This window comes from Lutra lutra, chromosome 13, assembly GCF_902655055.1.
Source record: "Lutra lutra chromosome 13, mLutLut1.2, whole genome shotgun sequence".
NCBI lineage: Eukaryota > Metazoa > Chordata > Mammalia > Carnivora > Mustelidae > Lutra > Lutra lutra.
Genome location: NC_062290.1, coordinates 23186893 through 23331071, shown reverse-complemented (window position 1 = coordinate 23331071; position 144179 = coordinate 23186893). Strand labels below are relative to the sequence as shown.

The 144179-nt window shown below is 39.3% G+C and overlaps 1 long non-coding RNA gene across 1 annotated transcript; it reads left to right on the top strand.

Moving 5' to 3' along the window:
* Positions 1 to 35389: 35389 nt before the first annotated feature.
* LOC125083060 (uncharacterized) lies at positions 35390 to 78547 on the top strand. Its single transcript, XR_007122162.1, has 4 exons — positions 35390 to 35414; positions 54036 to 54125; positions 59352 to 59355; positions 77629 to 78547. It is a non-coding gene; the product is annotated as an uncharacterized LOC125083060 (long non-coding RNA).
* The last annotated feature ends 65632 nt before the right edge of the window (positions 78548 to 144179 follow it).

Below are 144179 nucleotides of genomic sequence, written 5' to 3'. Positions count from 1 at the left end.
CTCTTTCCCTGTCTCTGTTTCTGCCTTTGTCTGCCTGTGTCTCTCCAAAATAAGACTGGATATTTTTATCCGGAAGGACATTGTCTTATTTTCGAGATTTGTGAGTGCTCTAGTTCCCTGATATGCCTCCATCAGGCCAGGAGGAGAATAGACAAATCAGGTTAGTTTTTCTGACAAAAGTTATATTACCCTTGGCTAGTCTGGGTCAAGATGGGTTATCAATAAAGATGATTTGTGGAAGTGTAGTCAACATTGTCACTGCCTCCTTTTTCCCTGCTCTCTATGCCCATTTCCCTCTTCTCCAGGCTCTGCCGCTAATGACCAGCACCTGTGACTTCCAGGGTTGGTGCTGGAATCAAACCCTCTATGCAGAGATCAAAGGGCCTGGGAGTTTAACTCCTGTCCCCCGAACCAATGGCTGTATGTGGGGGGATGGGTGCAGGGGGTTGGGAGGTTGTGCACAAAATCCCAGCTCCCTTCATCCAAGGCCAGACAAACTGGGGTATAATGTTTGGTCTTGAGCCCCTATGGCTTTCTCCTGAAATCAAATCTTTGCTTGGCTTCTTCCTCATCCCTATCTTGCTTCCCAGGGTTTCTTGGGGAGAACTTCCATAGCAAATCATTTGCATTCAATTCTTTGTCTCAGTATCTGCTTTGGACGGAACTTTACCAACAGGGGTCAGGGGAAGAGGGATTGGAGAAAGATGGCTGGGTACAGGAGTGTCCTTGCTTCCATTCTACTAAGTGAACATGGTGGGGGGTAGGGATCGCCAAAGCTTAGACTCTTGTCCTCACCAAGCAAAAGTACACTGATAGTTCCCTTAAATATCCCTTCATACTTCTCTTCATTACTTAAAGATTCAGGAACTGCATGCTATAGATGATGAAACGCTAGGTGCACACATGAAGGGGCTTGCTTAATTAAGGACATAAAATTCCACAGCAAAGCTAGAAGTAGAACAAATGCCTCCTGACTTTTAGGCCAGTAGTTTCCATCCAAGTTGGAGTCAGAACAGAGTTTAAATTTCAAATCAGCTACTTACTTGTTTTGTAACTAATGGTGTTCAAGTAAATGTTTACCAACCAGCTTTTGGGGGAGTAGTGTTTTTGATCTGTAGTGTTTGCTAATTTTCATGGTGTAAATGCTTCCATGGTGGGATGTCAAGCCACCATGTGGTGTCACTGACTGCAAAGTACGGAGAGTTGTACACAACTAGCTCTCGTGGGCTCCTGTAAGTCAGCTCCTGCAAACATCTGTCTGCAACCTTTCTCTAACCCCCCTCTTTTTTCCCTGTGCCTTCCTCTATTATACTGATACAGTTATAACTACTCAATCATGTCCTATGAGGAATGTTGTGATATATAACTTCTTAAAACTAGTTATTATCATCCATACCAAAAATGACATAAAATAGGTATCATTGGTATTTGTTAGATTGTGACACAAAAATTATATAGCCAATGCTACATTCTTACATATTTGAAAAAAAAATTTTGTAGGGGAAAAAGGGGGCTATAAATGATACTGCACACTAACAGCAACGCCTTCCATTGTTTTCCACTTGGTCAGTTGAGAGACTTGAGAGTATGACCGAAACTGGCCATTCATTTCAGGGATCACACCTAGCTTAAGTCTCTGTGTCTCCAGAATGCACAATTGTCAACATCTCTCTGTAAACTTGCATTGACAGAGACATCTAAAGCAGTATTCTTGTTCCTGAGATCAAATGGTAGCAAAGACCAGGTTGTCACTGTTAGTGGGATTTCCACCAGAGCCAAGTCAGTTTGTATAAGAGCAACTGGAATAGTTACCTCAAAATATCAAGGAAGATAGGGTATTCTTTCTCATCACTGTCAGGAGACAGAAATACCAAGAGGCATCAAACAAATGTAGGGCACTGTTGCAAAACTTGTTTGTTGCGTTAATAGAAGCCATTATGGGAACATCATATGAGTGATTAGAGAATTACTAACACGTATAAAGTGCATAAGAGTGGCCCTTGGAGATTTGCTTGTATTTTGTAAGCTTATTTGCCAGAGAATAGAATAAGATGCTAGGTCTTTAAGAGCTGGGCACACCTGATAGGAATCCTATTCGTCTGCCCTTCCACACAAGCTGGACCAGAGTTGCTGATTAAATACTTAGCTGTATTTACACAAGTGTTACCTCTTTCTCTAGCTCTGTGGAATTTGACTTTATGCATTTCCAAGACTTCTTGATTTACTGCATGCAAACTTTGATTACAGTTTGCCCTGAAGGTAGTCAGCAAAAGAAGAAGGGAGCCTAGCAGAGCTGAGAAGATGATGTGAAGAGTGTGAGAGTAAAGTTGGCCCAAGAAAGGATCTGTTCATCAAAATATTTGCTGAGAGGAATGAAATGTTTGTCTAATTGCCTGAATCATGTCCACTGGCATTTATTTATCTGTGCAATTTATGTGTTTCACAATCACTATCCTGCTCATAGCTGGTTGTCCATACTTTGGACATGATTTCAATATAGGTTCAAAGAAGAAAAAGTAGACAAGGCAAAAAGAATACAGTGAGGTAACCTGGTGATTTGAAGAGAGCCAGTAGGGGTGCCTGGGTGGCTCAGTGGGTTGAGCCTCTGCCTTCGGCTCAGGTCATGATCTCAGGGTCCTGGGATCGAGTCCCGCATTGGGCTCTCTGCTCGGCAGGGAGCCTGCTTCCTCCTCTCTCTCTCTGCCTGCCTCTCTGCCTACTTGTGATCTCTGTTAAATAAATAAATAAAACTTTAAAAAAAAAATGAAGAGAGCCAGTAGAGCTTGTGAGAAGTAGTGAGTAAAGGCAGCCTCTCCCTTTAGGCAGAGAAATCTTGTCGAAATCCCATTCTAACAGGAATTGGTTCTGAGGAAAAGTGACATTTCCTTTCCTTAATGAAAATTTGTATTTTTAAAGTATACCACATGATGGTTTGATATACACACACACACACAATGAAATGATTCCAACAGTCAAACTAATTAACATGTCCATCCGCTCACATAGTTCCATTTCTCTCTGTGGGTGTGGTGAGAGACCAAGATCCAGTCTTTTAGCAAATATCTAGTATTCAATACAGTGATTACCTATAGTCATCATGCTACTCTTAAGTTTCCAGACATTTTCATCTCCTACAACTGAAATCTCGTTTGAGCACCATCTCCCCATTTCCCCATCCCCCAGCTCCTGCAGACAATCACTCCATTCTCTGGTTCTGTGAGTTGGGACTGTTTAGATTCTTTTAGGTTGCAGAGTGAGATCATGCAGTATTCTTCTATGACTGGCTTATTTCACTTGCAGGTTCAGCCACATTGTTGCCGATAATAGCATCTCCTTTGTTAATGCTCAATAGTATCCCACGGTGTGTCTGTATCTAGATGGAGATCTATAAATATATGCATATTACATATATTTACCACATCCTCTTTAGCTATTCACCCATCAACGAACACAAAGGGAACTTTTGTACACTGATGGCAGGGATGTAAATTGGCATAGCTATTAGGGTCCTTAAAAAATTAAAAATAGAACTACCAGGTGATCCAGCCTTCTCATTTTGGGGTTATATCTAGGTAAATAAAATCAGTACCTCAAGGAGATATTTGTGCTCCCATGTTCATTGCAGCATTAGTCACAACAGCTAAGATGTGGAAAAGTGGCCTTTTGATTGGTCTCTTCAAGGTGTTTCTCAAATGAAAACAACGATTTATAGCAACTTTTTGTAACAATTGGAGATAAATGTCATTATATGAGGGGAGAAAAGGAAAGAAGAAAAGAAATGAGCCAGGCATTTGTATCTCAGCCTGCATTTCCATCCAGTGGGTTCCATAGACTTCCACAGGGATCGCTGCTGTCAGTTTCCTTAGGAGTAGACGCTATAAACAAAACCAGAGCAAAACAATCTCTATTTGCTCTCTCTTACCTTCTCATCCTCTCCGTTTGGGTGCTGAAATGTTTTCCTTCTGTTTTTCATAGGCGACATTCAGGCCACTTCGGGCTCCTCCAGTCAGTGGAGCAGTGAGCCAGGCTGTCCTCATGGCCTATCTCCTCCAGTGGCAGGAGACTGCTGTCTGCTTCTCAGTGGCATGTCTCCTCACAGGCTGTCCAGAGGCTGTCATCTCTGTGGAGAAGAAAGGGGACCAATGACTTCAGTTCATAGCTGACTCATCTCCATCCAGCAAGGTCGAGAAAACAAGAAGCATTTTCCTTTAGCAGCCCTAAATTCTGGTGGAAGCATGTCCCCTGGATTTGTGAAGGTGAAGAAACTTGGAGGTGAACTCTGTAATCTACTACGTGTACCCCCTGCGCTGTGTAACCAGTGGATTGGGCACGGAGCCCCTACAGCTGCTGCCAGCTGTGGGAGAGTAACGCATGGAAAATCTGAGGAGCAGCTCACAGACTTGAGTGGCAACAAGTCGACCACAGACGGTGTGGCAACGTGAGTGCAGAGTATCTAAAAATAGCATGCGAGGGCACTTAGGAAACCCCGTGAAAGATACTGGTCAAGGAGGGCAAGAGGATGGCCTGGCCGTGTGTGGGCAGAGCACCTGGGCAGTATGTCTCCTGCAAAGAAAGCTGTCTTCTTTACCCAGCCTGCCCTGAGGACTGTGCCCCCCCATACAGTCAGTGTCTGGGTGCTTATGTGAGGTAAAAGAGAACATGTGTCCCATAGCCTCTCCTTCTGGTTCACACTCCCATGGCCTGTGCCCTGGTGTCACACTGTGCCTCTCTCTTTCCCAGGCCAGTCCTTTGTCCTGTTCTGTGCCATGTTAGCTTCAATCTCAGGCAGGCACTTTCCATGGTCAGGCTCCTGGAAACTCTAGCTCTTCCAGCTAGCAAGCCTCCGCAGGACTAGATCCAGTGTTTCCCAGAGTCCCAGCCCGAATCCTAAACCTTGATTAGACGCAGAGATCATCAGCCATTTCTGAAATAAGTCTGAAGCCAAGGAATATGCGGATTGGTCATTCTGGGATAATCTTACCTCAGCACAGAGACTGACGCAGTTCCCTGAGGGAGATTCAGACTGCTGTCAACAAAAGCACGAGAAATAGATCGTGGGTGGGCAAAAGTCCAAACTCTACACTACTTGTATTCACCTCTGGGCTTCCGTTGCTCTATCCATTAGTTTAGGTGAAAACACTCTTTAGGAGAATCTAGACAGAAGAAAAGGACAGGAACTGGAAAGAGACAAGGAGGAGAGAGAAAGGAATAATCATATTGATAAAGCACCATGAAGATAGAAGGCAACCTTGTGACTTTTGAGATGTCTCAGACTTGTTCAAAACTTTTTAATCTAACCTACAAGTAAAAACTCATTTATTCAGAGTCCCTAATGTATGTTGGGAGCAGTTCTAAATGCTGTGGACAAGGCAATCTTCATGCTCTCAAGGTGTTTCCTCTGATGGGGAGAGATAGGTAGATAGGTGTGTGATGGACGGATGGATGGATGGATAGCTAGCTAGCTAGGAAGATGGATAATGTCACTAGATGTGGAGGAGAAAGAGGAAGATAAAGTAGAGGCATATCCTTGACCTTAGGGAATGTATACTTTTAGGGAGAACTAAACATACATAGCATAGCACCTGAGGACAATAGCCCAGCATTATACAAAACTTTACAAAAGTGCACTCAATATACTGAGGCTGAAAAACTTTAGGAAAGAGCAGATCGAGTTCAGATTACTTGAGAAAGGCTTGGTGGTATTATTCTCCAGACTTGCAGCTTTGTTTGGTGAAGTTGAAAAATATTCAAGCATTGCAAGAGGAAGGGAACAAACACAGTCTAGTATTTCCCAAACTTGCTTGACAGTACAATTCATCTCAAGTGTTTTTTTAAATCAGACTCCTGGGTTCTATCCAGACCTTCGGATTCACATCTTCCCCAGGCTAGGATGGGTAATCTGTATTTTATCCAATAACCTGATTGCTTGTTATCCTCAGGAAAGTGTAAGGATCCCTACGTAGAGGGCTGGCAGATACCAAGAAGGTAGAGGCTAGCATGTGGGATGTCTTAAGGCCCTCAGTCATTCTAGCACTACTTCTATTGTCCATTTCTGGCAAAGACTGCAGAACTATTGCTAAAGACCATCTTCTCTCCAGTTAATAGAAAGCGAAGATGCAAGGAGATAAGAGATGGCCACTGGATCTAGTAGAAAGTGCAGAGAATAAATCCCGAATGCCAGCAGAGCACGTGAAAGTAGATAGGTTTTCTCCGGCAAGCAGAAAAAGGGCTGTGAAGACTACAGACCAGAATATCCAGAGTGTATTCTTCGAATTCAATTAAGTCCCTGAGTTTTCCACACAGCCCATTTCCCCAGTGCTCCACCGGCACCTGCCGCTGCACTGAAAATGCCTTGTGGATGCAAGTCCTTCCCCGCAGCAGAAGAGGACAGCTGCTTAACAGTCGCCGTGTGCCGCAGGGCAGAAGGTGAAGCACAAGCCCAGAGTATGGCTGGGGAGGCCCTAGGTAGACCGCAGGGAAGATTTTGACAAGACAGAAACCAGAACGGAAATTCTACTAAGACTATTACTGTACTCCACTCCCATAATCTGTCAGGAAATGTCTTGGGTGTTTGCAACTATAAATAGCTAAGACCTGAGGGCTTCCTAACTGAGCTTGTGGGAATTAATAGCATCACTACTTGCTGCAGCAGGTGGGGTCTTAATTTAAATCATGTTTCCTGATCTCTGGGTAGTTCATGAGATTCAAGGCAGCTAAGATATCCCTGCCAACCATGAGCCATAACCAATGGGGTAGACATTAGTGCTGTTTACAGAAAGATTCTGTGAAGGTTCTGACTGATATGTAGTAGGACTACACTTCCCCACTCCTCAGAGATTGGGTGGAACCATAGGATTCACTATGGCCAATGAAATGTCATGTTCCACTCCAGATGGTTCTTCAGAAGCTGCTATATGGCTGGCCGCTATCTCTTTCTCTCTCCTCCAGTGAAAGGCAAGTGGTGGCAGATGGTGGCTGCGATTTCAGCCTGGTCCTGGAGACGAGCCCTAGAACAGTGGCACCCCTCAGCTGAACCTTGATGGACATGTAGTGTGAGTGATGTGTGGTTTTAAGTCCCCGGGACTGGGGGCTGTTATGGCAGCACAGTCTAATCTCTGGTGATCTGTGCTTTCCCCTCATCATGCATCATCTGTTCGCTTTGTCAGACGGGAAGGAAGAATCTGCTATTAACAAATCCATAGCACTGTAAATCCCACATCCGTTTGCCTAAAAGCAGGGTAGACCTTTCTTTGTTCTTTGCCAACAGAAATGTAGCTTTTCATTAAAAGTAAACCAATAGGTTTCTAACTATGTTAATACTTCCATTAGTTTCTCTAACATAATGTTTGGCTTTTCTTGCTGGCTTCCTGAGTCAGTTCCCTATTTCTTGCCTACATTGTTCTACTAGCAGCCTAGTTGGCTTCTCTGCCTCTGTGACTCTTCTCTTTGTACCATTTCCAGGGTGTTTCATTATTAATCTCAACCTCACTCTTGAACAGTTTACGTTCCTGTTTCAAAGCTCACTATTGCTTCTCAATGCCTGTAAGATAAAATATTTGTGATATATGAAGAATGAGATGGATTAATTTTTTCTTAGAAATGATTTAATTTTCTTTGTTAGCAACCATACACACACACACAGAAAACCACAGGAAGAAAGATGCTGAACCATCAATTAGTAAAGTATTTCTGTAAAGACCCATAACTTTCCCCCAAGTCCCTAAGTGATGTGTCAGAGCCAGAAGAACCTCAACCCAGGCCCATGTACTCTGTGCCTCCATAAAATTTAGGACAACTAAAAAGTCTAGCAATTGTAATGTCTTATGCGTTCTTACAATAAACCACCTACTTACAGCCTTATGAAGCCTCGTCCTGTAGCTGGAGGAGCCTTACATACACCCTGTGAGTCTTACTTATTGTTTGAGGTCCTAAAAATCAGGGTGTTTTTTGAACTATAGCTGACACTGGGTGCAAACTGATTAATTCAACTCTTTAACAAGTGGCTTGAATGTTATGCCCTAGTAGGAATGTAAGTTACCAAATGACCTGTACTCTATAAATTTCCTGACTTTATTTAAAGAAAAGTTTATTTTTTTCCACTCATCAAGTAATAGATCAAGTATATTTATTCTAAAAAATTTGGAAATTATATAGCTGTAGAAAAAAGAAAAACATAAATCATATGCAGTCTCACTATCAAAAGTAAGCCTTTAACATTATTTGGATTCAGAGTATTTCCTTTTCTTTCTTTCTACACGTGGGAAGCCCATCCCATCCTGATCCTCACCTTCCAGACTATGGACAAACTGCATATACAAGTCATCTCCTGAAAAACTAAGCAATCTTCACAGGCCTCAGTGAATGGTTTACATAGCCATTCCCTAATCCCCTTTTACCTGCCAGGGTTCAGTCAAGGAAACAAAGCCCCATGGGTATTATGGCCCATAAATAAGTTAAACAAATAAATATTTTATGGCTCATAAAATAAATAAATAAAATAAATACTGTATTTCCATAATATGCCATAATATTTCTATTATGGAAATTATACTTTATACAAATGTGGCCCCCTGCTGGGGAAGTGGAAGTTTAAGGATCAGGGAAAGAATTAATACAGCCTCTGGATGACCACTGGCAAGGTTCTGAAGTCAGAGTTTGAAGAGAAACACAAGAAGCCCAGTGCTTCCTACCACCAAACTGGAACAACAAAGGAGAGCTTAAGGAGACACCCACAGAAGGCTGTCTTCCCTGTGAAGCTACAGCATCTGTAGGTGCACAGCTAGCAAGGGGTGATGGACCTGGAGCACGGGCTGTAGCCTTGTTGAGTGGAAATGCACATTGCTGAGTCCATGCCTAACCCCCATTCCTGCTGACATGGCCACCATATTTATTAGCTTAATGGGCAAGGGCAGGTGTTGCTCAGAAAAGAGGCTGACCAAGAGCCACAGAACTGGTCATCTTACCCAACTGATCACTAAGCTTCTTTGTGAGACCAAAAAAAAAAAAAAAAAAAAAAAAAACCAAAAAAACCACAACAAAAAAACCTTTTCATATTTTGCCTATTCTGAGAGATCTCTCCACAGACTTCTCCCTAGACCTCCTTGCTACCAATGTTTAAGTGGTATTCTTCCAAGTTCCTGACCATCCAACCAAACCACTAGTCATTGTCCTTAAAGTGATATAATTCCATATGTTGCTCTCTCTCCTTCTAGATAAAAATAATAACCCGGTGTGCTGCACAGAAGTTCTTCCTGCTGACAGAATATCCCCTCATCAGACTGTCCTTTGCTCCCCCCTCCCCCCCACCCAAGTGAGGCTATGGTGTAACAGCCTCCTACTTTCAGACACTGCCAGCTTATGTAGAACCATTTTTAAAGCAAGCTTGAATTTCTCTGTCTTAGTCAACTGGTCATAGGGAACTCATCATAAATCCCTCAAGGTGGGTTGAAAGAAAGGAGAGAATGTAGCAAAAGTAGAAACCATGAAAATCCGAGCCACATGCTCATGGGGCGTATCATGCATAGCATTCACACTTGATGATGGAGTGCTGGCAACTTTATGGCTTGGTATATCACACAGCACACTGTTCTTGAGTTCCCTGGTCAGAAGTACTGCTTTGTGGGATGCCATAATGGTAACAACATATTCTCTAAGTCTACAGATTGATGCCTAGCATCAAGCATTCAGTCTCCAATAGGGCTGAGCCAGCAGTTGTTCCTCAAAACAATTGGTAACTGCAGAGGATGGATTAGCTTTGCTCCTAAACCTTACAAATCTGCACTGTGACTTTCCTAGAGGGGAGCAAAGGCTCCATACTCTTTCCCCATCTGCCAGTGAAGCTCCAATTTTTTTCAAACTCCATAAAAGAATGCATCTTTCTAAACCTTCATTATGCAATACTTTCTGTAGGACTTTATTGCTTTCATTGTACCACCTTCTGCCAATGGGCAACTGTTTCCCATTTCTCTGCCATGACATAATGGGAAAACCATACAGTAGAGCAAAGCTGAAAGATCACACTCTGCTAGGATAGGCATGGGAGGAGGAAACAGGGAAATCGTTTTTCTTAAAATAGAGTTCTCTAGAATCCCTAAGGCCTCTGTCTGTAAAAAGCAGCTTTGACTCCTGTGATTTGGTCCTCAAAAGCAGGAGTGGGAGGGATGGTATCTATAAATCCTGCCTTTAGACTGGCAGGCAAGACTCAAAAGAAAACATGAGTCAGAAGCCAGGGTTGTAAAGGACTTCTAAAGATCATCAAACATTCAATAAAGTGGAAAGAACTTTAGCCCAGGGAGAAGAAAGCCATGTTTGTCCCAGGTCTGCTGTTAACCAGATGATAGAGAACTGGTGGATCTGACCTGACTTATCCATCCTTTTGTCTGGAAATGCAAGTGAGGGAAGCGGACTCCTCCAACATCCTTTGGGGGGGGGGGGGCACAGCAACAGAGTCCGGGAGGCTGGGCTGAGAGCTCCACATTCTGAGATGTTGCCTCCCCATCACCTGTCTTAGTAAAATGAGCCAATCATGCCCAATTTCTTTGCTCTGATTGAAATTGCAACCTCCACTGAGCCCAGCCAAAACGACTGGGGGACGTCTGGGTTTGGAGGAGATGGATAAAGAGTGTTCTCTTGCTAATGAAGTGATTCAATCTCAGTCAAAGCCCATGTTTAGATCAGATGTTGATTCTTCTAGGAAACCTCTCTAGGTGCCTCCATTGGAAAGTGCAGTTCCTTCCTGAGTCGCCCCACGATCCCTTGCTTGTGTTTCTGCTAAGCCACCTACACTGTGCTTTGGATCGCGGCTAATACCTGCATGTCAGCATGCTCCCTTCACCGGGCCAGTTGTTCTTATCTGGGATATCGAAACCCAGGATATAGCAATCAGCAGTGAATTGTGTTATAAGTTATTTATAACTAATGGCAGGTAAAGTAACAACATACAAATGATGTAGGGTGACATCTACGATATGTTTCAATTTTTTAAATGCTTAGATTCACTAGCTTTTTCAAGTGCCGTTTCTTGGATATAGGAAACATGCGTAGAGAAGGAGCAAATTCACTAAGAATTGCTCATAACTCCAAATTTACTCTTGAGAGTGCCTTGTGCATATTAGTGCCATCCATTTAGTAAGTCAAGATAAAAAATACTGAGAACTGCTATGTTAGAATGAGAGTTCCCTAAGAGCAAGTTCTCTGGTTCCGTAGTCATTAACCATGTCATCCAGTATAATGTTATGTACTTTATAATAATATGTGGAATAAAATTAAAAAACTGAAGAAAATTTAAAGATCAAAGTAAATAAAATATATCTTGGTGAGGTGTAGGAGAATGGAAAAAATAGTAAGTTACAATTTCCTGATGGGATAGGAGTCTATCCCATAGGATAGGATGTGATATCCCATAGGACAGGATGTGACTTGTTTAACAACAGACATGCATTACCTATGTGTCTGAGGGCAGCTGAGTTTTGGCTAGGTGGCTCTGCTGATCTTAGCTGGGCCTGCTCATATGTCTCGAGGGTCAGATGGCTATTAGCTATTCTTTCTGGCCTTGGCTGGGACAATTGTGGCAGTCTGGAGCTGCTCCACCTTCCAGCAGGCTAGCCAGAACACATTCCCATGGTGACGGCAAGTGTGTAAGAGAGGTCAAGTGACAACAGGTAAGGACATTGGAGATGTAGGTTTAAAACTGGCCCACCATCATTTTAAACACTTAGGGCCCAGGAAATCATAACAGTAGCTCACATTAAAAAAATGGAGAAAGAGACTCTGCCCTTTTAATGATGAATGACCAATTCAAACGAGAACAGGTAGATACAGGGACTAAGAAGAGCCAGGGCCACAACTATAATTGACTACAGAATTTAAGATTTTGTCCACAGAGGAGGATTGGAGCCTAGGACTGAGGACTTTTCATTTAATAAAGTTTCATCATTTCCAAAAATCTTCTGGCACAACTTCTGGAGTTGGAATATTCTTCAGTTCGGTATCCACAGGGCTACAAGTGCTCTGCACAGATGATATCACAGAGCAGCAAAAGATAGTCATGCTTTAATGTTAGACTTTATGTCTGCAAGGACGTTACAAGAAGCCTTGTGATGAAAAAGGGACATGGTTCCTGGAGTCTGTCCCTTTTCTAAGCATGGGCCACTGCCCATGAGTACTGCTGCCTCTGGCTAAGGACCGCAACCAGGGCTCCATTCCCATTTCTGGTTCATTGTTCCTCTTAAGGGCTCCTGGGGGGTGTCAGGGAAATAAATCAGGATATATAATATAGTTCCTCCAGCAGCTCTTGGGTAGCAAATATGTATAACAGTGGAAATGCTCCTGATTGCTCTCCATTTATTTCTGCAGCTACCAGTTTCCCCTCTTGCTTATTGTAAAGTTTAAAACAACATCAATTTTTAAGGACTTGAAAGTGCTTTTCTATTTAAAATCAAACAAGACAAGCATCATTTTCATTCTGGGACTGTGCTATGCTTCTTGAAGTGTGCGGAATATATAGACACCCACTGAAAAATAATAATATAAAAAAGCTAAGTGATGGAAATGAGTAATTGCTTGGCAGTGAGTCTGCAGGGAGAGCACTGACACTTGCCCGGCACATATTTCATGAATAATGAGAGGAGTCTCAGAGCTGTGCAATCACTGCCTATTGGGTCAGAAATTTCACATTAGTGGATTCATCAGAGCAGATCAGTGTCATAAAGACACTCTTTCCTGAGGTAAACACACCTTTTCCTTCACTGAAGTGTCATCTCTTAGCTGTATAGTAGATACAGCTAAGACATTCTGAGAGAGAAGATGGACATAATTGGGTTAGGAGTAGTATATATCCTTATCATTCTACTTGCTTATTTGGATATAGAAAGAAACTGGTGTTTTTTGTTTGTTTTTTTTTTGTTTCTTAGCAGAGGTGAGCTAGTAAGTCTATGGTTACAAAGAGTTTAATGAAGCATTAAAGAAACAGAATCAAAATCCACACTTCATTCTACAAAATTTCGCTAGAAGTAATTGGAACTGAGAGAATTTAAAAGCTGAAAGAGACTTTCAATCTTTTGTTTTGGGAATACCTCGTTGTGGTAGTCACTAGTGCTTGTCACCAAATATTCCTGTTCTCTTTCCAGGTTCATTGTACAATTTATTTCCTGTTCCTTGGACTTGAGTTGGGTAGTGAAATATGAACAGAACTGATGTGGTCCCTTCTGGATGAAGCTTTCAGAGCCAGCATAAAATGTTCTACCCTGTCTCTTCTCCTTTACCGATATACTGGGACCATAGTATAGATGGTAACTCCTCTGTCAACCCTGGTGAGTCCTGGAGAGAGAATAGGCTAGAGCAGCAACCTCAGGTAACGTCTCATGAAAATGTAACATGATGGGAAATACATGTTTTAAGGTAGTAAAATGATTATTTGTTGTTGCTGCATACCTTACTTAGCCTATCCTGGCTGATCCACTAAGTACCTTCTTTGCAATTTCTGAGGAAAGTATCCTAGATATGGCATAATGGTTTATATCAGATAGAATTAGCTCTTAAAGATGGTTTGAAGTGACTTTGTCCACATAAAATAAAAACTGTAATAATTTTGTTGGGATTAAATAAGATAGTGCCTTTAAGATCTTTAGTGTAATGCCTAGAGTAATCTTCCAATCACCATCAATAAATGTTGTTAGATAACACAAAGGCAGGGCTAAACTAGGAGACAAGCATGCCCTCAAAAGTAAGTGATACTGGGAGAGGAGCAAGGTAGCGGAGAAGTGTGGAGGCCAAGAAAAACAAGGCTGTACCCACCTCGAGTCTAGCCCTGACATAGTACAGCCATCTTGACAAAGCAAAAGCTGGCACCTTGCACCCCCTCTCCACCCGCTCCCCTCCCCTCAGTAGTATGTGTGAACAAATAGTTAATTTGCAGAAATCACAATCCTTCAAGACAGGAGTCTCCCTCCGTTTACAAATGTCCCAGTGCTCAATCTCACTGACAAGGATGCTTGATAGGAGGAATGTGACATTCCACCAGGAAACTCCCAACTGTCTTCATGTTAGTGCCTCACTAGAGGGAAAAACGGCCTTGGCTTGATAATAACCAGGCCTCCAATATCTTGACAGTCTTCTTTACCCTCATAGCCCTTCTGAATACCCCTTTGTCCTCACTCATCGCTGAGTCCACCCCTACTCTGCCTTTAAAAACTCTGACTGTAGTCTGGTTCAGGGTCCAAGTCCCTACTCTGCTGCCTTGGGTATACTTGGGCCCAAGCTTAAGCTTGCCAAATAAACCCTCGTGTGATTACATTGGTGTTGGCTCCTGGGTGGTCTCTCAGACGCGAAAACTCGGGCACAACAAGAAAGGAGACTTAAGTATCACCAGGTGCCAGGAGTTCAGCTAGATAGTTATCAAACCACTAGGAACACCTACAAACTCAACAGGAGAGAGAAGATCAGCAATCTTAGGAACAGAAAATCCTCCACTTTCTGGAAGGTAGGATGTGCGGAAAAGTGAATCCAAGGCAACATTTGGGAAGATAGACTGCATGGAGGAGAGAGGCCGGCTTCCGGCAAGCGGTAGAGCAGCAGACCACAAAATTGGAATTTTTAGAAGTCTGCTCCACTGAGGGACGTCTCTCCAGAGGCTAAGCAGGGGGTGGAGCCCTTGCAGGGACAGTGTGGTCTCAGGACCCATGGGGTCACAGAAAGACCAGGGGTGCCTGAGTGTGGCAGAGCTCCCAGGTATTGGAGTGGGGAAGCCATTGCAGAGATAGAGCTGAAGAGTGAACTCTCAGCTCGGGGTTACCTAAACCATGATCCAAGGCACAGTCGGGCCACTGCTCTTCAGCATGGACTGCACAAATGGCAGGTCCGGGGAGACTCACCTTCATCCCCCAGGGAGTGGCTTGGGAGTGCTCTGCAGGAATCCTTGGGTTTGGAGACTCCAAACCAGAGAGAGAAACACTTGGTCACAGGCTTGGTGAGCACAGAGCGCGGCCAGAGACCAGGGAGACTGGAGCGATTGACAGCTTTTCTCTGAGGGCGCACTGAGGAGTAGGGCCTCAAGCTTTTGGCTCCTCTGGGCCGGATATTGGGAGGCCGCCATTTTCATTCTCCTCCTCCAAAGCAGTAACGAAAGCGTTCAGGGAACAAAAGTTCCTGAGAACAAACCCAAGCAGATTACTTAGCTTGGCCCTGGCAGGGGCGGTGCCATTCCGCCTCGGGCAAAGGTATTTGAGAATCACTGAACAGGCCCCTCACCCAGAAGATCAGCAAGAATATCCACCCAAGATCAAGTTCACTGATCAATGAGAACTGCAAAACTTCAGAGCTACAGAATACAACACATAGAATTCATGACTTTTTCCCTCATGATTCTGTAGTCTTTCAAAGTTAAATTAAAAAAAAAATTTTTTCTTATTCTATTTTTAGTTTTTCCTCTTATTTTAACCTTTTTAAACTATTTATCAATAGTTTTTAAAAATCTTTTCAAATTTCATTGTTACAGTCATATCCTATCCCTTCATTGTATTTAACCTTATTTTTTGTATTTTTTGTATACATATAAGTTTTTCTTTCTTTAAAATTCTGGGATACAGTTTTCTTCTAACAGATCAAATACACCCTAAATCTAGCACATGGCTTTGTTCTAATCTCCAGCCTCATCATTCTCTCCTTTTTTTTTCTTTTTTCATTTTTTGACCAACTTCTTATTGATTCCTTTTTTAGAATCTTTTAAAATTTTCATCTTTACAGTCATATTCCATCCCTTCATCGTGTTTACCCTTATTTTTGTATATATATATTTTTTCTTTCTTTAAAATTTGGGGAGGCAATTTCTTATAATAGATCAAAATACACCCAAAATCAAGTGTGTGGCCCTATTCTATTCACCAGTCATATATGTACGTGACTGTGTGTGTGTGTATAAAATTTATTTATTTTTTTCCTCCTTTCTTCTCCACCTAGTTTCTCCAGAAATGGACCCTCAACTCTATGGTCAACTAATCTTCGACAAAGCAGGAAAGAATGTCCAATGGAAGAAAGACAGTCTCTTCAACAAATGGTGTTGGGAAAATTGGACAGCCACATGCAGAAGAGTGAAACTGGACCATTTCATATAGTCCAAGCAGGAAATGATCAGTGGAACTTCTCCAGAAACACACACACTTACCATACTTAGACAAGTTCCTAGAGAAAAGTGGCCATCCTTTTTTCTGTGTCCAGAAGATGAGCCACGTTTTTAGAGGTATTGGACATAAACTTACAAGAAAAACCAAAAGCCCAGAAAACACATACTGGTGTTCTCTCTGTTAAACAACAAAATTCAGTGTAATAAAATTTAAAGATCTAATGGCCTTATTAAATGATTCATGAATAGGGCAGCATCCCATCTGGCAAGTAGAGGGGAGATCTAAGGAGGTATACAAAATGGAAGATTTTTACAGAAGGAGGGCCTGGCAAGAAAGTTATGAGCAAAAGAAAAAGACTGTTTCAGCCAAGACCACTTCTAAGGGGAAAAGCAAGAGGTCTTATCAAGCAAATTACCTCATCTTCCTTTGGGGAATGAAGAGGGCCTTTGAGGTAGAATCTTCAGGGCCCATTGAAAAATTCCTGACTGACCAATTTACACTACATTTCCAGGGGGAGGTTAAAACTGCAATTAGATCAGGTGTTAAGCCCCGCTTGGGAACCTGGTCTAAGTGACCCCATTTGGGGCCTGTGGTTTTCTTCTTAATACTTCTAAATTCGAATGCAAGGGCCAAAGTACACCAGGTAGAGGAAAGAGACCAAGGGAGCAGGGAGCCCTCTCCATTCCTGAACAAGAGTGTATCTCCAGCCCATTCATGTGCAGATGGGCTGCAGACTTCTGGCCAATTAGTCTGTTGTGTCCCTTTTTGAAATGTGACCTTCCTGTCCTATAGCAGAACTTCAGGAGAATGTGTTGGTAAAACATAGCCTTTTAGACCTTTCCCTATCAAAACTGTAAGAACAAATGCAAATATATTGGCTAACACAAAGAGAATGGCAGAGGAGGGGTCTCCTGGGCAGCTTCACTGTGGCTTCCCTGCATCCCTGAGACACCTTCATATCACCAGGTCAGAGTGCCCTGTCATTTCCATCTGTTGAACTATGATGCAAGGTTAACATGTGAAGATGGGCTTCAACAAAACTTTGAACTCTCCATTGCAATGTACTTTTCCTCATTATTTGGAATCTGGAAATGTGGTAGTGAGTCCCCTCACAAAGCCCTGTGGCCTTTACCCTTCCTTCCTCTCCAGTCTCAGGCTTTGCTATCCAGAATCATGATCCTCTAGCCACACCACCCTTCTTTATGCTCCTCACAAAGGCCACGTGCCTAGTCAGGCTTCCAGGGCCTTTGCATTGGTTTCTGTCCTGGCTTGGGATATTCTCTCTGCTAGCCCTCTCATGGCTGGCTCTTCTTTATCATTTAAAATTCAGAGACTTCCCCTGACTATGGGATCTAAGTGGGTTATGAATATTTCTAGAAGACTTTCTGGAATCGAATAGGTACTCAGTAAATAGTTCTTGAAAATATGAATTAATGAATCAAAGAGAGAATAAGTGAATGACATTATTAGTTCTGGAATCAAATGACTGAAGAGCTTATTCTTTAAGGCCTTCTGAGACCTGGTAGAAGTCTTCCTTCTCTAGCATGGTATATTCCTTATTTCTAAGGATTCTATACATAATACAGTAGACTCAAAGGGCACTAAGAATGCTTTAAAAAGAAGACGATGCAGAGTTTCTGTTGCATCTACTATACTTGGTCTGTCTCCTTCCAGCCCTACTTATTTTCCTACCTGCCCTTCCCTTAGCCCTCAATTGACCAAGTACATCCTTACTTTCAATCTATTTCTTGAGACCAAATGTTTTTGAAAATGCGCTTCATCTCTAAGCCACTCAACAAGATTCTTTAAAGTGATGTTTCTCTAGAGCTGATTGGCTCTTAAAAAAAATCTATGGTCGGGGCACCTGGGTGGCTCAGTGGTTAAGCCTCTGCCTTCAGCTCAGGTCATGATCTCAGGGTCCTGGGATCGAGCCCCACATCAGGCTCTCTGCTCTGCGGGGAGCCTGCTTCCTCCTCTCTCTCTCTCTCTGCCTGCCTCTTCACTCACTTGTGATCTCTCTCTGTCAAATAAATAAAATCTTTAAAAAAAAAAATCTATGGTCTTTCTAGTTTTCTGGCCAGAGGCTTTTCTCTGCTTATCGTTTAGGAAAAGGACATCACATTTTTCTCCTACCTCTTGACCAAAATAAAAAAGCTCCAGCCCAGTGAAGTTCAAATTGGGTTGAACACATGGAATGAGTAGGCTCTGAATGATGTACACATTTCACCAAAGTGTTTTAGTATAATGAGCTCTCAATCAAGTTCAACTTCAGGAAGAAATGTTGTGTGACTCTGAGTTCCAGAGAATGACAATCTTTGTCTTCCATGCATTACCTACTTGGGGAAGGGAAGGGGAAAGCATGACAAGGCTACTCTATTATCATGCTTTAGGTCATTAATTCCATGCTAGGAAAGGTCTGTGATATCAGGTAGTTCAAAGTTTTCATTTTATGGGTGACCAAACCAGAGAGGTAGTGAAGTGGCTTTAGTAAAGGCTATGCAGTGATTTAAATGATGACCTAAATTATATTGACCCCATTATACTATTCAAATTCTCCCTCTCTTTCTTCTCTCTCCCTTTACCCCCCCCCCGCCAATTAGTCTAGTCTATAAGGTCCTAAAATGCATAGATGTGCCCTTTCTTTTGGTTTGTCTTTAATTTGCTCTACATACATTGAAAGAGCACCATAGATGGAGAAGTGCTAACTGTCAGATAGTCAGGTGATAGGCTGTTTCTCTTCTGTTTGTCCCTCCAGATTTAACTCCACTGTTTTCCACCTTTATCTCTGCCTCAGGCAGCTGACCTTAAATTAACAGACCTCTTGCCTAGCATCTAGTTGGATTCAGTGAAAGGGAACCCCTAGAAAAGGGGGATAGCTTTTTCTTTTCTTTCCTTTTCTTTTCTTTTCTTTCTTTCATTTTATTTTTACTGTTCAAAAGAACTTTATTTATTTACTTATTATCTTTTTTACAAAATAACCTTAAATATTTAACTGAGTTTTTTTTAACTCAAACATTTATTGCCAGTTCACACCATTTTTTTTTCTTACTTTAAATTAGGTTCTTCTTTTTTTAGTTTTTTTTTTTTCTTTTTAAATCACCCAGTTCCCCATCCCCGCCACCTCCTTCCCTTCTGTAATCCTCAGTTCATTTCCCAGAGTCCAGAGTCTCTCATGGTTTGTCTCCCTCTCTGATTTCTTCCCATTCAGTTTTCCATTCTTTCCCCTACGATCCTCCAAGCTATTCATTAGATTCCACATATGAGTGAAACCATATGATAATTGTCTTTCTCTGCTTGACTTATTTCACTTGGCATAATCCCCTCCAGTTCCATCCCTGTCAATGCAAATGGTGGGTATTCATCCTTTCTGATGGCTGAATAATATTCCACCATATAAATGAACCACATCTTCTTTATCCATTCTTCTGGCAAAGGGGGATATTTATCCTGTTTCACATCCTGCCAGGTCATCATGGTTGGAACCATCTATAGAAGGCCTCTGTCAGGGGCTGCCTGGGTGGCTCAGTGGGTTAAACCTCTACCTTCAGCTCAGGTCCTGATCTCAGGGTTCTGGGATCAAGTCCCACATCGGGCTCTCTGCTAGGCAGGGAGCCTGTCTCCTCCTCTCTCTCTCTCTTTCTTTACTTGTGATCTCTCTCTCTGTCAAATAAATAAAATCTTAAAAAAAAAAAAGAAAAAAGGAGGCCTCTGTCAGGCAGAGCATACCTCCTCCTAAGTAGCTGGCTTCCTCCTATTGTTCCTTAAATCTCAGAGGTGATAAGGGATCCCTGCTATTATTAGTCCTTAGGCATGTCACACTCTCTTACTGGTTTGCTAAACCCTGTGGGCACCTATGGAAATGGTCCCTTTATTTAACTTCCCTTGAATTACCAAATTTGGCTGTGCAGTCTGTTTCCAGTCTTGTCTCTGGTCAGAAACAGGTGGGCAGATGTCTCCAGCTAATTGTCTCCAGCATGAAGTAAGCATTTGCTCAGTGCCAGGCCTCTGCTGGCACCTCTCCATACGTACTCATTTTAAAAACTCACAATGACTCTGAATCAGATATTATTGAACCCATTTTACAGATCAGAGAACTGAGTCCAGAGAGGTCATATATGATGGTCAGGGTCACACAGCTGATAGCTAGAAAGGATCCTGAGATCCCCATAGAAGCCTGTTTGATTTAAAGCTGTCCAAGTGATTATATGTGCACTGCGACTATTTCCTCCCAGATAGGGAGAAAGTAGAAACGGGGGCAAAATAATGTACCCAAGGAGTGAGGGGCATGTTGGAGAGACTGACCTATCTGTTCCTTCAGAAGCCACCAGCAAGGTGAAGAAACAAAGGCTGGGCCCTCATTCATCAACAGTGATGATAGACAAGTAAGTGCTGGGGGTATGCCCTGGGCACCGATATTTCAGGATTGCTGGGAGTCTTTGAGAAGGTTCCTGCTCCCTCTTTGGCCCTAAACCTTACTGGTCACCTTCTAAAGAGACAAGTCTTTCTGCGCCTTTCTACCCCCTTGAAGCCCACCCAGTCTGGGACGTGTATCTCCTTGGCCCCCTATTTAATCCTGTCAATCAGAGCCTTCATGCTTGCCTCCTCCCTGAGAGCGGACAGCCCGGCACAGCCTGAGATTCCCAGCTCTGATGGAGAGCTCTGAATTATTCATCAAGCCGATAATGGCAGGTGATGAGATCTTTTCCCGATGTGTCCCTGTCAGTAGGTGTTTATTAATCTGTTTCACCAGGCGCCCTGCTCTGACTGTGGGGCCAGAAGAATCCCACGCGCTACCTGACATGTATCGGCAGAGACAGCACTTTAAAGACTCCCTTTTGCCTGGGAGGTCATCTGAAGGTTATTAGGAACAAATTATTTCTTCATTTCCGCTGACTGAGTAGATAGCCTTAATGATCTGTCACCTAGCAATAGCCTGCCTGTTCAAACATAAAGAATGGCAGGCTGATGGACTTACAACTGGAATCAGTTCATTTTAGCTATTCTCTTGTCAAGCATGTTTCCAAGATACATATAGTATTTACATATTCATGAGCCTCTGCCGACGCTGATGCTGTGAGGGGGCCTGTCTGATAATGTGATACAAGTTTGTACTGTGTCCTCAGGCACTTAAAGTCTATTAAGTGAATAAAGTCGACCCAGGGCCTCTCTTCTTGGAGGTGTTCTCCATTTTAAACTCAGGGGATGCTATCCCAATTTTATGCACTCATCTCCCTCTCCTTCTCCCCTTCTTTGCCCCCCAATGTCCACCAGAATCTGCACCCCTCATCCCACCCCTCTTCTTTTTTTTTTTTTAAAGATTTTTATTCATTTATTTGACAGAGAGAGATCACAAGCAGGCAGAGAGGCAGGCAGAGAGAGAGGAGGAAGCAGGTTCTCCGCTGAGCAGAGAGCCGGATGCGGGGCTCGATCCCAGGACCCTAAGATCATGACCTGAGCCGAAGGCAGCGGCTTAACCCGCTGAGCCACCCAGGCGCCCCATCCCACCCCTCTTCTTAAAAGGAAGCTCTGGTTTAAAGAAAACCAAAAGGACAATGGGGAGTTTTTCCCTCCTCCCAGCCTGGCAAACCCATCCATGAGATGTTTGCTTTAGTTCCTTTACGCTTTGCATAGGTAGCTCAAATGACATTGCACAGAGCAAAGTGAATCTGTAGCTGGCTTTGCAAATTTTTGGACTTTGACAGCATTTTCGAGTCTCCTTGGGCTACTTGTAGCTAATTACTATTTCATGCCTTTGACTTCGTGATGGCCTATGGTCTTGTCTCAATCTATCTAGTTGAGGATGGTGCCCCAGGCATAAATCTTGCTATGAAACTAAATCACCTAGGGAGGACCTGAAATTTATCATTTGGAGAGAGATACTTACTATTTCATTTCCAATCCCCCATCTCTTACTCCACCCAGATCGTTCCTCCTTCCCCTACTGTGATTCTTAAAAGAAAAAATGCAATTAGTATATGTGTTGCTATGCCTATTTGGACCTTGCTGAGCTTAATTAATTTATTCATTTAGCAGCCTGTGATTGTACCATGAAACCCTGAGAAGTCTAGGAGCATGAGCTGTCATAGAATTCTTGGATGGCTGAGTCCAGTTTGGGTTTGTCCCATTTCACCTAGGGTCCAGCTTCATCCTCATGGATAGCTAGTGCCAAAGAAAGCAAATTGCATTTTAAAGTGTGGCTGAGCTGTCCTTGACTGTAGGAATCTTAATTACTTACAGAGAATGGCAAGTGCTAGAAAATATAACATCTAATAAGAGACTTGCCTGGAGAGGGTTCAGCAAACCACTTATTTCTTTTGAGTCAGTTTTTCTGCAAGTAAAATGGGGATAATAACTTGAGTCCTTTTTTCCTGCCCACAAAGTCATTATGAGGATTAATGAGATAATAAGTTGGTGAGTGCACTTGGAATCCCTTGAGAAGCTGGCATTAAAATAGACTCAAAGCATAATTATTTGGCTGGTATATAATGATTCCATCAGGCTAACTATGTGCCATTCATTTGAAAATGTGTCAGAGCACTTAGACTTATCTTTCCCAGGGGATTTAGGGATGTTTCAGTATGGCCATGGACTCCAGTTGGCAGCAAAACCATACTAGTAAAGGAAAGCTCAAGGTTACCAAAGGGATCTGGTAGAAAGGGATGGGATCCTAGGAACCTCCTACTCTGGTCTCCCCTTCTGCTGTGACTGAAGGAAATTCTAGTTTAAGAAGGAAAAGTTGAAAATCTAGGCCTTTGAGATCCAACATGGTAGCCATTAATGTGAGTAGCAATTGGCCTGTGAGTTAAAATTAATTAAAATAGGTTTGAAGGGGAAGGGGGTGGGGGTTGGGTGAGACTGGTCGTGGGTATTAAGGAGGGCACGTATTGCATGGAGCACTGGGTGTGGTGCATAAGCAATGAATCTTGGAACACTGAAAAAAAAGCAAAAAATAAAAAAAAATATATAAACACACTTCTAGGTAAGAGAAACTTAAGCAAAAGAAAATGCATACCATTTTCAGTTTCATAAAGGTGTCAGTTTTCTCTCAATTAAATTTTAGTTTTAATGTCAAAAAATAAAGTAAAATTAATTAAAATAAAATTACAAAAAACCCACCTCAGTTTCTCAGGCAGAGTAGCCATACTTCAGATGCCCCATAACCACGTGTGCCTGACAGCTACTGTGCTGGACAGAGCAGGTGTAGATAACATTTCCATCACCTCGGACAGTTCTATTGGACAGCACCAGTCACAGACCTTAGTGTGCATAAGAATGACTCAAGGAGCTTCTTAAAATTCTTATTTCTGAGACTCGCTCTCTGAAATTCTGATTCAGCCAGTGTTGGGGGAGTCATGGGAATCTGAATAGTTAAAAATTTCCCCAGATAATTCTGATGGAGAGAGCTGGTGACAAAGTCTGGCGTTATTAATGCTACTCGAAGCGTGTTCCTTAGACTAGCTGCCATTAGCTTCACTCGGGAGCGTGTTTGAAGGCAAATTCAAGAACTTTGGCGTGGGACTCAGAAACCTATATACAACCCTTCTGGGTGATTCTTATGGATGTTTATTTGAGAACCACTACTCTAGACTGTAGAGAAAAGCAACTGTAGCCTAAAAATTTTATTGAAATTTAGTTATACATATTCACAAAGATGATATGTTGGGATTTACTTATACGTATGTAGAATCCGCTTATTTTTAAATTCATCCATCTATCTTTGCATCCTTTCAATCATTCACAGCTTTTAGGATATCTATTGTTTACCAGACAATGTGATATGAATTGGGAATATCAATGAACAGAATTGTCACAATCACTGCTTTTATGACATGTGTTGCTACCTCAATTTTATTATTTTTCATCCAGTTTTAATGGGATGGAGTAAAAATAAGTAAAATAAGTAAAATAAATAATAATAAATAAATAATAAATAAATAAATAAATAATAAATAAGTAAAAATAAGATTACTTATTCAAATAGAGGCCAGTTCATTGTACTGGTAAGACCTCTAGATGTTTGCATAGCTCAGAGTAGTAGGTGGATTGTTCAGGTTAACATGGATATTCAGAGGCAGATAAGACTAGAAGTCAGTTTTCTAGGCTCCAAGCCAATACCAGCAGTATTTGATGGAAAAACTGAGTAGCAAAATTTTCTAACTTATTCAGAGCCAAATGTTCCAAGTGCCTGCCTTAGTGACTTGATCTACTGTAGATTTTCAATAGCGATTTGTAAAAACAAAGTTTTATCACAGCATTGGTAAATATCCTGGTATTTGTAAATTTCCCTTTCATATTCACATTTTCCTGGAAGTATGCTTTAATATACTTTATATAATTTTGTTTTTTAATTTTTTTTCATCATGGAGAACTGCCAACACATAGGGAAATAGGACAAAATTATAATAAACTCACATGTACCACCACCTAGATTTCATACTTCTTTCAATTTATGGCTAATCTTTTTACATCTCTTCCTCCATCAAATTCCCTCCTCCACATTATTTTGAAGCAAACACCAGATACTGTTTCATCTCTCAATAGTTCTATATGTATCTCTAAAACATAAGGACTGTGTTAAACACAACACAACCATAATACCATTATGATCACAGGTAAAACGTTAGAAATTTGTAATGTTATCAAATATCTAGCCAACATTCTAATTTCCAAATATTACTCTGGAAAATAATTCAAAGTATTATTCCTATTATTTCCAATTATTATTCTAAATAATCCAGAGCTTGCTAAAACTTGTCTAGCTATTGGAGTGTTGCCAGAGAGCACTTTAGTCTTTGGAATTAACTCAGATATTTTCATTTTTATAACATAAAAGCTATAACATTGAAAACTTGCTTTGTCTATTTACCACCTACTATCTTATATTTCAGTAGCTTTTTGTATTAATGTATAATTTGTAAGCATCGGCACAGTGAAGGAAACTACCCACAAAACAAAAAGGTAACATACTGAATGGGAGAATGTAGAATATTTGCAAATGACATATGCAATAAGGGGCTAATATCCAAAATATATAAAGAACTTTTACAACTCAATACCAACAAAACAAACAGTCCAATTAAAAAATGGACAGAAGGCCTAAATAGACATTTTTCCAAAAAACACATCCAGATGGCCAACAGACATGTGGAAATATGCTCAACATCATAAGTCATCAGGGAAATGCAAATCAAAACCACAGTGAGAAATCACCTTACATCTGTCAGCATGGCTAAAATAAAAAAGATAAGAAATACCATGTGTTGGTAAGGATGTGGAGAAAAAGGAATCCTTTTGCACTGTTAGTGGGAATGTAAATTAGTGTAGCCACTGTGGAAAACAATATGGAGATTCCTCACAAAATTAAAAATGAGCCAATAATCCCACTACTGGCTATTTACCTAAAGAAATCATGAACAGTAATTTAAAAAAACATATATACAAATAAAAAAATAATTTGCATACCATAAAATTCACCACTTTAGGTGGTGTAATTAAGTGGCTTTTAGATTTGTATTTGCAAGGTAGTGAAATCATCATTACAATCTAATTTCAGAATATTTTCATCATCCTTCCCCCGAGAAACCCCATACCTGATAGCAGTCACTCCCCATTCCCTTCCCCGATCCCCTGATAACCACTAATCTACTTTCTGTCTCTATGGATTTGGCTATTCTAGACATTTCACATGAATCCTCACATCTGTGACTTGTGCCTACAATGCTTTTAAGCTTTTAACTTCAGAGCTATTTTTTCTGCTATAGTTGGGAGGTATCTCTTCCCAGGCAATAATCTCTACATGCATGTCTATTCTGTCTTCTTTTTTTTTTTCCTTTTTTTTTTTAGAAGATTTTATTTATTTATTTGACAGACAGAGATCACAAGCAGGCAGAGAAGCAGGCAGAGAGAGAGGAGAAAGCAGGCTTCCCTCGGAGCAGAGAGCCCAATGCGGGGCTCGATCCCAGGACCCTGGGATCATGACCTGAGCTGAAGGCAGAGGCTTTAACCCACTGAGCCACCCAGGTGCCCATCTATTCTGTCTTGCAGAGCACTATCAACCATGTTGTATAGCTTTGGCTTTCATCCTTTGAATCAATGCATCTTAATAGTTAATATCTATCCCCCTTCTCTCATTCTGCCTGCCTCTTCTACTGCTTGGACTGTAGAGACATGAATTCCCTTTACTCACCTTGACTGATGAGAAAAGTCATGTCTTTATAGCCTGGTCAAGTAAGTCATCAATTGGTAAAACTCATAGTGTTTCAATATCCTCATGTTTGAGATACTTACAAAGGTTTGTTAGAAAGCTTAAATCCTCTACTATCCATGTGATTATTCATTTATCCTTTTCTTAAAGAATGATTGCATCCTTACTATGTACTAGGTAGTAACTGCTGGGAAAACAGTAATACTCTTAAGACAGTAGTTCACATGCTAAAAAAGTCATACAAACAAACAGGGAATTGCCATAGAGCATTATAAGGGTTACAGCAGGAAAGAGCATGTGGTACTTTGGAAGCAATTAAAAGACATCCAACTCAGAATTGGAGGTTTGCAGAAAGCTTCCATGAAAAAAATGTCATCTAATCCCAAACCCTAAGGGTAAGTAGGAGATAAGTGATAAGAGGGAATAAAGATAAAGGTGAACATAATTCAACAAATATTTCTTAGATTCTAAGTGCATTCATTTAATAAAGTTAATTTTCTGACTACTCTGAGTAAAACACTATGGGGCCATAAATATAAATGTCAAGTATATGAAAATGCATGTAAAGTTAATATTTTTAAATGAATAAATACATCCCAAACCATGCCATGAAGGATTTCTGACTTAACACAGCAGACAAACATGTTGTCCCTTTTTACCTTCAGCACTTACAAAAAGACCAACACAGACCAAGAGTTCAATACTAGTTCAGTAATAATCCTTACAGTGATAAAAATGAAAACTGGCTATTGAAAAAAGAATCTGTAAAAAAAATGAACAAATGTATATATTTAGGGTGTCAGAAAATGAAAGCAGATACATTAGTCAGGCTAACCTCACCTAATGCTCCCAGAACAAATAAATTCTGAAATGTCAGGGCTTTCATGCAACAGTAGTTTATTACTTGCTCATATCACAATCTGATGTGAATTGGGAAGATTTCCTTCATGTCTTCCCAACTAGCAGAGAATTGTGAATCTAGGCTGTTTCCAGCTTTATTGTGGTACAATTTTGAAATGAAACTGTAATATATTTAAAATGTACAATGTACTGATTTGATATATGCATTCATTGTGAGAGGACTCCCATCATTGACTTAACTAACACATTCATCACCTCACACAATTAGATTTTTGGAGGGATAAGTTCTCTTTTCTTAGCAAATTTCAATTATATGATAAAATATTGTCAACTAGAGTCACCAAGTTATACATTAGATCCTCAGACTTTATTTATCTCATAACTGGACATTTGTGCCCTTTTCCAGCTTCTCCCTATTTGCCACACTCCGTAGCCTAAGTTTAAACTTTTTTCTTTTTTAGATCTCATGTATATGTGATACCATACAGTATTTGTCTTTGTCTAGCTTAATTCACTTTGCATAATCAATGGCAGGATTTCCATTTTTAAGGTTAATATTCCATTGCACATATATATGTATAAAAAATATATACTGCACATATATATGTATTACAAAGAACTAATATATATTATTGTGTGTTATATATTTTATATTATCATGTATATATTTTTTATATTATATTTAAAAGAGGAGATAGATATCTCTCTCTCCATATATATATATATATATATATATATATATATATATATACTTTTTAAAAAATTTCATACAATTTTCCATAGTGGCTATACCAGTTTATATCCTGCTCAGCAGCATACAAGGGTTCCCTTCTCTCCACATCCTTGCCAGCATTTTGTTATTTCTTATCTTCTTAATAAAAGGTATCCTAATGGGTGTGAGGTAATATCTCTTTGTAATTTTGATGTGCATTTCCCTGATGATTATTGATTTGGGCACACTTTCTATCAGCATTTTGTATGTCTTTTTGGGAAAAGACTATTCAGGTCCTTTACCCATTTTTAATTGGATGATGATTATCATTATTATTTGCTATTGAGTTGTATGACTTCCTTGTATGTTTTAGATATTAGTTCCTTAACAGATAGGTGGTTTGAAAATATTTTCTCCCACTCCATAGGTTGCCTTTCTTTTTGTTAATGGTTTCCTTTACTGTGTAGAAGCTTTTCAGTTTGATGTAGTTTCATTTGTCAGTTTTTGTCTTTGTTGCCTTTGCTTTTGGGATCATATCCTATAAATCATTGCTGAGGTCGGTGTAAAGGAGCTTACCCCCTGTTTTCTTCGAGAGTCTATAGATTTAGGTTTTACATTCAGGTTTTTAATCCATTTTGAGTTGATTTTTGTGTATAGTGTAAGATATGGGGGTCCAGTTTCATTCCTTTGCATGTAGATGTCCAGTTTTCCCTACACCATTTGTTAAAGAAGCTATCCTTTCCCCATTGTATATTCTTGACTCCTTTATTGAAAATTAATTGGCTATATATTCCTGGGTTTATTTTGGGGCTCTCTCTGTTCTGTTCCACTGATCTATGTGTCTGTTTTTATGCCAATACCATACTGTTTTAAAAATCAGGAAATGTGGTACCTACATATTTGTTCTTCCTTTTTTTCTTTATTTTTGCTACTTGGGTCTTTTGTGGTTCTGTATGAGATTTAGGATTGTCTGCCTTTTTTCTTTGAAAAATACCATTGGAGTTTTGATAGAAATTGCACTGAATCTGTAGATTTCTTTGAGTAGTATGGACATTTTAATAACATTAATTCTTCCAATTCAGGAGTACAGAATATCTTTTCATTTATTTGGGTCTTCCTCCACTTCTTTCAATGTTTTATGGTTTTCATGTACATTATTTACCTTCTTGGTTAAATTTATTTCCAGGATTTTTTTTTTTCATTGTGGTGCTATTTTAAATGGGATTTTACTAAATGTTTTCACTTATCTCTTAGTTATTTCAACAAATATATTGAATAGGAATAATCTCCACTTTTACATATAAGAAAACTTTCACAAAAGAAATATCAGTCAGTTGATTTGGGTGAGGAAAATAAGATTTGTCTTCTTAGTAGGTGTACCTGCACCTGCACAGCCTTCCCAGGTGCTTTTTTGGAGGAGGGAATTTCAAGGAGTTCAGGGATTCTCTTTCTGCAACCAAGTCCCTTGTGCAAGGTTGATGTTCTCAGTGTAAATGTGGTGCTTCACTTAGGCTGTTTCTATCTTGTAGATGTACCATCTGGAACACATGACCTTGTGGATCACCATGTGCAGTAGACGGCCTCCAGAGTGGATTCAGTGATCCCCATCTCGAGGTATTCACACTCTTGTGTAATCCCCTTTCTTTGAGTATGGACTGGATCTAACTACTTTCTTCTGATAATCAGAATACTGAAAAATGATAGGAAGTCATTCTGAGATTAGGTTATGAAAAGACTAACTTCTATCTTGCTCATCTTTTTTTCTCCGTCCCTCCTTCTCTCTCCCTCTCACTGTTTCTCTCACTGTCTCCTCTTCTTGGAATCCTCACTTTGGGAGAATCGAGCTGTCATAATACGGGTAGAAGCCTTATGGAGAGGCCCACATATAAAGAACTGATGTCTTCAGCCAAGGTTCAGGGATGCCCTGAGTCCTGCCAACAGGTACGTGAATGAACTGGAAGCAGATTTCCCCAAGTTGAGTCTTAAGATTACAGCAGCCACCCTGATACCTTGAACATAATCTTCTAGGAGACTCTGATCAAGAGGCATCCAGCTAAGTTTTACCTATATTTCTGATCCACAGAAACTAAGATTGTTTAAGTCCCTAAGTTCTGCAATAATTCTTTGCACAACATACATGACCAATACACCGACTGGAAGATCAACTGAAAAAAAGTTTTTTTAAGTCCAGGCCTGGAAATGGCTTTTATCACTTCCACTCTCATCCACTGGCTTCAGCACAATCCCCTTGCCCCAATCTAACTGCAAAAAAGGCTGATAATTATAGAGCAAATCATGGGTATATGATACTACGTTTGCTGTGAAAGGTTTAGTAGTGATTGACCAGTCTAATTGTAACCCCGAAACAGGATTCAGTCTTATGTGAAGTCATCAGACAATTAGGTGGGAATTTCTTGTTGTAACTGAATTACTAATGGGAATCAAGCAATTGGATGCTGATTCAAACCACTGTGGCATCAATCGACTAAACAATAAAATATTTAGAAAAATGAGAACATACTTGTAAGTTGCATAAAGTTGTATAAAAATCTTCATTAGTAGGCAGCATTCAAACCACTGACTCTTCCAGCCTGAAAAAAAATCACAGAAGTCATCTACTTTGACCTCCAGAATACAAAGAAATCATTCCTATTCCCTCACACCTCAAATTCCTGGAAATTTATGAAGAAGAAAGATCTGAAATTGTCAAGATATTATGTGCATAATTCTGATAACTCAGAATTAGTGATGCAGTTTTAAAGTTTCAGCCCAACTAATATGTAATCCATGTAAAACGGAATGTTAAGCATTGTAAATGTATTGGGGATTTTTTAAAGATTTATTTACTTATTTTAGAGAGAGAGAAAGAGAGTGTGCACCAGCTTATGCACTAGTGGGGGTAGGGGCAGAGGGAGAGGGAGAGGAGAAGCAGATTCCCTGCTGAGTGCAGAGCCTGACACGGGGCTTGATCCTACAACCCTGAGATCACAACGTCACTGAGCTACCCAGGCACCCCTGTATTGTTTTTAACGATAGAGAAAACTGGACAAAAATTCCTAGCTCCTAACTTTCTTGGCACACTGCAAACTGAACCTTAGTTTCCTCATTACTGGAAAAAGTATAGACTCATTTATAAAAAATTACTCTCTTTATTGATTTTTCAAAAGATTAAACTTTGGATAACAAAAGAGAAAGCCAGAGTTTCCAAACACCACAGTATAGCAATGATTATCTCTTTTAAATGTGTTTAAGTCACAATTCTGCTAAGTGATACGGTTTTGACTTATACCAGTCATTTCTGTCACAGTGGAGATTAAAGGGTAAATAGGATGGTTGATTATTTGGGAAATAGAAATGATTATCCACAATGCTCAGGATAAGAAACATTTGGGCTGTGGTATGTGTGACATATAAGTACCAGTTAGCTTCTGAGGGCGTCAGGCTTCCCCCCCCCGCCCCACTCTTCCTACCCTTACCCCTAGAAAAATCAATGAATGGGCTATGCTTATAAAAACAGTAGCAGCTTAAATTTCCAAGAAAATCTTGATGTTATTAACTTTTGAGCTTTATGAAGGACTTTGAGGTTACATTGGCAGATACTAAATGAAAGAAGAAAGTGAGGCAATTATCAGGTAATGCTAGTAATAAATCCAATATTTTTTACCATAATTAACTAGATGTTTTCAAGAAAAGAAGCTAATTTGCCTCAAATAACTAGATAATTGCTGAAATCCTCCATTTATCTTGAGAATATACATTTGGCCTTAATTAAAAATTCGCACCATACGACAGATCAGTTAATTTAAATCTACACTGCAATAGGAAGGTTGTCCTTTGGAAGATTCCTTTAATAAATTTATATTAGATTTTGAACTTTTCCATTTTCCAATGGACTCTATTATTTTGAGTCATTTGGTGATAGAAACAATATCTTAAAATAACCTTATATTTTACTTAAAACATATCCTCTTCATCCATTTTCTTGGTATACCTTTTGTAGAAATAGGACATTAACATAGAATTTTACATCTCTGTGAGGGTAGAACTATGAAATCACTCCAGTCCCCCTCCCCCACATGATGTCCCTTATCCTAGTTTAGAAGACTTCTGACTTCAACCAATTTACTCATAATTAAACTAAGAACTTTGGTACCTATTTAGTAGGATGATTAGAAATCATGGTTTTGTAACCTGACTCAGCTCCCTGAGTCAGCTCTCTGAGAGCTCTCTTCCCTCAATTCCTCTCTCTCTCTCTCTCACACTCTCTCTTTCTCTGGAAACCTAGCTCAGTCTTGCCCCTCTGTCATGCATCATCTATATGATACAGTCTTTCTTTCTTTCTTCTTCTTCTTCTTTTTTTTTTTTGGATACAGTCTTTCTTTTTTTTTTTTTAAGATTTTATTTATTTATTTTGACTGACAGAGATCACAAGTAGACAGAGAGGCAGGCAGAGAGAGGGAGGGAAGCAGGCTTCCCTGCCGAGCAGAGAGCCCGATGCGGGACTCGATCCCAGGACCCTGAGATCATGACCTGAGCCGAAGGCAGCGGCTTAACCCACTGAGCCACCCAGGCGCCCCGGATACAGTCTTTCTTAATCACCAATCTGACTTGTCTCTCTCATGTTTACAACTCTTACATGGCTCCCACTGCCTTCAGATAGAATGATAGAAGACAAACTTCTTGGCAGAGCCCAGAAGCTAATTGGAGATCTGCCCCAGTTTCTCTCTCCAGGCCGTCTCTCACCTCTCCCCTTGCTGCACGAAGTGTTGGACACATATTGAACTATGCTCTCTCTTTCTCAACTCCAGGCCTTTGAACATTTACAGCCTTCTCCCAGAAATCCTCCATTCTTACTTTGCTCACTAGAAACAACTTTTAATGTTCTACTTAAACTCTATTTCTTCAAGAGGGCCTTCCTTAACCTCCCAAATTTGGGTGCAATTTTTTGTGTTTTCTTAGAATTTTCTATTTAGTCTTATAACACTTCTGAGCCATATTAATTTTCTATCACTCAAATTTCATTTCCTGGTGAGGCAATTATTATCTTATCCATATATTTTAAAAAGTACTACTAAGTAGATGTGTGTTAAGTAGGAATAATGTGAGTGATTACTTTATAAACAACTAACTCCTCAGAAGTATAATATATCTAATAGATCTCTAGCTATCATTTAGTGAACTTTGTCAGAAAGACTGCTTATTATCCCTCTTTATTCCCCAGTACCTCTCTTGCTTCTAGATCCCACCCCCAACCAAGATTTAGCTAGATTCAAAGCCACCCAGGTAGAGACTATATTTCACGGCCTCCCTTGCAACTAGGCATGACCATGTAAGTTTAGACTTATGAGATGCAAGCAATTACTGGGTAACAACATCACAGAGAAAGCCTCTTCACTCATAATAAGATAAATACAAATTAAAACTACATTGGGATACTATTTCTCACCCATCAGAGGTGTGTCTGTGGAAAAATAGGCACTCTCACACATTGCTGGCAGAAATATAAATTGAAAGGAAGTTTGGCAATTACTGAGAAAACTACATATGCATTTGCTTTTTGACCCAGTAATCCATTTCTATGAATTTACCCTGAAGATACCTCTTCAGCAACACAAAAATACAAGATCATTTATTGTGGCATTATTTGTATTTGCAAATTAGTGGGAATGTCTTAAATATATAACATAGGAGATTAGTTCAATAAGCTATGATTTATCTGCAAAATGGAGTAATGTTCAGACATAAAAAAGAATGACAGTCTCTCTGAACTGATATGAAGTAGTTTCAGGATATTTTGGTAAGTGAAAAAATTAAAGAGCAAAAGAGATATAAGCTATGCTTCTTTTTGTGTTAGAAACAAATAAATAACCAAACATCTGTCTACTTATCTTTGTAAAATGAAACATACTAAAGCAGAAACTAATGTGATGTTAGGAGGGATGTGTATGAATGGGGTGAAAGGGATACAAGGTGACATTTCCTTGAATATAATTTTTGGTAGAGATTTAATGGAATCATGTTAATGTTTCACACATTCATGGCAAACAAACAAACAACAAAAGGAACAAAACTAAATGAACAAACATGATGGAAAAGAAAATATAAAACAGAAAAAATAGACTTAACTGTATTTCCTGTAACATAACCATTCCAAAGGAAAAAAAACACTCAAGTGATTTTTAAGCACAATGTTTTGACTGTATATACCCAGCTCACAAATAAAAAAGAACTATAAAAACATATTTAACTCTGTTGAATAAATATGTTTTCGCACAAATAAGTGGTATAGGCTAGCAATTCTGAAACTACTTTCTGTGTATTGTAGAACTGGGCACAGTGCTGGAAATAAAGTAGTTGTTCAGTAACCTATATCATTTCATTATTATTTCTTCTTTTTTATTTTTATTTTATTTTTATTTTTTTAAAAGATTTTTTATTTATTTATTTGACAGAGAGAGATCACAAGTAGACAGAGAGGCAGGCAGAGAGAGAGAGGGAAGCAGGCTTCTCGCCGAGCAGAGAGCCCGATGCGGGACTCGATCCCAGGACCCCGAGATCATGACCTGAGCCGAAGGCAGCGGCTTAACCCACTGAGCCACCCAGGCACCCTATTTCTTCTTTTTTAAAGATTTATCTATTTTAGAGAGAGAGAGCATGAATGTGAGTGGGATAGGAGAGAGAGGGGAGCGTATTGGCTGAGTGGGGAACCGGACCTGGGGCTCATCTCACGATCCTGAGATCATAACCTGAGCTGAAATCAAGAGTTGGACCCTTAACCAAATGAGCCAACAAGGTGCCCAATCATTATTTCTTCTAACTATTATCAATCATATTATTCTGACTCTGTTTACAGCTCATTGACAGATCTAGCATGATGGAAACACTTGTAATCACATATCTAGTCTAATTGAGCCAAAAATCTGTTAACTACAAAAAAGATTCTACTCCTCTCTTTCTCTTCAACATATCACAGTTAAAATGAATTTAAATTTGTAATTAAATCACAGTATATGGGTTGGTTAACCTCTCGTACTTTCCTGAGTGTCTGTGCTATTTTATGTGGTGATATTTGAAACAGATTTAAAATATGGGAAGAAGCCAAACTAATCTATAAATTCTAATCAAACTGAAATACCAACAAGGTTGTTTAGTCAAAGTCGAAAAATCAATTCTTAAATTCATGTAGAAGTGTGTGAGCCCAAGAATAGCTAAGACTTAAAAAAAAAAAAAAAAGGAGGAAATTGCCCCACGTGATTTCGAGACTTATAATAAAGCCATAGTATCTAGGAAATGTGCAAATGACATAGTGTCATCAAGTGTTGATTTAGTTCAATAAGAAAGAAGCAAGAGGGGGGAGGAGTCAAGATGGCGGAGAAGTAGCAGGCTGAGACTACTTCGGGTAGCGGGAGATCAGCTAAATAGCTTATCTAAAGATTGCAAACACCTACAAATCCAACGGGAGATTGAAGAGAAGAAGAACAGCAATTCCAGAAACAGAAAATCAACCACTTTCTGCAAGGTAGGACTGGCGGAGAAGTGAATCCAAAGCGACGAGAAAATAGACCGCGGGGGGAGGGGCCGGCTCCCGGCGAGCGGCGGAGCAACGGAGCAAAATCAGGACTTTTTTTTTTTTTTTTTTTTTAAGATTTTTTATTTATTTATTTGACAGAGAGATCACAAGTAGACGGAGAGGCAGGCAGAGAGAGAGAGAGAGGGAAGCAGGCTTCCTGCTGAGCAGAGAGCCCGATGCGGGACTCGATCCCAGGACCCTGAGATCATGACCTGAGCCGAAGACAGCGGCTTAACCCACTGAGCCACCCAGGCGCCCCCAAAATCAGGACTTTTAAAAGTCTGTTCCGCTGAGGGACATCGCTCCAGAGGCTTAACTGGGGTGAAGCCCAGGCGGGGTAAGCGCGGCCTTAGGTCCCGCAGGGTTGCAGAAGGATCGGGGGTGTCTCAGTGTCGCAGAGCTTACCGGTATTAGAACGGGGAAGCCGGCTGCAGAGACAGAGCCGAGGAGTGACTCTCAGCTCGGGGTTGCCTTGAACCGGTCGCAGGCTCGGTCAGCTCGGAGCGCAGCCGGAGGCCCGGGTGACGGGAGTCATTGGGCGCTGTTCTCTGAGGGCGCACTGAGGAGTGGGGCCCCGGGCTCTCGGCTCCTCCGGGCCGGAGACCGGGAGGCCGCCATCTTTATTCCCGTCCTCCGGACTCTACGGAAAGCGCACAGGGAACAAAAGCTCCCGAAAGCGAACCCGAGCGGATGACTCAGCGCGGCCCCGGGTAAGGGCGGTGCAACTCCGCCTGGGGCAAAGACGCTTGAGAATCACTACAACAGGCCCCTCCCCCAGAAGATCTACGGGAAACCCAGCCAGGACCAAGTTCACCTACCAAGGAGAACGGCGGAATTCCAGAGGAGAAGAAAGCAAAGCACGGAACTCATGGCTTTCTCCCCATGATTTTTTAGCCTTGCAGTTAATTTAATTTTTTTTTCTTTTTCAATTTTTTTTTCTTTTTCTCTTCTTCTGCTAAATTTTTTTTAACTTTTACCGTTTTCTTTTTTTAACGTTTTTTAAATAGTTTATCTAATATATATATATATTTTTTCCTCTTTTTATATTTTTTCTTTATCGGCTTTCTTTTTTTTAATAGTTTTTTTTTTCTTTCTTTCTGAACCCCTTTTTATCCCCTTTCTCCCCCCTCACAATTCAGGATCTCTTCTGATTTGGCTAAAGCATATTTTCCTGGAGTTGTTGCCACCCTTTTAGTATTTTACTTGCTCCTTCATAAACTCTTATCTGGACAAAATGACAAGGCGGAAAAATTCACAACAAAAAAAAGAACAAGAGGCAATACCAAAGGCTAGGGACCTAATCAATACAGACATTGGTAATATGTCAGATATAGAGTTCAGAATGACGACTCTCAAGGTTCTAGCCGGGCTTGAAAAAGGCATGGAAGATATTAAAGCAACCCTCTCGGGAGATATAAAAGCCCTTTCTGGAGAAATAAAAGAACTAAAATCTAACCAAGTTGAAATAAAAAAAGCTATTAATGAGGTGCAATCAAATAATGGAGGCTTTCACTGCTAGGATAAATGAGGCAGAAGAAAGAATTAGCGATATAGAAGACCAAATGACAGAGAATAAAGAAGCTGAGCAAAAGAGGGACAAACAGCTACTGGACCACGAGGGGAGAATTCGAGAGATAAGTGACACCCTAAGACGAAACAACATTAGAATAATTGGGATTCCAGAAGAAGAGGAAACAGAGAGGGGAGCAGAAGGTATATTGGAGAGAATTATTGGAGAGAATTTCCCCAATATGGCAAAGGGAACAAGCATCAAAATCCAGGAGGTTCAGAGAACCCCCCTCAAAATCAATAAGAATAGGTCCACACCCCGTCACCTAATAGTAAAATTGACAAGTCTTAGTGACAAAGAAAAGATCCTGAAAGCAGCCCGGGAAAAGAAGTCTGTAACGTACAATGGTAAAAATATTAGATTGGCAGCAGACTTATCCACAGAGACCTGGCAGGCCAGAAAGAGCTGGCATGATATATTCAGAGTACTAAATGAGAAAAACATGCAGCCAAGAATACTATATCCAGCTAGGCTATCATTGAAAATAGACGGAGAGATTAAAAGCTTCCAGGACAAACAAAAACTGAAAGAATTTGCAAATACCAAACCAGCTCTACAGGAAATATTGAAAGGGGTCCTCTAAGCAAAGAGAGACCCTCAAAGTAGTAGATCAGAAAGAAACAGAGACAATATACAATAACAGTCACCTTACAGGCAATACAATGGCACTAAATTCATATCTCTCAATACTTACCCTGAATGTTAATGGGCTAAATGCCCCAATCAAAAGACACAGGGTATCAGAATGGATAAAAAAACAAAACCCATCTATATGTTGCCTACAAGAAACTCATCTTACACCCGAAGACACCTCCAGGTTTAAAGTGAGGGGGTGGAAAAGAATTTACCATGCTAATGGACATCAGAAGAGAGCAGGAGTGGCAATCCTTATATCAGATCAATTAGATTTTAAGCCAAAGATTATAATAAGAGATGAGGAAGGACACTATATCATACTCAAAGGAACTGTCCAACAAGAAGATCTAACAATTTTAAATATCTATGCCCCTAACGTGGGAGCAGCCAACTATATAAACCAATTAATAACAAAATCAAAGAAACACATCGACAAGAATACAATAATAGTAGGGGATTTTAACACTCCCCTCACTGAAATGGACAGATCATCCAAGCAAAAGATCAACAAGGAAATCAAGGCCTTAAATGACACACTGGACCAGATGGACATCACAGATATATTCAGAACATTTCATCCCAAAGCAACAGAATACACATTCTTCTCTAGTGCACATGGAACGTTCTCCAGAATAGATCACATTCTTGGTCCTAAATCAAGTCTCAACCGGTATCAAAAGATTGGGATCATTCCCTGCATATTTTCAGACCACAATGCTCTAAAGCTAGAAATCAATAACAAGAGGAGATTTGGAAAGAACCCAAATACATGGAGACTAAACAGCATCCTTCTAAAGAATGAATGGGTCAACCAGGAAATCAAAGAAGAATTGAAAAAAATTATGGAAACAAATGATAATGAAAACACAACAGTTCAGAATCTGTGGGACACAACAAAGGCAGTCCTGAGAGGAAAATATATAGCGGTACAAGCCTTTCTCAAGAAACAAGAAAGGTCTCAGGTACACAACCTAACCCTACACCTAAAGGAGCTGGAGAAAGAACAAGAAAGAAACCCTAAACCCAGCAGGAGAAGAGAAATCATAAAGATCAGAGCAGAAATCAATGAAATAGAAACCAAAAAAACAATAGAACAAATCAACGAAACTAGGAGCTGGTTCTTTGAAAGAATTAATAAGATTGATAAACCCCTGGCCAGACTTATCAAAAAGAAAAGAGAGAGGACCCAAATAAATAAAATCATGAATGAAAGAGGAGAGATCACAACGAACACCAAAGAAATACAGACAATTATAAGAACATACTATGAGCAACTCTACGCCAACAAATTTGACAATCTGGAAGAAATGGATGCATTCCTAGAGACATATAAACTACCACAACTGAACCAGGAAGAAATAGAAAGCCTGAACAGACCCATAACCAGTAAGGAGATTGAAACAGTCATCAAAAATCTCCAAACAAACAAAAGCCCAGGGCCAGACGGCTTCCCGGGGGAATTCTACCAAACATTTAAAGAAGAACTAATTCCTATTCTCCTGAAACTGTTCCAAAAAATAGCAATAGAAGGAAAACTTCCAAACTCATTTTATGAGGCCAGCATCACCTTGATCCCAAAACCAGACAAGGATCCCAACAAAAAAGAGAACTACAGACCAATATCCTTGATGAACACAGATGCAAAAATTCTCGCCAAAATACTAGCCAATAGGATTCAACAGTACATTAAAAGGATTATTCACCACGACCAAGTGGGATTTATTCCAGGGCTGCAAGGCTGGTTCAACATCCGCAAATCAATCAATGTGATACAACACATTAATAAAAGAAAGAACAAGAACCATATGATACTCTCCATAGATGCTGAAAAAGCATTTGACAAAGTACAGCATCCCTTCCTGATCAAAACTCTTCAAAGTGTAGGGATAGACGGCACATACCTCAATATTATCAAAGCCATCTATGAAAAACCCACCGCAAATATCATTCTCAATGGAGAAAAACTGAAAGCTTTTCCGCTAAGGTCAGGAACACGGCAGGGATGTCCGTTATCACCCCTGCTATTCAACATAGTACTAGAAGTCCTAGCCTCAGCAATCAGACAACAAAAGGAAATTAAAGGCATCCAAATCGGCAAAGAAGAAGTCAAACTATCACTCTTCGCAGATGATATGATACTCTATGTGGAAAACCCAAAAGACTCCACTCCAAAACTGCTAGAACTTGTACAGGAATTCAGTAATGTGTCAGGATATAAAATCAATGCACAGAAATCAGTTGCATTTCTCTACACCAACAAGAAGACAGAAGAAAGAGAAATTAAGGAGTCCATCCCATTTACAATTGCACCCAAAACTATAAGATACCTAGGAATAAACCTAACCAAAGAGACTAAGAATCTATACTCAGAAAACTATAAAGTACTCATGAAAGAAATTGAGGAAGACACAAAGAAATGGAAAAATGTTCCATGCTCCTGGATTGGAAGAATAAATATTGTGAAAATGTCTATGCTACCTAAAGCAATCTACACATTTAATGCAATTCCTATCAAAGTACCATCCATTTTTTTCAAAGAAATGGAACAAATAATCCTAAAATTTATATGGAACCAGAAAAGACCTCGAATAGCCAAAGCAACATTGAAAAAGAAAGCCAAAGTTGGTGGCATCACAATTCCGGACTTCAAGCTCTATTACAAAGCTGTCATCCTCAAGACAGCATGGTACTGGCACAAAAACAGACACATAGATCAATGGAACAGAATAGAGAGCCCAGAAATGGACCCTCAACTCTATGGTCAACTCATCTTCGACAAAGCAGGAAAGAATGTCCAATGGAACAAAGACAGCCTCTTCAATAAATGGTGTTGGGAAAATTGGACAGCCACATGCAGAAAAATGAAATTGGATCATTTCCTTACACCACACACGAAAATAGACTCAAAATGGATGAAGGATCTCAATGTGAGAAAGGAATCCATCAAAATCCTCGAGGAGAACACAGGCAGCAACCTCTTGGACGTCAGCCGCAGCAACATCTTCCTAGGAACATCACCAAAGGCAAGGGAAGCAAGGGCAAAAATGAACTTTTGGGATTTTATCAAGATCAAAAGCTTTTGCACAGCAAAGGAAACAGTTAAAAAAACCAAAAGACAACTGACAGAATGGGAGAAGATATTTGCAAATGACATATCAGATAAAGGGCTAGTGTCCAAAATCTATAAAGAACTTAGCAAACTCAACACCCAAAGAACAAATAATCCAATCAAGAAATGGGCAGAGGACATGAACAGACATTTCTGCAAAGAAGACATCCAGATGGCCAACAGACACATGAAAAAGTGCTCCATATCACTCGGCATCAGGGAAATACAAATCAAAACCACCATGAGATATCACCTCACACCAGTCCGAATGGCTAAAATGAACAAGTCAGGAAATGACAGATGCTGGCGAGGATGCGGAGAAAGGGGAACCCTCCTACACTGTTGGTGGGAATGCAAGCTGGTGCAACCACTCTGGAAAACAGCATGGAGGTTCCTCAAAATGTTGAAAATAGAACTACCCTATGACCCTGCAATTGCACTGCTGGGTATTTACCCTAAAGATACAAACGTAGTGATCCGAAGGGGCACGTGCACCCGAATGTTTATAGCAGCAATGTCTACAATAGCCAAACTATGGAAAGAACCTAGATGTCCATCTACAGATGAATGGATAAAGAAGATGTGGTATATATACACAATGGAATACTATGCAGCCATCAAAAGAAATGAAATCTTGCCATTTGCGACGACGTGGATGGAACTAGAGGGTATCATGCTTAGCGAAATAAGTCAATCGGAGAAAGACAACTATCATATGATCTCCCTGATATGAGGGAGAGGAGATGCAACATGGGGGGTCGAGGGGGTAGGAGAAGAGTAAATGAAACAAGATGGGATTGGGAGGGAGACAAACCATAAGTGACTCTTAATCTCACAAAACAAACTGAGGGTTGATGGGGGGAGGGGGTTGGGAGAGGGGGTGGGGTTATGGATATCGGGGAGGGTATGTGCTATGGTGAGTGTTGTGAAGTGTGTAAACCTGGCGATTCGCAGACCTGTACCCCTGGGGATAAAAATATATGTTTATAAAGCTGTAAAAAAAAAAAAAAAAAAAAAAAGAAAGAAAGAAAGGATGAATCCCCAAGTTTTGTAGCAACATGGATGGGACTGGAAGAGATTATGCTGAGTGAAATAAGTCAAGCAGAGAGAGTCAATTATCATATGGTTTCACTTATTTGTGGAGCATAACAAATAGCATGGAGGACAAGGGGAGATGGAGAGGAGAAGGGAGTTGAGGGAAATTGGAAGGGGAGGTGAACCATGAGAGACTATGGACTCTGAAAAACGATCTGAGAATTTTGAAGGGGTGGGGGGTGGGAGGTTGGGGGCACCAGGTGGTGGGTATTGTAGAGGGCACAGATTGCATGGAGCACTGGGTGTGGTGCAAAAATAATGAATACTGTTATGCTGAAAAAAATTAAAAAATTAAAAAAAAAAAAAAAAAAAAAAAAAGAAAGAAGCAAGAGCCCAGAAAGACCCAGGGATATTTGAGAATTCTTAGATGATAAAAATGGCGATTTCAAATCAGTGCAAAGGAGAGCACTGTTCCCTAACTAAAATTAGGATGTGTTGCTTTCTATATGGAAGAAAAAAAAATCATATTATTATATTACCTCACACATAAAAATCAATTCTGGGTAGAATAAAGATCTAAACTGGAAAAATAAAATCACTGGGAATCAAATTTTGGAGATTATCTTCATGATCAAAACATAGAAATAATTTCTTAAGCACCACATATAAGCCATTACCCTTGAAAGCAAAACTGATAGATATAACTGGGTGAAAATTAAAAACTTTTGTAGGGTAAAAGAACCAAAGTAGAAGCTAAAATATTGCAGTAAACATTTGTAATGTAGATGGTGGGCAAATAGTTTACTATCCGGAAGATACAGAAAAAGCTTTTAAATCAATTAGAAAAGGACAAACATGAAATAACACATGGGAAATCAACATGTGAAGGTATACTCAACTTCACTAGAAATCAATAAATGATGAATTAAAACAACATAGAATTGTATTTCACACCCGTTAGCTGGTCAAAAAATTTAAGGAGCTTCACAATAGCAAGGGTTGGAGAGAAGGCAGTAACTTGAATTCTTATATTCTCATAGAGGGCATGTTCATTAGCACAACCACTTTGTGAGACAAGCTGGTAGTTTCTAGCAAAATAAAAAATGCTTATAATATGGCCCAATAATTTCCCATTGAAGTAAATACCCAAGAGATATTCTTTCACCTATGGATAAGGCTATGTGCCCAAAGGGGTTCATAGTAATGGTAGAAGAATGGGTAAGTAAAGTATGACGCAATCACATGATGGACTATTTTACAGCTGTTAAGGTAACTGAAAAAGTTTAGGTATATCAATATTGCATTTTTTAAAGCTTTTTTTTTTAAAGATTTTATTTATTTATTTGACAGACAGAGATCACAAGTAGGCAGAGAGGCAGGCAGAGAGAGAGAGAGGGAAGCAGGCTCCCTACTGAGCAGAGAGCCCGATGCGGGACTCGATCCCAGGACCCTGAGATCATGACCTGAGCTGAAGGCAGCGGCTTAACCCGCTGAGCCACCCAGGAGCCCTCAATATTGCATTTTTTTAAAAAGAAAATATCTTTATTGCTTACTTTCATATATGAATGTAGGAAAGCTAAAAATGATAATAAGACAGTAAATAAAACATGAACAGAAAGATGGATATTTAATTCAGGATGGCCATAAACTTTGTGGAGAAAGGAAGTGAATAGGGTTGAGAAGGAAACATGAGTGAACACCATTTTTTCCTGTAATGATTTATTTATTTAAAAAAAAAAACACTTAAAATATGATAGACTGTTAGTGTGTATAAAATTTGGGCGTGCTGATGGGGCAACTTTTATTTTTATGTATTTATTTATTTATTTTTAAAGATTTCATTTATTTATTTGAGAGAGAGAGAGCAAGGAAGAGCAAGAGCAGGGGGAGGGGCAGATGGAGAGGGAGAAGCAGGCTCCCTGCTGAGATGGAGGCCTGATCCCAGGACTTTGAGATCAGGACCTGAGCTGGAAAGCAGAGGTTTAACTAACTGAGCCACCCAGGCACCTCAGGGCAAATTTTATATTATTTATTTCACTTTCATGTGCCTAAAATTTTCTTTAAAATATTAGAAAATAAGCACATTTACATATATATAAATAATAGGGAAAAATTAGGGCTTTGGTAAAGATTATCTTATATACCAAGATTTACCAATTTGTCTGCATTAGAATATTTCTGCATAGCAAATTTACATAGATAAAGCCATACTTCCTTAAACAATATTGAATTTTATTTAAAAAGTTCATGGAATTATGGGGAAATTATAGAAGGAAGACAATCAAAAGCAGTGGGTGGTAGTCCTGTCTTGAAAACTCTGTTAAAATCTTGTCACTACATTTAAATCCGATGGAATTCAGGGCCATAAACACCCTTGCTTTAAAAACATTGTGCTGAGTTACTGGAAGTATCTTGTGTTCTTTAAAATGTTTTCTTTATAAACTTAAAATATAAAACATCAGTGTTCAGGATCATTCCTTGTGTTTATTTGCCAACGTCCTTTTAAAAATTATTATTGCTCTTCTGTAACTTTTGTTTCAGGCATTTTGACTCTTCATCTTACATCAGCCTTAAGTTTTTACTCTCTATGAATTTACTGCCTTGAAGAATCTCACCACCCAGTTTGGTAAGTTCCCTTCCCACACCTCTTAGAATCAAAGAACACCACGGTTCTTTTTGAGGAAGCCTCTGTTTCTTCTTGGGAGAATGGTGGTAATTATATTTGACAAACAGCTCTTTGTACCTTACCAAATGAGCTCACCAATGACAGTAACTTCACTTGTATTTAATTAACAATTTATTGATTTATACTTGCATACTGTATTCTCAGTTCATAAATCACGAGTGTCCTGATTAATTCACTTTGTGCAATGCCCTGCAGCTTCATCTGCACTGGCATTCTGGTGTATGTAGAAGGTACTGAACTTACAACACAAGGCTGGCATGTGACCCATTCCATGATCCTACTAATGATGTTACAGATACAATTTCTTCTGATTGATTTTAGGCGGGACAGAGAAGACACAATGGCAGAGGCAGCTCAGCAATTACTCCATAGGAGGAATTTAGGCTTGGCAATCAGTTTGGAAGTCAAAAATAGAATAGTGCTGTTTTTTGTGGATTTGCATAGGTTAAGCAAATGTCAAATCTCTATCAAGAAGGGGAAGGCTGAGGTAGATTATCAAAGAGGTTAACACCATCTCCCCACTACCGAAAGCCACCCCATGGCACTTCTGCTACTAGTCAGATTGCCCAGCATAGGTGCTGCAGTTGGATGTTTGGGAAAATATTTTATGCAAAATCTGATTAAATGGTAAGGGTGAAAATGAGAGCTGGAAAGGTGCCCAAGAAAACTGTTGGCTTTTAAAAGTATTACAGGGTCCATCCACCCCAGTTAAGGAGGAAAATGCATTTTCTTTTATTTCCCCCATCCTTGTTGTCTCTAAGAAATGTGTTGGAACATTGCTTTTAACAGATGTTTAGTCACCAATTATATAATCATGATCCAGGAAAGAAACAATAAACCAAGACAGCTCAAATGAAAAGACTCTAATGAGGTTTTAGTTACAGAAGGGTGGGTAGGCTTAAGGAAAAAAACATAAGATGGTGAAGCACACAGAGACAAACATCATGGGAAGATGTTACCACCTGCTTACATTCAAAGGACCCAAGAGGGAAATAGTGTTAATGAAGCCCAGGTAAATTGGGGCAGAAGAGCAGGGACTTCTGGACTGGGACTTATGAAAGGAGGCACCTGCCCTGCAATGAAGGAGCAGAAAACTTCCACAACTCCCACAACTTCCTTTGTCTCTTTTCTCTTGTCTTCTAATCTCAAACTTAACGGAAGTGCCCAAGAAATGCTCTAGGTAGATGCCCCAGAACTCAGATCTGGGCAGAAAAATGTAGAAAATGAATCTAGGGAGGCAATCAGAATAATCAGCACATCAGTATAACAAAGCACCACTGTATTCTAGTAAAATTTTGTGTTAAATCCAAATAATATGTTTACTTATATTCATTTAATATCTTCTTATGTGTTAGCAAAAAATATACACATTTTTATTCTTAGCATACAGGGCAGATATCATAAACAAATTTAGAAATTGAGACCCAGTGTGGTGTAAATAATTCCCAGTGTTTTCAGGACTAAAAGCAGCTGGGTCAGGATTTAAACTAACGTCCATCTAGCACAAAGCCCATGTTTTTTCTACTTCACCATAGTGATTTCCATGAAAAAGGTTAAGAGTCATGTACTATCAGAGGCAGTGCAGAGGCAAACACTCTAATTTATGAGGAAATAATCTCCCTGCAAGGTGTGATTTCTCAGCGGAGTTGGGATTAAATCTCTTGTCTCCTGAACTCCCACTCAGGTGTTGTTTATTTGTTTTTCCATCACAGCAACTTTCTTGGAGGGAAGAATATTTATACTTGTTGCAAAAGCTTCTGGTTTAAGATGGCTTCTGGTTTAAGCATTTATCCCTTCTACCTCAAAAGATCTCAATAGAATAAAACTAAAAGAATAACATTGGCATAAACCCAAAATAATAAAGATAATAGGGAAGGTAGTGGGCATAATACAGAATGAGAAACTCCATCAAATTTCCAGAAGATAGGAAAAGGATGGAATTTTCACCTGATGAAGCTGAGAAGTGGAAACCGAAGCCTAAATTACACAGATGAAAGTCTCTGAGAGTAAGGCAGCTGACTTTTCCTAGCAGAACTTTGACAAAACTTCTAACTTAAATTTGCAAGTCCAGTGGAGCATGAGTGAAAGATAGATCTAAAACCATAGGGAATAATTAATCAGAAATCTACACAGAACAATAAACCACCCCATATTGAGTTAAAGAGGGCTGACAGCCAGGCATTTAAATCTCAGACCAAATGAACCTCAGATATTTTCCCTCTCAAATGAGTTGAACAAATTGCTCTGAATGATTTTGGAGTAGCTACTAGTGTGGATGATTGTGTCTCAGAATAAAATCCTTCATTTCCTATCACTTGAAGAGCCCATCCTACCTTACTTATCTTAAAACTATCGCTGGCAGTTATAAAATCTCTCTAATAACACAAATCCCATTTTTTTTGTTTTATTTGTCTAAAAGACGAGGTAGCCAGTTCTAGTCAAATATTTGAGAAGAGCTTAAACCAGGAAAAATACAGATCATAAATAAATAGAAGAACTGACCCCTGATGAAAACAGATTATAAACAGATAGAAAACTGACCCTTGACTTAGGACACAGAAATGAACTTAAGCAAATAGCAACTAAAAATGAACACCCCTCTTATTACTGTACTCAGGAAAACTGACAAGATATGAACCCTCAAAACAAGCAAATGATATGAAATTGGAACAATTAGGTGATAAGAGATCTTAAAAAAATAAATTTATGTTTACTAAAATAAAGTGTCATTGAAGATAAAGTAAATAAATTTCCCTAAAATGTAGAGTGAAAAGATTACCATAAAAAGTGAGAGAAGGTCTGAGGGTTTTGAAGGGGCAGGGGGTGGGAAGTTGAGTGAGCCTGGTGGTGGGTATTATGGAGGGCACATATGGCATGGAGCACTGGGTGTGGCGCATAAACAATGAATTCTGGTACACCGAAAAGAAATTACAAAAATAAAAAATTTTTTAAAAAAGTGAGAAAAGTTCAATCCCAGAGATACAACATCTGAATGACTATAGATTGTGAAAGAAAGCTCTGAGTGCCAAGTAAGGTACTTGTAATAAAACCTATACCTAGACATATCAACATGGAATTTCAGTACAGGAAAAAAAAAAAAAAAAAGATTATATAAACTTCCAAAGAGCAAAAACTGATCACCTCAAAGAATCAAGACTCAGAGTGTCAAAATTCTCAGTGACAAAATTGGAGCTAATGGCTTTTAATTTGTAACAGAAAAATTATTTTTAATGTGTATTTCTCTACTTAAGCAAATCATCATCATCATCATCATCATCACCATCATCATCATTATTTTGAGATCAGAATAAAGGCAGTTTTAGATATAGAAAGAATAAAAATTTTACCCGTATTCCTCCCAAAGTGCACTTTTCTCTGAGGATTCTTAAGGAAATGTTCCAGTAAAGCAGTAAGCAACCCCAGAAGGAGGAAGTTATAGGATTCAAGGAACAGTTACTCCACACTAGGAGAGCAGTAATGAATGCCCCAGCAGGCCTAGAGAAAAATCAATCTAAATTTGAGCAGAACAGAGGATTCTTGAAAAATGGATCAGTGAATTACTTTTAAAATGTGATAAAGAGGGGCCCCTGGGTGGCTCAGTGGGTTAACCCTCTGCCTTCGGCTCAGGTCATGATCTCAGCGTCCTGGGATCAGGCTCTCTGCTCAGTGGGGAGCCTGCTTCCCCCCTTCCCCGCCTGCCTCTCTGCCTGCTTGTGATTTCTGTCTGTCAAATAAATAAATATGTGATAAAGAGGGAACAAAATAAGAAGACAATTAGATACTTATGGAAGAAAAATATATTGTGCAAAAAATGTAATGGTCAAAATTGCAATGGGAAATTAGCGGGCTTTCAGGAAAATAGATGAATGGATTCTACCATTAGAAAAATGTTGTAAACTTCAGACAAGATAAGAATATGGTGACTATTATATATGTGTCATCTTCATGGAAAGAAAGAAAGAATATCAATAAGAAACACTGTAAATAAGCAAGAAAACTGTTTGAAAAAAGTATGGTTCAACTACAAAACAAAATGCAGCATGCTTTTGAATACTTATTGGCATGTTAGAAATGGGAAACCTTTTGGTTATTTTTCTGTGAGTAGCATAGAGGATTATGTACTTAACTGAGAAGAAGGAAATGTAATCATAACACAATTTATGATTTTCCAATGAATACGATTATATAGCCATTGTGTTGTAAATATAAAATTTAGGCCTAACCTATACACAAAGTAGAGGAGACTGTTTCAGGATTATGATTTTTAAGCACAATGTTGTCAGCACTGGCAATGTAAAAATAAATATATAGCTAACTTTAGAAAAGATGTAGAAAAAGTATAAGTAACAAACTAAGAGATGAAATAAAATAGAATCATAAACATGCCCAATTAATGCAAGAATAAAGTAGAAAAAAGAATAACAGAATAGAAAACTGTTAGCTTGATAGATGTTGATCCAACGATATAAAAGACATTTGAATATGTTCGATCTTAACATGCCACTTAAAAAGCAAACTGTGAAAATGGGTAAAAGCAAGACTGAACTAAATGTTATCTACAAAAATTCACTTAAATATAAGAACATAGATATTTCAAGAGGATGGAGAAAGGTATACTATACAAACGCTAACAAGAAGAAAGGTGGAATAGCTAATTTCACACAAGTAAGAATTTGGAACAAGGGACATGACATAGTGATAAAAGGGCCATTTTTCAAGAAGCCTACAAACCCTAATTGTATTTGCACCTTATAACAGAGCTTCAAATACATGAAGCAAAAACTATTAGATTTGAAAGAAGAAAGAGACAATATATAGTTGGAGACTTCAACAATCTTTTCTCAGCAATTGACAAAACAAGTAAGTAGAAAATAATTCAGGCTGTAGATGACTAGAACAATATGGTCAACCAATGTGACTTAATTGACACTTATGGAATCCTTTACTTAACAATAGCAGAATATACATTCTTTTCAAGTGCACATAAAACATTCACCAAGATAGACCATATCCTCAGCCATAAAGGCAAATTTAACTGATTTAAAATAATTTAAATAATACACAGTATCTTCTTGGTTCATAACAAAGTTAAACATGTGATCAACAACAGAAAGATGTAGAGAAAAGTAAAAACTATTTTGAAACTAAGCAATATGCTTCTAAATTACCTTTCAGTCAAAAAAGGCCAAATTACTTTAGGTCAAAGAGAAGTCAAAAGGGAAATTAAAAGATATATTATTTCACACTGAATTAAAATGGAAATAAAAAATCAAAATTGGTATGATACAACTGGAACTATGCTCCAAGGGACGGCATTAAGTGCTTATATTAGAAAATAAAAAGATCTAAAAACCAGTAACCTGAGTTAACAAATTAAGAAACTAGAAAAAGAATACAAATCAAACCTAAAACAGCAGAAAGAAAAAAAATAATAAAGATTAGCATAGAAATCAATGAAATTAAGAGCAGAAAAAAAAAAAAAGGAAAAAGAAAAAAACAAGAAAATCAATGAAATCCAAACCTGGTTCTTGAGAAAATCATTACAACTGACCAAGAAATAAAAGAGAAAAGACACAAAAGACCAATATCAGGAGAGAAAGAGCGGGCATCACTATTGACCCAACAAAGATTAAAAGGATAATAAGAGTTTGCCAAAGATACATCTCTGCCCATAAATTCTATAAGCTTAGTGAAATGAACCAATTCTTTAAAAGACAAACTATGAAAACTCACTTAAGAAGAAATAGATAACTTGAATAGCCCAGTACGTATCAAGTAAATTGAATAAGTAATTAATAATCTTCCTCAAAAGGATATTCTGTGCCTACACAGCTTCACTGGTTATTTCTTTAGGGAAATACAAGTTAAAATTACAATAAAAAAACAACTAAAAATCTCTTAGAATAGTTAAAAGTAAAAACAAAGTAATCCCCCTGAAACCCTGACAATATCAAGCACTAGAGACAAGGAACAAGAGGAACTCTCATTCCATTGCTGACGGAAATGCAGCGTGGTACAGTCATCTTGGAAAAGTCTATTAATTTCTTAAAAGCACACACTTACCATATGACTCAGCAGTCATACTCCCAAGTGAATTATAATTTTATGTTCTCATAAAAACCTGTATTCATAATTGTCAAAAACTGGAAACAACCCAAATGCTCTGCCTCTGGTGGGTGAATAGATAAACAAACCGGGCACATCCATATATGAATATTGTTCAACAATAAAAAGAAATAAACTATTAATTAACTTAATGACATGGGTAAAATATGAATGTATCTTGTTAAGTGAAAGAAACGAGACCCCAAAATCTATGTATTGTATGGTTTACTTTATACAACAATCTGGAAAAGGCAGAACTATACAGGGATGGAAAACAGTTCGGTGGTTCCCAAGAACTGGGAACAGAGGAGGAGTAGATTACAAACGGATCACAAGGCAGTTTTTAGTGCAATGTAACTCTTCTATATGGTACTGTGAGTGTGGATATATGACTTTGCCATTATCTGTAATATTCCATGTTAACTATGTTATTACAAGTGAACATAACAAACTCATTGAAGGGGATAGGGAAGAAAGAAGCTAAATATTCTTGAAAAATAGTAAGGTTAGATTTCCTAAGCCTAAAGAAAGAAGAACTGTACACAAACATTATATTTTAGTTTATAAACTTTTTTCTTATAGGAATATGATTTAGCAACTCTGAAACTAACTATATCCATACAGTAGTTTCAATAAATAAGTAAATATATTGTAGATTATGAAAGTGTTATTTTCACTGTCAGAGAAAGAAGTTACAAATAAGCAAGTTGGAAATACTAGGTTGAAACCTATGCCAGATAGAGCCAGAGATATCAGTATGAACTTGTCTTTACACACACACACACACAAGTACAGAAATCAATGTAGATATATGTGTACACATAGGTTAGCATACATACTTTATTTCCTAGCCATGTCCATTGAAAAGGGTTATAAGCAGATAGTCCATGCACAATAGGTACACCTAAGATCCATATCTATATCTATATCTATATATATATATATAATTTTATTGATTTATTTGAGAAGGCGAGGAGAGAGGGAGAGGGATAGAGAGAAACAGACTCCTTGCTGAGCAAGGAGCCTGATGTGGAACTCTATCCTAGGACCCTGGGATCATGACCCCAGTCGAAGGCAGACACCCAACTGACTGAGCCACCTAGATGCCCCCAGATATCTGTTTTTAAGTAATATTCTTTAATAAAAGGAACCAGGCAAATGGAGAAGTGGCTTGTTTAAGGTTGGGTTAGGATAAATGCAAGTCTAAACTATTTCATAGTGAGAGAAAGTAAGAAAGTCCTTAAGAAAAAAGGGAGCACGTTAAAAGGACATAAGAATTAACCTGAGGGACACCTGGGTGGCTCAGTTGGTTAAGCAGCTGCCTTCGGCTCAGGTCATGATCCCAGCGTCCTGGGATCGAGTCCCACATCGGGCTCCTTGCTTGGCGTCCTCGCCAAGCAAGGAGCCTGCTTCTCCCTCTGCCTCTGCCTGCCATTCTGTCTGCCTGTGCTTGCTCTCTCTCCCTCTCTCTCTGACAAAAAAAAAAAAAAAAAAAAAAAAAAAAAAGAATTAACCTGAAAGAGCTGCCAGTCGTTAATTTAAGTGAGAAAATGAATTGTATTATTGAAACCCAAGGAAAAAAGTTCACTATCCATGAGACCATACTGATATAAATAACGTTTGAATACATACATATACACATACATGACTAAATAGAGGAAAGAGAACAAATTTTCCTTATAGAAGAATTCTAATTGATAAAAACAGAGGTAATGAGGGAAGCAGAAAATCACCATTGGAATACCACGGTAATAATTACTGCAGGCAAGGTCCATTGATGAGTTCTAAATTAGTGAGAATTTTTAAGGCAAGATTTGCATAGTCTTAAAGTATCTCCCCCCCAAATTTATTATCTTTTTGTGGTGATTTTAACATATACCCATAAACTCTTCAATACTCATGACTGCAGGAGTTAGAGCTTAATTCTTCAACCCTTGAGATTGAATAGCTGCACTTAGCTATTCTAGTGAATAGTGCACAGGAAGGGAAGAATGGTAATTTAAAGTGGAGAAACTTTGCTGATGGCCTCTGTTCCAAGTGATCAAGGTTAATATCACCAGTAATAAGTCACACTGATGTTATGTACTCCTGAGATGAAAAGAAGGGCACCTCTGTGGTATTCTTCCCATAGAGCCGTAACTTCGGTACAATCATGATAAGACACTAGATAGAAACCTGACCAGTACTCTTTGTAAGTTTTGAGCATGATATAAAGACAAGGAACACTAAGAAACTCTCATAGATTAAAAGAGGGTCCAAGGACAATTCAACTACATACAATGTGCTATCTGAGATTGGGTCATGGAACAGGAAAAGAATACACTGAGAGAAAAATAATGTCTCTTTTGTAGTCTCCAGTATTATACCAATGTCAATTTCTTTATTTTGATGAATGCACCGTGGTTATATAAGATGTTAACATTGAGGGAAGCTGGGTAAGGGCATAAAGAATCTCTCTGTGCTATCTTTATAAATCCTTTTTCCCCATAAATCTAAAATTACTTTGAAATAAAAAGGACAAAAAAGTAGATGGCATAAGAAACAGTTTTGGGTATGTTGATTTAAAGTTACAGAACTCAGGATTAAAGTGACTAAAAATGGCTATCTTAAGAAGAGGGGGGAGACAGAGTAGACACATGGTATAAATTAACTAAAAATCCCAGCCCATCAGTGCAGAGGGTCAAATGTTCATTTCAAAAGTTGATAACTCAGTAAAGTGTGTGATAAATTAGGTAATGACCAGAAAATCTTAAAACAGACTTGTTTCTTGCTGGAGTAGGAATATAGTGGCCAGAAATGTGGGTCAGAGACTATGATGGTCATTACCATTTCCTATGGAAATCTGATTTTGTAACCATATGCACGTGTGATTTCAATAACAATTACAGAATAGTGTCATTTCATAAAGGAAATTCCTTGGTCAGTTGGTTTGGAATATATTTTAATACTTTTCCTCTCTTTTGGAAGAGTTATAACACACATCTCCATATTAAAGACAAAGAGGAATTATAAATTAAAAACAAAAGAAACAAGCTTTCTGTAAACCAGCATTCTTCAAGCTTAATTTGACTACGGAAACCTTGGGAGCAACTATCACAAAGTAGAAAGCAGTTTGGGAAATGCTACGTACTCTGAATCCTTAAGGAGTCAAAGAAAACCATAACTAAGAAACTGACATGAGGCCCTCTCACTGGTGGCTCAGACGAGCTTCTATTTGTCTGCAGCCCATTTATTACTAAACTCATCACCATGATTCTGTCTCTGGTATCTGTCCCAAATACCCCAATAGTGTGGCACAATTTTGCATCTTAGTTGCGGTGTCCTCCTTGATACTTAATCATTTTGCAAGTCTCTGCTAACCTCATTCTGATTCTTGAAATATGTAAATAACCCTTGAAGCATACAAAATTCTTGTATTATTCACTGTAGCGAAAGAGTGAGCCCTGGGATTCCTCTTTTGGATGTCACCTCTCCTATATGGGACGAAGATCACACTCTGCCTTGAAACTCTGTAATCATGTTTGCTGGGTCCTTCAAAGCTTCTAGTGCTGTGGGGGATTATGAGGCTCTCGGTCTTACCTGGATATGGGTCCTAAAGGGATGATATCTGGGAGCCCAGGCAAAATCTATGACTGTAGTTGTAACTTACATGGTCCCAAATCAAGGCAGGTGGATTATGTATTCTCTTTGTTTTCACTCTGGATTTATGGGAAGGAAGTCTTATTTTTCCCCTTGTCCAAATATCTTAAATCATTCAAAGGCAGCATTAGACTTTAAGCAGAAAAATGCAAATGTAACTGGGACACTTACAATGACCTAAATGCATGCTGATTACCTTTTCTGTTATTTTCTGCCCTTAAATAAAGAAAATAAAATAAATGTCAGCAGTAAGAAAAATGAAAGTAGGTCAGACTACAGAACCATTAGATCAAAAGCAGTTAGAGCCAAACACACCTTTCCCAAGTGGGAAGCGAGAAATCAACATGTAAATGAAAAGCATTTGAAGAGCTGTAGCAGTTCCTCTATTAGCCTTGGCAATTAGCAAGAGGGCCTTAAATTATTCTGGTGACTGCATCTTGTAACTGGAACAAAGTGGAAATGTTCGTAATGTTACTGAAAGAGATGAGTCACTCCAAAACAGGACTTCCATTGGGTGGAACTCATATTATCTAGAAAATGAGAAGAACGGACAATGAAGGATGTTCCTTGCTGATATCATGGGAAGAGATCTGAGTTTGCATTGAGTGTGTGTGTATGTTTGTGTGTGCATGTGCACATGTGTAAAAATCTGCTGATCCTTTTTCTTTTAATCCCAATATTACCATCACCATGTGACGATATAAAATGCTTACAGCATGATATTGGTCTCCTACTGAAGGCATACTGATTGTACTCTTTCCTGGAAGTGATTGTTACCCTATTTCTTGTTGAAAATTTGCTTATAATGTCTCATTATATGGGTCATACTGACATACCCATCCTTGGCCTACAAAATTTAACAGAGTTGACACAGGTTTCAAGCAAAATAGCAGCTAAATAAATGTGGAAGATGCCTGTTAATGAAAAACTGCTCACAAAGATGTTTTTAGAATGAGGTAAGATTTCAGGGGAAAGCCTCTGAAAGAAAGAATGGGAAGAGTTATGTGAATTTAAGCAGGATCTAAGAACTGATGGAAGATTTTGGAGAGTTAACAATAAATGATTTAATCTACCATGTGCATTAACTTTTCCAAGAATTATTTTTTAATTTATTTATTTTTGCTAGGGAGAGAGAGAGTGAGATAATGAGTGGGAGGAGGGACAGAGGAAGGAGCAGACTCCCTGCTGAGCAGGGAGCCCAATAGAGTGCTCTCTCCCAGGACTCTGGGATCATGACCTGAGTCGAAGGCAGATGCTTAACTAACTGAGCCATCCAAGCTCCCCTTTTCCAATAATTTGAAACCATTTCTGGTCCTAATACATATAGTCCACATAATGTTTGTTCTCCAAAATTGCCCAAGTTGCTTCAAATCTACAGAGAAACTTGAGTTTTTACCTGAAAAGCCAAAAGCATTAAATGAAGAAGACATTAAATGAAGAAGCATTAAATGAAAAAGATTTTGAATTTTAGAGAAAGATGTATGTCAAATTTCCTGTGCCTAATCTTTGAGAGAAATAAAGTCTTATCTTTCCTACTAGTTGTTAGCCTTTAGAATGTACCATTTTCCATATCATTTAAGAAAAATGGAGGAAACATAACAGGGCTCACACTTTTATACATTCTATAGTCTGGCAGTTAGCAATTACTTCTGTTCTTCTTCTCCATGGTCTGACAAATGACACAAGTACCAAGGAGGAAAAACTTATCTTTCCCTAGCAACATAGCTTAGAAGACAGGGGCATCATTTGAGTTTGTGACAAATAGATCATCTTTATTTTTTCAAAGATCACCATGATGTTTACTCAATCAAATGTAAAAGTGGAAATATATGCTTTCATGTTGGCTTAGTAATCTTTAGACTCTATAGATTGTAACCTGAGTTTACATTAAAACACAGGCACACACACACACACACACACACACACCCCTCATTGACAAGTTTATATATAAAGGCAAAAGACCCAGAATAGCCAACATAATATCGAAGAAGAACAAAATTGGAAGACTGACACTATCTGACTTCAAAACTTAATGTAAGTCTACAGTAATCAAAACAATGTGGTATTGACAAAAGGACAAATAGATCAATGAAACAGAGAACTCAGAAGCAGACCACACAAATGTAGTCAACTAATCTTTGATGAACAAACAAATGCAATCTGATGAAGAACTTATAGTGTTTTCAACAAATGGTGCTGGAATAGCTGGACTAGCTGGAATAGCTGGAATTTGCTGGACAGGCAAAAAACAAAACAAACAACCAAACCAAACAACAAAGTTAAAACAACAATGAACCTATACATATAATTTAAATCTTTCACAAAAATTTCTCAAAATGAATCACAGACCTAAATGTAAAACACAAAACTATAGAACTTCTGGAAGATTACACAGTAGAAAATCTAGGTGACATTGGCTATGAGTTCTTAGATAAAATGCCGAAAGAACTAGAACTATCCAAGAAAACCGGTAAGTTGAGTTTCATCAAAATAGAAAACTCCCACTCTGCAAAAGACATTGTTAAGAGAATGAAAATTAAGCAGCTACATCGGACAAAGTATTTGCAAATACATATAGCCAGTAAAAGACTTGTATCCAAAATATACAAAGAACCAATCAGTACTATGGGTTCTAGACCATATGCTCTGAATACTCAGAGAATGGTTGCCCCTGTCTTCTGTCCCTCAGATTTGACATCCCACTCAAGATTAAAGTAGACAAGGAATTTAGAGATTTCCACTTGTGACTTGCCACTAGGAGTTATGTCCATATTTCTATCTTGCCATGTACATGTAAATACATTAAGTCCTAACTTCTCAAGATGGCAGGCACATATACAGAGACCTGGAAAACTTGGGGAAGGGAGCAATTGACAGCAGCTCCAAAACCAGTAAGACCAGGAAGAAAATGGAGCTAGTACAAGTCTTGCTCCAGGGCAATGAATTGAACCTGTAACTTCGGAAATCAGTGAATGAATTAGATCCTGGCATCGTGAAATATTCTTTGCATTTATATGTTTTAAATATGGTGTCTTTTTTTTTTTAATTTTTAAATTTGGTGTCTTTTTTCTTGCTGGGCTAGCCTGATAATAATAGGTCCTGTCATTGCTCATGTTTACCTTACATCTTTTTTCATTAGGTAGCTCACTCAGTCAAGGAACTTGTTTCCCTAGCATGCTTTGCAACCCAAATCACTCCCTGAAGTGTTTCCATAGCTCAGTTTGGCAAAAATGCAAAGCTAGACTTGCTTTTGGAATTTCAGAATGCTAGAAAATGGAAACCTTCCCCCATGCATCAAGTTTAGTTACAGTGTCACCATATCTACCCAAGGAATCAAAATGCTCCCCAGTTAGGCTTGCTAGACTTAAATTGATGTTTTACCTAAAATGATGTGAGGCGGGAAAATATTCTATATGAGCTATTTGTGAAAGAAGACAGGAAAAATCCATTCTGAGATGCTCATTGCAGTAATGATGCTTTGAAAGCAATTTTTGGAATGTCATATATGCAAGCATCATTTTTATTCCTGTCGGTATGAAATGTACTTGAAATGATGATGTTTGGCCAAATTTTCCAAGTGTTTCCCAGTAGGCAGAGACAGAATATAAGTGAGGAAGCCAGTCATGGTATAGTCAATTGGCAAAATTCCTATTTCTAATGGAAATAATTTTTTTTTGTGATAGCATTTTTTTTCCATTACGCCCCTATTAAGTCCTCCAAAAGAACAAGGCGTGATAAGGGCTTACTATCTTGTATGACGTTTGAGTTTACGAGAAGCCACCTTCTCCTAGAACTGGCCATGTGTTACACAACATGGGGTTCCCTTAGTCAATGGGAAGGGGGTTGAATTAGATGTCATAATGTATATTTATTTTTTTGAACTTTTTCCCTGGCAATCAGAAATTTAGAAAAATTTGGTTGTCTTCTCCCTACTGCTTTGAATGGTTTTAGTTATTCTAGAGTCCTTTTTTCCCAGTTTATAAATGCTCTTACTGAAGGCTTCTGGCAGGGGATTTCTTTAGTAGCATAGAGGAAATCTGTCTTGCCATCTAAGTTGGCTACTTTAAGTGGATCATGCTTTATTTATGAAAAATTAATTCTGATTCCAAATCTGACAGGATCTATGACTTTTTTCCCCCTTATGTTTGCAAAACGGCACGAAACTTTTCTTTATTGCTGCCTTTGAAGTTTAATTCTGTAGGAACCATGTAGTCCTATAGAAGCCCAGAAAAGTAACAGAATACTAGGAGAAAATGGTATTCATAGACTTCCCAGGGGAAAAAAGATAGGAAAGGAAGAGGAAAGAAAAGAGAAATCCTGCTGGTTCCGTACTTCCAGCCCCGTGCTGGGATTTTTGTTTCAGGCAACAAAGATAATCTGTGAATCTGTGGGCATATATCTAAAGTCACTTAAACCTACACATTTTCTGATTGTCTCCGTCTGATTAAACAAGCCTCAGAGACATAATGAATAATTTATGATAAATCAATGTCCACATAGAATAAAAACACATTTTAAGAGGATTGTTTTATGTCTAATTCCCAAGTGAATGCTAAGCTTGTCCCCTTTTGTGAGCTCTTTTATTACCATTGTCTTAGTTTTTTAGATTTTCAATTTCAAAAATAATTAAAAATAAGAAGTAAATATTGAATAGCTCTTTTATAGGCTGCAAAATATGCTTCATATATTATCGCACTGAATCTTCACAACACTGTGGATAGGTTAGTTATCAGCATTATCACTGCTAGAGGTTCTAGCTCTGCAGATGAGTAAATGGAGATTTGGGATCTCATGTGACTCCACCAAATCTGCAAATCTGCCTTAAGTAGCACTATTGGTCTCTACTCAAGTATCTGGTAATCTGGCTCTGGCCTTTTCTATTATATAAAGCCTCATGTTTAAGAGAAACTTCCCAGACTTTAGGACACACCCATGCATGGCTGGAGGCTCTACAATGTTTGAAGGACAAGAAAGGCACTACAGAAATCTTCTACCATGTGTTAGGTGGACAGAAAGGACCTTCACTATCTTGCTTCTATTCTCTTGATATGATATGGCTGTGTCCTTACTATTATTCCTTTAATTCACCCAGATACAGATATTCAGAAAGGTAGTAGATCCTAAACATCTAGTGGTATCATAAAAATCTGTTTTATTGCCTCCTCCTCCTATATATGAACAATTTCAAATGTATATTTGTGAAGTTAGCATTGCCTCCCTTCTTTCCCCCTTTATCTTTTTAGAAAGTACTACAGCAGAAGCACTCAGGTATCTATAAGCCTCCTCAGGTATAAGGCTGGTGAATTGTAGCCATAAATTTCTGAATGTTTTAGTCTTTCTAGTCTTTCTTTCTAGTCATATCTAGTCTTTCTTGCCTTTAAACTTCAAACCTCTTTTTGTGGAGTTAAAAGTACTACTTCTCCCTGGCCTTTTATTTTCAAGATTTTCAAGAGTTCATATAAATGTTAAGCAGCAGCAGTGGCCCCAACATTTCTTGGGCATCTACCTTGTACAAAACACATGTGAGACATTTGATATAACACAAGGTTAGGCCACTTCAAGCCAGAGACAACCCTTCACCCCACCATATCTCTACTGCTTCCTCTTTATGCTACAGACTTGCTAGAAGAAAGAGATATGGTCTTCTGACCACCAATGGGATTGTGCAGAATATATCTAGTCCTCTTGAGTAGTTTTGGTCCAATCTGAATTTATTTGGTTTTTATTAAGTGGTAATAGCAATCCCCACTTTATGGGATAGTTTAAGAAAAAGTGACACAAGATATGTTAACCAAATAGTGTCTGAAACACAGTCAACATCTGGGTAATGGTAGCTATTACAGTTGCATTTGTTATTTAGTAATAACCCTGAAAGAAGTTTGAGTGCTGAAGGTGGGAAGCAGGTTTGATGAGCTTGGACTTGGGGAATTTCAGGCATTTCTTCTTGCACACTGGCAGCTGCTAAGGACTTTGTGATCAAAGGTAACTTGGGATCTTACTTTAAGCTGTCACTGGTTGTTTCTGATGAGCTACTAGATCCAATATATAGGGACTTAACTGAGTGACTTCTTTCGGAATCCTTAACAGATTCTTTGAAGTACAACATTTCAGAGATATTGAGGATTGTCTGAAGTGCTTAGCAACACGCATTAGCTCTTCAGATGCCCAACAGTTTCATATTTTGCATCTTTCAAATCAAGATACCTGGAGACACAAATGGGAAAAATTATAGCAATGAAGAACTTAAAGAACTTCAACTCAATCTCCATATTCCACAATTGCTATTGAATACTTTCTAGATAGAATGGAAGATAGGAAAAGTACTCCCTTCTTGGACTTGGGAAGGACACAACACAATTAACTACAATGCATGTTTTAGAGTAGAACAGAGATGACTAGAATTTACATAGAGGGAAAAGTAGATATTAATTCTGAGAACAAGGATCTGGAAAGCAGCCAAAGAATGGGTGGCTTTGGAGCCTGGGTCTTGAAGGTTGGCCAGAAAGGGTGATAAGTGGAAAGGGGAAAAGAGTACTTGAGGCAGAAAGAACACATGAATAAAGACACACAAGTGGGAAATAGAGAAAACTACTAAAAAGAACTGCAGATTAAATAAATTCATATGATATTTGAGAGGTATGACCAAAGGTTGATTCATGGTAACATTTCCCAATTAGAGGGGTGCTATAGCCTTCATAAAGAGTAGGGATGTCTGAAAGTAGAAAATATCAGCTTCTCTTTGCCCTGTAGGGGATGCAAGTAATGGTGTACCCACCCAGCTACTGCTGATTACTGCAGCTCAGGGAGCTCAGTTGGTCCAATAGTTACAACAACAGAGAAAGGAAGCTATATAATTGATTGACAGTTTCCTGGAAACCTAGGATATCTCCCTTCATTATTTGTTCTCTCTTCACTATCACTTGGCAATTTATAGTATTTGAGTGTGGATGAAGGGAATGAGTTTGAGTTGTTTTACTGAAAAGAAAATGTAAAGATCCATAGATTCAAATGCATTTCCTTATAGCAACACAATAACTATGTGTGAACCCTTGCCCTGAAGATCTGATTTAAGCCAACTGGAGTCAGAAGTACTATCATTTTTGTAATACCACTATCATGCCTGTCCTCTAAGAAATGTATATAGGATTTTCTCAATGTTTAGATGGCTTGCAGGGTCAATTTATCCATTTAGGCATAGTAGGTATATTGCTGATGACTCTCAATGCTACAAAAAATTTTTAATTTCTTTTAAAATCAGGAGAGAAAATAAACCTTTGGAATTAAAGAAGAAGTTCCATTTTTTTCAAATGAAAATTGAAAGAATGAAAATTTTAGGGCCTTGGAAAAAAGCCTGTTACATTTTGCCTAATGTAGGAATACATTTGAAGTATTTAAAGTTACATCAAAAGCAGGGAGCCTGACTGGCTCAGTCAGTTGGTAGAGTTCGGGACTCTAGATCTCAAGGTTGTGGATTTGGGCCCCATATTGGGTGTAGAGTGTACTTAAAAAAACAAAATCTTAAAAAAATCTTTTTTGAAAAGTTACATCAAAAGAAATGTTTAAAATTAATATTATCAGGAGGAACAGATGGCAGAGGAGTAGACCTAAATTTTGTTGGGTCATAGGAATTCAGCTGAATAGTTATCAAACCATTCTGAACACCTACAAATTCAACAGGAGATCAAAGAGAAGAAGAGCAGCAATACTAGGAGCAGAAAAGCAACCACTTTCTGGAAGGTAGGATGTGTGGAGAAGTGAATCTCAAGTGATATAAGAGAAGAGAGACTGCGGGGTGGGATGCGGGGGCTACTCCCAGCAAGTGGTAGAGCCATGGAGCACAAAATGGGAAATTTTAGAAGTCTTCTCTACTGAGGGATGACACGCCAGAGGCTAAGCGGGGGATGGAGCCCTCTCAGGGACAGTGTGGTCTCAGGACCTGCAGGGTCACAGAAAGACCAGGGGTGTCTGAGTGCGGCAGAGCTCCCAGGTATCGGAGCAGGGAAGCTGGCTGCAGATATGGAACCAAGGAATGGGCTCTCAACTCGAGGTTACCTTAAACAATGATTACCAGCACAGTCAGGCCAGTACACTTCCAGCAGGGACCTCACAAGTGGCAGATCAGTGGAAACTCACCTTTCTCCTCTGGGAGGAGCAGTGTGGAGTGCACTATAAGAATCTGCTGGGTTTGGAAACTCCAAAAGGGACTGTGCACCAGAGATGGAAACATTCGGTCACAGGCCGGGTGAGCTCAGAGGGCAGCCGGAGACTGGGAGATGAGAGGGATTTACTGCTTTTTCTCTGAGGGTGCACTGAGGAGTGGGGCCCCTAGCTCTTGGCTCCTATGGGGCCAGAGACTGGAAGGCTGCCACTTTCATTCTCCTCCTCCAACTGACCAACTGAGCTCCCTGAGCTGCATGGAAAGCAGGTCAGGGAACAAAGGCTCCCGAGAACAAACCCGAGCAGATTACTGAGCCTGGCCCCTGGCAAGGATGGTGCAATTCCAACTTGGGCAAAGACATTTGAGAATCACTGCAATAGGCTGTCACCCAAAAGATCAGCAAGAATATTCAGCCAAGACCAAGTTCACTGAGAAATGAGAACTGCAAAACTTCAGAGTTACAGAATACAACACATAGAATTCATGGCTTTTTCCCCATGATTCTGTAATCTTTCAAAGTTAAATTAAAAAATTTTTTTTTCTTATTCTATTTTTAGTTTTTCCTCTTTCCTATTTCAGCCTTTTTAAACTATTTTATCTTATCAATAGTTTTTAAAAATCTTTTCAGATTTTCATTGTTATAGTCATATCCTATCCCTTCATTGTATTTAAACTTATTTTTTGTATACATATAAGTTTTTATTTCTTTAAAATTTTGGGATACAGTTTCTTCTAACAGATCAAAATATACCCTAAATCTGGCACATGGCTTTGTTCTAATCTCCAGCCTGATCACATTATCTCCTTTTTTTTTCTTTTTTCTTTTTTCGACCAACTTCTTATCAATTACTTTTTTAGAATCTTTTTAAATTTTCATCTTTACAGTCTTATTCCATCCCTTTATCATGTTTACCCTTATTTTTGTGTATATATATATATATATTTTTTTTCTTTCTTTAAAATTTGGGGAGGCAGTTTCTTCTAACAGATCAAAATACACACAAATTCAAGTGTGTTGCTCTGTTCTAATCATATATATATATATACATATATGATTAGATATATGATATCTAATCATTTACTTATTTATTTACTTATCCTTTCTTCTCCCCCAGTTTTGGGACTCTTCTGATTTGGTTAGTGTATATTTCCTGGGGTCATTGCTACCCTTCTAGTATTTCATTCTCTCATTCATCTATTTGTATCTGGATAAAATGACAAGACAGAAAAACTCACCTCAAAAAAAAAAAAAAAAAAAAAGAACAAGAGGCAGTACCAATGGCTAGGGACCAAATCAATATGGATATTAGTAAGATGTCAGAGCCAGAGTTCAGAATGACGATTATCAAGATGCTAGCTGGGCTTGTAAAAAGCCTGGAAGATACTAAAGAATTCCTTTCTGGAGAAATAAAAACCCTTTCTGGAGAAATGAAAGAACTAAATCTAACCAAGTTGAAATTAAAAAAGCTATTAATGAGGTTCAATAAAAAATGGAGACTCTTACTGCTTGGATAAATGAGGCAGAAGAGAGAATTAGTGATAGAGAAGACCAAGTTATGGAGAATAAAGAAGCTGAGAAAAAAAGAGATAAACACCTACTGGACCATGAGGGGAGAATTCTAGAGATAAGTGATACCATAGGATGAAACAATATTAGAATAACTGGGATCCCAGAAGAAGAAGAAAGAGAGAGAGTGGGGAAGAAGTATGTTGGAGCAAATTATAGCACAGAATTTCCCTAATTTGGTGAAGGTAATAAGCATCAAAATCCAGGAGGCACAGAGAATTCCCCTAAAAATCAATAAAAATAGGTCGATACCCTGTCAACTAATAGTAAAACTCACAAGTTTCAGTGACAAAGAGAAACTCAGCTCGGGACAAGAGGTCTGTAACATACAATGGTTAGAAATATTAAATTGGCAGCAGAACTATCCACAGAGATCTGGCAGGCCAGAAAGGACTGGCATGATATATTCAGAGCACTAAACAAGAAAAATATGCAGCCAAGAATACTATATCCAGCTAGGATGTCACAGAAAATAGAAGGAGAGATAAAAAGCTTACAGGACAAACAAAAAATAAAAGAATTTGCAAATACCAAATCAGCCCTACAGGAAATACTGAAAGGGTCCTCTAAGCAAAGAGAGAGCCTAAAAGTAACAGACCAGAAAGGAACAGAGACAATAGACCGTAGCATTTGCCTTACAGGCAATACAACAGCACTAAATTCTTATCTTTCAACAGTTACCCTGAATGTAAATGGGCTAAATGCCCCAATCAAAAAGGCAAAAAAGGGTATAAGAATGGATAAAAAATAAGACCCATCAATATGCTGTCTGCAAGAAACTCATTTGAGACCCAAAGACACCTCCAGATTTAAAGTGAGGGGGTGGAAAACAATTTACCATGATAATGGACATCAAAAGGAAGCTGGGGTGGCAAGCCATATATCAGATAAATTAGATTTTAAGCCAAAGACTATAATAAGAGATGAGGAAGGGCACTATATCATACTTAAAAGGTCTGTCCAGCAAGAAGATCTAACAATTTTGAATATCTATGTCCCTAATATGGGAGCAGCCAATTATATAAGCCAATTAATAACAAAATCAAAGAAACACATCAACAATAATACAATAATAGTAAGGGACTTTAATACCCCCCTCACTGAAATGACAGATCATCCAAGCAAAAGATCAACAAGGAAATAAAGGCTTTAAGTGACACACTGGACTAGATGGACATCACAGATATATCAGAACATTCCATCCCAAAGCAACAGAATACACATTCTTCTCAAGTATTATATTTATTAAATATAATAAATACCTATTTAATTTTATGAGAAAATGCCAACTTGTTTTGCATAGTGGTTGTACCATTTTGAAGATTTGATTGATTGATTTACTTATTTACTTATTTATTTACTTTAGATATATAGAGAACAGGGGAGGGACAGAGAAGGAGGGAGATGGATAAGCAGACTCTGTGCTGAGTGGGGAGCCCAAGGTGGGGCTAGATTTCTTGACCCTGAGATCTTAACCTGAGCCAAAATCAGGTTGAGTTGGATGCTCAACAGACTGAGCCACCCAGGCGCCCCGTGGTTGTACCATTTTGTGTTACCAAAAGCAATGTATGAAATTTCCAGGTGCTCCTCATCCTTGATAGCATTTGATATTATTAGTGTTATTTTAACCATTCCAATAGATATGTATGATATCATTCTGGTTTTAATTTCAATTTCTCTAATGGCTAATGATGCTAAATATATTTCATATTTTCATTTATTTGTTGTCCTTATACCCCCTGTGCTATCTGTTTAGTCTTGAATCTTTTTTTTTTATTGTGTTGCTTGTTTTCTTACTGTTGAGGCTTGAGAGTTCTTAATATATTCTAGATACATGTCCTTTTTTAGGTATGTTGAACTGCAAATAGTTTATCCTTGTCTGGAGCTTGTCTTTCCATTCTTACACAATGTTTTTGATAGAACATGACGTTTTATTTTTTTATTTTTTGCACTTATGATACTGAGAGGTATTGGTCTACAGAATTCTTTTTTTGAAGTGTATTGTCCAGTTTAGGTGTCAGGATAATTCTGGACTAAAAAAAGATGATTTGCAAAGTTTTTCTGAGTCTTCTATTTTCTGAAAGATATTATTTAGAATTGGCTTTAATTCCTCTTAAATGTTTTTTTTTTAGACTTTATTTATTTATTTGACAGAGAGAGAGAGATCACAAGTAGGCAGAGAGAGGAGGAAGCAGGCTCCCCGCTGAGCAGAGAGCCCGATGCGGGCCTCGATCCCAGGACCCTGAGATCATGACCTGAGCTGAAGGCAGAGGCTTTAACCCACTGAGCCACCCAGGCGCCCTCTCTTAAATGTTTAATAGGATCACCCAGTAAGGTAATATGGGAGTGCAAATTTCCTTTTTAGATATTTAAATTCTTTAATTGTTTAATTTAAATTTAAAATTTAAATTTTTAATTGTTTAATTTAAATTCTTTAATTGTTAAGAACTTTTATCTACTTCATTTTCAGAGAGTTATGCTCCTTTATGGTTTTTGAGGAATTTGTCCAGTTCATCTAAGTTGATGAACTATGTGTGTAGAGCTGTTTGTAGTATTCCCTTATTGTTATTGTTATTTTATTTTATTTTAAAGATTTTATTTATTTTTTTGACAGACAGAGATCACAAATAGGCAGAGAGGCAGGCAGAGAGAGAGGGGAGGAGGCAGGCTCCCTGCAGAGCAGAGAGCCCGATGCGGGGCTCTATCCCAGGACCCTGGGATCATGACCTGAGCCCAAGGCAGAGGCTTTAACCCACTGAGCCACCCAGGTGCCCCAACCTTTTATTCTTTTAAAGCCATTAGTGACATCTGCTATATCATTCGTGTTACTGATAATTTGTGTTTCTCTTTTTTAAACTTGACTGTATTGCTAGAACTTATCAGCTTTATTATTTTTTAAAAAACAAGATTTTAGTTTTGTTGATTTGCCCTAATATTTTATTGTTGTTTTTAATTTTATTGATTTCTGCTGCTAATATTATTGTTTCTTTCCTTGTACTTGATTTGGATTTAATTTACTTTTTTGTGTCTAATTTCTTAAGATAGAAACTTACATTATTGATTCAAGATCCTTATTCTTTTGTAATATAAGTACTTAATGCTATTTTAAAAATATCTTCTAAGCATTGATATAGGTGAATTCTAAAAATATTTTGTGCATTGTATTTTTATTTATTATATTTGCATCTATTAAGTTCAAAGTATTTTTAAAATTTCATTTGACAGTTCTTCTTTGACTTACAGATTGTTCAAAAGTATTGTTTTACCACCAGTTTGGAGACTTTTAACAGAGACAATCTCTCTGTTATTGATTTCCAGTTCAGTTCCATTATGATCAGAAAATACACTTTTTTTTTTAAAGATTTTATTTATTTATTTGTCAGAGAGAGAGAGAGAGAGAGATCACAAGTAGGCAGAGAGGCAGACAGAGACAGAGGGAGAAGCAGGTTCCCTGCCGAGCAAGGAGCCCAATATGGGACTCGATCCCAGGACGCTGGGATCATGACCTGAGCCGAAGGCAGCCGCTTAACCAACTGAGCCACCCAGGTGTCCCAGAAAATACACTTTTTATTATTTCAGTTCTTTGAAATGTATTAATGTTTGTTTTGTGACACATAACATGATCTATTTTGGTGAATATTCCATGTGCATTTAAAAAGAATGGCCACTCTGCTATTGTTTGTTAATTTATAAGCACAATGACACCTTACAGTATAAATGTCAATTATATCTAGGTGGTTGATAATATTATTCAATTCTTCTATATCCTTGCTGATTTTCTGTTGACTAGTTCTATCCATTACAACAAGTGTTGAAGTCTGCAACTCTAATTGTGGATTTTCCATTTCTCTTTTTAGTTCTGTCCATTTTATTTTATATATTTTGGATTTATATTAGTTTTCTAGTGTAGGACTGCAGACTTAGGGCTCAGACAACACAAAAGTATTTTCTCACAGTTCTCTAGGCTAAAAGCCCAAGATCAAGGTGTTGGCAGAATTTTTCTTTTTGAGGCCTCTCTCCTGGGCTTAGGAATGGCTTATGAATGCCTCAATCTCCTCTTGTAATGGCTCTGGTCATACTAGATTAGGGTCCATCCCAATGACTTCATTTAACATTAATTATCTCTTTAAAGGCCTTGTCTCTAAATATAGTCACATTCTGAGATACTGCGGGTTAGGACTTGAACATAGGAATTTTGGGCGTTCACAAAAACATTAAAACAATGTCTGGCTACCCCAAATCCATGGACTTCTCATGTGCAAAATGTATTTAATAGCCCCAAAAGTCTTAACACATTCCAGCATTCATTCTAAATCCAAAATCTCATTTAAATATCATTTAAATCAAGAATGGGTGAAATTTCAGGTTTGATTCATCATAAGGCAAAATTCCTCCTTGGGCCCACTAGGGTGGCAGCCTTCCCTTCCATCTCTTGAGTATATACACATTGTGAGTTGCTATGTTTTCTTGGTGAATTGACCCTTTATTATTATAAAAGTCCACTAGTGCTCAGAGTTCTCTAACCCCTATGAATGATATTTACTATTTATTTACTAGGTTCTCTTATTTACTAATTCTATGGAGGTAAATTCAAGCCATACTAGACCAGTTTTTCTCAAAGAGCTGGGCTGGATTAAGATCTTTTAGAAGCCTTGAGTGTTGGAAAGATTATGGCATCCTTAATATTTATTTCACATTTATTACATAATAAAACTATGTAATAAAGTAATATTAGACATTAAAATAGAAAGTACAGGCAAGCTAAAATTAAAACTAGCTTCTTTTTAGAAATGAACACACTCATTGAAGCTAAACTTTCTCATTTGCCAGTGCCTTAAGTAAATTCTTTGTCTTCCATTAGGTAATTAACCACTGCCAATGAGTGTTCCATAGAATGTAGCCAAAACTATCCTTTGATCCACTTAATTTGGGAAATGCCAAATATAATACCTCTCTGAAAGAGGTTACTAAATGTTTTCAGAGGCCCAAAATTAATAAAAATAATTTAAAATTATTTAATTCTATGTATTATAATTAATTTGACCACAGAACTATTTTTCACATAATGCCAGACAATGTCCCATAAAATACATTTTCCTCTTAGCACACTTTCGAAAATACAACAAAAGTACTGCATCGTTTTCTGAGCAGTTATTATGTGTTGGGGACTATTCTAAAATACTTACACACTTTACATTATTTATAACATGTCAGATTTGGGGCATCAGTAGATACTCTAAGGTAAATATTATTATTATTTTTTTTTTTTGGTAGAAGAGGAAACTGAGACAGTGAGGTCACATAGTTTTCAACAGTGGAGTTAGAACTCATTTATTCTTTTGTGGAGTTAGAATTCATTTCTTTTCATAATTTCTTTTCATAATTTACCCAGCATGGAGCAGCAGCCCTTTATTTTTTTCTTTCCTAAGAACTGGTTCCTTTCTCTTCTCATCAACTTTGATTCTAACTTCAGAGCCCCAACTATTATCTCCATAAACTATTCCAGTAGACTTCTGTCCTCTGATTCATCAAGTCCTCATTCCTTAATTCCCATGTGGCTCCAACTTTAAATTTATTCTGTTTTTCAAATAAGATTGATACTAGAGAAAAACATGGGGTTGTACATCTCACCTCTGGCCTTCCACAGTGCTCTTTCAGTCTCATTAAAACCAGGTGGGCCCTGAAGGACTAAGGACAGTTGCTATTGTGTTAGATGGAAAGAGGAAGGAAAAGAAAAATAAACAGATGAAGTAGATGTCAGGAGTGAGATATGTCAGGGGGCAGTCACTGATGAGTTGGATGTACTATATCTTCAGTTCTCACTCTCCAAATTGGGGCAGAAAAGAATTTGATAGCATCAGAAAGGCACACTCTTAACCCAGATACCCTGTGTATCTCAAAATATTCAAAGGACTCCCAGGAAGTCTTTTTCAAGGAGTGATATATAACAGGGTTTGTTGACAACCTTGTAATAGGACTTTCATCATCAAAAGTATACAATTAAATAATGATTTGTAAACTACTATGTCTATAATGTGTGTGTTTATTTGTATCAATACATCAATAAAAATATTATGTGGCACCATTTCCTTGGCAAATCCTACAAATGATAAATATAATTTCTATAATCATGACATAATTAAAACCACTGAATGGTGTTCAGCTCTGCTGTAATCAAATGATCCACTAATTCATTTATCACAAAATGCATTGGGTATCTTCTAAGTTATAGCTTCTCAAAGCTTAGCCAGCTACTAAAGGTTTCAAATGCTTGAATATATAATTTGGAAGGTGTTAAGGTCATACCAGAATTTTAGCTACTTTTATGCCTCATGCTCACATCATGTAGGCTTTCTATCATGGTGACTCTTCAGATAGCTGGCAAAAGTGTGGGAAAGTTAAAGAAGTGAGTGGGGGAATACTAAAGATAAACTCAGCAAACCAACCAATAAGCCATATTAATGAGGTATGAAAAGATGGGAACTGGACATGCTCCCTAATTTAGATTACTGCAGGCTGAGGTTCCTGAGAGGTCCCCCCTCTCCCACCATGGGCCTTATAATGTACAGAATGCAGTCTTGCTTGATTCTTCTTTAACTTGTTAATAAACTTGGTTGAGCAAACTCATCTGTTTACCCTCTGACAAGCTTCCTTGGCTGTGTCTGAGTTAGGAATGCATGAGCCTAGGAGCCTCTAGTCTTGCTTTGGGGGTAGTAGAAGATCAATGCCATAAGAGTAAATGAAATACCCACAAACCTTGGCCAGCAGATTGATAATCACTTTTAACTGGTAATTATTTTGAAAGGAAGTAGGTTTTATATTTGAGGGCATCTCTAAAACAGGGCAACATGGGTAGGTGAACACGTATACAAGATTATCAGGGTGCTGGTTTGTGTAAATGCAAGGCTAGGGGAAGAGGGCACAGTTGGATTTTCATGGTACTGAAATAAAAATACATCTTTAAACAAAATCAATGATTTTAGTTTAATTTAATTTATTTGATAGGGAGAGAACAGGGTTGGGGAGAGGGGCAGAGGGTAAGGGAGAGAAAGAATCTCAAGCAGACTCCCGCTGAATGGGGAGCCCATCCCAAATCAAGATTTGCATGCTAAACTGACTGAGCTACCCAGGTATCCCCAAAATCAATGATTTTAGAGATGTATAGCTGGACTAAGATATTTTTTAACAGCTTATTAATTATAATTAGCATAAAATAAACTATAAATATTTAGAGGATATACTATAAGTTTTGGCCTGTTTGCTCCTGTGAAGCCATCACCACAATCATGATAGTGAACTCTGCAAAGTTTCCTCATGCCCTTTTGTAATCTTTTGTGTGATCCCACCCCTTCTTGTCCCACTCACCCCCATTCCCATGTAGTCACTGATCTGCTTTCTTCCACTCTAGATGAGTTTGCATTTTCTAGATTTTGTATCAATTGAACCTTACATGTAATTTTTTGGTCTTGCTTCTAATTATTTAATTATTATTTTGAGACTCATCCATGTTGTAGTTCAACAGTTCATTTTTTCTTATTGACAAGTTGTGTTCCACTGAATGGATATAACAGTTTATTTTTCCATTCACCTATTAATGGACAGTTGTGTTTATATTGGTTTTTCCATTGCTGTGTAACAAACAGCCCCCAAACTTAGAAACTTAAGAGAGTAAAACATTTATCATCTCAGTTTTTGTGGGTTAGGAATATGAGTACAGCTTGAGTATTGAATATGAGTATGTACCTCTGACTCAGGGTCTCTCAATAGGGTACAATCAAGGTGTCAGCCAGGGCTAGAGTAATCTCAAGACTCAACCCAAGGGGGGACCTGGGGGGCTCAGTGGGTTAAGTGGCTGCCTTCGGGTCACGGTCCTGGAATCGAGCCCCATATTGGGCTCCCTACTCAGCGGGGAATCTGCTTCTCCTTCTGCTCATCTCCCAAACTCATGCTCACTCTCTCTGTTTCAAAAACAGATAAATAAAATCTTAAAAAAACCCCAAAAACTCAATTGGAAGAAGATCTACTTCCAATCTCATGCACATGGCAGGCCATGCTGGCAGGCCTCAGTTTCCCTGGAGAGATAGACCAAGCTAGGCTGTGGTGGCTGCCAAATTCTAAAAACTCAGTGGCTCAACATAATAAAGTTCATTTTTGGCTCCCACCACAGTCAGATGCAGGTCTGACAGCATTTATGTATCTACTATAGCTATACTATCTGGAACACATGGCCTCCCTAATCACAGTGGGAGAGAAGAAAGGGCTGCATGGTCATGCATGATGTTTTCTCAGGGCCAAGCCTACAAGTGCCTCACACTGCCTCCATTGTGATGTCCACACAACATCCCATTGTCAGAACCCAGTCCCATTACCCCAACGTCACTGTGAGGGGAACTAGGCAAATACATATTGTTGAATACTACACAGCACAAGCCTTTACTCCAGGATAAGCTTCTAAACCTCATTATGGCCACAACTTTGCCTTCCTTTTTCATGGTTGAATCTGCAGTTCATATTCAGTTAGAGGCACATAACAGGTACTCAACATATATTTGTGTTATACTTTCATTTATATCATTTCAAAACTTGTATGAGGTAATTCTTTTTTTTTTAATTTTATTTTTTATAAACATATAATCTATTTTTATCCCCAGGGGTACAGGTCTGTGAATCACCAGGTTTACACACTTCACAGCACTCATCATAGCACACACCTTCCCCAATGTCCATAACCCCACCCCCCCAACCACCCTCCCCCCATCAACCCTCAGTTTGTTTTGTGAGATTAAGAGTCACTTATGGTTTGTCTCCCTCCCAATCCCATTTTGTTTCATTTACTCTTCTCCTACCCCCTTAACCCCCCCATGTTGCATCTCCTCTCCCTCATATCAGGGAGATCATATGATAGTTGTCTTTCTCCGATTGACTTATTTCGCTAAGCATGATACCCTCTAGTTCCATCCACGTCGTCGCAAATGGCAAGATTTCATTTCTTTTGATGGCTGCATAGTATTCCATTGTGTATATATACCACCTCTTCTTTATCCATTCGTCTGTTGATGGACATCTAGGTTCTTTCCATAGTTGGGCTATTGTAGACATTGCTGCTATAAACATTCGGGTGCACGTGCCCCTTCGGATCACTACGTTTGTATCTTTAGGGTAAATACCCAGCAGTGCAATTGCTGGGTCATAGGGTAGTTCTATTTTCAACATTTTGAGGAACCTCCATGCTGTTTACCAGAGTGGTTGCACCAGCTTGCATTCCCACCAACAGTGTAGGAGGGTTCCCCTTTCTCCGCATTGTATGAGGTAATTCTTATTATTCTCATTGCACATGAGTAACCTGAGAAGTTACATAACAGACCTAAACTCACACATTAGTTAGTCACTGAAGTAAGCCCTGATTTTGTACTTGAGTTCCATGTGATATTACTGGTTTTTCTTAGATGCTTTGGGGCTCTTGATCAGCCCTGTATTACATGGGTTCTAACATGATTTTACCTAGCCAGGGGGCACTGATGGCAACAAAACCCATTCTACGTACCACAAACTCTGCTCATTTGCTGGGAATGCCCAAGCCTTCCATTTAGCCTTTGTGGCAGAAGACACATTGAGCCTGGAATCTGTCCCCACTTACCATGGTCTTTTGTTCTCCTAGTTGCTGAGGTGCTGAGGTGATGCCCAGCTTCAGTCTTAGCTCTCCTGCCTCTGTATCACCCCAGTTAGAAATGTGTGCTCCCACATGAAATTTCTTGAAGATACATCCTCCAGCTCCTGGGCAAGCAGCCTCCCTAGAGGCTAAGCCACTGGGCTTTCCAAAGTCACAAACTTTCTTGTCCTAGAAGATTAAACTACTCCATCATTCTTTGGGCTGTCACCAGTTTTCATTCCTTTTGTTTCCATACCAGTGCCCCCTTCCATGAAGAGGTGAGTGTCAGGCCTCATTCATTATTCCCCCAAAGGCACCCAGTATGAAACACCTCCTTTAAGTTCCATTCCTTCAGATAATGATCCCAAAAGTCACACCTTCCTCCATCCCACTGTTAACACACACACACACACACACACACACACACACACACCCCTTCATTTGTCCTTGGAGCTAAGTCATATGTTTCACTTTTAAGTTCATGCTACAGTAATATTTTTATGCTGATCCCACCTGTATCAAGATGGACAGATTTCTGAAGATCTGGAACGGCACTGCCGACAACCATCCTCAGACTCTCCTGTGCTCTCTCCCCTCCTTTTTCTCCTTTTCTCACTTCCTTCACCCACCGTGACTTCTTTCTTCTGATCCAGTAATATTTTATTACCAGGCTCCATTAATGATGGTCATGCTTATTTAGCATTTATAAAACTTTCTATTTGATATCGCTTTGCAGTTATCATTCTCTTAATTCTCAAAAACTGGGTCAGTGAATTTTCCATGTTATCATGTAACGTGCAAAGAGGAATGGTGGTTTAATCTAGGTTCACCCAGAAGGTCAGGCACATCTATAAGATGGGAAATTCTGACAGCCTACCTTTTGCTTACTGGAGGCTGACCGAATATATTGCAGAAATTGCCTCCCTCTCTTCACTGGGCTATTTGTAATCACTCAACAAGATGGTATCATTGTAATAGCAGCAATAGCACACAGGAACACAGCACTGAGATAATTACAAGCAAACGGAAACCTGAAGGATGGGTGGTAAATGCAGTAAGATTTCATCACCAGGAACTAACTTCCTCAGAATCCTCTGAGAAAAGGGTTAATGTGAACGCCTTCCCAGTCAAGGACAAGTTAGGATGGCAGCCAAAGAAATAAATATCTACCTGTAGTCCCTCACTGCCCAAGTGAGCACTACTTTATCAAAAGTTGGATGTGTGGTTCATGTTTCATTACCTGGGTCAGGAAGAGCATAAATTTGGACGCCATATATTACAATTTTCTCCTGTCTTGAACTGTTAACAGCATACCTCTGGCTTGAGTTGCAGCCTTGAAAATCTACGAGCTCTTTTCTACTTCGTTGAAGCATTGGAAGTGTGCTGACCCCAGAGCTGGAGCAAATGCAATTATGGAAATAGCCATGCTTTGTTATACCATTCTGCAGAGACCCTCCTAAGTTTATATTGAAGGAAGAATTTTGCATACACTACCCTGCTCACCATAATTCAATCTATGTTCTGAGACTCTTCCTTAGAGTTGATGAATTGCCCTATAATTGAAATCGCCTTGGGTTTTCACTTTGTTCACTATAAATTGTATAATTCAGGCATTTTAAATTTGCTGACAGATTCACCATCAAACAAAATGGCCCACTCTTTAAAGCTAAGGCTGCATTATAGGACCAGGAATTCTAAAGCATTTGTGTGTTTAGGATGTCAGCCAATCTGAGAAGTAACCATTTTTTACTTAATACATTTATCCTAATGTAGTGCCTTCTATCTTTTCCCAAAAGCTATAGCTACGGGCTGAATAGTTTCTCCCCCAAGTTCATATGTTGAAGCCCTAATCATACCCCTCCAAACCCCATGTCTCAGAATGTGACTGTGTTTGGAGATAGGGCCTCTGAAGAGGTGATTAAGTTAAAATAAGGCTGTTATTAAGGACCCTGATCCAATCTGACTGGTGGTCTTATAAGAAGAGGAAATTTGGATACACAAGGTGACACCAAGAATATTCTCGCGTAGAGAAAAAATCCGATGAGGATATAACAAGTAAACAGCCATCTGCTAGCCAAATAGAGAGGCCTCAGAAGAAGGCCTCTGGACATCTTGGATTTTTGCCTTCAAAAATTGAGAAAATAAATTTTTCTTACTTAAGCCACCTGGCTGCATTTTTATTATGGTAGCTTTAGCAAACTAACATACTACCCAAAGACCAAAGTCAAATTAAAACTCAGCTAGATTAAATATCCAAAATTTGGGGTGCCTGGATGGCTCAGTCAGTTGTTAAGCATCTACCTTCAGCTCAGGTCATGATCTCAGGGTCCTGGGATGGAGCTCCATGTCAGACTCCCTGCTCAGTGGGGAGTCTGCTTATTCCTCTCCCTCTGCCCCTCCTCCTCCTTGTGTGCTTTCTCTCTCCCTCCCTCTCCCACTCTATCTCAAATAAATAAATAAAATCTTAAAATATATCTAAAATTTTGTTACAGCAATGATCTGTGCATCTAGATGTAGTTTAAGCTAGACTTTGCCTGCTGAGTGGGATGCAATCCCATCCACTACACATCAAGAAATCATTTAAAATTGACTTTTCCCATCAGGAATTAGTTATTCCATGAACTGATATTATTATGTATACTTTTTATTCACTCGTTCAGCAAACTTTTAAGTCAGAACTTACTGTGAACCTTGCATGATGCTAGGCACTAAAAAGGATTCAAATATACAATAAAATGTATGACACATTTAAATGATTGTAATGAAAAGAAATATAAAAGGACTCTGAAAGTAACAGAAAGCAAGTGAAGCAGAAGTTAGGAATGGTGACAAAGAATTTCTGGCAAGGTCACTTTGGGATGTGATATTTACAATAGCAGAAGTAAGTTGGAAAGATAATACACATTAGTAGACCAAACAGCAAAAAGATCATTTTGGTAGGAATGTAAGATTCACAGACTATGAGTTACCAAAGATAATACTGGAAGGGTGTTTCACTGGGAATAGATTACAGAAGGTCTTGAGTTCTAGATTTAGATGTGTAAATTAACTCACTAGATTATACCCATACTCTTAACAAATTGGGAGCTAATAAGATTTATGATCATGAAACAGTAAGATAGCTAAGAGTTCTGTCTTCAAAGTAGACAGACCTGTTTCTATTCTTAGACCCTCTAACCATAACCTGGCATTAAAGCTATGGTTAGTATTAGTTAACCTCTTTAGGTCTCAATTTCCTCTTTTGTAAGAAATGTAGATAATAATACTAGCCTACCTCATGGAGTAATTGTTAGAAATTTATATATTTAGCTTTTACTTCATTGTTGGCCAGGAGTAAGTGCTCAATTCAATTTTTATGATGATGAGAAGGGTGATTTAAATGCTTCTTTCAGGAAGACTAATCTTGAAGTGACATTATTAAGGAATAAGAGGCCTTTTTGCTTAGAAAAATCTCTAACTCATTTTAGATATTTTTCTCCTAATTTTTGTTTTTCTTAAGATTAAATTTTTCCTTTGAAAATAAAAAAAGAGAGATAAGAAACTTAATGACTTTGTTCACCGAATACACTAGAATAGTGTAAAAATGAAAAATACTGTCTATACAATGCTAAACATTCAAATGAAAACTTTTTTTTTTGGCGGCGGGAGGTCAGGAATAGGTTATGTATAAACTCTCAGCACCAAACAAGGAGATATTTAAAATATAGGCAATCTAAATCCCATTTTCAAAATTTTGTTTTTATTTTCTTTAAGTTTTTTAAAATTAAATTAAATTAGTTTTAATTCGGGATGTTGTTTCTTGGGTGCACAGCCAGGGTGTTGAGCGAAGAGACTGTGTCATAGGCAGAAAGAAGATTAACATTTATGTAATTTAAAAAAAGCCATTGTTCCCTGAGTCAAACAAAATTCGAGGTTGGAGTCCATGTCACCCTTCAATGGAACATTAGACCACTTCTTGAGCTTGACTCCATTATTCTCTCTCTCTCTCTTTTGCCTCTTTATTTGGCAGATTCTGGTGATGGGGTCATGCATCTCCCTTATCACAAGTCCAGTGGCCAAGTGGAGCCTGAGAGGTCACCATGCCCAAGCTTTCAGTGCCTTCTCTCCTGGGAGAAATTCTGGAATGAGCACATCCTCTCATGACTGAAGCTGTTACTTATTAAAGCAGAGATGAATTGATGGATTCAACAGCAGTGGACCAAAGTTGAGCTCTGCCCCAGGATGCTGAAGACCCTGTCAGATGTGTGCAGCCAGGAGACAGCTGTAAGGCAACCCTTGACCTGAGAGCACTGCCATGGTAATTAGTGTTGCAAATGAGTCACACTCACCATGGCATATGCTCAAATCTAAAATAGCTCCCTCCTCCATCACTACCCTTGTGTTATGATGATTATGACTGCTGTCAGAGTGCTAAATGCTTTCTTAAAGGGTTAACAAAGCAAAAACAAAGGAGCTAGCAACTGTCTCCCCAACCCCCCACTTCCCCACCCCAGATGATTTCCCAAACCCATTTAAAATAGAGATGGATTCAAGTGAGTCTTCTATACCACAGCCTGATCTTTGGCTGTATAAGATTACTTTTCAACAATATAAGATGCATAAGTGCCTTTTCATCGTATGAAGAAAGCATGCCCACTGGCAAATGAATCATATTATAAAAATTGATTGTATCCCAAAAGGGAAAAATGTTATTGAAGATCCAATGGCCTGGGATGATACACCATTGATCATTGTAAGAAATACTTCCAGAAACTGTTTTTAATCTTTCCGCCAGAGCATTAGCAATTATTCTTTAGCCCATGGTGAGTAATGACTTGAGTTTCCCAGCTTCTCAATCGATAAAACATTTACCCTACCGCTACAAATGTGCTCTTCGCTTAGACAAGCAGAATTTTTCTTCCAATTACTCTTTTTTTAGTGTGACCTCATAAAATATTTTAAAACATATTTCAAGGCGTTCTTTTTTTTATTATTTTAAGAGAAAGGAACAATACTCTACCATGTGCTTATTTTTTTTTCCTTTCTTTTGAGAAATAAGTCATGAAGATTTCACAGTTATTTGGATAGCTAAGACTGCTTTTTTATCAACTCTTTCAAACTTAAGACATGGCTTGAGTCCAGCCAACTGCTACATTTTGGGGTTGGCCAATAATAAAACACTCCTGCGCCCACTTGGATGGAACAAAAGTGATTGTCTGAAACCCTTGAAAACCAACAACAGCAAAACGGCCCTCCCAAGGAGGCTGAGCTCCTCCTTCACTTTCTCTGCATGGCTCATAAAACCACAGCACTGGCTAATGGAGAGCAGCCATAAAACACACTATTATCAGGATAACAAATAGCTGAGCAGAAAATTAGAGATAAAGACAAATGTCCAGAAATGCCCTTTGATGATTGAAGAGTTAAGGATCCAGCAAGTTTTCCTTTCCAAAGAATTCAATGCCGTATTTCCATTTGAAATTACAACCTCAACTCAAGCAAAAGTGCCCCCTACTATTTCTTATCACAGTTGCTTTCTGTATAAACGAAGTCTACTTGGGCATATTCTATTAAACTAAGGCTCTCACACAAAGGAATTTGCAACTCCTAAAAGAAGACTGATTCTTGCCCCATTTTTGCATGAAGGCTAGGTTTGTAATCACAGACATTTTTTTCATTAGGTTTAGAACATCAAATCCAGCACCAACAAGGTACATTCTTAGTTCTTCCTCTGACTAAAGGTGGCTTTGAGCACTGCGTGCCTGAACTGAGTAAACAAGGTAGAAAACAGTAGATTTTCATGTTTTCATAGGGTTAAGATACTTCTGTTAAGTGGGTGAGAATTCAGAGCCTCACTGGCTTAATGAGCCCAGTTTTGAAAGACCCTAGATGCCTTTGACTCTGAAGTGGAAAAGGAATTACTGGAATATACACCTTTTTGGTATTAACCTGTGGAATATGAGGCTTTTAAGCTGCTACTGTTCTCATCAGATTTTGCTCAGAATGAAGAAGTTCTATTTTATAAATCAGGCGCTGCTGGATGGAGTAAACAATTATAATGTGCATTCCCTAATCACCATCATCGGGTCTGGCAAATTGATCAAATCAAGCTAATGATGACAACTTCTGGGTTAAAGAGTCAGGAATAATTGTTCTGAAAAATACCCAGAATAAATGTATATTTCATAAGTTTCCCAACATGCAGTTGATCAAACCTGGTATCACTGGGTTTGATTATTTTATAGTGACTCTTGGTTTATTTTATTCATTGATTTAATCTGCAAACATAATGTCTATAAGGTGCTAGGTATTTTACTATCTCTGCCCACTTGGAACTCATTGCCTAGTAGGAAAGAGAACTTATAAAACATGCTCTTGATGACATATAACATGATAATCCTATAACTGATGCACTAGAAAATAGAACAGACAATACTGTCTGGAGAGACCCCATGGAGAATATGGTGTATACTTGGGTGTTGAAGGACAAGTAGGATTTTGCTCAATGTATGGAAATGGAGCCAATAGCTAAGGGTCAATAAATACAGAAGCACACTCTTTTTGAGAGATGAAAGAGCTGCCTGTTATTAGTCCATTGTCCTCCCTTAGTAGCATGCTGAATGTAGCCTAGACTGCTGAGTGTCAAGCAAGGCCATTGGCCTGGGCCTTATATTCAAAATGTCAAATTTCAGTTTTTCACTTAACAGCTAAATAATGTTACATTTAACAATAGGATTAAAGCATTTTCATAACACTGATAGATTTTTTTTTTTATTGTACTTGGAACCACAGAAATAGAAGTGATCTTATGCTTTCTTTGATCCATGTTTTCAGGAGATGTCTTTCCAAACTGCGTGGTTTTATCTATCCCCTAACTGACCGAACATTCCCCTTCCCCACCCAAAGGTGTTTCTTCACTCTTCATTGTTTGTACCTAAAGAAAGTGTTAAAGAAAAGGCCAGGGCAAGAAGAAAGTGCATTGACAGCTAATAGGGATTTTTTTTTTTTTTTAACTTGGAAAGTGCTCTTCAATTCTAACCCTTTAACACAAAGGATAGTGGTGAAGATCAAATGGGGTGGTGCCCTTGAAGCATTATGCATCCCATAAAGCACCATATAGACATAAGGGATTATTGTATTGTAACAAATATTTTGAAGAAAATGAATGCCCAGTTTGGTGATGTTGTTCCCCCAAAGGCTCGCTTGCTATTGTATAGACACAATCTTCATTTGTTACACCAAGTCAGCACCCTGTGCTGTGACTTTCCTTGCATCCCCCTAGGAATGCCATATTTTAAAACTACCATTATACCATGTCATGTAGCTGCAGACCCCTGGCTGTCTCCCTTTCTCTACCTGGAAGGTTAATCAAACGTAAGCATTTCCTCATTCTGTAGCAGGCATCCTGGGGACATAAGATTTGGGATTAGTGACTGACCCTGCTGTTCATTCTGACAGCACACACTCCAGACTGCATTCTCCTTTTAATAAGCAGAGCTGGTAGGAGAAAAGGCAAGAGTCATTAACTAAAAGTTAGCACCCTCTGCGTCTAAGAAGCTCCTCTGAAAGGAAACCTTTTGTCCCCAGGAACCATGTAACAGCATCTCTAAGGATTTCATGATAATTTGTCTTGACCTTTAGCAAAATGAAAGCTTATACAATGGTTGGGTCATATATATTTTCTTGGTCGCTTACCTGTTATTATATTTCCTGCATTGTTGAAGAGAATAAGCTTAGAAGCATGAGAATGGCTTATGCAATAAGCTTTTTTTTTTTTTTTAATGGAGTACCATGACAGACTCAGAATGTGAAGGATTATGCATAACACTCTAGCAGGCAGTTGTCAATGATTCATATTTGAAACCTTCCTTATTGGGCTCGATGTACAATGGAAAAATATTCCTGGGAGAGCTCCCTTCCCTTCTGTTTATTGCATTCCTTGCCTTCTTGACCCAGTGCCATGGGCTAACATGCTCCCTTCCTCTTGCAGTCTTGGGTTCTTGTGGAAATGACACTATGTATGGGCACAAGGCTGAATGACTGGAGTTTATTTTTAAGCTTCTTGCTACTCAAGTGTCTTACTCACTCCATAGCTATTAAAATGTGTTTTCCTACACTTTTTTTGGATTGATTTGAATTCATCAGTGATTAATTTTATCACAAAACATTAATGTGGGCAAACTACTTCATGTCCAGTGTGAGCTAAAGCAAATATTTCCAAAGAATTCAGTTTCATCATGATCATTAGCTGGAGGTGTAGACAAATTCTGGGCTGCTGTGTATGCTTGTGAGTTTTGTGCACTGAGCAACTTCAGGGCATCCTCCAGAGTTGTGCAGTGTACCTACACAGATGTACCTGCACAGATGTATCCTTGGGTAGTGAGCCTGTACCCTTGTTTGGTGGGAAAAGAAGCACATAAAAGAGAAATCCTTTGTCTACCATCTCTATGTGCTTCATGGTCTTTCTGTCTTATGAGCTTCATCAAACATGTTTTCACCATAATGCAAAGACAAGCATGATAACATTACGTAGAGAAATGATTGGAAAAGTGTCATTTTGAAGAATGTGCTTTGAGGTAGTCTGGTAGGCAGAGTTTCCATAGATGTCCATACCCTAATCTTTGGAACCTCTGAATGTTACCTCGCATGGAAATGTGATTAAGTTAGGGACTTAGAGACAGGGAGATTTAGCTGGATCATCTGAGTCCATGTAGGCTTAATGTGATCACATGGGTCCCTAAAAGAGAGTGCTTCTCCCAGATGTGATGACAGCAGAGAAGTCAGAGCCCCAATATTGCTGGCTTTAAGATGGAGGAAAGGGCCTTGAGCCAAGGCTGGTGGCCTCCTGGAGCTGGAAGAGGCAGCCCCTAGAACCACGAGAAGGAATGCAGCTCTGCTACTATCTTGATCCTAGCCCAGTGAGGACCCTTGTCAGACTTCTAACCTACAGAGCTGTAAGACAATAAATATGTGTTTTGGGGCAATTTGTAATAGCAGCAATAGGAGGGTAATACAGGTAGCTACCCTCCATCTTTCCTGCCCTCTCACACCTCTCCCAGGCCTCCCTAAGCTTCTGCCAATGATTAACATAGCTTAGATGTCTGGAACAAGAAAGAGAGTGGTTTAGAGCAGGGGTCAGTGAACTGTAGGGGCCAGAGAGTAAATTCAGTCATTGTAGCAGGAAAACAGCTTTAGACGTTATGTAAATGAATGTGTGTGGCTGTGGTCCAATAAAACCGTATTCACAAACACATGAGCTTCACCCATGGACAGTAAAGAGCTTTCCAACTCCTGGTTTAGAGTCTTGCTACTCCAGAGCTGATCCCCACACCAGCAAGATCCCCAGGGAGCTTGTTAGAAATGCAGACTCTCAGGCCTCACTCCAGACCTACTGAATTTTAACAAAATCCCCAGATGATTTCACACGCACATTCAAACTTAAGCAGCATTGATTCAGAGATTTATCCTTCTAGGGATGAAGCAAAATTCTCAGACCGATATTATTATCAACGCCCTGTTTCCAGCTGCAGAACACCACAAGAGTGAAGAAAGCAGATGTGAGACTTTAAAGAAATCATACAAGCATTTATTAAGAACCTACTATGTGCAGGGTGCTTTCAAATATGTTTCATCCTCAAAAAAATAACTTTTCATTCTATTTCCTCCAGTTTTTATAGATGAGCAAATTGAAGCTTGCCCAGGGTCTCTGCTGAGTGAAAGAGCAGAGATCTAAAACTCAATTGCTTGGACTAAAAAATTCAAGTTCTTTTATACCATACTATATCAAAGTGTCTGTTTCCAGACCCTATTGAATACCTCCAGCAAAAGTAATTTGGGGCTTTAAAAATTCCTAAAACATGTGAGGTCTAGCCAAAAATGACATCACTGGAACTTTGGATAGGTATGGTACACTCCATCCTGTATTTATAAAAAATTTCAAGACAGTAACTTTTTTTTTTTTTTTTTTTGGTCTCTCAACTGAAAGACTCCTGAATGACATTCTATTGGACAGACTCGACCATTTAATTAGCACCAGCAAAGTGGGAACTCTTGTGGCCTATGATTTTGAGGTTAACGATAATAGTTGTTATTTTTGATTTATAAAACATTCCCGTAGCTGAACTTCTGGGCACAGTTACCAAATGGATATGCAGTTAATTAATTCCCAGCCACTCAGTCCCAGCTCTGTACCCCTCCAGCCAGCCTCTTCACATTCATCACAGGACTGTCTGATGGAACAGATGGCCTCAGCACACAGCCCTGTAGGACAGCTTTGGGGGAAAAGAACGGGGGAGGGATTTCCGAACTATGCACTTCCCATGGAAACACTAGAAAGAATATGATCCTCAGATCTAAATTCTAAAAACTTAGAGACTACTACTTCTCCAAAACTGCAGGCCACAATAAGCAAAGATGGTCAAAGATGATATCAAATGTGCCCAGGATATAGAAACTTCGTGCTCAAGCAGAAAAATGGAAGCCGTGTTTAAGTTTTATGAGGACTATGGAAATTGGAGTCTCACATAAATGAAAGACTTTTGCACTTTTACTGTCCTGTAGAGGATTGTTTCCTTTCTGGCTTCTGTTGTAAGTTGGAAAATCCTAATTGGCCTGGAGTGGAGCAAATGGCACTGTTTGTGACAGCAAGTTGAAGAAGACTCATTCTTGCACCGGCGGGCAGAATTCTGTCTACTCACTGTCATTCCTATCTCCTGTGGTCACCTAACCTCCAGTAACTGGAACACGTTAACAACTGGACCCACCTTAAGCTCCTCGCTCTAGAACCTCTCCTTTCTAGATTCACTGGGGTCTCCCACCTGGCCAAAGCAAACTCAAGCTTCTTTATTTGGCAGATTGCTACTTGTTGTTAAAGAGCAAGCTCACTGAGGACCAGGATGTTGGAAGTCAAATTCTGGTCTCTAGATGGCAGTCTAGCCCTGCTAAATTTGGACTACTCCCCAATCTTGGGCGAATTGCTGAAACCACAGCTAAAAATAAAAACTGACTAAGGAAAATCTATGGAGAGGGCATAGCAAGATTCAGATATTAATTTTTGTTTGATGCAAATAAATGGTTGAATTTGAGCCTCAGGTGGAAAAAAATATGTGTCTATGAACACGCTAAAAATAATGTTTGGCTGTTCTAATTTATGCAAAATTCAAAAGTGATGTATATGGGTAGCTCCACCATGGAATGAGTGCCTTAAATATAGAGAAATGTCTGAAATAGTGGTCTATACCAGAAAGGCACAAACCTGGCCATCACCAAATTACTAAGACCTCTTTACATATTGCTTATTTATGTAGAAATCATTTAGTAAATAAAATCTCAGTGGGACAGTTAGTTTGATAAAGAACATTCCACATTATCTTGCAAAAATGTCAACAAGAAGGAATGGTCATTGACATTAGTTATGAATAAAACTTTTGATGGATTCATCTTTCAAATAGTTGAACTAACCTGGTGTAGATGGAGATGATGAGTTCAGTGTTGAGTTTGGGCTCTGGTTTAGCTGAGCATTATAGAATTCTGATCTGGAAGAGACCTTAGGGGTCATTTTTGTCTCACCTTCTTACTGTACAGACAACAGAGCCAAGACTTAGACATTATACAAGGCCCAAGGACTTAGTGATTGAGCTGGCTTCTAAGTGACTCCAAGTGGAGATTTGGACTTGGGACAAAATATGGTCTTGTGTGCAAATTACTTCCAGTCCTGTGTAACTGTTAGGTGTCCTAAGCAGCTCTCTACTGAGTGCAAATGGTAATAATGTGTCCAAAAGTGATTTTTTAAAATTTATTCTATTCATTTAAAATATCCTTTTGAGAGTTTAAAAATATTGATGCTAGTAAGTGCTCTGTTTGTAATAGCTCTGACAGGAATCCATGTAGTGCCTTAGCAAAGTCAGTGGAACCAGAGGACTGGAATACATCAAGTAAGTTTACTGTGGAATGCTGGATTGGCTCTCCTTGTCTCAGTAGTCTCACCTGTAAAATGGTCATAATAAGGTCATTCTTGCCAACTTTTTAAGATTGTTGTGAGTCTCAAATCCTATGAGATATGAGCGGAGTGAACACACTTTGTAGAGATCTACAGAAAGCTACTGATACCTAAAATAAGGCACTTTGAACCACAAAGTAAAGCATGGTTAAAAACTATACACACACACACACACACACACACACACACACACACACATACACAAAATATAAAATTTGGTTAAATGAAAGAAGTCAGACACGAAAGGTCACATATTGTATTATTCCATTTATTTGAACTATCCAGGATAGATAAATCAATCAAGACAGGAAACAGATTGGTATTTGCCAGGGGCTAAGGGAAAGAGATAGGGAGTGACTGCTTAATGGCTGTGGGATTTCCTTTTGAGGTGATGAGAATGTTTGGGAGCTAAATAAAGATTTTGGTTGCTCAACACTGAATATACTAAATGTCTCTGAAATATTCACTTTAAAATGATTAATTTGATTTTAAATGAATTAAAAATCCAAAGATTTTGGTGTTAGAGCAGGTGGTAAAAGAGGGGCTTGTGTCAGGACTGTTTGCCCAGATGATTTTGTAAATGAAATCTCAGACTAACAGGCTCCTTTATAAAAGCATGTTGCAAAGTTTACTTTTATTGTTTTAGTGTTTTAGTATCTCCATGAAACTGAGTCCAGCAAATTCTGTTCATGCCATGCCATTGGGTAGTTTCCAAAGAGGACACGTTCATGAACCCCACAGATGCTTAGACATGTGTCCTTTGGCCTGTAGGGTCCTCTAATCCTACTGACCAGTTGCTATGAGAATTGTTAAGAGATTTGGGGAGGAAAGCATAGTCTTAGCTCTCTTCAGCCTACACTTGACAATCTACCACTGCTAGAAATTACACTTTTGCTTGAAATGGTTTCAGATGCTGATATTTTTTTTCCATAGTTGATAAATCCTGACTTTTGTGTATTTAACTTTTCTCAGTAGACCTTTTTCTCTAAGCTTCAAAGAGAATTGCTGTTTCATGGTATCAATTTCCTCACTGTAGGACATTGCCTTCTGATCTTTCTAAGGGCCCTGCTTCTATTCCAAACTTATGGGGTATTTTCCAAGGTTGCCAATATCAAGAAGATTTTTTGCCTTCATTTACAGTACAAATATGAAGTGATTAGTCGATGTTTCTACTTGTACATGAATAATAGGGTGCTACCTATATGATTCAAGGTGCAAAGTTTCAAAGAATGACTTATCTGATATTTTCCATGAATCATCTGTTAAAATAGGGAAAAAAATTAGCTAAAGGAAAATAAAAAATAAAAGCTACCTTATATTGGCTGTCATAGGATTACAGGATTCTAGTGCTCCAATGGACTTTCCTTATATCCTTTCAACCAATCATGTGATATTTGAATATAACTCACCAAGTCTCTATCAGCTTATTGTCTGCTCTAAGCTTGATGGCAACTATTTGAATCTCAGAAAATTCTTCCCTAAATTGAGCCAAAGTTTATTGCTTTGCAACTTTTATTACCTAGGGCTAGGTGTATCACTTGGAAACATTCTGGATAAGTTAAATTCATCTTCCACATGATGGATTTTAAATCATAAGCAGCAGCTAAATGTTTTTGATGTTATTTTAGGCTAAACATATAATTCTTTCAACTGATTCTTAGATGCAAAGCTTGAAATTTCACTTTTTTAACCTTTTTAAAAAAGATTTTATTCATTTATTTGACAGAGCATGATCACAAATAGGCAGAGAGGCAGGCAGAGAGAGAGGGGGAAGCAGGCACCCCCCTGAGCAGAGAGCCCGAAGTGGAGCTCGATCCCAGGACCCTGAGATCATGAGCTGAGCTGAAGGCAGAGGCTTAACCCACTGAGCCACCCAGGCACCCCTGAAATTTCATTGTTATCTTATTATTATCCTCTGCGAAGACTTAAGTTTGCTTCTATTCCTATGAGAATTTGGTACCAGAGGCAAAAAGAATATCTCATGTGAATCTAAAGCATACAGAGGAGAGACTGTAGTCATGACCATCTTTCTAGACCACAGCTTTTATGAATATGTCAAGTTAACATTAAATGTTTAATATGATTGTATCCAAATATCTGTATCCATTATGGGGGGAATTGTTAATTACAGAATGCAACTGGCAAGGCTGAGGTTTTAGAGATTTAGAGACATTTTAACATCTTTTAAGTGATCAAAAATGAAAAAGATTTTTTATAATTTAGCCATTTCAGCACAGGATCTGTTACACAGAAAAGGACAATTATACATATGCATTCAACTTAGTATGTTTCGTTTTGTAAAATGATTGGTTCTCATGATGTACCCGTCATTACAATATTTTGGGGGGGATGATAGCTAGGTAATTGAAGTCACTGGTCTTGAAAAATGTATAAAGCAACCAAACAAGCAAACAAACCTAAATGCATGGTGTTCTCTTAATGAACATTTTAGGGACAAATCGGAGTGCTGTTTTTTTAGTTCTCTTTTCTCTCTTTTTTAAAGATTTTCTTTATTTATTTGACAGAGAGAGAAATCACAAGTAGGCAGAGAGGAAGGCAGAGAGAGAAGGGGAAGCAGGCTCGCCACCGAGCAGAGAGCCCGACGCGGAACTCGATCTCAGGACCCTGGGATCATGACCTGAGCCAAAGGCAGAGGCTTTAACCCACTGAGCCACCCACGCGCCCCTGTTTTTTTTTTTTTAGTTCTGCATGAAGCTGACTTTGCAATTTAGGACATACAGAGCTTCGGCCTAAAGTGGTTCCCAAACTGTATACAGATCTTTATAGTAAAATCCGAGGACGTGGTAATCATACCATTTAGTCTCTACCTGGACGAAATCTCACCTGGCAAGAAGTGGAGGTCAGGGAACAACTTGCAGACAATGATAACCACTGGGTTTCCATAGACTGACTACCCTACTCGGGGCTGTAGGAGGTCAGTGGCTTTAAAGGTGTCTGAAGACTGGAGCAGACTGAGTTTTCTTGTCTCTAGAAGCCTGCCCTGTTTTGACATCTGGAAACTTCAGGCCGATTTGACTCTTCACAGCTGGGTCTTCCAAATGACCTTCCATCTGGTGGGTACTGATCTGCCAGGCTCCAGTTGCCCTCTACCTGATGGAATAGGTCTGCTTCCTTTTTGCAGTCCCTCTGAGAATGGTTTCTCCCCCAGACAAAGGCTCTGAGGTAATATTATCTGGGAAAACTTCACAGAGGCTTTTGAACCAAGGTTTTCACCATATCACTAATTTAATTTGTTTTTTAATCTCGTCCCCTATTCACTTCCAAAAGCCATCTGAGACCTCTACTGTCTGCAAAAATCTTACTTTACACGAGGAGAAAAAAGTGCTAAAATTTTGCAAATTCAAATACCCACGATTCACTTTTCTCTGCATCTTCCTGTGAAAACATGCATTTAAATCCTTCTTAGAAAATGTTAGGATTTTCTGACGTGAGGGACGTCACGTCGGGTTTGCTCACGGCGATGCCCCGCCCTCAGGAAGCCCAGAGGATCCAAACCAGTTCAAATGAGGTTCAAACTTTACAAATAAATAATTAAAGCTCGACCCACAATCTGCTTTTTCCCCCTTCTTTCCTTTCCCCCACTCTTTTTCCTTTACTTCACCACCTTTCGCCAACGACAGATCATGATTTGAGAAAATAAATAACTGCAGCCTTGATCTGACCTACTAAAGAAATGAGAGCTGAACTTGAAATCATCGTGAATTTCTGAAGGCTGTGTCCTGGTCTGTGGGGGAGACCTCTTTTGTTTTGAAAACAGCCAAGAGGAGGCGGGTGAAGTTGGGTCCGTGGGGGAGCCTGGGGCATGAAATCAAATGAAAACGTGGAACACATACGCAGTAACAGGCAAATCCACTCTCCTCCCATTGGCCCAACAGCCCCAACATTCCCATCACAGCTTCATCTAGAATTAGGCCCGTGTGGCTGTAATAGGCCCGTGCATCTGTTTAACATCAACAGAAAACAAACAGAAGTGCCGCCGTCTCTTTCAGTCTCAAACAGATAAAGACAGTTCGCCCAGAAAGGGCAGTCTCCTAAGCGCTTTCCGTGTGCGGAGAAGTCCTGCAGGAGTCTCTTTCTCCGGGCGCAGCTGGAAGGAGACTTTGAAGTCGGACCCCCCCCCCCCCCCCCCCGCCCCAACCCCGCGCCCATGTCCGTTTATTTTGGACGTGCTACAGCAGATCCTCCCGGAGACATGTGCGGCTCGGGTTTCAGGCGCAGCAAACGGGGCTTCCGTTCGCTCGGGATCTTCCTCCTGACCGCTGACCCTTGCGTTGGCCCCGCCCCTCAGAAAAAAGGGGCTCTGGCGGGTGATGTGTTTGTGTTTACCTGCGTGTGGCAAGGCTTGTTTCGGACCAGAGACCCCCCCGTGTTTGGATAGCAGGGCTCCCCCCCTGAGCCACCGGACCGCGGGCAGCGGCGTGTGTAGGTGGGGATCTCCAAGACCACGGAAGGGCCAGCTCGAGAGGCCTCCCGTGTCGGCGAGCCTTCCCGGGACAGTCCTGGGAAAGGGCTGTTATTTACACAGCTTCCCAGACTTGTTGCCAGAATGCCTGGAATGTCAGAAAGCATCTCTTTATCTGTAACACGCTGGGTTATAGACTAAGATGTGGTTGGGACGGCTAAGGCTGTTGTCCCCCAATATCTACTCTAGGGCCACTGTTTAGCTTTCTGAGAAGGCAGGGTCAGCTGCTGCCGTGGCCAATACAGTGGCTTTAATCTCCCCGGAGGCGCAGGTGAGTCGCTCTGCTTCCAGGATAAAGCAAGGAAAGGCCGTCTGCTGGGTGCTGTGGGCACCCCTGTCGAATAGCAGGTCCTGCTTAGGCCTCCCACCCCTTTGCGCTGGGCTCACCTGAAGTTCAAGTCTGATTTTAAAAATGAGGAACCGGGGGAAGTAACATTTGTAATGATAATAGCTGTTCATATATGAATAGGCTGTCTCCCTCCTATGCTTACCGCGGTATGGAGAGGAAGTGAAACAGCAGTTAGGTAGCAGGGGAGAAGGAAAAACTGAAGAAGCTACTGTTTTGCCATGAATTTCAGAACTAGGAAACTGTTCATATACATGTTGAATAGGATCTAATTCTACTCTCTAGGCTGCTATAGAGAAACTCCAAGGTCTGAAAAGCATGTAGGGTTCTCCCTTTAAGTTTACTATTCTGTCCAGGGAAGCCCTCATTATGTGGGTGGTATGTTAATACCATCCCCTCAACTCACATACAGCTAGCCAAGACTCAGAGGAAAATAGCCTGAATGAAGCCGCGTCAGTATGGAGACCTTTTCATTGTTATCTCTGTGTTTATGTACCGTATGTCTAAGAACGCAGTGGGAAATACCATGCATTTTTCATGGTGCTTCAGAGATTGCTATAGCTGAAGCTCTACCTGAAGCTAAATAAGCAAACATTCTAATTTTCTATTTTTTTTTTTTAGGCTCAAACACAGTAGGTATTTCAGAGGGCACTGAAAAGGAGGGCACGTATATTTGCATTATGCCTGTGGGTCCGTTGCCAAGCACACCATCTTGCTGTTCACACGAGAGCCAGTTTCGCCTGGCAACACAGGCATCAAAGCCCCCTCGTGGAAAAGCAGCCCCCGGTTTGGAAGAGGCCTTTGATAATTTCCAACCATTTCATTATGGCATTAAGGTGCATTAATTGCTTCATAGCCATGTGGATATAGGGTGGGTTATATTCATTGACTTAAGTTGACAACTTCCTTTTCGCTAAAGCTAGTTAGGAAAAAGCACTTCAAATGGGTTCCTAATGATCTCATAAACACTGTATATCTTCTGATTGCTAAGTAGCTTCCTTTCCTTTCTTCTCTTTTTAATTCTCAGCTTCCAGTTCCTCTTCATTATGATTATGAACAGCTGAACTTAGGCTCTGAAGTGCTATTTTCCCGGTGTTCTCAGAAACATGAAGACTTTTCAGCGATTATGGACAGAAGGATAAATTGTCACTGAGCTGGAAGGAGCCAGAAATGACGTGGGCTCCAACTAAAATTGAAGCATTTCTTTTTGAACCAATCGCAGTGTACTTTCTTAGTACCCATGTCGATGGTGCTATGGCCCAAAAGAAGCGGTGAAACGAAATGACTGAAAACTTCAAGTTTTTCATTAAACAAATATCTATTATAAACCAGAAAGAGACTCCAACATTATATCCACATTAATAAAAGCATGTATTTGAAAGCCAATAAATCTGGTGTTTTAAATAACTGAATGTTACATCAAATTGATGACATTGGTAATCTGATCAAGTGGGTAGAAGGCTACTGTTAAAGACCCTGTCTCTCTCTCTTTTTTTGTAAAGATTTTATTTATTTACTTGACAGAGATCACAAGTAAGTAGAGAGGCAGGCAGGGGGTGGGGGGAAGCAGGCTCCCTGTTGAGCAGAGAGCCCAATGAGGGGCTCAATCCTAGGACCCCAAGATCATGACCCAAGCTGAAGGCAGAGGCTTTAACCCACTGAGCCACCCAGGTGCCCCAAAGACTCCCTCTTTTTTTTTTTTTAAAGATTATTTTATTTATTTGAGAGAGAGAAAGCCCACAAGTGGGAGGGGCAGAGGGAAAGGGAGAGAATCTCAAGCAGACTCCGTGCTGAAAACAGAGCCCCATGTGGGGCTTCATTGATCTTATGACCACGAGATGATGACCTGAGCCGAAACCAAGAGTCAGTTGCTTAAACCACTGCACCACCCAGGCACCCCTAAAGACTCTCTTGATGACATGAAGTGGGCACACTGTTTGAAGGAAATGGCAAATGAGTCTGTAGCCACATGTTAACACAGCCTCATGAACTGTCATATCTAAACCACCACCAAATGCTAAGAGAATTAAAGACCACAAACAACCAAGTACTGCAGATGCCCTTATAATTCAGAAAGAGAGAGATGACATTGGTTAGAGGTCTGCTCATCGAATTAAATTCACTGGACAGTAAGAGTTAGAAAACATGGCCGCTTTAAGACCCTTAATTTTTTGTTTTTCTTTGCAAAGATAATTAAGAATGCAAATAGAAGGAAGACGATGGCACCCATTTTATTAAAAGTGTTTCCCATGTATCTTTGTAAGAGGTTATTTTTCTAAAACTACATGCTTTCTGCCAACTTTCTATGACATTTACACAAAATCTACTGAGGATTAAGTGTTTTCCAAGAACTTAGCATTTCCTGTTGGAATTTTAGACAATCCTTCTGACAGCTGTGGACAGAATCCTACCTGCTGCTGCCATGAAAGACCTCCAGTGTTTAGAACCTAAAGAGCAAACAAACACTGACTCCAGCAAGAAACACAGTTCTGGACAGAGCATGAGCTTTGCCATGTTTTACCTTCTCGTAACAATTTACTGGAAATTAATTTGGGAGTCACCCAACCACTAGCTTTTCTAGAAAATATAAGTATAATCCAGCCAGCATTTCCCCCACACACATAGACACATACACACATAAACAATACAGTCGGATGCTAATAAAATAGAGGAGGGATAAGTTTAAATTTAAAATTATATACTTCATTTTTTTTTTCTCCTGAGTGTTTGTTTTACCTTTCAGGTCACTGATTTCCATAAATTCCCTGTATCTTAGCAGTATAGAGGATATTTTTAAACATAGCTCTTATGCTGGAGTGTACATTAAATATTTGTTCAGCTGATTAAAACAGTTCTACATTTATTTAATGTTTGAACAGTAAACAGTTTATTGAAAACTGAAATGTCTTTTTATACATACACGTACGCTCACACAGACACACCTCTCAGAAGAGGGGCTTCTGTTACTAGGTTTCTCAACTTCTACTACTGAGTATAAACAACCCTAGGATAAGACCCATTTTCAGACCCAGTTATCTCCAGGGAGAGCTGCGGCTTCAGGTGGGGGCTGGCCCAGGTCCTGGGTGGACAGTCATATTGCATGGGCAGGAGCAGCAGTAATGGAGTAGTGAGTGGCTTAAAACCAGAAAAAAAGAGTGTTGTGTTGACAGAAACATTTATCTTAGGGGAAAAAAAAAATGCACCGTCTCAGTTATTAAAGACGGTGCAGACACACCTCATTAGTAGCATTCTCTGCCCTTTACCCCAGTTTGTTAAAACAGAAGATATTTTGACCTCAGATAAACTGGGAAAGGTTGAGATTACTTTGAAGGATGACAAACCAATGGGAGATAAACCTCGTAGCAGTGCCTTTGTTTTGTCATCTGTGGTGCCTGAGTGAAGCAGAAAGGAAATAGTCCTACTGTTTATGTTAGCTTCTTCAATCACCTGTCACCAGGAGATTGTGTATGTTACCCTATTAATTCTCACCATATCTCTGGTGAAGAAGGTATGTATATGTACTCAGTACATTCTGTTATCAAGCACAGTGCTATGCGGTGCCCTGTTACATAAGTCTGGTTGCTTTTACCATATATAAATGCCAACTTTGAGGATTGGAATGTAATTTTAAAATTACTTAATATTATCAACTATACTGAGCAAAATTTAATATTTTCTGGTTACTTGGACTATTTTAATATCATGTAACATTTCAGATTCTATATTCTGAATAATATTATTGTACCATCGGTTTGAAAATTTACAATTAAATGAGGCTTTCCACTTAGAAATAGACAACCATGTATATCAGGATAATCAGGATAATCATTGATTTATTACGTGATAGCACATTCTTAAAAATGCCATTGAGCTAGAAGCCCCTTAATGGAGAAATGGTTAAAGTATGAGGTAAAAATAGAGTGGAATATTATGCAGTGCTTAAAAGGGATGTAGTGGATCGGTGTGTACTGACATAAAGGTACGTGTGAGACACATTTTTGATGAAAAAAAGCAATCTATAAGAGACTGTGTCTAGGGGCGCCTGGGTGGCTCAGTGGGTTAAGCCACTGCCTTCGGCTCAGGTCATGATCTCAGAGTCCTGGGATCGAGCCCCGCATCGGGCTCTCTGCTCGGCAGGGAGCCTGCTTCCTCCTCTCTCTCTGCCTGCCTCTCTGCCTACTTGTGATCTCTCTGTCAAATAAATAAATAAAATCTTTAAAAAAAAAAAAAAAGAGACTGTGTCTAGTAAATACCACTTTTGCTGAAAAGAAGACAAATACCGGTATGCTAACAAGAACCCAGAGGCATGGGAATTTCTGGAAAGATAAACAAGAAACTGTTAACCACATTACATATACAGAGTGAACACGTGGCAGGATGGGACTTTAACTCTGCTTTATGCCATCTGAGCTGTTGGACTTCTAATCTATAAAATAGATCATGCAATCTATTTTATATAAAATAATACCCGTCAAAATAGAACTCTTCAAATTATTTTTTAAATAAATTTATGTTTTTACAAATTTAAAAACAGAGTTCAAAAATAACATTAATCAATAAGAATTTACCTTGCATTCTGAAGTAAGCACTTCTCTTTAAAAGCAAGTTAATTTTCAGGGTGCCTGACCAGTTCAGTTGCTTAAGCATCTGACTCTTGGTTTTGGCTCAGGTCATGACCTCATGGCTGGGGAGATTGAGGCCCATGTAGGGTTGGTTGCATACTCAGCAGGGAGTCTGCCTGAAGATTCTCTCCCTCTGCCCCTCCCTTCACCCACACACACTTCTCTCTCTCTAAAATAAAGCTTTATAAATGAATGAATGAATGAATAAATGAATGAATAAATAAATAGATAAATGACTACAAAACAAGTTAATTTTCAAGAAGGCCATTTGTACTTGAGTCCAAAGTGACATTATATGGGTGACCAACATGTACATATAGATTGTCTAGCCAGATAGCCTATAGGAACTCTAAATACAGATTTCTGTTTCTTCTGAGTTCTCTTAAAAAAAATTTTTTTAAAGATTCTATTTATTTATTTGACAGAGAGAGAGATCACAAGTAGGCAGAGAGGCAGACAGAGAGAGGGGGAAGCAGGATCCCTGCTGAGCAGAGAGCCTGATATGGGGGTCGATCCCAGGACCCTGGGATCATGACCTGAGCTGAAGGCAGAGGCTTTAACCCACTGAGGTACCCAGGTGCCCTGTTCTCTTAACATTTTTATGCGAAGATGTTTACAGTTTGGCTTTCTTCTTCTTGCTATAAATGAGTAAAGTAACTGTTTACTGAGCAGCCTGGACTCAGTGGGGATAACTTGAAACACTTTAATTTTTCCCATCACTGCTTACCCATGTTCTATCCAAATGCCCCTGAACATCTGTTAATGTCATTTGGGGAATATTGGTGACTTTCCAAACCCTTTCATCTAAGTCCAGCTTACAATTTTCCTCTCATATTTCATTTTCATCTTATTCCTACCCCTAACCTTAGTGCTACCTCTGGTACTAAACACCCTAATTTTAATTCGAATCTGCCCTTCCCAGATTCCTATGACAATGAAGTATAAGAAGGACCTGGGGGGAGAAGTGGTAACCATCTCTTGACTTAACTATCCATGCTATGGTCCTTTCTCTGTGGGTTTTTGTTGCTTCTCTGGGCAACACTACGTGGGTATGGGAGGCCTCAGTGTGCAGTCACCCAAATATAGAGGGTGCACGGGTGAGTTTTTATAGGGCCCTTCGAACTCTTCCCCGGCAGTTCTCTGCTGTAGTGGGGGTCCAACTCCAACTCCATGTCTTCCTCCATCTTCCACCCACCAACGAGCTCCTGTTGTTGATAGTACACCCTGCAGCTGCTTGCTTCTGGTATTCCATTGCCTGGCTGGCAGACTTCTTGCCTAGCAAGATGGCCCCTGTCCAGATACTTTGCTCAGTGATCACTAAACCCACAGGAAATCCAGGCCTCCTTGCCAAGCCCAGTAATGGAAAGTCAGGTTGCTCCCCTATGTCCACTTCTCTTCGTCCTACAACCACTCAATTCACTCCTCTCTAGTTCATAGAAATGAAGGGCAGAGAAGAAGTTCCCACTACCTGAGGCATGTCCAAAAAGAGAATAATGTGTGGGGGTCCAAAAGGAGAATGATGTGTGGGGTCTCATCCTTGTAAGCACCCTCACTTGTTACAAGTGTTTCTCTTGAAGGGTCTCTCATTTGGCTTTAAGGAAGGATAACAAAAAAAAACTAACACAAAAACACTGCATGGCAACAAGGCTGTTACTACCACTCAGATTCCCAGAACTTTCTTTCTGTTCCTGCCCCCAGCCTTCTGCTTCTATTGCATATAGGACAATAAAAGCTGAGATCATGGGTAGCACCCAGTATTTTTAAGCTGACTTTTAATGAGCCCTGGTAAGTGAGTGGCCCAATTGTTGGTGACTCTCTTTAAAATGTGGGGTTGTTAGCGCTCTTGCTTTTCTTTAGCTTTGGACTCTAGATCTCAGCTCCAGGATAACTGAAAAGTGATATGAAACATGCTTTTGCATTCATCTTCAGCAAGATACTTCCTCAGGATCCATATGGTGGTGGAGACTGAAATGTCTGAACATGAACGGGGCACCTGGGTGGCTCAGTCGCTTAAGCATCTGACTCTTGATTTTGGCTCAGATTATGAGATCATGCCCCAGGTTAGGCTTTGCACTGGGCACGGAGTCTGCTTAAGATTCTCTCTCTCCCTCTTCCTCATCCCCTCCCCCTCCTCTCTCTCCCTCTCTCAAAAAAGTCTGAATATGACTGACATTGTGATCTCATGGTGACAAGAAGAGCTTCTCCTTTGATGCATAGCATTGCTCACCACCATGAAAATGTGTAACTTGAAACCTCAGAGACAGAGGAACTTCCACAGCTCTTGATTGGTTGGTACACTCCTGTTATGCTCTGGGCATGTTGCAAGAGTTGGAAATGAGTGGGAGGAGTAAAGTGAAGCTATTTTTGTCCTTGGGGTGTTTGATAGCAAGACACCCATTCTCCGCACAGTGTGCTCTTCTACAGAGCAAAGCAGTAAATGCCGAGGAAATGCAGACTCCAGGGGCAGTATGAATCCACAGGGAGATGAGGAGGACTTTCACTGAGGAAGTGAGTGTGGCCAGGGTATGGAAAGGCTACAAAAGAAAGGCATTAGATTAGTGGTTTTCAAATGTGTTTGGCAGAACCTAAACCTTCACAGAGGTGACTCCAGTATCACTGCAAAATGGCAAGGAGGGCAAGGTGGACCTCGTGAGTCAGAGATGAGAGCCATTCCTGTTTGAACACAACAGCTCTGCTTTGGCCATTTTTACATAATCAATTTCCATTGAAAATTCCATTTTCTGAGAGGATTTTCAGGTTTAAAAATGTGAAAATGACTGAGTTAGGAAATAGGGACGAGATACATGGCAAAGGGCATATGTGCAAATGGATTAGTTGGATGCTAAGCAGAGCTACCATGTTTGGGAATAATGAGATGATGGAAAGAGGGTGAGTGTTGGGAATAAAGAGAGAAAAAGTTGAATGAAAAACTTGGAAGGTTTTGGGGTGAAAACTTATATCACTGAAAGGTTTTGAACAAAAACTGAAAAGCACTGTTTAAGGAAGAATATTTTAGCTATATGTGATGTATGTGTCTCTGAATGTGTGTGTGTGTGTCTGTCTGTCTGTGTGTGTCTGTGTATGCACACAGATCCAAGTGGTGACTCAGTCTGTAATCTTCCCATTAAAGCAGATGTTGGTGGGAAAATTTAGGAAATAAAACCAGTAGTTCTAACTTCTACTCTGTTCACCTTTCTCTTGAGTTTAGTCCATTACCAGGCAAATCCCAAAAGCTGCCTTGCTCCTGGGTAATGTCCTTTAAAACAGGGTATCTCACCTTCCAGAACTTCTCAAGCATGTCTGAGACAAGGGTTCATTCCTTCTTCTGGAGCAGCAGTCCTCCTTCCCCTCCTCCCCGCTACTCCCCGCCCCTTAGAAAGAGGACTACCTCATAAAAACAGGAAATCTTTTCAGACACTAACCAAAATGAGCTGCTTAAAGTACTCTCAGTGCTGCCAAATGTTCAGCAAAGCCTTGACAGTGTTTAGGAGAAACCTCGCCGAATCCCTCAAGTAATGAGTTGAAAACCACAGGATGCTGCAAGCTTCACCATGGGGAGCCTTCTGACACTTTTTAGCAGATGGCAATGTATACATTCTTTTATGTACAATGCTTCTCTAAATTAAAGATGATTTTTCAAAAACAATTCTCTTAGAGAGAGATGGAATGAAGAAAAAAACTCACACATACTCAGCTGTAGATGGCCTCATATTTACATAAGCCATGAGGAAATTAAAAGTCATGGTACTACGGTGTCTTTCTTACAAGTTCTATGAATGTTAAATACTAAGAAGAATTCAGTTTTCTCATTCCACTGAGATGAGAATTCTCTGAGGCCTGGGGATCTTGAAAGGTAGAATTTTAACACCATCTTACATCATAAAAACTATGAAATGGCAATCACCTAATTTTATCTGTAAATAAAATAGCTCATGTAAGTACTTATTATCATCTTTTTAAAATTACATACACTTTTTGTTCAAGCTCAGAATTTGAAATAATGAGAAAATTGTGTCTAGAAATTTAGCTATAGCAATTAATCCAAAGGTTCAAAACAAATTCTAGTGTGTGGTTTCCAAGAGTTGACTGACAACTAATTCTTATAATGGCCAATTCCAACAACCAACACAAAACACTGACAATTTTAAAATTGTTCCACTGCGTCCACAAGATTGATTTGCAGTTTGTTTTTCATAGATCCAGTACAGTCTTTTTTTTTTTAATTGAGATTCTGTCTTCTTTTTATTTTTTGAGTATTTGTAGATGAACAAAGAAATACAAGCCATTGTCTTCTGTCTTCTGCTCAGTCCCATCACTTGACCACTGCAGTTTTAGGCCTCCTCACTGGCATTTTGAAATGTGTTGCCTATGTCCCATAAGCCTTACCAGGATATTTCTGAGGAGATCATGGCTTTTAAGAGTCAAGTATAAGTTGTTAGCTCAAAATCTCCACCATTCATTTAACAAATGTATTTAGTGCAAAACATTGCCCTAGGATCTCTGGAAAAGACACAGGTGCAAGAGACCTGATTCCCAGTCTAAGCAAATTAAGAATCTAGTGTTGGGGATGGGTGGGTGGTGGTGGTGGCTAAGATAGATACACAGCTACATATGGAATTTAGGAAGAAAATGGCAGTTGCTTTGATATAATACCAACAGCATTCATTGCATATTCTCTTTGGCTGGAAATTTAACCTAGTTAAACACTTTCTATGTATTATCTCATGTTATCATATTAATACCACATTATTTTCTATTTTACAGAGGAGAAAATCAAGGCTTCGAGAGACTAAAGAATTTTCTAGGCGTTACAGAGCTGTAATAGTGAGAAAGAGAACCAGAACTTAAGCTCAGATGTTTAGCTCTTAAAAGCCTCTGTTCACAATCATCATACTTTCACTCTTTTCCAATGTCTATTTATAGTTGTAGATGCTATGAATAGTCAGTAGAGGCATCAGATCCTTCAGATTTAGGAGAGGATGGGAGATTAAAAAGTAGCATTGGGTCTGTGTTCCACAAGACTGGTAGAAAGGGACGGGGGTGGAGGGGGGAAGAAATCTAGGAAGAAGAGAGAGTAGGAACAAAGATATGAGGTCAGGAATTTTAGGGTCTTGTGGGAGAAATCTGGACATAGTTACCTCTAAAGGAAGGCCTTCCATCTTACTTAATTCATCTGATTGTAGCATCCTGAACTTTTGGCCAATCATCTATGAAGCAAAACCTCTCAGTTGCTCAGTCATACTGGCAACCGTGTGTGTGTGTGTGTGTGTGTGTGAGTGTGTGTGTGTGTGTGTACTCTAGATGGTTAACACCTTTGTCTGGAGAAGAACTAAAATAGGAAGGGTTCACTTTTGCTGGTATATGGTCCAGAATATTTCGCTCTCAATGTATATGCAGTATGGCCATCATTTCCCAGGGAATGAACTCAAGCCCACTGAAGAAAGAACCAAAAACCCAAAAAACAAAGTTTGAACATTAGTTTCCCCTTGGATTAACCTACACATCAAATTTGAGTTTTACGTTGGTCCTTTGTGGCATTGTGTCTCTTACGTGAGTACGGCTCAGTACCTTGTTCCCTTGGCATAGGTTGCCATTGGAATTAGGGATGCTGTTTCATTGAACATGAATGTCAAAATATTATTTTTAAATATATGTATAAGTGGCTAAAAATAATGGCAACTGGCAGCCTTTCCCTCTAACAAATCTTCAAAATGCCTAGTGAACTTGCCTTGGGGAAAAAGAAAAAATCCAGCTAGAGTTTAAAGGAGAGTTCACTGGTTAGAGCTTATGACCTCTGACTCTCTGGCTCTTCTCTGCTTCCTAAACCTTTGGAATTTTCTTCAGTTGCCATACAAGTCAGAATTAGAGATGGCATATTTCTGTTTTTCAAAAAAGGTAAGGAACCAAATTATGAGAATTAAACAGGCCCAAAGAACACAGTTCATCTTTCACCTTGAAAATATTCTAGACATAGGTAGATTCTAGCAAGGAATCACAATTTTAAAATAAACTTATAATCCTTAAAAACTAGGGCAGTTGGGGCTTCATTAGCTTAGTTTTACTACAAATGCCTCTATTCAGCCCACATCTCTGAGAAATCATGAGTTTGGGAGCTTTCTTCCAGTGCCACAGGGTTCTGCTGACATGCTTGTATTTTGCCTTTCCTTCTTGGTACAGGTAAATGGGGAATCATCTTCTACTCGAGACTGGCACACTATGTCATCTGTTTCATTTATCCTGACAGAGGAAAAGTTATTTTTCCCCTTATATGTTAAAAAAAAAAAAAAGTCAAAACAAAAGATGTGAGTATAAAGCAAAGTGAAATAGGACCTTCCATTATCCTCATAAGCAAGGTGAAGCTGGTGTAGATGCTGCTGGGTAGGTCTCTCAGCTAAAGGAGAAGAGGAAGCAGCACCTGATATCTGGGGATTAGAAAGATGCAACTTGCCCTGGGCTGGGATCCTGGAGCAACTGGAATTGCGAGGTTATTCTGAGAGTCAAGGTTATCAAAAGGAAAACCAATTGGTTGGGTAGATTCTTAGATAAATGCTGGTGAATCCTAAACTGAATAATTTTCAGTGTCTTGGGGAATGTTCAGAGAGAAATCAGTGGGCACCAAGAGCATCATATGCAACTACAGAATGATTCAGGCAACACGGAGAAGATCTTGCTTCCTATCCAGCACACCCGGACCCGTGGCATTACAAGAGAGCCTCTGGATGTCAAAGGATAACTGATTTTCTCATTCTTCCTTAACTATTCTCAACACAGAGGATGAATTACAAGAAATATAGCTTGTATATGATGTTTTTTTGAGGGGGTAAATGGCCAGATGGTTGAATAAGGGCCAACTGGCAGGAGGAAGAAGGGCTTGAATGTGTTCTACTGCATGTGGCAAAAAGTTCAAGAAAATGTGTTTGAACCAGAAGGGTTAGGACATACTTTCAAAACACCCCACTAAAATACAACTTCTGTAAGTTGAGTCATAGAGGTGAGACACTGGATCCAAGCTTCAGAATCTCCCAATGAGGAGAATCTATGAAGATGCAACTTCCACCTTTCAGCCTTTTGCTTGGGAAAAGCTGAGAAAGACCTGGGTTTAGGCCAAATCTAGGAGATCCCTGGCTGAGTCTGCTTAGCAGAGAAAGGGGACAGAAATAGGTGCCCCTATGTCCAGAAGGAAGCCTAGCAGCACTGAGGAGTCTCTGACGCCCACTATGGCATGAAAGGTGAGAATATAAGAATACAGACTCACTGGGGCGCCTGGGTGGCTCAGTGGGTTAAGCCGCTGCCTTCGGCTCAGGTCATGATCTCAGGGTCCTGGGATCGAGCCCCGCATCGGGCTCTCTGCTCAACGGGGAGCCTGCTTCCTCCTCTCTCTCTCTCCCTGCCTCTCTGCCTGCTTGTGATCTCTCTCTGTCAAATAAATAAATAAAATCTTTAAAAAAAAAAAAAAAAAAAAGAATACAGACTCACAGAGTATTGAAACTTTTGGAAGTTTGAGCAAAGGCAACGGGTTCTTTCTCTCTCTCTCTCTCTCTCTCCAATTTTTCCTGGTTCTATCCTCCCTCCCAAACTTAAATCTGAGTTCCAAGGATTTTAATCCTTTCACTGCATATGTTATGTAATTTAAGGGATCGTGGTTGATAATTTGATTCAACTCTTCTACATTTCCATCAGAAACAGTTGTGATTCTCACAAAAGTACAGAATGATTTATATGTTTCACTTGTTCATTTATTTCACAGATGAAAACTTAAAAAAAAATCTCCTACCCTTTTTAGTAATTAAATCTTGTTCAGTGTCTGATTATCAGGGAACAAAATCTTCACATTCATCTATGAGGTACAAGAGTCTACACTAAAATACAAAAGAGCAATCAAAATGAGAAAGAACATGGAAAGATGCTAAAATAAACATCCACAAAGTTGCCATCTAAAATTACACAAGCACACAATTGGAAGTGGGCAAAAATTCAACTGTTTTGGAAAATCCTGGTCCCTCTCCCTCAAAAGGCCTGATTGTTGATGTGCACAAAAGGAAAATTCTAAGGCTGGAGCAATTCCAGCAAAGTTTGAGAACCCTGTGAGATTTCTGTAGTTCCCTATATAGTTGGAATCTCGGAAAATATGCACTTGTAATGAAAACATGCACAGACTCTTAACTATAATACTGCTAACAGGCATTGCTATAATAACAAGACAATTTAGTGATAATGGGTGAGTAGGAAGAAAATTAAGTAGCTTGCTAAGATCTAAAAAAAAAAAAAAAAAAAAAAAAAAACCAACCCTGAGCCAGAACATATTTGGCCTCATGTTCAACTTCAAATGCAAAGTCAGTTCATTAGTGTAATTTAACCTTTCCATAAGTCTTTCAATGATAAATTCCATTAATACATTGGAAATACCAGCTGTTAAGAATAATCTATGACTGTGAGAGGTACTGGAAAAGGTGAGTTGGACCACGATCCCATCCTGCTCGTCTAGCTCAGCAAAAACAAGTGGGTGGCAGGTTTTTACCTTTCCTGTCTTAAGTAAATGTCCTCATTCCACTCCATTCAGCATGAGCCTTAGGGCAAGAAAGGGTTTGCCGCCATTTACTATAATAATAGCAAGACAATTTAGCAGTAATGGATAAGTAGGGAGCAAATTAAGCCGTTTGCTGAGATACAGAAATGAAGCCAGAAAATATTTGGCCTCATGTTAGGCTTCACATTCATAGTCAATTCATTAGTGTAATTTAGTCCTTGCATAAGCCTTTGAGTGATAAATTCTACTAATACATTTGAAATGCCAGATGTAAGAATAACTCATTGAATGTTGAGTAAAATTAAAAGATGGGCAAAAATAAATCCTTCATTTTCATCTCATATGGGAAGATTTATGAAGGCCTTTGAGAAGAAGCATCTGTCTGCTAGTTGTAAATTGAGAGTATTAAGGGAAAACATTGGAATATTTTGGTTACATTAGCAAGGGGAATGTATTAAGTCAAATGCTTTTGAGATCCTTCCCTTTGGAGCTGAAGATTACTCTTGATGAAGAACATGTGAACTTTCAGAATTCATTTCTTGTTTGGGAACAAAGGCCACAGCGCAAACAGTATTAAATGGCTGATGTTTTGGGGAGTGGTTTCTAAGAAACACAATTATATGTGGGATGTTGGTGACTTTTTTCATATGGATATGGTTTTCTCTATGCTTGTGAGTGTTCTCTTTCAAGCCCATAGAAGCTGCAAAGTAGAGGACTTGGAACAGAGATGGGGAATATAACCATCTAGTGTTTGATTCCCTTAGTTAAAAAAAAAAAAAAAAATCAGTCCATTCCACCACTTAGTTTCTTTTCATAGAGTCTTAAAATTGGATATCTTTATAATAAAATAAATTGTTTATTCCAGAAAAAAAATGGAGGAAATGGAAGTAATTTTTTTTTCTTTTTTCTTTTTTTTAAAACTTATTATTTATTTATTTATTTATTTATTTATTTATTTATTTGACAGCAGAGATCACAAGTAGGCAGAGAAGCAGGCATTTGGGGGTGTGGGGAACAGGCTCTCCACTGAGCAGAGAGTCCGATGTGGGGCTCGATCCCAGGACCCTGGGATCATGATCTGAGCCGAAGGCAGAGGCTTTAACCCACTGAGCCGCCCAGGCGCCCCAGAAGTAAATTTTCTTGAGCAACTATTATATGCAAGATGCTTTGTATGAATTAAGCTTATATAAATTCTCATGTCAGCACTCTTCTTCCCATTATGAATGTGTTTACTCCACATCATATATTTTATCCTCTGTCTGCCTAGATCAGTAAATAAAATTGATGTAATATAATTTGTGAGTAACATGTTGAAACTGTTATCTCTATGGAGACTGTAATCTGCCTTTTTCCACCCCCTCCCCACCCTCTGTAATAGCATTGGTGTATATTAATGCTAAAGAGTTAAATGTTTGAAAGGTTTACATTTCTAAGGCAATTAATTGTTATATATAATTTTTCTGCATTTTTATAAACCATTTTCAGGAAGTTAAAAAAATTGTGAAACACGTTGTATTCTCAATTTATAGAAGAGGAAAATGCAGTTTCAAAGGAATAAAATAAAAGGAATAAAATAAAATAAAAGGAATAAAATAAAATAAAATAAAATAAAATAAAATAACCTCTTCAAGGAGGGAGTAAGACTGGGATGAAAACTTAATATGCCTGAGCCCACAGTCAGACTTGGGCAGAGGTTTGTTGGCAGGGGGAGGCTGGGATATCCCAAACTGACTCATGGTAACAGACTTCTGTCAGCGTGCTGTGTCTGGAGTCACCAATCCCACTCTGGTCCTGTGGTCATTTTCTCCTTGACAAGGTGCTAATTTTGGCCACAGATCTGTTCTTAACTCTTCCTTCTCTGAATTGTCATCTCTAGCTAGACACCCTGGTAATGACCCCTGTGTATGCTCAAATCCAATTTAAGCTTGTGGAGAGGGTGTGGTGTGCTGTCTACTTTAGCTCGTAAGTCCAGAAAACTGGGCTCTACTCAGAGGCCTATGCTTTCTTTAGAAGGTTCCATTATGGCCCTCCTCTAGCCTTGTCCCTGCCCATTGGGGTTGCCAGATTTAGCTGATGAAAATATAAGATACCCAGTTAAGTTCTAATTTCAGATAAACAATGGATAATTTTTTGGCATAGGTATGTCCCACAAATTATATGGGACATACCTATGCCAAAATATTATCTGTTGTTTATCCAAAATTCAAATTTTAACTGGGTGTCCTATATCTTTTCTAGTAATCCTGCTTCCCATGAGACAGAAATGTGGGCTGTATAACAAAGAAATAAACTTACTCAATGAAATATTTGGCCTTTGGCGTGTATCCTGGGAAGTGATCTCTAGGAAGAGTGTCATTGTTTATCTGGGGGCCCTGGACCACACATTAGACAGTCTAATAATGTGATTTTTGAAGAGGTATTTGGGCCACATGGTACCTACTCTATGCCCGGGGGTGTGGAGGCTAACAGGATCAGTTTGAGCTCTCAAGGAACTTGAGATTAAATTCAGTCATGTGGGAACTCAACCATAAATGTGACTGAGCTCCAATGAGAACTCTGGACACTAAGGCTTGGAGTAGTTTCCGTGGATGGCAATTACTCTATGCATATTGTCACACATTCGATGAAGAAGAGTTAATGGTGCCCATGATTTCCCAAGGGGGCTTGAGGTTCTGCATTTAGAAAACTCCTAGACCCTGCCTCATGCCTCTCCTCCCTTAAGTGATTTTAATCTGTATCCTTTCTCTGTAATAATCCATAACCATAACAGTTTTTGGTGAGTTCTGAGAGTATTTCTAGTAAATTATTAAAAAACTGAGGTGGTTTCAAAACCCATGAATTTGGACTAGGTGTCAGAAGAAAAGGACTGTGCTCTCTAAACTCTCAGGGTGCAGGGGATATGCCAATTTTACCGCTGTTCTATGGATTAGCCTCTAAACCATACTTCAAGTACTGGGATTCTGGAATTTTCTACCCAAAGCACCCTGAACATGTTTTCAGAGCCTTTGCGAACCCCTTCATCAGAGCTCCTTGAGAGTAGACCATGCCAGTGACACAGCACACTTAGGCTAGAGAGGTGGCTAGATGATGACTACTGGAGTCAAGCCGATGTAGTATAGGTGCATGTATGCATTTAAAGAGTTTTCCTTTACAGGACTGAGCTGGAGTGAGAAGAGGGAGGGGCAGGCCCTTCCTGAGCAAAACCAATCTTAGTCTCATCTTGAGTCCCTGAGTCAGGGATGTCAAACTAATGTATGTGGAATGCCCCGGATTCTAAAAAGCTGTCCACTGTAAAATCCACCTCCCAATTAACAGCGCTTTTGGGTGATGTGGGAGGAAATATCTCACCAGAGTTCATGTATTTATTGGTTGTAAGGTGCATTCTGTTTCCAGAATGCATCTTGAAGTATGAAGAACATTCTGAAGTCAAGGAATTATGGTATATGTAGTATTATTATGTCTCTATGTCACTTGAGAATTTAAAAAGCTTTCCACACCTATTATCTTATTTGTTCCTCACGATGACTCCTATAGTGGCAGCCAGAGCACCATGACATGCCCACCTTCTAATCTACTGGCAGAAAATATCCTCCTCTTCTTTTTAATCCTCCCCACCCAATTACTAAGACCCATCTGTGACCTGAGAAACCCCACCACCCAACACAGCCTGGACCTGTACTTCTCCCCATCTCCATGTCTGTATTTGGCAAGGAGAGGGGCATAGCCCTGTGATGGTCAAGGAAGGAAGAATTAGCTGTTACCATGGGGACAGAGATGTGATGCCATGCCTTCTTTGAGATAACTTCCTGGGTGAAGAGCAGAGTATCAGTCTTGAAAGGGAGAACCAAGAGGTCCCACTATACCTGAAGGTAAAGGAGGTCTTGGGCTCAGAGAGGTTGGTTCCCATGAATTTTGGACAATCCACTTACTCTCTGACCTTCAGCTGCCTCAAATGCAGAGTAGGGCTTAGGATTCCTAAATCAGGGGTTGTTGGACTATTAAATGAGACATCACCTATTTTAATAAGTTTAAACCTAGTATAACTCCCAGCATAGTAGACACTCAATCAGCCAATGGCAGCTCTAATTATGATTATTTCCAACTCTTCCTTGGAGGTAGCTCTAAGGCAGTGTCCTTTTCAGTGTCACTTAGAGGACGGGGAAAATGCAAAGAGGAACGAGTCAGATAGAGGTAATGCAGATACAGCATTTCAGTATCAATGGAACCCAGAGTTCTTTCTAGGAAAAAGAGATAGTGGTGGGTCTTTCTGGCTGTGTCCAGCACAGGTGGGGCTGAATCCTAGTGAATAAAAAAGGCCTGGCTTTATTTATGACCCTATAATTAGAAAGGACAGTGCTTAAGTGACTAGTTGAGACTATTGCATCTTCCTGTTTTCTGGTCCCCTCCTTCTGCTTTCCCTTAGGAATAGAAGCTCTTAGAAAATCTTTGAAAGGCTCTGTATCATTTTCAGAGTACTGAGGAGAGGGAGAAGTAGGCTCTGCCTGTGGTCTGAAATCATGAACAGTTGGGGTGAAAGAGATATCAGCAGCACTTTTGTTGAAGGAAGCCTAGAAATGCAACTGCTATTTGTAATGCCGTTTTGGGGGTGGGGGGCATTTTCTGACTTCTCCATTTTTAAATTTCCCCACCGATCAAAAAATAAATTTCCGGAATGGAACCCTTCTCAGAAAGATGATAGTTATTTCTGGCCATCCGAGTAGAGAAAGATGGCTGGTGTCTGCTGCTCTGTTTCAGACGCAGGGCCAACTGAGTCTTTGGAACAAGATGAAGAGGGTTCTGCCTGAGTGCTGTGCAGAGCAGGCAGCTGACCCTGGAACATGCACTGTCTCTGGTAACACTCTCACTTTCAGTTGGATTGAACTTGAAGCATATCTGCTCCAAAAACCTCACCTTAGTGTCTCCCTTACTTTTTTTTTTTTAAAGATTTTATTTATTTATTTGACAGAGAGAGGTCACAAGTAGGCAGAGAGGCAGGCAGAGGAGTGGGGGGAAGCAGGCTCCCTGCCGAGCAGAGAGCTTGATTCGGGCCTTGATCCCAGGACTCTGAGATCATGACTTGAGCCGAAAGCAGAGGCTTAACCCACTGAGCCACCCAGGCACCCACCCAGTGTCTCCCTTATTTATGCATCTCCCATTTCCTCCAAGAGTCCCCCCTTCTCTGCAATCAGGAAAACAGTGGGAGTATGCATTCCCTGTTTCCAGAGAAAAATCTACTTTTTTTTTATAATGTTATATGGATTTTTCCCAACTCTGAACTCCCACAGCAAATTGAGGTCTACACTCTAAGATCTAATTTTTAAAATTTTATTGTCTTATGAAATATATATTAATGTTTAATGCAGCTAAATACTATCTTCCCAATGGTATTGTCATTTTTTTAAGGGTAAGGGCTGTCACATATTTCTGTACCTTACAGAGCACTTTTCGATCCAAGGACGTCTTTGAAGATGTAGTTTGTTCAGACAGCAATGACTGCCACCTGTTTTTTTTTTTTTTTCAAATGTGAGACTCTTTTTTTTAAAGCTTTTATTTTTGTTTATTTATTGGCACACAGAGAGAGAGAGAGAGAGAGAGATCACAAGTAGGTACAGAAGCAGGCAGAGGGGGAGGGGGATGCCACCTGGTTTTTAACCACATCACTGTCATCATCATTGCACACATAACCCCGTATCACCACTGCAACTGGAAATTTTGTATAGTAGTTTAAGAGTCTACTGTTTTCACATGCAGTATTTCATTTTATGTTTGTAGCTTGTAATTTAGACATTATCCATTATCGCATTTCACAGATTTTAAAAAAATGGGAGATAAAAGAATCACATGAGAGGCCTGTGTGGCAGAACTACAAGTCAACATCTTTTTTGGTGGTCCATAAATACATACCTTGGTGAATTTCTGAGCAGAAAATAAGATTTTTTTCAAACAAACCCTTAATAGTATTGTTCTGAGTATATAATAAATCCCCCCCAAATTTCAGTGGCATAAAACACAAACATTTTCTTATGCTCCCAATTTTATCCATCAGGAATTTGGACAGGTCACAGTAGGGGATGGCTTCTCTCTGTACCATGATACCTGGGCCTCACCTGGGACTGAAATGTCTAAGATAGTTCTTACACTGGCATGGGTAAGGCATCTAGAAGATGGCTAGAACATCAGGGAGTGGTCTTTCCTCATCATTCTCTCCTCATGTGCTTTTTATATGACAATCTTGGGCCTTCTCGCATTGGAGATCTTAATGGTAGTCAAATTTCCTACAGGGTTGGTGGCATTGAAGCAGCAGGTCAAGATATTAAGGTGGAGGTGCATGATTTCTCACCACCTAGACTCAGAAATCACGTAGAGTCACTTTTATATCGTTCTGTTGGTTATATGTGGCCAGACCAGAAAAGGATGGGAGTGGACAACACAAAAGAATGAACCGGGGAAATGTGGAGTTGTACATTTCTCCCTTTGATTCTATTAATGTTCCCTTCACATATTTTGGAGCTCTACTGTTAGGTATATATGTTTACAATTGTGATATCTTCTTAAATAAGTGACCTCTTCAATAACTGTCTCATAACAGTCTCCTGCTTGCAGTATTTTCTTTTTTGCCTTTTGGTTTTGAAAGTCTGTTTGTAATTGTTTCATTGTGGGTCCCTAGTTTCTCACACTTAAAGTTAGAGCTTCTGGATTTATAGATTCATATCTATCACCCAATTTGGTATGTTTTGCTCATTATTTCGTGAAATATTCTTTCTGCTTTGTTCTCTCTCTCTTCTCCTTCTGGGACTCCCATAACATGTATGTTGGCCCCCTTGATGTTGACTTATAAGTCCCCTAGGCTCTGTTCATGTCTTTTTATTACTCTTATTTTTGTTTCTCAGACTCAATAATTTCAATTTTCCTATCTTCAAATTAGCTGATTATTTCTTCTGCCTATTCAAATATGCTGCAGAGCCCCTCTAGTGAATTTTTCATTTTAGTTATTATACTTAATAACTTAGTATATCAGCTCCAGAATTTTTGTTTTGTTCCTTTTTTAGTTTCTATCTCTTTGTTGATATTCTTATTTTGTTCATACATTGTTTTCTTGATTTCATTTAGCTTTTGCTCATGTTTTCCTTTAGCTTTTTGTACATATTTAATGCAACTTTATAAAAGTCTCTCTGGTGAGTCTGGTATCTGGGTTTCCTCAGGACATTTTCTGTCAATTTATTTTGTTCTCTGAATGGTCCATATATGCCTGTTTCTTTTTTTGCCTTGTGATTTTTTTGTTTGCAAATTTGGCATTTGCATATTATAGTATGTAAAGCTCTGGAAATCAGTTTCTCCCTTGCTCCAGGTGTTTTGTTTTATTTAAACAAATTAATTAATATGGGTTCTTTTTTTTTTTTTTGAGACTTTCCCAAACTATTTCATAAGCTATAGTCTTATTTTATAAGACTATTCCTTGCCACGTGTGATCACTGAAGTCTCTGCATTAAGCTAATGTTTTAAAAGAGTTCCTTGAGTGCCAAGAGGTCTCCCAGTCTTTACAGATTGGGTCAGTTCTGGGATAATCTTTCAAAATTTAGCTAGGCTTGTTCTAAGTCTAGGAATAATCCTGAGGTTAAACTTTAAGGTCTTCTTAGGTATTTTTTGAGCATGCATCTTGCCTGGATATGAGTGTAGCTTTAAATTCCCTCATATGCTTTTCAGTGTGTTAATTCCCCACAAAGAGTCTCCCCCGGAGCCTCTCCTCCAGACTTTAAGTAGTTTACTATATGTCCCTGCCTCTAAACCCATGCCCCAGGAATCTGTAGGTCTATAGTTACCTTGTAGCTTTGATGAGCAGAGCTTGCCTCTTCTCCTGCCCAAGTTCCAGTATGGGCCAAACAGAGACAAACACATTGCATCAGTCCTTCAGATATCTTTCAGACAGGTTAGAACAAACATACCCAATAATTTACAAGTAAGTTCTGCTTTGAGGTTTCAGGTATAGAGTTGAGAATCAAAAGACCTCTGCATGAAGGCCAAAATCACTGCCATACCAGGCACTCCCTCCCTCCTCAGGCAATAGTGAGTAAAAATGCCATAAAATTACTTTGTTACCCTTCCCAAGATGGCTTTTTCTTTTTCTTCTTTTCTTTTTTTGATAGTATTGGCTTGGTAGCTATAAGCCTTTGTTTTCCACAGTTCTGGTAAGGTTAGTTCAAATATTTCTGCCTTTTTTCTCTCCTTGCCCCCCTTTCTTTCTTTCTTTCTCCCCCCCCCCCAATATTATTGTCAGGGAATAAAAGCTTGAAAATTCCTAGTCCACCATTTTGCTAATATCATTTGAGAAGTCTGCAGCTCTATTATCTATCTTTCTATCTATTTACTTAAAAGATAAAGAGATAGAAAGAGAGAGAGAGAGGAAGAGAAGGGGGAGGAGCAGAGGGAGAGGGACAAGTAGACTCCACACTGAGCATGCAGCCCAACACGGGGCCCAATTCTATGACTCTGAGGTCATGACCTGAGCTGAAATCAAGAGTCAAATGCTTAACCAACTGAGCTTCCCAGGTGCCCCAAGAAGTCTGTAGCTCTATTTTAAGAAGTTGCTTTTGGAACTGATCTTGCCCATTGCATGTAGACCACATGAATTATTATTTCCAAAAGTAATTCCAAATTTTAGACTTTTAAGACTGGCTCAAAATGGTTTCCATAATTTAAGAAAAAAATGAATGCATTGGAACAATAGTTCCTTATTTGGATTTGCTAACACTTCTCTTTTTTTAGAACAAACATAAGCCATAGTAGCTTTCTAACATTATAATTCTTATCAGCATTGTTGGTATTTAACCAGCTACTAATTGCTTCATAATTATACCCCTCACTTCACTCATAGTAAACCTGGAGAATTACTTTAGACATACTATTAACTTTTAAAATTGGTGAATTTTGGAACTTCATCCTATTATTGTTTGAATATCTTTGATTATATTTTTCTAAATGAATGAAGGTGACTTTATTCCATCCCTCTCAAACCCTTGATGGAGCCAAATTCTTTTTAACCTTTCTAAAACTGAGTTCTAAACAAATGTTTCCATAATTCAGTCTCCTTGAAAATATGGTCCAAAGCTCTTTAGAAGTATTTTATATATTTGACTTCTAAAAGGAAAAATAAAAACTGGTGAATTTGATCAAGAAATTTTCCTTTGCTTTGCATTTCATAAAGTATCTTTCTTTCAAGCCATTGTTCAAAGACAAAAAAAAAAAAAAAACAACAATGATAAGAAGAGTCATGGTCCTAGAAGCATCCCCCTTTATCTTTTTGGGAAGCCAAGTTCTATTGAAGAAGAAAAAGCAAAGATCTAAAGCTATCTATGTTCACAGGGTCATGCAAACAGGCCAGGTGAGGCAGATAGCTGAGTGAGGGATATATTTCTGAAGATTCTCTATGAGGTCAAAAAAGAATGCAAAGCTTTTCATTTATAGAATATTGTCTCAATCAAGAAACAGACTTAATTATAGAGAACAAACTGATGGTTACTGAAGGGGAGGTAGGGATGGAGAGAGGTTAAATAGGGAATGGGGACTAGGGAGGGCACTTGTTGAGCACTGGGTGAGGTATGCAATTGTTGAATCACTATATTGTATACCTGATACTAATAGAACACTGTATGTTAACTAACCGGAATTAAAATAAAAATTAAAAAAGAAGAATACTGTTTCAATTTGGCATAATGCAGGATTATGTGGAAACTGATTACAATACAGAATTCTCTAGCACTTTTTTCTATTTTCAACAATGCTGCATGGCCTGACTCTTGGGGGTGCAGAGCAAGAAAAATGCATAGTTGTCCTAAATTCATCGGCCCTCACCAGGGCACCCAGGGTGCTAGTTAATAAATGGTTCCTCACTTGCATACCAGCTGCATTTGCTCAGGGCTCTTCCAAAGAGTTGACTCACCTCACATTAGTCAGCAGCTTCCTATAAGACAAACCTTCACTTTGCCCTATTGAAGGATTATTCAGCCTTATAAAACATACCAGGTTCCCCATTCTCAGTAGGACATTTAATTAACTCCCATTGATTCACTAAGCAAAACAAGCAGTAAGAAATTTTGGGCTTTTCATTGTGGCCCTAGGATATCCACCCGCTTCTTGGTATTTTGAAAATTTTTATCCCAGTTGTACTAAGTTTTCAGAGTAGAGAAAGCACAGAAATAAATAATTTCTTCAACTAACCCAGAAACACTGTTGGACCATCTATTTGGTGTCATTTGAATTACCTACTGGGGAGAATTAGGAACGGAGCCTTTGTGGAGCAGGTGTACACAGAGAGCTGCATGTGTACAATCATTCCAGACTATTACAGGAGGTTGCCTGGGAAGCCCTCTTATTAACCTGAGGTTTCAGCACCTCTCAGCATGCTCCCTAAAGGGTAACTTTCCTTCTAAGAATGTTCTACCATAATATGATTCATATCATGAACTGGATTCCAGAGAAAAGTAGGGAAATACTTGTGCATGGATAGATAATGATCTTAAACTTCATTTTATCTGGGCTGTGGGCAATTACAGACTACTATCTCTGTACAATTCTTGAGGGGAAATAATACACCTTCAAAGTCTTTAGCAATAACGCACGAGCTTTATTTAAGGACCTAGCTGGACCCTGAGTAGGATTTTCTCTCCCTAGCCCTCTAATATGTTTTTGTTGCCAAATATGTATGTGGTAGAAGTTTATTCACTATTCCTCTGTGCTAGGAGTTCTTCTCATTTGTATCACTTAACAACTGAAATTGCTATGTAAAGTTGTATCATTAACCCTTCTGTAACACCTAATGCAGCTACTAACACATAGTAAGTTCTCAATAAATACTTGGTGAATGCAGAAAAGCTAAATGGATAAATAAATGAGTTTATAAGTGGGCTCAGATAGTATTAAGCAACTTGATCATAATTATAGAACCAGTAAGCTGGGCTCATATTTAGGGTTAAAAGATGGGGGTGGGTGGTATTGTAGACTTGATTTAAGCCAATTTGTCTATTCAAAATTTTTTAGTTATTTCGGTATTCATCAGTGGCTTCCAACAGTTATAAATAGACGGGACTTATGTCTCCTCACAGATTGTATTTATCAACAAAATCAAGTCCTAAGAAGGAATTCTGTCATACATTCACAATTCATTAGCAAGTGGGTAAAACAGCAGTCACATTTCAATTTCTTGGACGCTTACTGGTATCCCTGCTCCTTATCCTGTTAAACATTCTGACGAGCAGCTTACTTGTAAAATGTACCCCCAAGGCAAGTGCAACAAATATCCTGACAGCAGGATAACTAATCTCCTGGTTGGATTAAGAAACAGAAGCCTCTCTTAAGTGGGGAAACATAGGACTGTAGGAATTCCAAACTGTAGACTTGCTCCCAAGAAGTAGAACTGTCTGCAGCTTCCTGTTCCTCATTCATGAGAGGATGAAGATGCCTGTACAGACCTTCAGGCCAATCCCTCCTGAACCATTTAGAGTGTGGCAAATGCAGTACCTCACTGTTTTCATAACAGCTGCTTTGCTTTGCCCAGGTATGTCTTTCTTCCAGAAACTGCTGAACTCCTTGAGCTGAAGCTACTCCCAGATATGGCTACCCATGAGAAAAAAGGCTAGAGCAAAGATGTCTGACTTCTGTCTTGAAGCCTCCAGAGGGTGCTCTTTGTTCGGGCACTATGGTTGAAAAGCAACTACTTGGACTGCGGTTCTGTTAACCATGGTCTGCTTTGTTACCCTGCATCACCCCGGAGGTAGGAGTAACTCAGAAGTAGAAGGAACTACCAGGGTTCCAGGCTACTCCTCTTCCTCTCTTGATGCATCTCTGGAGAACTGATCCTGCCAGGAAAGCCCTGAGAGTAAAACACTTCCTATTTTTCTTTATTCAAGGCAGGAGGCAGCTAATTTGTACTTTCTGAGAGATCATAATACAGTGTGCTCCTGTGGGCCACTGTTGCCTGGTAAAGCTACTTTTCATTTTATCCACAGAAAAGTCTTGAGCATATTTGAAGATTTCTGAGCACCTGAGAGTTGGTATCTACCAAGCTGTCGATCTTTCTGAGATAGAGCAGGAAACATTACTCACTGGAGGCCACAGTTGCCAACCCACTCATGAATTACCCAACTTTTTATGCAGATAAATGCCATGACAGAACAGTTATTAAATATAAAATACACCGTGCCACATAAATCTTTGTTTCCCATTGCTTGTTCCTGGGCTGAGCTGACTCATGAGATGAGTTTGGAAAATTAAAACCTGGGAAAAGGTAAGTGCAGAAGGCTTGCATACAGCATAATAAAAGTGTGATTTGTGAGCTTGAGAGTGGGGTAAAGCAGAGGAGACAGCATGTAGGGATCTGAGGACATCTACTTGGAAATGGATCTCTACCAGGAAGGCCAGACATGCCTGGAAATGTGAGGAAAAGTGCACTTTCCAGAGCATTCTCTAGCCTGAGGAAGTCACCACTTTTAGTAATAGCTGCAAGAATCATGGGGTAATCTTTCGAAAGAGACTTTTGGGAATCAGTGTTCACATTAATCATTACTCTTTCTGCTCTAAGGAACAGAAACCAAACTAAAACAGGCTCAAAAAGAGCTGGGGGATGGAGGGAAGAAAGAATAATTTATCAATTCAGGTAACTGAAAAGTTCAAGGTTGGATCTAGATGTCCAAGCCATGACATGAATCTGTCCTTCTCCATCTTTTGCCTCTGCTGTTTGCTCTCAGCTGGCCAGTGAGAGACCAAAGATGGCTAGTAACAGTTCCAGGATTATTTTCGTCCAACTTAAAGATACCAGCAGAGAGTTTATTTTTCTTGATACCTCTGGAAATTATTCTAAGTAGTTTGCTCACATTTAACTAATCTCTTTGGCCAGGCCCAGTTCTAGTATCTATTCCTAGAGCCAAGAGTAGGATCAATTCCAGCTGATGCGTATGGCCTGAAGGGAAGTAGTGGCTAAAGGAAGAGATAGGTTCTCTTAATGGGAGGGATGTTGAGCAGGCAAAAAAAAAAAAAAAAAAAAAAAAAAAATGGAGGTGTTTGCTTTTAGGGGTATTATTGCCTTTAGCCAAATATGTGAAGAAAGGGGACCAAATTAGAACAATAAAATTTCTCCACAGTATATTTCCTCTTCCACTTGAAAGGCTAGATGGGATTCTAAAATAGCATCTTTGGGCGCCTGGGTGGCTCAGTGGGTTAAGCCGCTGCCTTCGGCTCAGGTCATGATCTCAGGGTCCTGGGATCGAGTCCCACATTGGGCTCTCTGCTCAGCAAGAAGCCTGCTTCCCTCTCTCTCTCTCTCTGCCTGCCTCTCCGTCTGCTTGTGATCTCTCTCTGTCAAATAAATAAATAAAAAAAAAAATCTTTAAAATAGCATCTTTTCCTTCCTTCCTTCCTTTCTTCCTTCCTTCCTTCTAGATAGTAGCTGAACACATACTGTGTTCCAGGCATATTGTTAAGTGATATAGATGAACAAGGATACTGTTCCTGACCCTCAGGAGCTCTAGAAGTTTCCCAAAGTATATATCAACTTTGAAAAGGGTAGTATTAGTTTGACATCATTTGGCCTAAATGTGGTGTCTAGGCAAATCTAGTCAAATGACTAGAAAGAGATTCTTATATGTAGACATGATCCAGGTTTCATAGGATTTTCCAGGTTTCTTTGTGTGGATAGTCAATAACCACAGAACTGTAGCCCACTCAATTCTGACACCTTAGGCTGTACTGAAACTTTGAATCACAGGGTCATTGAAAATAGTTTCTGTTATATACAAGCTGAGAGTAGCCATCATTGCTTATTGGTTGGTATGGCCAAAATGCTCCTAAATGTGCCCTGTATATATAGTATGAGGGAAGATTTCTTGGAGTTACTTAAGCAATTAAAATCCCCCATGACATTCATTATACACAACTGAAGAAACATGATAAAAACCATTTGTTAATTATATAAGAAATGAAGTTCTATAGTAACCAATACAGCCCTGTGAGCTGCAGGTGTGGGCACAGTGCTATTGGGGAAACTGTCTCTTCTTTTCATATTAGGCTTACAGAGTTTCATGGAAAAGACAGGATTTCCTGACTCTATTTTAATTTCACTTTGTAATCACTCATACTTGGACATTTATAGGCTAACTGTGTCACCAGCCTGCTTTCCTTCATTTGTATTTGTGCTGGATGTTATTAGAATAACATTTGATACTATCATCAGAGATGGGAGATGGCCTCGTAGTATGAAAGGATAGAATAAGACAAACTGGATCTTTTCTAAGATAGCAGCCAAGCTATTGTCTTTAAGATAAGAAAGCAAGACACTTGACCTTGACCATTATAAGCCTTTGTTTTCTTTTCTATAAAATGAGGGAAGTAGTCTAAGTAGTGCTGCCTAGTAGAAGTTTCTGCAATAATGGAAATGTTCCATATTTGTGCTGTCCAATATGGTAGCCACTAACTTTGTGTGACTTGTGACTAGCTGGTGTGACTGAAAGACTTTTTTCTGAATTTTTAATTTTACTTGAAATAAATTAATTTAGGTTGCAATGTAAATAGCCAAATCACTTTGGCTGGTGACTACCATATTAGACTACACAGGAAGCAATCTCTGTAGTCCCAGACAACTCCCCAATTCTAAGGTTTTAGAACTACACGTGAAGATTGTTTCTTCTGGGTTTCTTCTGGGTTTCTCTGTATGAAAGTCCTTTTAAGCATCAAAATCCATTTTGTGTTCTCAAACAGTGCAGTTTCCATTCAGCTTTCTGATTCAGCTGAAAGATGAGTAAAGGCACATGTAAACAGAAAAGCTCCCGGGGGAATGAACATCATCTCAACAGGGCTCTTGTCAGTTGAACGTTCCAGCAGGCTCCCAGAATATATTACCTTTGTGAACTATTCTTCTGCTATGGCAGCCAAAGACACACTCTAATATTGCCGGGAGGCTGGAGCCTTCCTCCCAGGCTTTCCTGATATAGGCTGGTGTTTCAGACCCATGAGGCACACATACCTGCAATGAGACTGTGTCTGCGCCAAACAAGATGACACCAAGATTTAAAAATTACTGGCTAATTGAACCAATAATTATAGCCCAGCATGCACGGCAAGATCCCCAAAGCCAGACAACGTTAAAGAGAGAGATGGGAATTGCCACGTTGCCTGGGACTGAGTCTGTGCAGGTAAACACTGCTTTTAGCTTGCCAGCTGGCAAGTGTCAATTTGAATTGGTCTGTGTTCCATTTTGAAGGGCTGAGGCTTTCTGCAACATTATCATTCTTAGGGCTGCTAGGTTCACATCAGATAGCAGAGTAGAAGGAGCTGAATTATATGTTGAACCTTGTTCAGATTATCCTCTGTGTGGCAGATCAGCTTTCCCTAACTCTGCTTTATGCCCAGTGCCCAGTCCATGAGCCGGCCCTGCTCAAGGTGTGGAAAGTCACCTTGAAGGACGCATCTGGTACAAAGACTTGGCTAAACTTACAAATTTCCAATAGTTTTCAATATCTTTCGGCTCAAAGGATTCAGATAGATGAGACAGCATAGCTAATGGAAAGAGGAATGACCACCCGTGCCCAAAGTCCCACTCTGATGCCAACTGGTCCTCTAAGGTCTGAGCAATACAGAGAATCATGAGAAACAATTTGGGTTGTTAACTGCAGTGCTCTTGCTTTATTCAAGTGCCATGGATGCCACATACAAAAGCTTACAAAGTGTTGTCAGCACTAAAGTGTTGAGCTCCTGGTCAGAAGTGGTGCTCGCAACCCCCCAGAATTTGCATTTGAGGGATTTTGTCAGGACTGGCTCCTAATTGGGGAGGCTCTTACTGTCTGGGCACCCAATGGGTTGTCCTAAAATTCATTTTATCACCTCCTTTCCTATCTCTAGTTTTCCCAAATGGTTGTCATTCATTCATCTGGCAAATATTTACAGAGTGTCCTCTGCCTGGTAGAAACTACTCCAGAAACTGTTTTGGTGGTGAATCAAATAAACCTCAATGGAACTAATATCTTTACCAGAAAGATGGAGTATAAGAAAAACAAAGACAGGAAACGAATAAATATTTAAATGTCTGGCAGTGGAAAGTACTATAGAGAAATGCAGCTCAGAGAAGATAAGGGACGAGAGATTGCTATTCTTACACAATAGTCTGGGCAGGATTCTCTCTGGTAAGAAAACATTTGGGTGGAAACTCGATAGAAGTGAGGGAGTGAACTATTTTATTAACCAAGGAAAATATGTTCCAGCAGAGGGAATCATCAGTGCAAAGGCCTAGATGCTGGAGGGTGTTTGGTGACTTTGAAGAACTACATCAAGACAGTGTAGTTGAAGGGTGTGAGCAAGGACGGAAGTGGAAGAAGCTGAAATCAGAAGAATGTGTGTGTGTGTTTGTGTGTGTGTGCTTGTGTGTGTGTCTGGGTCTGTGTGAAGAACATGTAGGGCCTTATAGGCCATTGCAAGGAATGTGACTGTTACTCTGAATGAGATGGAAAGCCACTGGAAGATCTTACTGGGTAGGACCTAACTTACTCAAGTTTCACTTTGGCTGCTGTGTGGAGCAGAGTCTGTATGGGGATGAGAGTGGAAGTTAATGACCAGTGGAGGTGAAACTAGTGGAAGTGAACCATTCTTAGAGTCTGATGTATTTTATTTTTTTAAAGCTTATTTATTTTAGAGAGAAAGCGCACACACACGTAGTGGGGGGTAGGGGCAAAGGGAGAGAGAGAGAATTTCTAGCACACTCCCTGACTGATGTGGGGCTTAATCCCACCACCGGAGATCATGACCTGAGCCAAAACCAAGAGTCAGACAGCCAACCGACTGCGCCACCCAGGCAACTCCAGAGTCTGATAGATTTTTAAATGTAGAACTAATGGGATTTATCAATGAACTGGTTGTGAGGTGTGAGAATGACGGAGGATTCAAGGACTGACTCTTGGGTTATCACAAAAGCAATTTCTTACCACCCCATCTTTGTAGGCTCTAATGGAAAGAATGGCATATGCTTGCCCCAATAACTGGCACAGATATATGATGCTCCCACTACCTCTTCTAGACAATGAGGAGCAACCCTCCATTCCATCTTTCCGATCCAGCAAATGGCACAGTTTGGGGAGGCAAAAAGACTTTGGTAGGAGAAAGGCTATCAAGCACTTATTCCCTCCTAAAGACATGGGTCTCATTTCTTCTGATAGGATTGTTGAAAAAAATTAGTGAAGTAAGCAACGTACCAAGCATGGAGTCTGGCCGACAGTAAGCATTCAGTACGGTGTCCGTACAAAAGCTAATTTTTATTATTGCAAATCACAAACTAAACAACCTATAAAATCAGGTAATGAGCTCATTGTCTTTTATGTTGATAATGTTGAGAAATGTTTGTATTATGTTGGTAAATATGAGTTTATGCTCATAAAAAGCTTAATTTAATTCTCTCCTTCTGACTTTCTGGAGACTTGCAGGAGGATTTGCGGGGTGGAAGTGGGGTACAGTACCAAGTGGGATAAAAGATAATTCTTAAATGAAACTATTTGCTCCTTCCCTTCACACTGGTGCAGCTGAAGAGTGGGAGCTCACATCAGAGTCTATCATAAAGCAGCTTTATTAAAAATAGTAATAATAATAATAAAAAAAAGGATCCAGGTTAATTCCAGCTCTGGACCCTGTGGTCAGCACTTATATGGGCAAAAGGGGATGCTTTCCAATGCCGGTATTGATTTTCATGTATAAATCCCTCCTCACAGAATCCTCTCCTCATTTCAGCCAGTGTAAAAGTAGTCATTCTCTTTATGACCACTCCTTCAAGTTAGACCCCAAGCCATTTGCAAAAGAAAGGAGAAAAGCCAGGAAGTGGAGCCCTGCAGCAGAAAGGCATATGAGGTATCTCCTCTTAGGAATCCTGGAGTGTCCTGATGACAGGTGAGACAGTGCAAGCCTGGTGGTCACCACAACTTTCTGCGAAACTCACTGAGGGTGTGTCATGGGAATGGATTGTTCTGTAACTGGAGCGAGGCTGCAACAGAATCAATCATAGCTCTCTCTCCTTCCCTCTCTGCCTGTCTCCCTTTCTTCCTCTCTGCCTTTTCTTCTCTCGCCTCTCCCTCCCTCCTTCTGGGCTTGCCCCTTTTCTCCACCCCTCCACCTGGGTCCCACACCTCAGGGGGCCTCATGTTCATATGTTCATATGTACAGATGCCCCAGCCCTTATGTCCAAGTTAATTCCAATACTCTTCATCTGCTCAGCTCATACCCAGTGCCAAGACAAACTTTGAGCTGGGGTTGTGCATTCTATTCCAACAGCAAGACACACACTGTGGGGACACTCAGGCTCTGGAGGTAGGCTTAGGGCTGTAGGTCCTGGAAATCCTGATCCTGTGTTCTGTATACCCAGAGCACAGTCTCGAACTCTGCCCTGTGATAAAACAACCACTAGCCACAGGCAGCTGTGGAGCTCTGAAATATGGCCAGTCCAAATGGAGATGCGATGCAAGTATAAAATACATACTGGAATTTGAAGACTTAGTACAAAAAAAAAAAAATAGCATAAATATTTCAGTCACTTTTACATTGGTTATGTTTTGAATTAATTATATTTGGGATATATTATTAAACTTAATTTCATCTGTTTCTGTTTGCTTTTTTTTTTTTTTTAACATGCCCACTGAAAAATTTCACTACACCTGTGGCTTGCATTACATTTCTATCGCACAGAGCTGGGCTTAGACCAGGAGTTCTCAGTGTGGTCCCAGAACCAATAGCTTGTTAGAAACGCAGATCCTCAGTCCCTACCCCGCACTTAACCAAATCAGCACCTGTGGGCCCAGGAACGCGTGTTTATGAAACTTTCCAGTGACGTGAGGAGAACCATGAATCCAGAAGCCAGTGCAGGCTGGAGGGGAGAGTTCTCCCAGCTTGTGCCTGGACTGGATCCCTCACCCTAGGTGGCAGAGAAGTGCAGGTGAGTGGCCAGAGAAGGCCCCTCTACAGTCTCTGAGCCCCAGCCTGAGGACAGAACCAGTTCTGCCTTAGCCCTTCCCCCAGTGCCTGCCTGGGGTTGTTCTCTGCAAGATGTGTTTATTCAAAGGGGTTCAGTCATCTCACTAAATAAAATCACTCGCTTAGGCTGGTAAATATTGACTCAAGCTGTTACGCTTGTATGTATTTCAGCAACTCCCAGTGTTTGAGGGCTCAGCAAGCAAACAAGAGCAGGTACGGGAAGTTATTGTGGTGTTTGGGGACCCTGTTTGTTTTTGTGCAGCTGATGCCTGTTGCCCATTGTGTAAGGCTGGTTACTAATGACCTTGTTACAGAGCACTCTGCAGTTGGTAAGGCCAAAGGCTTTAATAGAATACAAATGCCTTTTACATTTCCACATGAAGAGTTTATTTTAATTGTGTTTTGAAATATACTGTACCCTAAAGGCCTCTCTTTCCTCAGTGATGTACATCCCCCCAATAAAACCCGAAGGCATGGAATGCATAATGGGGTGATGTGTAATGGGCAGTTTGGAATTCAGTCTGACGAGGGCTCCTGGTGTCCGTGCTGCATACATTTAAGAAGGTCTCCAGAGCTGGGAGGGAAGACATGCTGGAGGGCCACCTCATGAAGGGCTGTAAGGAGCTGTGGTTTTGAAGAACTGGAAAGTGTCGGAAATCCCTTGTAGGTTTTTGTGTTTTCTTTAATAGTCTCTTGGTGCAACAAATCTTGTATTTTAGCTTCTAGCCGGAGTGCTGGGGCAGAACTTGGAGAGGGAGGTGATACCTTCAGCAGGCACAGGGTGAAGGAATGGATCCAAGAGGTGTGGGGCAGGTGTGGCAGCAGTCTGGGAATCTGGGGACAGAGCAGAGGGTGGGGCAGGAGAAAGGAGCGATCCTCAAAGTCACTCCATTTGCTCTCCTACTTCTTTCCCACCTTTTTTTTTTTTTTTTTTTTTGAGAGGGAAAGCCCTCTTATCACTCTCCCTTTCTCTCTCTCTCTCTTTATTTTTTTTTTCGAGAGGGAAAGAGAACGCATGAGCGATGGGGAGAGAGAGAGAGAAAATCTTAAGCAGACTTCCTGAGAAGCACAGAGCCTGGGTGGGTGGGTGGGGGGGCTCCATCTCATGACCCTGCGGTGAAATCAAGAGTTGGATGGTCAACTGAGCCACCCAGGTGTCTTCTCTTTTCACTCTTGGTTTTCTTTTCTCTTCCTTTCTCCCTCTTCCTGAATCCTTCCTTTTTCCCCTCTGGGAATAATTTGCAGACAGAGAACTCCTTAGAGGAAAATGGGAGGGAATTAGCTGCTCAATAAAGTGAATCCAGTATCCGCCCCACTGCAGGCTCAGGAGCTCAAAACACACCCTTACACCTGCCATATGAGCACGACAGGTTCTTGCACACACACAAGTAAGATCCTTTAGCTGTTAGCCTACGGCGAAACATAAAAGAACACTGTTGCCAAAGTGACACTGACCCTGAAAACAGTAAAAGATTTTGGTGATTTGGGGTTTCTTCTTTAAAGTGGCCATGTGGAGATGACTAAATCGGATAATACACTTAAGCACTGTCTTAACAGTGCCCGTATTCAGGCTGCTGTAACACAGTACCACAGTTTGGGTGGCTTAAACAGCAGAAATTTATTTCTCGACATTCTGGAGACTGGGAAATCCAAGCTCAAGGGATCTTCTGATTTGGTTCCTGACTTGAATATGGCCACCTTCTCCCTCTGTCCTTACATGGCCTTTCTTCAGTGCCTGAGCATGGAGAGACTGATCTTGCTGTGTCCTCTTACAAGGCCACTAATCTCATCATGAGTACTCCATCCTCATGGCCTCACCTAACCTTATTTACCTCCCAGAGTTTCCATCTCCAAATGCCATCACAATGGAGATTAGTCAGGGCTTCAACATAGGATCTTTAGGGAGAAACAAACATTCTGATCATAAGTACTGAAAAAACAATAAATACTAGTATTTTTGCTGCTTCCGAAATGAGGACTTATAAATTGAAAGCGTTCTGTGCCTGGAAGATCCATTTCTCTTTTCTTCTCTCATTTAGACCACAGTAATGTGGTCAAATCAACAAAATCATAAGGAAGTCAGTATTCATCACACAAACTTTAGCCTTTAATAAGTTAATATTGAGGGCCCTAGGAAGCCATTTCCTTTCTCGCTCTTTCCCTCTGAGTTTTTCTTTCTTGACATTTCAAGCGAACCCTGATGATGAAACAGTCCATTCCCTTCACTGACCAGCTAATCCATTGCTGAGGGATGACCCATGATTCCGTTACGGAGAGTGTGTTCTGGTACCAAAGTTCCAGAAAAAGATCTGTTCCAAACCACTGATCGCTGAGTGTAAATATCAGTCTGTGTTTTCTTGGTGTGCAGTTTTGGAGGATCCTGGGTCTTCAGGACCCAAACGGAATAAACTGGAATAGTGAGTTGCCCGTTTTGGGTTATTTAAGTGCCATCTGGGGTGGAAACACCATTTTTCAGTGGAGCTGAGTCTTTGGTAATTCTTTAGCCCTAGATGATCCTTACGTTGCTTTTTTTTCTTTTGTTTTTTTTAAGACTTATTTGTTTATTTGAGAGAGAGAGCGCACAGGGGTGGGGAAAGCAGAGTGACAGGGAGAGAGAATCCCAAGCAGACTCTGAGCTGAGCATGGAGCCTGACTTGGGGCTCGATCTCACAATCCTGAGATCATGACCTGAGCTGAAACCAAGAGTCAGATGCTTAACTGATTATGCCACCCAGGCACTCCCAGTTAAATACTTTTTGATGCAGAAGTTTTTCCTTATAAGTGTGGTAGTCACAGATAAGGAATAATTATCACTATGATTGACTCAAAGCACTATATCCATATGATGCTTCACTATTAGACGCAGGTTCCTCAAAGTGTGATCTTGGAGGTGCTAAAACGCAAATGTGCAGGCCTCATTCTGAGTTACTGAATCAGAACCTCCAGTATGGGGTCCAGAAAAGTCTGAAAAGCACGGCTCTCGACCTGAATACAGAAACTAATATTATTATTGCCTTTTATTTTTCTTCCTTTAGTTTTTTGCTTTGTTTTGTTTGTTTGTTTTGGTTTTGGTTTTTGTTTTTTTGACAAAGACACAGCAAGAGAGGGAACACAAGCAAGGGGAGTGGAAGAGGAAGAATTCTCTCAGGCTTCCCGGTGAGCAGGGAGCCCAATGCAGGGCTTGATCCCAGGACTCTAGGATCATGACCTGAGCCAAAGATGCTTACCCACTGAGCCACCCAAAACCCCAGGTATTTTTTTTTTCTTAAAATAAAACAAAATAAAATTTGTCTCATTTGATCATAAAATCATGAATGTTCATTGTAAAAAAGTTCTTACCCAAAAATTTAAATAGTAAGTTAAAAATTACCAATTATCCCACTATGCAAAGATAACCATGGATAAATGCTATCTTTTTTCCCATTACATATTACAGTGAACAAAGACCATTCTGTCTGTGCAGTTGCTGCTTTCATAGAACCACAGGATATTAATGCCATGAGGGAACCGGGAGATCATGTGGACCCCATTCCATCATTTATATCAAGGAAAACCAAGTAATTAGCTCTATGGCACCAGTACAACCAGTAACTGGTATAAATGAACCTAATAGTTGTCTCCATTGGATGTGCATGAGGTATCAGATTATCTATCTAACAGAATGGCATTTTAGGAAAACTCTGTATAGTTTTAAATCTCAAAGACACCTAAAAAAATTATATACCTGATAAGCCTAATGCTCTGTCCTTGGAGAAGAAAACAAACAGATAAAGAAAAAAAAATAATATGAGACATACTAATATTATTTCTCCAACTTTCCAACTTTGGTGAAGTAGACTACATAATAAACATCACGCGCTACTCAGTGACCAGTGCAATATACAGTTGACCCTTGAACAATGTGGAAATTAGGGGCATTCATGATTTTTTCACAGCCAAAAATCCATGTATAATTTTGGACTGCACTGGAACTTTATTAATAGCCCACTGTTGACTGGAAGCTTTACTGATAACATGAACAGTTGATTAACATATACTTATATTTTACAAGTACTATATGCTGTATTCTGACAATAAAATAAGCTGGAGAAAAGAAAATGTTATTAAGAAAATCACAGGGAAGAGAAAATACATTGGCAGTACTGTACTATGTTAAAAATCCACATGTAAGTGGACCTGTGCACTTCAAACCTGTGTTCAAGGGTCAACTGTATATTAATATAGAGGCAACTTATTCACTTACCCATTCATTGTTTTAACAGATATTCTTTGGGCATATAATTTGAACTTACTGCTCAAAGGACTAGTGTCTTGGTAAGAAGCAAAATGTACACTTAGTGTATATCTTTTTTTTTTTAAGATTTTATTTATTAGAAAGAGAGAGAAAGAGAGCACGAGTTGGGGGAGGGGGAGAAGTAAAGGGAGAAGCAGACTCCTGCTGAGCAAGAAGCTGGATGCAAGGCTGATCATGACCCGACCCAAGGGCAGATGCTTAACCAACTGAGCCACCCAGGCCTCTTATTTTGCATATATCTCTTAAATGAACTTGTACTTTCTTGAAACATAATCTTATATCTGAGGCTGGGTTTTTGAGGCTGGGTAAATGGTGCGCCTCCTCCTCCAGCTGTAACTGTGTACATACACTGCATATCATCAAATGAACTTAATGAGTGTATTCCATCTCTGGAGTTGCTCAATATTTGAAGATTACTTTTTAATGAAATATCTTGTTATCATTGTCCAAATAACCGATGACCTTTCAAACGGAAACCATATGTAAATACAGGGACAGGAAATCAGTGTATTTTTTTGTACAGAGAAAGAAAAAGAAGGCAGGTATCATGGTATAGAGGAAAGAACAAGAGGCTAGGAAACTGCTGTTAAATGTCAGTTACAATTTCTGGTTGGTGAACTTCAGTTTACCAGTTATTTGTCCATCATATGCCCCATTCTATTTGCTCTTTGGAATGTCACTATACTGCAGGTGGCTGTTTATACTGTTACCCACTGTACCGGTGTGTTGACTAATGAATGAGAAGTTATCTGATGGTTGAACTCTTGGTGAGCCAATAGCACTCAATGATGTAAAATATTAATATGAAGATAAGTACATGTGTATTCTAGTAAAACACTTTGCACTCCTCATAGTAAGGACATCTAATACCCAGGAAGTAATTTTTGAGGTCATGGTCAGTTTCCTAGAAACACAAAACTTAAAAGCTTAAAAAAACCTTTCAGGAATCACAGACTTTCCAAGTTCTCAACTCCATACCCTCATTTAATTGGTGATTAAACTAGAGGCTCAAAGAGGTTACAAGTCTTAGTCAAGGACTAGAACCTGGGACGCCTATAATGCTCTGTCTACCAAATGCATTTTGCCTAGAGAGCCTCAGAAAGCACATCTACAACTATCCTTCATTAATTAGTCCTAAATTTACCTTACATTATGTCTTATCTTTAATATGAGCACCCATTTGTTAGATAGTGGTGATAGTCATGATGTTTATTGATAGGAAAAGCAGGGTATTTATTGAAAAATAACATACCCTCCCCATATACTTATTAATTCCAATTAAACTGAAGCTTGAGAGTGGAGTGAAAATTGCAGGCAGAGTGTAGGGTGGACAGTGTAAGGGAATGTGGGGTAGCAAAGCCAATGGCAAGTGGGAAAATTTCTGGGAAGGTGGCTAGAGGAAGGGCCTTTAACAGAAATTGTTGGTCACATAATTTTAAAACAAATTAAAGTTTAATTTTGGAAAGAAAACTATAATGCTTGCCTGTATCCTTACCGTGGGGTCCAAGTTTATGATCTAGTATTTTATCTCAGTTCATAATGTATTGTTAGGACAAGGCAAGGAAAGGGTTTATAAACATGATACTCCACTAGAAAATGTCTAGACGGCTGTTTTTGTTCTTTCCCTCTTCCCCTTTCCAACTGTCCAGGCCTTGAATGTGAGAAAGAAACTTAAGACCCTCAAACAATATGCCAAATAAATGTCTTTTGCATTCTGGAAGGAAAAAAAATAAAGGGTCTCTGGGGCTCAGTAAACTGACTCTAAGTCGGCCTGTAAGAGCCACAATACTTTTTGTTCTCCAAACTGCTCGTGGTTCCCCCAGAATTCTTTGTCCGGCCTAGAAAACCAGCTCTGTGACATTCTGGGGGCCTTTAACTCTTATGGTAAATTACTGTATCCAATGCATATCTCCTCCAGGGCTCACAGAGATCTCAGCAAGCACAGAATATGGAACTGTTCAAATCAGGAATAGATGGGGACTTTGAAAATAAAGTAAACTGTGTTTTCTTGTTGACAAAATAATCTGAAGCTTTTGTTGTGTGTTTCCATAAAAGACTTCCCAGGCATGAATCAATACGGCAGCACCAACTCTGTGAGCATAAGAAACGATAAGTATAGTTTTCAGCACCTTGTAACCACTCATTACATTTATTTCCCAGTTTTCTTTGTTATTCCTTTCCTGTTCAAATCTGAGCCAGCACATTTTTGGCTTCCCAACTGAAGGAGGAGGTGCTGCCAATCAGCAGGAAATATAATACAGATAAGATTCATATAAACTCTTTTGAACTGGTAAAATAGCTGGATGGGAAATGGATGTTAAATTGTTTACATTTGGCACGAGAAGAAAACGTTCCATTTTTAAATTCAAAGCCTCTGCACCTTTGTAAATGAAAACAAATCACATGGGTCATGTAGTGTTCCACTCTGTAAAAGCCATCAGGAGGCTGATAAAAGCGTTCGTAAATCACTAACTTTATCTGGTACTTGCTCAAAAGAGTCATTTTACAGATTAAAATGATGTGGCCCTTGCCCTGGGTCTTTGGAAAAACTGTGTAGTAAAAACAGGCTCCCAGTAGACTCTGAGGTGTGCTCTACAAACAGTGAAAAAAAAAAGAAAAGAAAAGAAAAGAAAGAAAGAAAGGAAGGAAAAGAAGTTTTGGGGAGATGCCTATGAATTTTAATTTTTCAACTAAGGTCTTTCCAAATTCCTATGAAGGTAAGAACAGCATGAAGTTTACACATGCGTGGTCTGAAGACATTAACATGAAAAAACTATCCTCTTGGCAAACGTTGGTATGCCCAGCTAAGTTCAAGTGATAAAGAAAAGTCATTCTTAAAAATGAAGTATTGAAAAAATAAATAAATAAATAAATAAATTTTTTTTAAAAATGAACTGTCAAATTCCATGAAATAGCTAACTGGCTTAATCCCACAGAAAAATTCCCACTTTGTGTGAATTTTTGCATGTTTCAGTCACTTCATCTTATGTCATATGAGCACAATCTAGACACTAAATGATCTAAAAATCACTCAGAATGTGTTTAATAGTTAAATAAAATTAATTACGAAGTTGAATTGGAGTATGAATGGGTGGAGAGCCCTTGGTCATGGGTGAGGTGCAAAGCCTGGGATGCCCGGTCATTGAGCACCCTCCCCCGCAATCGATCTATGTTACTGTGTCATGTTCAAATGTTCAAATATAGTGTAGGATTAACCACATGGAGCAAGGAAAGGGGACATCAGGACTATGGTTCTTCAGACTGGTCTTACGAAGTACATATTGCCCTAAGTTGCCGTTAATAGAAAAACCATCTGATATTATTATTAGAACAATGCTGACCTCAGAAAGAAGCAGATAGGAGAAGGCTCATTGTGATTTTGTGCAGTGTTTTAGAACACTTACAGCTCCTCTGGGCAGGGTTTTTGCCATTCATTCATTCTACAGGGAAAATCCTGAACTACAATTAGGAATGTATGATGGAAGTAAATGAAGATAGTTATCTTCATTCATCTTGATTTCAATTTTTATTCAAACAATTTCATGATTTATAAATCAGGAGATCATTTGCCTTCAAACTCTGGTGTAGGACCAACTTCTTAAGATTTCAAAATGGTGAAGTTTGCACAGGCAGGGGAGAAAGATGTAAGCCCCTTTATAAAGTCCCTTCTTTTGTAGTCATTCTCCTGCCATGCTGGATCTAAGTACTCATTTTCCGAAGATGACTCATTGTCAAGATGATACCCAGTTCCCCAGTCTCCACTTGGTTTTGTAATCATTTTACAAGGGAGGTTTGAGACTAGACACTTGCCTCTCTCTGCTGCCTATTGAGCTTCTTTTAGACAGAACCCCACAGATTTCAAACAAGTGCCGAGCACGGAGCAAAGTCAATGAATCAGGACACGATGAGTCTCTGGCCTTCTAAGTGATCCTGAAAGGACCGATTGAAGTCAATAGGCTCACCGTGGAAATCAAAAGGAAGTCTGCGAATGCATATAAAAGTGAGAATTATTTTCTTTAAAGTGAACTTCACTAGCATTCCCCAGTGACTCAAGTGCTGTTAGCAGCCCTGAGGTTTGCTGATACTGCCACAGATTGGTCCTATACATGAAAATAATGGCAATCCGAATAGACATTTTTCCAAAGAAGACATACAGATGGCCAAAAGGTACATGAAAAGATGCTCAATATCATTAATCATCAGGGAAATGCAAATCAAAACCACAAGGAGATAACACCTTACATCTGGCAGAATGGCTAGTATCAAAAAGACAAGAAATAACAAGTGTTGGCGAGGATGTGGAGAAAAGAGAACCTTTGTGCACTGTTGGTGGGAATGTAAATTGCTGCAGCCACTATGGGAAACAGTATGGAGTTTTCTCAAAAAATTAAAAATAGAACTAATTGCCATTGTGACAATATGGACCAAAAGAACATTTTGTTAAGGGAAATAAGTCAGACAGAGAAAGACAAATACTGTATGATCTCTTTTACGTGTGGAATTTATAACAAAGAAAACAATGTCATAGATCCAGAGAAAAGAAGAGATTGGAGCTTGCCAGAGGCAGGGGCGAGAGGATGAGAGAAATGGGTGAACTGGGTTTTTTGTTTCATTTTAGTTTAAATAGATTAAATTTTAAAAATAGAGATAACAATGTGGATGCCCAAAATGGATTGCACCATTGGGACATCATTTAAATATTTAGAGAAGTTACCACACATTCATTAAACCAACAATTTTGTTTAATAGATGAACAAGTTTTATACCTGAATCGAACCCAACTTTGCAATAGCACCAACAATCTGTATTCACTGCACATGAACAAAAGTGATAAACAACTGAACTTCTGCTATTGAAATTCAAGACACAGGAATCTCCAGACATGTTGGAGGAAATGCAGATATTCTGAAAGGCCTAGTTTTACACTGATGAGAAATGAAACCACACACCATCAAGGCTTGGAGGTTTTCATTGAAATAAGGAATTAGGGTGTACTGAGTATCAGCTTGAAAAACATTAGCGATATTGTTGGGGTAGATGAGCAAGACAGCTCCTATGCAGAATTTGCAAAGGGATCTCTTGGGAGGAACAGCCACAAGTAAACACTTGGGGTTTTAATTAAATTATTAACAAGCAAGCCTCAGTTTGCAAGTTCATTAATAATAATGCATCTGGGATTCCCAGTGTTGATGTAATCAAGCCCAAATTATTGCTAAGGAGTGGTGGGTCAAGGAGATCACCAGGGATTCATGGCCTCCCCTTTTCCTATTCAGTTATATTATTTTATCGAAATAGAGGTTGTTCTCCAGTGATAGACATTTAGGACATTTGCTGATGGAATGAATACATATCATCATAGCATTGCTGTACTAATGATACTTGGCATTGAGTTTAATAAAGGTGACTGGATAACAGGTGCTTTTCTGATGAGGTGATGGCTTTTACAAATCAAGCTAAATGTGCTGAGGCTGGTTTGTAGCCTTTTCCAAGTAACTTCAGAGCTGGCAATAGAAAGACAGTCATTTATAATTTCAATCTTATTTGAATGTTGCTTCTCAAGTTTGTTTTCTCCTTCACAGTTTATCCCTCTGGAATAGTGCTGACTATCTTACTTTGGGCTCCATCAGAAGCAGATCTTGAGGCAAGGATAGGAATACACACTGATTATTTGAAAGGCAATCCCAAATAGGGTTGCTAGATTTGGCAAATAAACATGCAGTAACTCAGCTAAATTTGAAGTTCAAATAAATAACAAAAAAAATTTTTAGTATAAGTTGTGTCCCATGCAATATTTGGGATATAATTACACTAAAAAATGTTTTTTATATGAAATTCAAATATAGATGGGCATCCTGCATTTGAGGAGGTAACACGATCCCAGGAAGCTAAGGAGGGGGGGAACACAAAACAAACAAGGAAAGACCAATGCAGAATGCATTAATGAGCAGGGGTGGACAACTATAGCTCACCTCTGGGGACTCTGGGAAACTATAGAGAACATATCTTAGAGTTGTACTATCTGGGGGCAAAGGAACGTGGACATGTATTCACTGTCTTTTTCCCTTATTTGTTAAGTGTTGGTCCTGGGGCATAAGCCCTCTCCTGCCCATTCTGTTTGCCCTGCAGTCATAGAATTCATTGGCAGAGAGTTGCAAGTACTTGCAGTAGAAGTCTATGGCAAGTATTAGAACCTTAAGTACCAAGGGGTATTGATAAAACCTGAGTTTCTTATTTGGTGACTTTGGGCAAGTCATGGCACCTCTTTGTGTCTAAATCCTTAGCTCTTCACCTTTCTTCCCAGAAGCTCTCTCCTGAGGATAGTGAGTTATTGACACCTTCTCTAGGAGAAGCTGCTCACTTTCCCAGCCTGGGGCAGATGTGGTTGGTGTTTTTCCAGTTCCCCATGCTATAACTACCCCAGGATCTTTTCTATGCTTCTATGAAATGCCCACTATCCTGCTTTCAGTTCGTTAGTGAGACTAACACATGGTTCAGAGTCTTCCATCATTCCTCATATCCTAACATCCTCCTATGCAGCTCCCACACCAGCATGGATGCTTTCTTGCCACCCAGGGCTTCTCCTCCAGAGAACTTTACCTTTACTTCACTTCAACCACCTATTCCTTAGAGACACACTACACTGTGTCATCATCTGGAACTGCTCCCCCAAGGGTTGGCCCCCACCTTATCACTGAACCCTCTTAATGAGTCACTATTGAGATTGTTTTTTTGACCCAACTGAGACTCCTAATACCTTGAACCTCTCTGTCAGCTTCCTCCAGAGTTACTGCTTTTCCTATTTAAGTGAGACTAGATGGTTTATGTTTTCAAACTCACTCTTTGCCTGTGATTATTCTAACACTCCAACCTAACAAAACCATTACCCTCAGTCATCCATCTCACCATTTCCTCTACATCTATACCTGATCAGTGGAGTCCTGCTGGTTGATATCACAGAACTATGGAAAATGATGTCTCTAAAAAGTCATGAACTCCTCTTAACTGGCCTCTCAATGCTGTTGGCAATCCTTTTATATTCCTTACTTTTCTCAAACCTTCTATCTCATTTGCACAAGTCTCCCTGCCTGTATTATCCCATCCTGATTTTTCTTCCTCATTCCTTCTCATACACCTAGAATATGATTGCATCCCGTCTTGTTCCACAAAGAAAATCACAAAGGGAATCCTGGCAGATTCTTGCCATTGAAATCACAAGTTTTCCACATTTATCTTTTTCTTCTTTTCTTTTGATATAGTGAAAAATAGGTCATGTATTTCTTGCTCCTTATTGCATCAGTCTCCCCATCACTCCTTCCAGCTGCTTTGGTCATTTCCTCTGGAAAGTCTAGTCTGTTCTCTGCTCCCACCCCACCTCCAGCAGGATTAGATGTCCTGCCCCTGTCCTCCCATGTAACGCTGCACTAACTCCTAGCTTTGCACTGAGAACACTATCCCTAGCCATAAGCTCCAGGGACAAAAGAAATAATAGGTCTTACTGATTCATAGTTGTTCCCATTACTATTCAAAAAGTTTCTGCTGAGTAAGTGAATTAAAAAGAAATTTCATTTTTCTGCATGTGGCTGTCCAATTTTCCCAACACCATTTATTGAAGAGGCTGTCTTTTTTCCATTGGACATTCTTTCCTGCTTTGTCGAAGATGAGTTGACCATAGAGTTGAGGGTCTATTTCTGGGCTCTCTATTCTGTTCCATTGATCTATGTGTCTGTTTTTGTGCCAGTACCATGCTGTCTTGATGATGACAGCTTTGTAATAGAGCTTGAAGTCCGGAACTGTGATGCCACCAACTTTGGCTTTCTTTTTCAATATTCCTTTGGCTATTCGAGGTCTTTTCTGGTTCCATATAAATTTTAGGATTATTTGTTCCATTTCTTTGAAAAAAATGGATGGTACTTTGATAGGAATTGCATTAAATGTGTAGATTGCTTTAGGTAGCATAGACATTTTCACAATATTTATTCTTCCAATCCAGGAGCATGGAACATTTTTCCATTTCTTTGTGTCTTCCTCAATTTCTTTCATGAGTACTTTATAGTTTTCTGAGTATAGATTCTTAGTCTCTTTGGTTAGGTTTATTCCTAGGTATCTTATAGTTTTGGGTGCAATTGTAAATGGGATGGACTCCTTAATTTCTCTTTCTTCTGTCTTGTTGTTGGTGTAGAGAAAGGCAACTGATTTCTGTGCATTGATTTTATATCCTGACACTTTACTGAATTCCTGTACAAGTTCTAGCAGTTTTGGAGTGGAGTCTTTTGGGTTTTCCACATAGAGTATCATATCATCTGCGAAGAGTGATAGTTTGACTTCTTCTTTGCCGATTTGGATGCCTTTAATTTCCTTTTGTTGTCTGATTGCTGAGGCTAGGACTTCTAGTACTATGTTGAATAGCAGTGGTGATAACGGACATCCCTGCCGTGTTCCTGACCTTAGCGGAAAAGCTTTCAGTTTTTCTCCATTGAGAATGATATTTGCGGTGGGTTTTTCATAGATGGCTTTGATAATATTGAGGTATGTGCCGTCTATCCCTACACTTTGAAGAGTTTTGATCAGGAAGGGATGCTGTACTTTGTCAAATGCTTTTTCAGCATCTATGGAGAGTATCATATGGTTCTTGTTCTTTCTTTTATTAATGTGTTGTATCACATTGATTGATTTGCGGATGTTGAACCAACCTTGCAGCCCTGGAGTAAATCCCACTTGGTCGTGGTGAATAATCCTTTTAATGTACTGTTGAATCCTATTGGCTAGTATTTTGGCGAGAATTTTTGCATCTGTGTTCATCAAGGATATTGTTCTGTAGTTCTCTTTTTTGATGGGATTCTTGTCTGGTTTTGGGATCAAGGTGATGCTGGCCTCATCAAATGAGTTTGGAAGTTTTCCTTCCATTTCTATTTTTTGGAACAGTTTCAGGAGAATAGGAATTAGTTCTTCTTTAAATGTTTGGTAGAATTCCCCCGGGAAGCCGTCTGGCCCTGGGCTTTTGTTTGTTTGGAGATTTTTGATGACTGTTTCAATCTCCTTACTGCTTATGGGTCTGTTGAGGCTTTCTATTTCTTCCTGGTTCAGTTGTGGTAGTTTATATGTCTCTAGGAATGCATCCATTTCTTCCAGATTGTCAAATTTGTTGGCGTAGAGTTGCTCATAGTATGTTCTTATAATTGTCTGTATTTCTTTGGTGTTCGTTGTGATCTCTCCTCTTTCATTCATGATTTTATTTATTTGGGTCCTCTCTCTTTTCTTTTTGATAAGTCTGGCCAGGGGTTTATCGATATTATTAATTCTTTCAAAGAACCAGCTCCTAGTCTCATTGATTTGTTCTATTGTTTTTTTGGTTTCTATTTCATTGATTTCTGCTCTGATCTTTATGATTTCTCTTCTCCTGCTGGGTTTAGGGTTTCTTTCTTGTTCTTTCTCCAGCTCCTTTAGGTGTAGGGTTAGGTTGTGTACCTGAGACCTTTCTTGTTTCTTGAGAAAGGCTTGTACCGCTATATATTTTCCTCTCAGGACTGCCTTAGTTGTGTCCCACAGATTTTGAACTGTTGTGTTTTCATTATCATTTGTTTCCATGAGTTTTTTCAATTCTTCTTTAATTTCCTGGTTGACCCATTCATTCTTTAGAAGGATGCTGTTTAGTCTCCATGTATTTGGGTTCTTTCTAAATTTCCTCTTGTGATTGAGTTCTAACTTCAGAGCATTGTGGTCTGAAAATATGCAGGGAATGATTCCAATCTTTTGATAACGGTTGAGACCTGATTTAGGACCAAGAATGTGATCTATTCCTTGCACCACACACGAAAATAGACTCAAAATGGATGAAGGATCTCAATGTGAGAAAGGAATCCATCAAAATCCTTGAGGAGAACACAGGCAGCAACCTCTTCGACCTCAGCCGCAGCAACATCTTCCTAGGAACATCACCAAAGGCAAGGGAAGCAAGGGCAAAAATGAACTATTGGGATTTCTTAAGATCAAAAGCTTTTGCACAGCAAAGGAAACACTTAACAAAACCAAAAGACAACTGACAGATTGGGAGAAGATATTTGCAAATGACATATCAGATAAAGGGCTAGTGTCCAAAATCTATAAAGAACTTAGCAAACTCAACACCCAAAGAACAAATAATCCAATCAAGAAATGGGCAGAGGACATGAACACACATTTCTGCCAAGAAGACATCCAGATGGCCAACAGACACATGAAAAAGTGCTCCATATCACTCGGCATCAGGGAAATACAAATCAAAACCACAATGAGATACCACCTCACACCAGTCAGAATGGTTAAAATTAACAAGTCAGGAAATGACAGATGCTGGCGAGGATGCGGAGAAAGGGGAACCCTCCTACACTGTTGGTGGGAATGCAAGCTGGTGCAACCACTCTGGAAAACAGCATGGAGGTTCCTCAAAATGTTGAAAAGAGAACTACCCTATGACCCAGCAATTGCACTGCTGGGTATTTACCCTAAAGATACAAACGTAGTGATCCGAAGGGGCACGTGCACCCGAATGTTTATAGCAGCAATGTCTACAATAGCCCAACTATGGAAAGAACCTAGATGTCCATCAACAGACGAATGGATAAAGAAGATGTGGTATATATACACAATGGAATACTATGCAGCCATCAAAAGAAATGAAATCTCGCCATTTGCGACGACGTGGATGGAACTAGAGGGTATCATGCTTAGCGAAATAAGTCAATCGGAGAAAGACAACTATCATATGATCTCCCTGATATGAGGGAGAGGAGATGCAACATGGGGGGTTAAGGGGGTAGGATAAGATTAAATGAAACAAGATGGGATTGGGAGGGAGACAAACCATAAGTGACTCTTAATCTCACAAAACAAACTGAGGGTTGATGGGGGGGGGGGGGGTTGGGAGGGGGGGTGGGGTTATGGATATTGGGGAGGGTGTGTGCTATGGTGAGTGCTGTGAAGTGTGTAAACCTGGCGATTCACAGACCTGTACCCCTGGGGATAAAAATATATGTTTATAAAAAATAAAATAAAAAAAAAAAGAAATTTAAAAAATGAATTGGCTTTGTATCAGTTTCCTATGCTACTTAGAGATGGCCATTTTGTTTTCAAGCATTAGATTTCAATAAGACCTGTTGAATCTACAGAGATCATATATACTGCAGGTATACATTTTTAAGTGACCTGAAATGAATGCTCAAGTCAATCAGTTTACTCAATAAAATGGCCAATTAACAGAAACAGAGCCTGTTTATTTGACGAATTCAAAAGGTTAATTTAGTAAGAATGAAGAGATCCTGTAGCCCAATGTAGACTTACTGTGTGTTGGGCCTCAGGGGGGACTACCGTGTTCTAGCAGTGAAAAGATGAAGAAATTCTCATTGAAGAAGGAATGCAAGTATTGGCATAAGCACCAATATCCTATCATCTTTTCCCACTGAATTTTCCTATCAGTCTAATAAAAAATAGAAGTTGCTATTAAGGATGTGGGTACCTTGTTATTCCTTAGCATGCATATATATATATATATATATATATATATATATATATATATATGTGTGTGTGTGTTTTTTAAAAGATTTTATTTATTTATTTATCTATTTATTTGTCCAAAAGAGAGAAAGAGCACAAGCAGAGAGAGCAGCAGGCAGAGGGTAAAGCAGGCTCCCCATCAAAAAAGAAACCTGATGCAGGACTTGATCCCAGGAACCAAAGGCAGAAATTTAATCAACTGAGCCACCCAGGCATCCCTAGTGTACTTATATTTCAAAATGAAAAATTAGTTTCTTGACTATCGTCTTGTTCATTTTATGCAAGAGATCTCATTAAATAATCCTAATATATCTATAATTTCTACTTCTAATTTCAGCCAAAGAATATGGGTTTTTCTAACCCTGTTGACAATATAAATAAGATTTTGGTCTTCAGGCATCCAGAAGAAATAGCATATTTTGGTATTTCTTTCTCTCATTGAATGAATTCATTCACAATTTCTCTGAGAAATTCCCATCCTAAACCATCAGTTAAAGCCCAGTCCAGAAGTTTGTTTTGTTGAGTACCCTATAATTTCATTAGCAGTTATAAATCTCAAGGTTGATGATATCTTAACATAGCACAAAACACATTATATTGGTTCCCAAATTGCCAAGGTCAAAAGGATTTGGGTAAGAGTAAAATATTTCAGTATCTAAGACCAAATATAAAGTCAAAATACATTTAATACATTCTACAGGAAAATTCTGGCATTTATCTCAATGGGTCTTCCATATGATCAAAAGTTTACATGTACTCATTCTTTCTGTTGATATCATATAAAGCACTGCCATTATAATAACCTCTCAATAACTCATGCTAATGGTGGGAAAGTATGTACAATTTCAGAGAGAAAAAGAATTTCAAAGTATTTTATAAAAATTACTCAAAAACACCTTTATTCTCACTCACTTGTTCAAGAAACTATGTATTCTTCCCTTGTTCCTCCTCCTTTATCTCATCTTTTTCTATCTTTCCATCTTAAATCCACCCTTTTTTTTTTAAAGATTTTATTTATTTATTTTACAGAGAGAAATCACAAGTAAGCAGAGAGGCAGGCAGAGAGAGAGGAGGAAGCAGGCTCCCTGCTGAGCAGAAAGCCCGATGTGGGGCTCGAACCCAGGACCTGGGATCATGACCTGAGCCGAAGGCAGCGGCTTAACCCACTGAGCCACCCAGGCACCCCTTAAATCCACCCTTTATACTTGGAGCGAAATAAACAAGATCCCATAGGAAGCTCAGTGGCAAGATAGTATGATGTGCATTAATGTTATCGACTCAACAAAGCCACGCTGTGTTGGAAAAAATATCTCAGGTCATAACAACCATGCAAAGCATGGATTATTTCTATTCTTCAACTTTATACCCCCATAAAATTACACTCCCTCCAAAATATTGAGAAATTATAAACATGCCAAACTATATTTACAATAGAGATTTTTAAAAAGAGGGTGGATTCAAATAAAGAAGGCAGAAAATCATTGTATTTAAGTGCTTGGGATAAGAAAGTCTGCATTGATTTTCACTCTGAGCTCCTTAGAAACTACTACAAAAAGGGAAACCCAATGTAACACATAGTTCTTATTATTTGCATTTAAATTTAAAGATGTTTAAGAGATATGTGGGCATAATTCCAAAAGAAATGCATCCGGGATCATGGACTGTCACAGAAGGGACATTAGTGACGCAGTGGAAGATGCCTTCTCAAAACAATGGAGCGCCTTAATATTCCTTCATTTGATTATACTTAGAATTTTCTTTTTTCCAGTTTGAAGATTAGGGAAAAAAATGAAGTCATATGTGCAGCATAAGAAAGAAAAGGAGAGTGCAGGCTTCATTCTTAATTCCCTTCTGCTGGATATTTCTCTGCTGCATGGTGGTCCAAAGCAATACAGACATAGCTCTTAATGGAAGTATTGAGGATGCTATTTATCACTTCAACACACTGTTTTAGTCCATAAAATTCCTAGAGACAGAGCTATCTTTATGAGCCATCACACAGTTTTAGTAGGACATTTGGGGTTGGACTAAGTCCATGTTTGGCTGCTTATATTAAATTGTTGTTCCAAAATTGGGTGCGTTTCAACAGAGTTGGCATGGAACACACTTGTCCTTGCTATCACCAAGCCAATGGACCGAGAACTGTTTCTGCATATAGGGTGTCATACCCACCCCAACGTTGACCCATAGTTAATGGCACTAAAGCTGGCTCAGTGAGAAAATGAGTACCTGAAGTGTTTGGCCACTGTATTCTAAATTCAGATGTTTTATAAACCAATAAAACCTTTATTCAAAAGCAGTTCCCCCACAGAATATTTTTGTTTGGGTTTATTTTACTTTTTATTTTGCTTTTGGCTTTGAAGTTTAGGTTGGAATAGAGGCAGAAGTTCCAGGATGCCTTGTGAAGGGCCAGGATAATGACGCCATGATAGCAACCAGAAGATAACTGAAAACTCAAGAGAGAATATTTTTAGCATATCTCCCATGATTTTTCAAATGCTGAAATGAGCCAGTCTTAACTCAAGTGACTGAAGGAGGTATAAACCCTCTTTTCTTAAGCATCTGCCCAATGGTTGCTGATGACCAGCCAGCCCCTAGGCTCTGCTCTGTCACCTCTTTGCAGCAGGTATCTTTTAAACTGCACCTTCAGATGTTTGCAGTTCACAAACTTCCACTGCTGTGCATCTAATTAAGACCATGTCCAACTGGGGTCAAAGTCTACAACACCAGGCATACTCTTGTTTATGTAAAATGAGTCAGCCCCTTAAAAATGGAGGTAACAGAAAGAATTTCATGTAAATAACAGATGATGATGTTGAGAAGTAACAATGCCTCCCCTACTCACCTTCACTTATCAGCTCTATGTATGACTCCAAAGTCTATACTTCAGCCCTAATCTTCTTTCAGCTGGCTAGTAGAGACTTTTCCTTCAATGTCTTGCTCCATGTCTGCACAACTCATCATTTCTCCTGGAAACCAGCTGATTCTCCTAATATTAACATGCCCCCCACACACACACCTGTTTTCTCCTTCTAGAACTAAATCAGATCCAGGTGAACTCCCTTTCCATACTGCTCTCTGTAACTATGAGTTGCACATGACCTTATCTCTACTGCAATTCTGGGGTAAGACAGTGCCTAACTAACAAACAAGGAAACATCTCAGCAACTTCCTGGTTGGAGCAAAAGTTTCCTCAGTTTTCAGCAGAACCAGAGAAATATATTTAGCCTCATTGACAACTTCATGTTCTACTTTCATGCACATTCCCTGTCCCCATAAATCAAAACTATTATGTGAGGAATCCTACGTTGCTCTTCTTTTTTTCTGTGACGATTACATCTATATATTTTTTAAAATTTAATTTTCACTTGTTTCTTTTCTTTCTTTTCTTGGAGCTTCTGCAGATTTGCAGACACCCTAAGAAAACCAGGAGCTCCAGTTAGTAGTGTCAGTGCTTTGTTAATGCTGTGTATCCACACCTGACTGGAATCCCTTGCCAGACTCTGTTTGCTGCTGCCAAGGCTGCTGGTCTGGGTTATAATACCACAGTTTATTCCAGATTTCCTGGTCTGGGGAGGCTGCCCCTTTCCTTTCAGTGTCTGAGTCTTCCGGGGCCCCAGAAGTCTGCTCATTCCAAACTCATTCCTTGCTCAGATCTAAAGTGCCCAGGTTCACTTCAGTTTCTGACTATTTATCTAGACCCTGGCTCATTCCTGACTGTGCACTCCTGAACTTTCTCAGGACTCTCTGACCTTGGACCCCTCCTTTTTCCTCTCAGGATCCTCTCTGGTTCCCATCTCTGATGACCACTACTGCCTGCTGCCTCCTGACATCCATGCTTTAACCCTGGGGGCCATATTTGACACTGTGCCTCCCTTGTCCAGAATCACTTGCACAATGCTTGTGGTTTCTCATATTATTGCCAGAAATCATTGTTCCTATGTGAAGCTCTTGTTATAATTAATAGTGGCCTAATACAGGCCTGTATCAGTTCCTACTATTTTCCATACATCTAGGACACAATTACCAGATAAATCTGGGCAACACTGTTTAATTTGTCATGTGTCTGTCTTTTCTCTCTAATTTCTGAATCATGGGATGCAGGTATCCTACTGTCACCTTGTAGGGGTGAGTATTCAATCATTATCCATTGATGGATGTTGAATGAATCAAATCATTAGTGAAAGTTGCTGGAAAAATAAATTGGAAACATAGGTATCGCAAGGGGCCTTGTTAAATATACTCTCACTGGTCTAATTGCATTTAATTAAGTCCCTTGGGGAATAATTGCCCCTAAGGCCATGTCATCTAAGGTCAATGTGACTTATTTTAATCAGAACCTCTCATAGGGGTGATGGAGCAATTATAAGCATTTGGACTTGCATCTATGACTTGGTTGTGGCACCATTTTAATTTTGTTTCTGAAACCTCTGGATTCTAAAGTGTAGGAAGAGGACTTTGTAATTAGGCCAAATAATAGACTGCTTACCTGCTTATCCAGATTTCCTCATAGCTTCTGTACCCTTGCTGTGGGCTTCTTCTCAGAGGCCCTGCACTCATGTCAGATGACATAATGACTCTGGGAAGACAAGATGTGGGAAGAAACCGAAGGTTAAAGTGATGTAGTGTTTGTAGTAAGTGTAATTTTGTTATTTTATCTAGAAATATAAAGTAAATCGTTGTGTGATACCTTTGACTCACCACTGTGGCATTAGCCTCTGGGCAAGTTAACCAAGAAGACAATAAATACAATAGATTAATAATTAGGTTTAGCTTTTTGGACACATATTTTAATCATTAAAATTATGGGCTGTGTTTTCAATCTACAAGCATTTGCTCTTTGATCCCAAGTACACGGATTTCATGATCAAAGAAAATGGTTGCAGGAATTGTGGAACAACTCTTGCCTACTTTGTCCCTCTGGTCTTGGGAAAATGTTTAGTTTGATTTAAAGATTTCTCACAAAATATTTTTATGTAGAATGACTTTGTGTGGTGGTCTTGTCTAGTCATTATAGAGAAGTATGGGACCCTTCACTGAATAACAAAAAATACTGAACAATATTGGAAACCAAGAATACTATGTCTTTGTATCTGGAGTATATGTGGAAGAGGGTATTAGGATGGTGATACATAGTTGAGAAAGATGGATGGCATATTGAGAGGAAAGAGCCATGGGACCCAGCTTAGCATCAGTGCTTAATCCTAGTTCTGTTCTTACTGTAACCTTGAACTCATGATTTGGTATCTTTGTACCTTAATTTCTTCAACTATAAATAGTAGTAATAGCTATTAATTTGAGTTTTTAGAATGATTACTTGAGATAATTTTTAAAAGACAAAAAATTGCATTGTTAAACAAGCTTAATCTATTAATATTACTTTTTCCTAGTGCATTAAGAACCATTTGGAAATAGCTTACCTCAATCTTGGTTCTCTCTAGCCAGGATTAAAATCTAGTCTTTAACAATAAGGATAGTGATAACTAGAAGCTATAAGAGAAGTGTGGAGTCACTGGCTGGAGATCTTATAATTGATATTATCTTATGTATATGAAGTTTTTAACAAATGCTTGACACTTACAACAAAGATAAGATACACATAATTCACTTGCTTTTATCAAAGACTATACCTAAATGAAAAAGGACTTATTACCTATCTTTCTTGATAAAATGCCCTCAAACTTGGAATGGAAAGAAATCCAATTCATGACTATAAGAACTATTTTCTGTATTCAATTACTTTCTCTAGGATGCTCACAATACAAAGGGAAAATGAAAGTAAACAGTAAAGT